This window comes from Artemia franciscana, chromosome 18 (genome assembly GCF_032884065.1).
Source record: "Artemia franciscana chromosome 18, ASM3288406v1, whole genome shotgun sequence".
Classification (NCBI taxonomy): Eukaryota; Metazoa; Arthropoda; class Branchiopoda; order Anostraca; family Artemiidae; genus Artemia; species Artemia franciscana.
In genome coordinates, this window is record NC_088880.1 from 3983417 (window position 1) to 4106740 (window position 123324).

The window sequence follows — 123324 nt, forward strand, 5'->3', positions numbered from 1 at the left end:
ATTTTGTACTTTAGAATTTAAATTTTTTTTTGGAAGGCAACACGTTTTTATATGCGTCTTTTTTGATTGTTTAGATTTTTTTCGTTTTAAGAAAATTTTATCCCCCTTTAAGGCATATTCTTGTGTGCTCGGGTCGTATAAAAACTTTGCGTAATGCCGGATTTTCTCTAATGGATAATGTACCCCTTCGTATTTAATACAATTTATATTTTATTCGATTTTATAGCATATTTTCGGGTTTTTACATTTATCAATTAAAAGGAGGTCTGTTTGGGTTGGGCCTTTGCAAAACCATTAGCAGATATTAATTTTTTTCTGTAATTTTCTTATTGTTAATTGTAACCTTGTCAAGTTCTTCCCTTTTTTGCTTTTGTTCGATTATTTGTTTTTTACTTCTCCTCTTGCGGGTCGATATTTTGGGCTGTTTGCTAACTTTAGCCCAAATTTATACGAGTGAGGTTTAAATTTCGTTAAACCATAATTTAGGTACCAGCTTTCTGCGAATACTTCTTTGCCATTTTCTTCTTGAACTAACATTGCGGCAGAATAGATTATATTTTCTTTAGCATGAATAATTGAAACAAATTCTGTGTCTATAATTGCTTTGGCCATTATTACGGAACAAATTAGATTATTAATTAATAAAGCTGGAATTAGTAACTAAGAAAATTGATATTGAGAAAGTATTTAAGCGCGACCTTAATATAGCGGGGGGGATTGGATGGGATTTTTAGGAAATTTTCAGTGTGAATAATAAGTTGTTTTTACTTTGTCGGGTAAATTATCCGACAATAATTTCAAAAGGTCTTATATTCGGGTAGAATTACGAGTCTTGATCTTACTTGAACAAAGTAGATTCGATTCCAAATGTAAATGCCTGTTAGGTATCGCAAGTTATAGCTTCATTAAAGACGTTTTTAGTTAAAAGTTAATTTGTCTGATGTCACTAAATTTATTCAATAGCAAGAAACGAATCAAGAATATGCCAAAAAGGAGTGTGGGAACGATAATTGAAAAGTATTGCAAAGTAAATTGGACAAATTTGGCTTTGACCACAATTCACGAGGACGCTTGTTGTCACTGGACTATTTGTAATTTATTAATAATTTTTGATTTTGTTTAAGGCTACTAATGAGTTTTAATTGACTATTGTTTGATGGTTATCTCTATAAGCCTTTATGTTTTGCAATATTTTAATTTTTACGTTAGATAAGAGGACAGCGATTCCTGTAGGGTAAGTGTTAGTTATACTTGTGTTAATAAGCTTTTCCGTTAAGGAATTATTATTGCGGTAGACTATGTTAACAAAATAGTAGCACCTTTTTTGATTTTTCTTGTTTTAAAAAATAATTCGGGACCTACTTACAAAATTGAGCGCTTTTTGATAAAGCAGGCCAATTTTTCAATTTTTGATTAAGCAGATTTCCTGAAAAGTATTTTCTTTAGGGATATTTTCAAAGGGGTGGAATTATCTGGAGGATTTTTCTATAGAATGAGGGGATTATCCGCGAGAGAAATTACCCTTGAGAGAATTTTCTGTGGATGAAATTCTTCATGGCAGAATTTTCTGGGAGGGGGACTTTCGAATGGGTTCGTTCCATTTGGGGGATGCTGGGAAATAAATTCCACGTAGGATAGATATCCGCCATAATAAGGAAAATGATCAGAAACTATATAAAAAAAAAAAGTCTATTTTCGAATAAAAGTAGGCTAAGGAGAGTTTTTCCAGGTGAAAATTTTTCAAAGGAAATTTTCCGGAAGGATTTTTTTTTAGCAAAAAGCGAATTGTCTCTGGGGGGGGGGATTTTTACAAATGCGAATCTTTCCATAGGAGAATCCCTGGGAGACTTTTCCATGGAATGGGAGGCGTATTTACATTTTAAACAATTTAATAAAATCGAAAGAGCCTCAATTTTTTTTTCTCTTTATAGATTTATTCTCTATAAAGAATTTTTTTTTAGCAAAAAGCGAATTGTCTCTGGGGGGGATTTTACAAATGAGAATCTTTCCATGGAAGAATCCCTGGGAGACCTTTCCATGGAATGGGAGGCGTATTTACATTTTAAACAATTTAATAAAATCGAAAGAGCCTCAATTCTTTTGAATACTTATTATTCTCTTTTTTATTTTTTTTTTCTATTTTTTGTTTTTTAGTTGTTTTCTTTTTTAGTTTTTTTTTTACACAAATGACGACCGGGACACAGGGAATATAAATGACAACCAAGACACAGGGACACAACTACAACGTGACGCCGGGGTTACAGGGGGATATATAAATGACGACGGGGACACAGGGAATGTTCGATTAGCAACCACCATCAACAAAGCTCAAGGCCAATCGTTAGAAAAATGTGGTATAGATCTGAATACGGATTGTTTTCCCATGTACAATTATTATGTTTTGGTAAACCTGACAATCTATTTGTATGGACAGACAATGTGACAGCAAAGAATGTTGTATATTCGCAAGTTTTACGTAGTTAAAAATACAACTACAATGGCGTGTAACTAATATGGCACGTAACGACTTATGCGCGGGGGGGGGGGCTGGGGGAGTGCGATTCGCAAGTTTTATGTTGTTAAAAACACAACTACAATGGCGCGTAACGACTTACGCGCTCGGGGGGGAAGCGCCCCCACTAACTAGGTGTTGGGATGGCTCGAAGCGCCATCCCAACAGCAGGTATATATATATATATATATATATATATATATATATATATATATATATATATATATATATATATATATATATATATATATATATATATATATATATATATATATATAGGAGATATAGATAGATGTTCTATTGAGAAATGTTTGAATGTTTAAAATTAACTTTCCATAAAGAGCACTTAATTGAGAACAAACTGAACTTTGTAGAGTCAGTATATTAATTTTTAACTTTCTAGAAATTATAAGGGAGAATATCAATTGGTTAAAATAGTAATATTCACACTCTACTACTATTACTATTACTATTACTTACTACTACTGCTACTAGTAGTACTATTGCCCCTCTTCAAGCTAAAACTACTGTTTATGCAGTGATTGCTACCAAGACTGATTTTAAATGATACAGAATATTAAAATGATGCTACTTTAGTAATTCACCGCTATTACTGCTCTTACTGCTCCTACTATTACCGCGACTAATTGTGATTATAATAAATGCCTATGCCTATAAAAATTAGGCATGGGGTTGTCTGCTCTACTCATGTGATTTTTTTTTTTTTTTAGGGTGACTCCGTTATACAAAATTCAACATCTTATACTTCATGAAGGCCTTTGCACAAAATTTATTCTCAAAATTCAAATCAAGGTTTACACCAAAACATTTTAATGCAACATACGTTTTAGTTGCATTTTAATGCAACTAGACGGAAGTTGAGCTAATTCTTCAAGGGAAGTTTTTTTTAGTTTTAAAACTGCGACGGTATTCTTCTTTTCCAAAAAATAAAAATTGCACTAGACACACTGGTATTTTTTTCTGCCGAATAGACGTGATAATAAATCAATATCTTTCCTGATTCTCATTCCACATATGTCTTTTAATGTTTGATGTAGTGGCAAATGATTTTCGTAGTTTGCCATAGTGGTAATTTTAGGTAGACACGAAGCCATAATTAAGAAAGCTCGCTTTAATAATGGACTGCTTTCATATTTCATGGAAAATTGAAATTCTTCGTCAAGAAAATCTTTCAAATTGGTAACAATTTCTGAATATGGCGTATCTGGAGAAGAATCTAGGCGTAGAAGGTCTCTTTCCCAACAATCTCTTACTACAGTGGCTAACTTGTCTGAATCCGTCCCATTTAACAACAAATATCTTATAAAATCAAATTTACGAGCCTCTGTTGCAACAGTTAATAATTCACTTCCAAAAAAGGTACAGCAGTCTATTTTTATTTTTTCACCAAATTGTGGATTTGCTCCATTTTCCAAAAGTATGGTCACCAGTGAGATATTTTTTTTAAAGCGATATCTAACGGTGTTTCTTTTTCACGATTCAGAGTATTTAAATCTGCACCATACTTGATAAGCATGTCAACAAGTTCAGTTTGATAATCATGTTCGTTTAAAACAGTAAAGTGTAGACAGTAATCACAGTTTCCCTTTCTTCAAATATTCTTTGACCTCCTTTAATTTTTGGGAAACATTGAGGCTTTTACAGCCTCAAGAAAAAGTTTATCTTGGTTGGTATGGAACACAGGTAAATTAGCTATGGTTGGTAATTCACACAAGTCACTGGTTTTGCGTTTCTTATCAGCAGATAAAGCTGGTTCATTGTTGTCCAAATTGCAGGATAAACTTGCACCATTATGCAGAATATATTGCATTAAGTGAAAATTCTTTTGGTTTATAGCAATGTCTACAAGTCTTTTATTGGGTTTGCACAGTCTTGGATTTGCCCCACGTTCTAGAAGATATTCGACTAAACTTTTTTTTCCTATTTTCACTGCAATATACAACGGAGTTTCATCGGCCTCATTAAAAGTATGAATTTCGACTCCATTCTTTATCAGTAAGTCGCGACTTCCAAACCGAACAGCATTGTGCAAATACAGACAACTTTTGGGACTTGCTCCTTTTTCCAAAAGGTATTATACCAAATACCATTGATTTTTTTTTTACAGCCTTGAGAAGATCAAAATCTAAAGGATTGTCACTTCCGTAGATTTTTTCTTGTTGTTTCATCATAGGAAGTAATATTTTAAACTGAGCAAAGTACTAGAAACGGCTATTTTATTTCCTGAAATTAAAAAATAAATTAAAAAATCTAAAATAAAATGGTAAAATTACTCCACAATTACAGAATAAATTTTTCCCCCGGGGCAAGTTTTGTCCAAAATTTCATGGTCTACCAAAATTACATAAGAAGGACTTCTTTTAACGCCCATCGTAGCTAGTACGACAGCCCCCGCTTCCAATATTGGAAAATAGTTCAAATATCTCAAAAAATATAATTATCAATGGTTTTAACATCGTTTCTATGCATTGTGTTGGGGTTTCTATGCACTGCATAAGCAATAGTTTTAGCTTTAAGAGGAGCAATAGTACTACACAGGGACACAACTTCAATGGCGCGTAACTAATATGGCGCGTAACGACTTACGCGCGCGAGGGGGCTTAGGGGGGCGAAGCGCCCCCACCAACTAGGTGTTGGGGTGGCGCGAAGCGCCACCCGAACACCTTAAATCTATATTTAAATTATAATAAAATTTAATAATAAATTTATAAAATATTTAATTATAAAATTAAATTTTTAAGCTTTTTTAGCTTATATTTTAATTTATATTTAATTTATATTATATTTATAAACTATAACACCAATAAACTTAAAAAACGCATCAAAAATTGTTTATATGCATTTTGTTATGTTTCTATGAGTCGGAAAGAAACTCCTGGAAGGGATAGGTACAAAGGTGGCACTCTCTCAACACGGCCTTGTCTCTGATCAACATGGAGATAAGCAGGGTTGGTTTTAAAGCTTGACGCATCTTGGCCCAAGTGTTGTTGTTGCTCCGTTTTTGTGAGATTTTCGGTGAAATACGGGGATAGTGGAAGCACTGGACAGAACGCAACTGATGAGCCAAAAGTAATCAGAGAGAGGGGTGATATCTAACTCTCAGCTGCCATACCTGGGAGACATCTGACAGTTTATATGCGGCTAAGGAATTCCTGTGTTGATTTAAATCACTTTTCTGTGCTTAGGTAACAGGGCGGCGGGGTGCACCTGGCACTTTGACGATAAATCACATCAGTCCAGTTTTATTCCGACAAAAATCACTCAGTGATAATTGACTGCGACCCCTGGCATTTTCTGCCCCTAGGCTCGGGCCTAGTGGGCCTAGACATATGTCATTACTTCCACTATTGCTAAATTTTTAAGGGTTTCTCAATTTTTTTTTTCTAAAAAAAAACAGTGTTCCCTTAAATCTGCTCAGAAAATTATCAATCGTAAATATTCTATTCTTCAGGACAATTCCCGGAGAATTCGGATAGTGCAAACAGTGACAAAAGTGTACTTAGCCTAAATGTGAGAGAGGCGTCAGGGGAGTTCTATGATGGAGGGGGCTTAAACGGGCAAATACTGCAGAATATTTTGTTTTTTAGTATTATGTAGTTATTAGAATACTTCGGTATACTATACTACGTATAGGCAAGAAATACTATCTACGTAGAATACTATCTACGTATAGGCAAGTGAAAACTTCGAAAAGAATGAAAGGAATTTGATTGACTTTGAAAAAAGACAATTCAAGTTTTACGAGAAAAGGGAGAAAGAACTAAATAATTTCAAGAATTGCAAATTTTTAAAACCTATGAAATGTTTGACTAAATTTTTAAATTCTGGATGAAAACATCCTTGTTTCCTTTCTATAAAATCCTTTCTCTAAGTAAAAAAAAAGAATTAGTAATAATGTTTTTTTCTTCAGTGGATTTACCTTCCGCGTTTGCTTAATTTTGATACTTTTTCTGGATGTCCTTAATATTTCCTTTAATTTGTGTAAAATTTTATACTTTGACACTGTTTTAACACACAAAACTAGGTAAATATTTGATTTTTTGATAACTGATCATGAGCACAGTTTAATGTTATATATTCTCTACTGTGATCATGAGTAACAACATAGAAGGCGAAAATTTTTGTCAAATATCCACCTAGCGGAAAATACTTTTGTAAAATAGATGGCACTAAAAAGCTGAAAACACAGATGTGGAATTTAATAAATAAGTTTCGCCTTCTTTCTCTAAAACTACTATATTAAGGTTATCTTAAGAGATGAATTTAATAAAAAAGTACGATTATTTCTACCATACGGATTTTTTGACAGAATTTCAAATTCTATATCTTAAACTAATATTGAAGTAACTTGGCCATCTTATTTTTTAGAATATAAGATATTGATTTACATGCAGGTTTACGTGCAGGTTTTCAAGAAGAAACATAAAACAATATGATAGGCAGCATCGCTCTATAATAGCTAGAAATATAATCAAAACTTTAAAAGAAGCTAGTTAGATTCAATGAAAGTTCTAGTGCTCTTTTTAAGATTAAATAAAAAAACAAGTTTTTTTTTAATCTGAAAGTAAGGAGCGACATTAAAACTTAAAACGAACAGAAATTACTTCGTATATGAAAGAGGCTGCTTCCTCATCAACGCCCCGCTCTTTACGCTAAATTTTGACTCTTTCTCTCAATTCTTCTTTTTAAAACAGTAAAAAACTTTAGCGTAAAGAACGGGGCGTTGATGAGGAAGTAGCCTCTTTCATAAACGAAGTAATATCTGTTCGTTTGAAGTTTTAATGTTGCTCCTTACTTTCAGGTAAAAAAACTTGTTTTTTATTTAATTTCTGAACGTTTTTGAATCAATGCATGTTTTAATTTTGACTCTCCGCAGAGGAATAATCAAAACCAAATTTTCATATTTTAAACTCCATTTAAACTCCACTATATGTATACACTAGAGTAATCTAGGCAGAGATTTCTTTACATTATCTGTCCCTACAGGAGTCCATGTAGTCAATTACTGAAACAATAAAACAGGAATCATGCATAAGAAACAGAAATTAGACCCAGCAACTGCCAACACAGAGTTGGCTAGCAGGCCTAATGAGAATGTAAAGTGTCCAAACTTCCAATAAAGTCTGTTTTTAAAAATAAATAGAAGTTCAAATTATAATAAAAGTAACAAAGAAATGTATTTTAAAAGTTCATTAGACCAGATAAAAATAGCTAAACTTCTTGAAGAAAGCAACACCCAATAATCTGACAATTCAACAAAAAGTGTACCCAACATCAATAAATATAGTGCAAACAGGACATTGTCAGTGCTTAAAAAAGGACAAGAATTTGTCCTTTGAATGACATTGCTTTTTTCCTGTTTTTCTCTTTGTTAAGGCATTGGTAATGTTCAGTTCTTATTGCTTTTAAATACAGCATTAAGTAGGCTACTAGAGGGCAATTTTACAATATAATTTAAGTATCCTCAATTGTACAAGTCACCTTAATAATCAACCTTAAAATCAACATCAATAAATATAGTACAAACATGACATTGTCAGTCAAACAAGACATTGTCAGTCAGTCATCATTGTCAAATATAAATTTAAGGTGTTCAGGTGGCGATTTGCGCCACCCCAACACCTAGTTGGTGGGGGCGTTTTGCGCCCCCCTCCCCAAGCCCCCCCCGTGAGCATAAGTCGTTATGCGCCATATTTGTTACCTGCCATTGTAGTTGTGTCCCTGTGTCCCACCTGTGAGCATACATATATATATATATATATATATATATATATATATATATATATATATATATATATATATATATATATATATATGTTTTTAACTAAGTAAAACTAGCGTATATACAACATTCTTCTCTGTCCCATTGTCTGTCCATATAAATAGATTGTCAGGTTTAGCGACTCTTGAACATGCAACACATGGATTAAATTTAGTTAATTTATTTTTTCTCCTGTGTTTAACCTTATTTAATGTATTTAAGTAATGCTTTAAAGAAAACAGGTTTTGATATATTTTATTTACTTTATAATTTTCTATAAGCTTAATTGCGTAATAATATTGATATTTTCTTTGCTAATTTTAAAAACAATAAAATTGAATTGGTATTTAAGGTATCAACTTAATGACAAATTTTTATTAAACCTAAAAAAAATACTTCAACATACTAAAAGTACAATAATAGGGTAAGCGATTTTTGGAAGGGTGAGAGGGGGGTCAGGGCTGTAAACTCAATTTTAGACTAATATCAAACAGTTTTTGACAACAAACTGTAAGCGAGGACTGACTCGGCCCAATAGTTACGAAAACTCTAAAAAACGGTAACAACAGTAATGGTAACAGTATTAAGTGGTAAACAATGACATTATGATAGCAATAGATGCATCAGAAGAATTGGCTTCTTATGCTTATTACATAAAAAAAACTAGTTTTTCTAACTAAAAGTAAGGAGCGACATTAAAACTTAAAACGAACAGAAATTACTCCGTATATGAAATGGGTTGTCTCCTCCGCAATCCTTCGCTCTTTATGCTAAAGCTTTTAATTGTCTTAAAAAGCAGAATTGTGGTAAAGAGTCAAACTTTAGCGTAAAGAATGAAGGATTGCGGAGGGGACAACCCTTTTCATATACGGAGTAATTTCTGTTCGTTTTAAGTTTTAATGTCGCTCCTTACTTTTAGTTAGAAAAACTAGTTTTTTTTATGTAATTTCTGAACGTTTTTGAATTAATGCATGTTTGATTTTGGCTCTCCACACATAAATTATTAAAATGAAATTTATATTTTAATTCCTTTTTTGGCTAAATGGCTTTCTCTTAGTTCTGATCAGACGATTTTGAGAAATATGGGATGGGGAAGGAGGCCTAGTTGCCATGCAATTTTTTGGTTACACAAAAAGACAACTGTAAATTATAATTTTTAACGAATTTTTTTATTAGTAAAAAATATACGTAACTTAAGAATTTACTTACGTAACAAACTTTTATATTCTTAAATTTGTATTATGTATATGAGGGGGTTTGTACCCTCGTTAATACCTCGCTCTTTACACTAAATCGTAAGTTTTGTGCCGATTCTTTAAGAATGACCCCTGAATCCGAAACGCCGTAAAATAAATAGTTGAAATTACTAAAAATACTTTAGCATAAAGAGCGAGGTATTTATCTCCTCCTAAATACCTCGCTCTTTATGCTAAAGTGTTTTTAGAACCCCTCATATAAGTAATAATCTCTGTTCGTTTTAAGTTTCAATGGTACTCCTTACTTTTAATTGAAAGAATGTTTCCATGTTTATTTTTTCATTTTTTTTATAGAAATTTTAGAAAATCCTGCGCCCTTTTCATTGAATTTCTGTTCCCCCATGATATATTTCTCCAAGGAAAGATCCTCCCACATAGCCCTCTCCCCTCAACCCCATCCCCCCAAAACCAAAAAAAAAATCCCCTGAAAACGACTGTACATTTCCCAATAACCATTATTATATGTAATCACTGGTCGAAGTTTGTAACTTGCAGCCCCTCCCCCAGGAACTGTGGGGGAGTAAGTCATTCCCAAAGACATAGTTATTATGGTTTTTGACTCTGTGGAACAAAATGGCTATCTCAAAATTTTGATCTGTTGACTTTGGAGAAAAAATGAGCGTGGGAGGGGGCCTAGGTGCCCTCCAATTTTTTTGGTCACTCAAAAAAGGCGCTAGAACTTTTCATTTCCGTTAGAATGAGCCGATCGATCATTTTTTGAAAAAAAAAACAAACAAATAAACACGCACCCGTGATTTGTCTTCTGGCAAAAAAATACGAAATTCCACATTTTTGTAGATAGGAGCCTGAAAATTTCGCTATAGGGTTCTCTGATACGCTGAATGCGATGGTGTGATTTTCGTTAAGATTCTGTGACTTTTAGGGGGTGTTTTCCCCAATTTTCTAAAATAAGACAAATTTTCTCAGGCTCGTAACTTTTGATGACAAAGACCAAATTTGATGAAACTTATATATTTAAAATCAGCATAAAAATCCGATTCTTTTGATGTATATTTTAGCATCAAAATTCCGTTATTTAGAGTTTCGTTTACTATTGAGCCGGGTCGCTCCTTACTACAGTTCGTTACCACGAACTGTTTGATTCCAAAAATATAAAATTTATTAAGTTTAGTTTTACATAATAAAAGCTATGAGCCTGAGAAAATTTGTGTTTTTTTTTCGAAAAAGGAGAGGAACTCCCCCCCCCCCAAAAAAAAATATTAACCTCAATGAAAATCATACTATCAGATTCAGTATCAAAAAGCCCTGCCGTAGAGGTTTCTAACTCCCATCTGCAAAAATGTGGAGTTTTGTACGTTTTTTCTTTTCGTCAGGATGATCGTTTCAAACCAGTGGTCTTCGAATATCGGGAAAGGTATTGCTTGAATGGAAATTAAAAGTTTCATTGCCCTTCTTAAGTGCCCAGAAATATTGAAGAGCAACTATTCCCCACCCATGCCCCCTTTTCCTAAAATACCCCCAATCAAAATTTTGAGATAGCCATTTTTGTTCAACCTAGTTAAAAAGTCAAATAATTATACACCTGGAGACGATATGACAAACCCACGGCCCCCAAGGAAAGGGCTGTAAGCTAATTTATTTGCCTATTATTTGGCAAATGTCTCCCGGAAAAGTATTTTCCACCCATGCCCCCTTTTCCTAAAATACCCCCAATCAAAATTTTGAGATAGCCGTTTTTGTTCAACCTAGTTAAAAAGTCAAATAATTATACACCTGGAGACGATATGACAAACCCAAGGCCCCCAAGGAAAGGGCTCTCCGGGAAAAGTCTCCCGGGGATTCTCCTATGGAAAGATTCTCATTTGTAAAATCCCCCCCAGAGAAAATTCGCTTTTTGCTAAAAAAAAATTCTTTTTTTTTAAATTTTTTCCTTTGAAAAATTTCAGCTGGAAAAATTCTCCTTAGCCTACTTTTATTCGATTTTTTTTTTATATAGTTTCTGATCGTTTTCCAAATTCTGCCGGATATCTACCCTACGTGGGATTTATTTCCCAGCATCCCCCAAATGGAACGACCCCATTCGAAAGTCCCCCTCCCAGAAAATCCTGCCATGAAGAATTTCACCCACAGAAAATTCTCTCAAGAGTAATTTCTCTCGCGGAAAATCCCCTCCTTCTATAGAAAAAATCCCCCAGATAATTCCACCCCTTTGAAAATTTTCCCTGGATAATTTCCCTGGATCATCTCCATATGCAGAAATTCAGACAGCAAAGAGAGAGTAAGCCAAAAAATTTATTTCCTACAGGAATTCTGGAAAATCCTCCCTGCCTCAACTTTCCCATTGATAGTGAATCTTCGGAAACTACCACCTCCACAAAAAATTCTTCCCGTGTAAAATCTCTCCTCTCCAAAAACTGTCTCTTTATTTCCTAATAACGAATACTGTATGTAAATAATAGGCAAACATATTAGCTTACAGCCCTTTCCTTGGGGGCTGTTGGTTTGTCATATCGTCTCCAGGGGTATAATTATTTGACTTTTTAACTAGGTTGAACAAAAATGGCTATCTCAAAATTTTGATCGGGGGTATTTTAGGAAAAGGGGGCATGGGTGGGGAATAGTTGCTCTTCAATATTTCTGGTCACTTAATAAGGGCAATGAAACTTTTAATTTCCATTCAAGTAATACCTTTCCCGATATTCGAAGACCACTGGTTTGAAACGATCATCCTGACGAAAAGAAAAAACGTACAAATCTCCACATTTTTGCAGATGGGAGTTTAAAACCTTTACGGCAGGGTTTTTTGATACTGAATCTGATAGTATGATTTTCATTGAGGTCAATATTTTTTTTTTGGGGGGGGGAGTTCCTCTCCTTTTTCGAAAAAAAAACACAAATTTTCTCAGGCTCATAGCTTTTATTATGTAAAACTAAACTTAATAAATTTTATATTTTTGGAATCAAACAGTTCGTGGTAACGAATTGTAGTAAGGAGCGACCCGGCTCAATAGTAAACGAAACTCTAAATAACGGAATTTTGATGCTAAAATATACATCAAAAGAATCGGATTTTTATGCTGATTTTAAATATACAAGTTTCATCAAATTTGGTCTTTGTCATCAAAAGTTACGAGCCTGAGAATATTTGTCTTATTTTAGAAAATTGGGGAAAACACCCCCTAAAAGTCACAGAATCTTAACGAAAATCACACCATCGCATTCAGCGTATCAGAGAACCCTATAGCGAAATTTTCAGGCTCCTATCTACAAAAATGTGGAATTTCGTATTTTTTTTGCCAGAAGACAAATCACGGGTGCGTGTTTATTTGTTTTTGTTTTTTTTTTCCCAGGGGTCATCGTATCGACCAAGTGGTCCTAAAATGTTGCAAGAGGGCTCATTCTAACGGAAATGAAAAGTTCTAGTGCCCTTTTTAAGTGACCAAAAAAATTGGAGGGCACCTAGGCCCCCTCCCACGCTCATTTTTTCTCCAAAGTCAACAGATCAAAATTTTGAGATAGCCATTTTGTTCCACAGAGTCAAAAACCATAATAACTATGTCTTTGGGAATGACTTACTCCCCCACAGTTCCTGGGGGAGGGGCTGCAAGTTACAAACTTCGACCAGTGATTACATATAATAATACCTAAAATTGAATGGCATAAAGAGCGACGGATTGCGGAGGAGACAACCCATTTCATATACGGAGTAATTTCTGTTCGTTTTAAGTTTTAATGTCGCTCCTTACTTTTAGTTAGAAAAACTAGTTTTTTTTATGTAATAAGCATAAGAAGCCAATTCTTCTGATGCATCTATTGCTATCATAATGTCACCGTTTACCACTTACTACTGTTACCATTACTGTTGTTACCGTTTTTTAGAGTTTTCGTTACTATTGGGCCGAGTCAGTCCTCGCTTACAGTTTGTTGTCAAAAACTGTTTGATATTAGTCTAAAATTGAGTTTACAGCCCTGACCCTCCCCCCTCTCACCCTTCCAAAAATCGCTTACCCTATTATTGTACGTTTAGTATGTTGAAGTATTTTTTTTAGGTTAAATAGAAATTTTTCATTAAGTTGATACCTTAAATACCAATTCAATTTTATTGTTTTTAAAATTAGCAAAGAAAATATCAATATTATTATGCAATTAAGCTTATAGAAAATTATAAAGTAAATAAAATATATCAAAACCCGTTTTCTTTAAAGCATTACTTAAATACATTAAATAAGGTTAAACACAGGAGAAAAAATAAATTACCTAAATTTAATGCATGTGTTGAAAGATAAACGCTTCCAGAAATAACAAATTATTAAAGAAATGGATATTTTTCAAAATAGCCTTTAATGTTTTCTTAATACGCATGATTTCCAACAAATTATATAAATTTTCAAAAATTCTTTTTAACATGTTTTGAGATTATCTGGGGAAGATAGTTAGACCAAAAATTTTTACAACTGAAAAGTGAACATGAAAAACAAAAAATATCAATGTATAAACCTAAGCATTTCCCAGGCCCTGGTGGGATCATTTAAGCAAAAGGAAGGTTGCCATAGAGCAAAAGGATATCCTTGAAAAAAGTACAAAATTCTGACTAGATCCTAAAAAACTACACATAGAAGAAATAATTTCAAAGATAGAGACAGGGATTAAAAAGTCTTCAAAAGATGTTAAGATGATTTAAGACTGGGGGTCAAGAATATTTGAAAAATATAGATTGAAAATATGAATATAGATATATATAGATACGTAACCAGACTATGTGTGTTTGTTTGTCATATGACGCATATGACGTCTAAAAAATAAAGAAGAAAAAGAAAACTAAAAAAAGAAAAAAAAAGAAAAATGGTAAAAAACTAAAAAAAATTAAAAAAATAAAAAAAAGTAAAAAAAGAAAAAAAGCTAAAAAAATAACTAAAAAAGCTACAAAATTAAAAAATATAAACAACTAAAAAAGAAAAAAATTAAAGCATTTTTGTTTTTGTGTATGTTTTAGGGTTTGCATATGACGTCTTAAAAGAAAACTAAAAAGAAAAAAAAGAAAAAAGGTAAAAAACTAAAAAGAAAAAAAGCTAAAAAAAAATAAAAAAGCTACAAAACCAAAAATAGAAAAAACTAAAAAGAAAAAATTAAAGCATGTTTGTTTTTCTGTATGTTTGAGGGTTTGCATATGACACCTGAAAAATAAAGAAGAAAATGAAAAATAAAAAAAAATAAAAAGGTAAAAAACTAAAAAAAGAAAATAAAAAAGGTAAAAAAAACTAAAAAGAAAAAAGCTAAAAAAGCTACAAAACTTAAAAAAAAGAAATTTTTTTAAAAAAATAAAAAATAGAAAAAACTAAAAAAGAAAAAAAAACAAAAAAGAAAAAATTAAAAAAAAAGAAAAAACTAAAAAAGAAAAAAACTAAAAAATAAAAATAAACTAAAAAACGAAAAAGAATAAAAAAGAAAACAAATCAATAAAAAGACCGGGAGACAAATGACAACCGGGACAGAGGGAATATAAATGACAAACGGGACGCAGGGAATATAAATGATGACCGGGACACAGGGAATATAAATGATTTTTGGTGTAAACTTTGATTTGAATTTTGAGAATAAATTTTGTGCAAAGGCCTTCATGAAGAATAACATGTTGAATTTTGTATAACGGAGTCACCCAAAAAAAAGCAAAATTCACATGAGTAGAGCAGACAACACCATGCCTAATTTTTATAGGCATAGGCATTTATTATAATCACAATTAGTCGCGGTAATAGTAGGAGCAGTAAGAGCACTAATAGCGGTGTATTACTAAAGTAGTATCATTTAAACTCAGTCTTGGTAGCAATCACTGCATAAGCAGTAGTTTTAGCTTTAAGAGGGGCAATAGTACTACTACTAGTAGTAGTAGTAGTAGTAGTAGTAGTAGTAAGTAATATATACTCACTCTACAAAGTTATTCAGTTTGTTCTCATTTTAATGTAACATTTAATAAATTCAATGGTGGTAACCATTTACTGAGTTACGCTAGACAGAAGTTGAACTAATTCTTTAAGAGAAGTTTTTTTTAGTTTTAAAACCTTAAAACTACTGTATTCTTCTTTTCCAAACATTAAAAATCGCACTAGACACAGTGGTATTGATTCTCTGCCGAAAAGACATGATAATAAACTAATATCTTTCCGGATTCTCATTCCACATATGTCTTTTAATGCTCAGAGCTCTTATTTTAAAATCCCTGGTGAAGTCACCCAATTACGTAATGAAGCTGCCGCAAAAACTTCAAAAGCTCTATCATCAAGAAAAGGGCCTGTTGAAAAAATGATTAACCCGGGTAGAAGGGCTCTGAATAAAAATGAAAGAAAAAGTCCTAACTTTGGCTTTGAAAAGTTCATTGGCTTTTGAAGATTCTAGTTCGTCAGTACATGTCAAGTCAAAATGTATTTCTACCAGACTAGATGACAAATCCGACATTTATATTTCTGGAATTGTATCGCTTAGAAAAAGGCCTTTGGAAGGAATGAGTAACCAAGGCACTGAGGGTGAAAACCCGCCCAAAAAACATTGTGACAGGAGCTTTAAAATTTCAAATGCATTATTGCCTGTCAAACCTGAATCCAAGTCCACCCTCTTAATAGATGATTTGGGCACATTCACTTCAAAAATTAAAGCGTCAAGGAAAATGCATTTTGAAGAGAAAAAAAATTCTATAGAAGAAAGAAGTGACCAAGGTCTTAGTAAGGTTGTGAATCCAGAACAAATAAAAACTCATGACTTGATTTCTGAAAATTCAGATTCATCAGTACCTGTCAAGACAAAATGTATTTCTGTCCGATCACATGACAAATCAGGCTCTGAAAGTGAAGCGTTGAGAAAAAGAAATTTTGAAGAAATAAGTGATCCAGGCCCTGAGGCTGTGAATAAGAAAAAACGAAAAACGTGGGACGTCAGCTTTGAAAATTTAAGCACGTCAATGCCTGTCAAAGCTGAACTCGTTTATAGACTATTACAAGATACATGGGATTACACATTAGATAATTATTACGAGACGCATTGCGTGTCTAATGGTAAACTAAGACTAAAAAAATCCAAGGAAGCTGATGAGTTGATTTTGGAACCTTATCTTAATCTGGCAAAACATATATTACTTAGTAGATCAGGGACTGAAGAAGACCTTTGGTGGGCTGAAAATTGGCTTAAATTGTTTGGCAAATCAGAGACTACAAAAGATCTTAAGAGGGCTTTAAAGCTAAAACAAATTGCAATAGCAAAAGTAAAACACCTTTTTCAAAATGATATCAAATTAGATTCAGTGAATGCAAGTAATAAAGCACTTTTAGACAATGCAATAAAAACCAAAAATTTGATTTTAATCAAATATCTTTCCAAAAATGGGGCTAAATTGGATACTGAGGATGGAAACAACGAAACACCTTTAATTAGAGCTATAAAAGCCAAAGAACTAGATTTAGTCCAATGTCTATTGGAAAGTGGGGCAAATCCCAACCGTGGGCTGTGTCTACACCATGCTGTTTTAACGGGAAGTAGTGAAGTGTGTTCCCTACTTTTGTATGCAGGGGCTGATTATAATCATATGAATGAGTTTCAAGAAACAGCGTTGGATTTGGCTGTGACAACAAAAAATTTGACATTAGTCAAATTATTAATGCCCCTAGGAGGGATCGATGAAGTGGAACTTCATCAGCGGTTACACTATATTGCTGGGATGGAAAGCAATTATATTAGTGAATTATTAGCTATTGCTGTAGAAGTTAATAGAAGGAAATTTATAAAGGTACTTGTGTCAAATGGGGCAAAATTTGGCCAGTGTTTACACATTGCTGTTGAGAATGAAAATAAATATACATGTGAGGAGCTTATCAAGAATGGTGCCGATATAAACGCCAGAAATGAAAAAAACGAAACACCTTTAGATTTAGCGCTAAAAACTGGAAAATTTGACATTGTCAAAAGTTTTTGGAAATTGAGAAGAACACAAATTCTTGTTCAGCTCCTGCATTCTGTTTTTCTTCTTATTGGAGGAAATAATGATTACTCTGAAGATTTACTAGTTTGTGCTGTAGAAGCGAATAACAGTTTTGCCTTTACTTTGCTTTTGTCAAATAGAGCAAGTCCAAAGAAGTTAGCAGATAAAGTAAAAGAGATTTTGGACCAAAGACAAAATACCTACGTTGTCAATCATTCTAATTCACCTCATGTATTCTTAAACAATTTTGAAAATTTGCTGAAAAAGCTCATTGAGTCTACCTATAGCAAAGATCATCCTTTCAAATCAAAAGAAATATTAGTCCTAGTACTTTCTATATGCAGTATGTGTCTACCTGATGATCCTCTCCTAAAATGCAAGACATTAAAAGACGAATGTCGAAAGATAATCAGGGAAACGACAAATTTTTCTAGGGTATATGGCTCTATGAAAAATTTGGGCATACCAAAAAGTATGCAACGTTTCCTCTTTTGCGAAAAAGAATTGACGACTTTCAAATTGGGATCTTTTCACCAAAAATTTGTAGATCTCTTGGAAAATGAAGTGATTTTTGAGGTCGACAACTCCACATGTCAACTCTGCCAACAACTCTTGCATAAATATATAATAAAATAGGACCCTTAAGAAAAATGTATTTAGAAGAAGTAAGTGACAAAGGTTCTAGTGAGGCTGAGGATCCAGAACAAATAAAAACTCATGACTTGATTTCTGAAAATTCAGATTCATCAGTACCTGTCAAGACAAAATGTATTTCTGTCCGATCACAGACGAATCCAGGCTCTGAAAGTGAAGCGTCGAGAAAAAGAAAATTTGAAGAAATAAGTGATCTAGGCCCTGAGGCTGTGAATAAGAAAAAACGAAAAACGTGGGACGTCAGCTTTGAAAATTTAAGCACGTCAATGCCTGTCAAAGCTGAATTCGTTTCTAGACTATTACAAGATACATGGGATTACACATTAGATAATTATTACGAGACGCATTGCATTTCTAATCATAAACTGATAGCAAAAAAATACAAGGAAGCTAATGAGTTGATTTTTGAACCTTATCTTAACCAGGCAAATCATATATTACTTAGCAAATCAGGGACTGAAGAAGACCTTTGGGTGGCTGAAAATTTGCTTAAATTATTTGGCAAATCAGAGACTACAAAAGATCTTAAGAGGGCTTTAAATCTAAAACAAATTGCAATAGCAAAAGTAAAACACCTTTTTCAAAATGGTATCAAATTAGATTCAGTGAATGCAACAAATAAAGCACTTTTAGACAATGCAATAAAAACCAAAAATTTGATTTTAATCAAATATCTTTCCAAAAATGGTGCTAAATTGGATACTGAGGATGGAAACAACGAAACACCTTTAATTAGAGCTATAAAAGCCAAAGAACTAGATTTAGTCCAATGTCTATTGGTAAGTGGGGCAAATCCCAACCGTGCAGTGGATAAAATTAAAATTTTGATTTTTAGTATCCTGACGACTTTTGATACTAACGCAAAATTTCTTGAGCTGAAAACTGATGTTTCCAAGCACAGCCTTGGAGAGGAATTAAGTATTGGCGGACAAGTTGTTGCCTTTAGATCAGGAGCTGTAACATTGACAGAACAGAAAACGCCCACTCTTTACGTTAAAGTTTTAAACTTTAGCGTAAAGAGCGGGGTGTTGATGAGGAAGCAGTCCCTTTCATATACGAAGTAATTTCTGTTCGTTTTAAGTTTTAATGTCGCTCCTTATTTTCAGTTAAAAAACTTGTTTTTTTTATTTAATTTCTGAACGTTTTTGAATCAATGCATGTTTTGACTTTGGGTCTCGGCAGAGGAATAATTAAAACAAATTTTGCATATTTATTTATTTGGCTAAATGGCTTTCTCATAGTTTTGATCGAATGATTTTGAGAAAAAAAGGAGTGGGGGAGGAAGCCTAGTTGCCCTCCGATTTTTGGTTACTTAAAAAGGCAACTAAAAGCTATAATTTTTTACGAATATTTTTATTAGCAAAAGATATACGTAACTTATAAATTAGCTTACGTAACGAACTTTTGTATTCTCATGTTTTTATTACATATATGAGGGGTTCACCCCCTCGTCAGTACCTCGCTCTTTACACTAAGCTTTCGTTAAAATTCGTATAAAAAAAAAAAACAATTCAAAAACGAACATATATACAAACCGGGACACCGGGACACAAGTGACGACCGGGACACCGGGACACAAGAATATAAATGACGCCCGGGACCCTCAAAGAGAAATCACAGACTGGGACACCGGGACACAATGACGACCGGGACACAGGGAATATAGATGACGACCCGGACACAGGGACACAACTACAACAGGGATGCTGGGGGGCACAGGTTGATATATAAATGACGACGGCGACACAGGGAATGGTCGATTTGCAATCACCATCAACAAAGCTCAAGGGCAATCATTAGAATCATGAGGTATAGATCTGAATACGAATTGTTTTCCCATGGACCATTATATGTTGCATGTTCAAGAGTCGGTAAACCTGACAATCTATTTATGTGCACAGACAATGGGACAGCAAAGAATGTTGTATATTTGCAAGTTTTACGTAGTTAAAAACATGTATATATATATATAAATATAATATTAATATATATATATATATATATATATATATATATATATATATATATATATATATATATATATATATATATATATATATATATATATATATATATATATATATATATATCTATATATATAAAAATAAGTTGTCTGTGGGATGGATGGATGGATGTGTCAGGTGACGTCACCTGAAAAACTGGATCTGGTGACGTCAAAACTGAAAAAACTAAAAAAAAGGCAAAAACTACAAAAAAAACTAAAAACTAATAAAAAAAAATAAAAAAGCTAAAAAACTAAAAAAACTATAAAGGTAAAAACCAATAAAAAACTAAAAAAAAAACTGAAAAAACTAAAAAAAGGCAAAAACTACAAAAAAAAACTAAAAACTAATAAAAAAAGTAAAAAAGCTAAAAAACTAAAAAAAACTAAAAAAACTAAAAAAAGGTAAAAAACTAAAAAAAATAAAAATAAAAAAAAACTAAAAAAAAGGAAAAAACTGAAAAATAAGCTAAAATAAAGGTAAAAACCAATAAAAAACTAAAAAGAAAAAAAGGAAAAAACTAATAAATGACGACACTCAAAGAGAAAGCGACCAGGACAAAAGGAATGTTCGATTAGCAATCAACAAAGCACCGGGACACAGGGAGTATAAATGACGACCAGGACATAAGTAAAAAAAAAAAACTATCTATATATATAAAAATAAGTTGTCAAACTAAAAAAAGGCAAAAACTACAAAAAAAACTAAAAACTAATAAAAAAGCTAAAAAACTAAAAAAACTAAAAAAAAGGCAAAAACTACAAAAAAAAACTAAAAACTAATAAAAAAATAAAAAAGCTAAAAAACTAAAAAAACTAAAAAAACTAAAAAAAGGTAAAAAACTAAAAAAACTAAAAACTAAAAAAAACTAAAAAAAAAGGAAAAAACTGAAAAATAAGCTAAAATAAAGGTAAAAACCAATAAAAAACTAAAAAAAAAACTGAAAAAACTAAAAAAAGGCAAAAACTACAAAAAAACTAAAAACTAATAAAAAAAGTAAAAAAGCTAAAAAACTAAAAAAACTAAAAAAAACTAAAAAAACTAAAAAAAGGTAAAAAACTAAAAAAAAATAAAAAATAAAAAAACTAAAAAAAAAGGAAAAAACTGAAAAATAAGCTAACATAAAGGTAAAAACCAATAAAAACTAAAAAGAAAAAAGGAAAAAACTAAAAAAAATTTTCATCTAAAAAACTAAAAAAAACTAAAAAAGGTAAAAACTAAAAGAACTAAAAAAGAAAAAAATAAATGACGACACTCAAAGAGAAAGCGACCAGGACAAAAGGAATGTTCGATTAGCAATCAACAAAGCACCGGGACATAGGGAGTATAAATGACGACCAGGACATAAGTAAAAAAAAAAATTAACAAAACTAAAAAGAAGGTAAAAACTACAAAAAAACTAAAAAGAAAAAAAAATAAAAACTAATAAAAAAACTAAAAAATCTAAAAATCTAAATAAACTAAAAAAGAAAAAAAAAGGAAAAAAATAAAGGAGAAAAACAAAACTAAAAAACGAATGTATATACAGACCGGTACACCGGGATACAAATGACGACCGGGACACAGGGAATATAAATGACGACCGGGACACAGGGACACAATTACAACGGGGACACCGGGGGAAACAGGGGGATATAAATGACGACCGGGACAAAAAAACTAAAAAGAAAAAAAACTAAAAACTAATAAAAAAACTAAAAAATCTAAAAATCTAAATAAGCTAAAAAAGAAAAAAAAAGGAAAAAAATAAAGGAGAAAAACAAAACTAAAAAACGAATGTATATACAGACCGGACACCGGGATACAAATGACGACCGGGACACAGGGAATATAAATGACGACCGGGACACAGGGACACAACTACAACGGGGACACCGGAGGAAACAGGGGGATGTAAATGACGACCGGGACACCGGGACAGGGAATGGTCGATTAGCAATCACCATCAACAAAGCTCAAGGGCAATCATTAGAATCATGAGGTATAGATCTGAATACAGATTGTTTTCCCATGGACCATTATATGTTGCATGTTCAAGAGTCGGTAAACCTGACAATCTATTTATATGCAAAGACAATGGGACAGCATAGAATGTTGTATATTCGCAAGTTTTACGTAGTTAAAACCATATATATATATATCTATCTATATTCACAGGTGGGACATAGGGACACAACTACAATGGCGCGTAACTATTATGGCGCGTAACGACTTACGCGCGCGGGGGGGGCTTGGGGGGGGCGCGAAGCGCCCCCACCAACTAGGTGTTGGGGTGGCGCGAAGCGCCACCCCAACAGCTAGTATATATATATATATATATTTGTCTGTCTGTGGATCAGATGACGTCATGTTTCTGTGTCGGCTGACGTCATGAAATTAGTTGTCGTCATTTTTGCTTTGACGGTGACGTCATTCAAGATATTTAAGACATATGTTCACATAGAAATCTATTAATGTTGAAGTTTACAATGACTGATGAACTTACCATGGCAAAAGCCGATGAAGATGCTCAAAGGGTCTATGCCAAAAAACTTGCTGCTGATAGAGAAAGTCAGAAAAGAAAGCGTGCCGAGGAATCAAAAGAACAGCAAGGAAACAGGCTTGAGGCTAAAGAACGCAAAACCGCGCAGTTAGATGAAGATCCACCTGGACAGCGAGAGTCAAAACATATCAAAACTGAAAATGATAGCGATGATGATTGGGTTTGGGATTTTGACTTGGATAAGGTCATCAATGCCTACCAGATTTTGGTTAAAAAAAAAAGGTTCGGCGATATGTATTTCATAGTGAATCTGAAAAATAAAGAAGAAAAAGAAAACTGAAAAAAGAAAAAATGTAAAAAACTAAACAGACCGGGACACAAATGACGACCGGGACAGAGGGAATATAAATAACGACTGGAACACTCAAAGAGAAATTACAGACTGGGATACCGGGACACAAATGACGACCGGGACATAGGGAATATAAATGACGACCAGGACACAGGTATTTAAGAATATCGTTCAAAGACAAATTTTTAATTGTAAGAAGACCGTTGAAAGAGAAATTTCTAATTGTAAAATGACTGAAGAACCTACAATGGCAACGGTACCACCATCAAAGTAGATAACCAGTGGGTTTACGGCCAACCTACCATCTTCAAAGATACCACGATAGGAAGACTCTACACCGTTCACCCCAATCAACATGAATGCTTCTTTCTATGCCTGCTTTTGGTGAATGTACCCGGTCCGACATCCTTTGAGTATTTGAGAACTGTAAACGGTACTATACATGACACTTACCGTAGGGCATGCCAAGCTCTGAATTTATTGGAGAATGACCAACACTGGGATAACTGCATCAATGACGCTTGCGAAACGTCAACCCCAAGTCAAGTTCATGCACTTGCTCTCCATCAGCTCCTACAGAGTTATGGGAAAAATATAAGTCAAAAATGTCCGAAGATATACTCCATCGAAAACAGTTAGAGACGTCAGATATGACTTTTGATTTTACATCAGAAATTTATAACTACACTTTAGTTATTATAGAAGATTTGTGCGTACGTATGGCAAACAAACCTCTTCAGGATTTGGGAATGCCTTCACCTAACCGTATCGCTGCTCTTTCGACATGTGTAGAATTAGATCGTGAACAAAGTTACAGTACGATTGATCCTTTGTCGTATGTAAAAAATAACATTTCCAAGTTAACGTCGGAACAAAAAGACATTTATGATACGATAGACTCAATTTCAGAATGTATACAACTACCTGCTGATTTCTGTAATTTAGTGACGTCCAAAAATGAATTGATTGAAAAAGTATTTCCGAATATTCTAAAAAATTAAAAAAATAATAAATAGCTAAGTGAAAGAGCGATTCTCGCACCCAAAAATATAGACGTCCACGAAATCAACAATATTGTTTTGACCAAGATTCGAGACCAGGCAGTCCTTTGCAAGTCAGTCGACACAGTTTTGGAACCAAATGAAGCGGTTAATTATCCATCTGAATTTTTAAATTCCATAGATCTTTCAGGGTTTCCACCACACGTGCTACAACTAAAAATAGGCGTACCAATAATACTTTTAAGAAATATCAACCCACCAAAGCTTTGCAATGGCACGCGACTTGCCGTAAAAAAAAAAACAATGGAAAACCTAATAGAGGCCACAATCTTGACAGGGCCTTTTGAGGGTGAGGCTGTTCTTATTCCTCGCATTCCCATGATTCCAACGGATCTGCCTTTTCAATTTAAAAGATTGCAATTCCCAATTCGATTAGCATTTGCAATCACCATTAACAAAGCTCAAGGTCAATCATTACAAAAATGTGGTATAGATCTTAGTACTGATTGTTTTTCCCATGGACAATTGTACGTTGCATGTTCGAGGGTCAGTAAACCTGACAATCTATTTATATGCAGCGACAATCGGACAGCGAAGAATGTTGTATATTCGCAAGTTTTACGCAGTTAATTTGTATTGTATCTATCTATCTATCTATCTATATAAAAACGAGTTGTGTGTATGCATGTTTGTTTGTTTGTAAAAAGAGCGTTTGCATATGACGTTATTATTAGTGCATACGGCTTTGTATATGCACAGACAATGGGAAAGCCAAGAATGTTGTATCTTCGCAATTTTTACGTAGTTTAACTCTTGCAGACGAAATGAATGCTAGCCCGAAAAATTCTAATTTATGGGCACACGTAAAAATATTAAAATTAACTACAAATATGCGTGTCCGATTGCAAAACGATGACTCTGATCAAATATTTTCAGATCAATTGCTGGCAATTGGAAACGGAAAGCTCCCAGTAGTGGGAAAGCCAAAAATGTTGTATATTCGCAATTTTTACGTAGTTTGAAACACATATATAAATCTATCTATATTCACAGGTGGGACACAGGGACACAACTACAATGGCGCGTAACTAATATGGCGCGTAACGACTTACGCGTGCGGGGGGGCTTGGGAGGGGCGCGAAGCGCCCCCACCAACTAGTATATATATATATATATATATATATATATATATATATATATATATATATATATATATATATATATATATATATATATATATATGTTCTGTGTTAATAACTACTGGTTTTTCAAAATATTTCGTAAGAAATGTAGACTGAAAAGATACTCAATTAAAATCAATGGTAGTTCAATAAATGATAATCTCGATAAGCCCTCAAACATAATTTACCCTCCATACATTTCAAAAATCACTACGAGTCTTAAAAAATTATACACACAAAATAATTCATATGTTGCATTTAACAACAATTTCAAAATGATAAATTTCCTAAATTTTTTGTAAAAATAAAACTCTTGTTACTCGCCAAAGAGGTATCTATCAACTACGATACGAATGTGGCAAATACTATGTAAGTAGAACTCACCAGAATTTAATGAAGCACCTACAACAGCATAAAGATGATATCACCATGACTTTAAATTCTTATATTGGTGCTGTTTTGTTTGATTCTGCTTTTAGCAGCCATGTATTTGAAAATCCTAGCAACAAAATACTTATGGAAGAATCTTCCTTATTAGCAATGTAATGAAAACGTGAGAATACAAAAGTTCCTTACGTAAGCTAATTTATAAGTTACTAATATCTTTTACTAATAAAAAGATTCGTAAAAAATTAAAAGTTCTAGTTGCCTTTTCAATTAACCGAAAATCGGAGGGCAACTAGGCTTCCTCCCCCGCTCTTTTTTCTCAAAATCATTCGTTCAAAATTAAGAGAAAGCCATTTAGCCCAAAAATATATATATATATATATACGAAGTATATATACGAAGTAATTTCTGTTTGTTTTAAGTTTTAATGTCGCTCCTTACTTTCAGTTAAAAAAACTTGTTTTTTTTTTAATTTAATTTCTGAACGTTTTTGAATCAATGCATGTTTTGATTTTGACGTAACTTATAAATTAGCTTACGTAAAGAACTTTCGTATTCTCATGTTTTTATTACATATATGAGGGGGTTCGCTCCCTCGTCAGTACCTCGCTCTTTACACTAAAGCTTAAATTTTGTCCCAATTCATTAAGAATGACCCCTTAATCACAAAAGCCACAGAGTAAATAGTTGAAATTAGGGGGTGTTTTCCCCTTTTTTCTAAAATAACGCTAATTTTCTCAGGCTCGTAACTTTTGATTAATAATACAGATTAATAATACAATTTCCTTAAATAGGGACTTGGGAGAACATTCACTAAATGTTCTTTACACGAATTTCATTAAAATCGATCTTACAAAATATTTTGAAAAACCAGTAGATATTAACACAGGACCAGTCACAATTAGACCTTTGAGATATCATATAATATATACATATATATATATATATATATATATATATATATATATATATATATATATATATATATATATATATATATATATATATATATATATATATATATATATATATATATATATATATATATATATATATATATATATATATATTTATATATATATAATTGCAATAAAGGTAGAATATTCCAAAATTGTTTAGTTTCTTACATTTTTCTTGTTACATGATCTTATTCTTTGATAAATTCTAGTTTAGGGCCTTCTCGCTTTCTTGGAAAGTAGTTAGATGAATAAAAGTTTCAGGAACTGCCAAGTCACTATTTTGACCCTTTTCAACTAACCTTTTTAACTTTTCAACTAACTGACCCTTCACAACTAAATACAGAAAGATTTTAAAGGTGAAATAATAACACTAAGTTTTCCAGCTTTGGAGGATACCCTTCCGTCATTAGGTGCCTCTTTCACCCTGAAATAGCTTATTGATGTATCCACAAACTATTTTTCATAGATTTTTTCTCTCAATCAACTGTACAATATATATTTTCCTCTACCCATTTGCAGCTGGGTCGACTATGGCTGGGCTTACAGAGACAAGTCACTGACCCCGTCCCTACCGAAATAATTTGGCAAATCAGAAATCGAACCCTCGCCCTTCCGACATAGGATTCCTAATCCAGCGTACCATCCTTTTCGCTTTCCTTCTACATACGTCGTTTTTACTCCCTCATTCATTTGCGTTCCCTCAGCCCCGTTAAATACCTTATAAAAACAAGGCTTTTTTGTCAAATTCCTTTGATACCAAAAACAGGACAGAGATAACATTTTGAAAAATAAGAGAAATAAATCTTCCTTATATATTCCTCTAGGAATCCATGCGAGATGGCAGCGGCAGCGCTGCTGAACTTCTAAATCAGGAAAATATAGGTTGTAGCACAGTATAAGCACATGCTTGATTAAAGTTTAAAAATTCGGTGTAAGTAGAAACATCTTGGGTAAAATTCTAGTTAATTAACTTCTTGTTATCTCAGAAAGGGTTTAGGATTGGAAAATGAAACTTTCAGGGATGGGTCTACTGGCTAAAGTATGTCCCAGGAAGGTATTTTAAAGTACCCACCTCCACTCCTTCTCCCTCTGGAGGGCCCTGAAATTTGCCTACATGACAGGTCTATAGGCTACCTATTGAAATTTTGACAAAACAATATTTGGTAAAATTCTAGTTAATTGACTTCTTGCTATTTCAGAAAGGGTTTAGGTTAGGAAAATGAAACTTTCAGGGATGACTACAAACTAAAGTATGTCCTGGGAAGGTATTTTGGAGCAACTACCTCCACTCCTTCTCCCTCTAGAGGGCCCTGACCTTCGATGACCTTTAAAAATGTGTTTGTTATAAAAGTGAATCCTTGCAAAATAGATCTTCTGCTGAATTGAAGTACAACAAATTTGTTTTCAGCTTCATAACTTTGCTCAATTCCATTTTATAATATTTTAAAGATATGCAAATACATTTCCTAAATTTTGAAAAAGAGCATTGATATGGCTCAAAATTCTACTCAAATAACAGGAATTGCATGTTCAGAACTAAAGATAGAGAAAAAACAACTAGTAATTGAAAATTAAGGTAAAATGTTTTGTCAAAATTTCAATAGGTATAGACGTGTCATGTAGGCAAATTTCAGGGCCCTCTGGAGGGAGAAGGAGTGGAGGTGGGTACTTTAAAATACCTTCCTGGAACATACTTTAGCCTGTAGACCCATCCCTGAAAGTTTCATTTTCCTAACCTAAACCCTTTCCGAGATAGCAAGAAGTCCATTAACTAGAATTTTACCCAACATTTTACCTTAATTTTCAGTTACTAGTTGTTTTTTCTCTGCCTTTAGTTCTGAAAATGCAATTTCTGTTATTTGAGTAGAATTTTGAGCCATATCAATGTTTTTTTAAAACCTTATAAAATGGAATTGAGCAAAGCTATGAAGCTGAAAACAATTTTGTTGTAGATAACTTCAAAGAACACACTGTCTTTCCATGACAAAAGTAAAACAGTTCAAAATAGGGATGAAACCTTTTTATTGATAATGAACAGATATAAAATTTAACTGGATATTTTGACCACATATAAGTGTTCATCATCAGCTGTAAAACTAAAAGACATGACTAAAACCAAATTATGTATCTTCCAAAGATACATAAGCTAAATCTGCCATTACAACCAATTGTTGCAAGCATAAAGTCACCAGCAAGTGCTCTGAGTAAGTGGTTAGTGTCATTATGTAAACCACTCATGTCTATTGAAATTTCTTACATTAAGAACTCATCAGAACTTGTAAAAAAACTAATAGAAGTGGAGATATCTTCAAATTCTATAATTTCAAGTTTTGACATAGTGTCAATGCATACAAGTATTGATATAATAGCTGCAGAAATTCTTCTTGAAAGAAAGATACTAAGAAATTTGGACTTGATTAGTGGTGAAACAGTTTTGGAAGTTGGTATAATTATGAACTTAGTTAGGTTGTGCAACACATTCTCTTATTTTTTTCAATTCAGAGGAGGTTTTTTCAAACAAGTAAATGGTTTACCCATGGGGGCCCCTTAAGTCCTTTATTAGCAAATTGTTTTGTAGAAAATATTGAAACAATAGCTTTAGATTCATATATTTTAAAACATACATTTTTGGGGAGATATATGGATGACATAATTTCAGTATGCAATTATGGGGAGGAGGAGTTAAAAGGATTTTTAGGACATCTTAGTTTTTGGGGAGGTGATTTAAAATTTACAATAGAATTGGAAGAGTATAATAAACTTCCTTTTCTGGATGTTCTTCTTTTAAAAAATGAAAATAGTCTGGATTTTAAGATTTACAGAAAACCTACTAACAATAACAGATTTTTGTTTTTTTCTCTGGTCATGCTCGCCAAGTAAAAATTGGTTTAATCATATCCTTAACTGTCCAAATTTTTAGAATTTGCTCTCCAAAATTCATCAAGGAGGAATTATTGTTGTTAAAAGATATTTTAATAAGTAACCATTATCCGGGTTGGTTAATTGACCAGACATTTTTGAAAAGAAGAAAAACATTTCTAGAATTTTCTGACAATATTCTGGAAGAAACAGAAAAGAAAGATATTTTTTGTTCTCTACCATATGTTCCAGAGTTGAGTGAAAAGCTTAAAAGAATTTTACAAAATAATGGCTTAAAGGTAGCTTTAAGAGGTAGTAATACTTTGGCTAGTTTTTTTTTAAATTCTGGAAAGGATTGAACTTCCATAGACAAACAAAGTGGGGTTTATAAAATCCCATGTACTTGTGGAAGCTCTTATGTGGGACATACTAACCAGAATTTAAAAATGAGATTGCTACAACATCAAAATTCTATTTCATTGTCTTAAAAGCAAAATACCAAACCTGAAGATTTCATGTCATCCCTCTTGGAACATATCTATAATTTTCCAAATCATTTTGTTTTGTTTGAAAATGTTTCTTTGATTTCTAGGGACCAATGTTTAAAGGAACAATAGAGATTAAAAAAAATTATTTGAGAATAATTCCATAAACAGAGATATGGGTGAATTTGGATTGAATTAAATTTATGATAATTTACTGAGTTCAACTAAAGTAAATATCACCTAACCTAAAAGCTATGGCCTCTGTCCACGTAATATTTATTATTTTCATTAATCTTAACAGTAAAATTTATGTATGAAAATGAATATGACATGATTTGTAACAAGAGCCATCCATTCCTGGATGAGCCACAAATGAATGATTTTTTCTTACTAGACAGTTCTTTTTAGAAACATGTTTTTAGACTGTTGGCTACTATGGACTGTTTTACCCTTTGAGGCTCTATTAAGGGCTCAAAAGACAATTTTCCCCAGAAATGATAATAGGATTAAAAAAAAGAGGATAAAAAGGCAGTTAGTGATGTGTTCACTTTTATCCTAGCTAGATTATTGTTGTGAACAACAAATTTATCACATTTTTTCTCACTAGAAAGTTTTTATAAAAACATGTTTTTAAACTGTTGTTACTATGGACTGTTTTACCTTTTAGAGCTCCTTTAAGGGATCAAATGTAATTTTCCCTAATTATGTTTTCAACTACTAATTCACCATAAAATTAGTAGGCTTATTATTAGATTCCTTATTTTGTGCTCTTTCTAAATAGCTTATCATGGTTGCTTTTCCAATAATGGAACTTGCCCCTCCTGACAGTCCTATATAGTTCTAGAGACTAAATAATATATGTCTCTGTTAATTAAAATTCAAGATGCTTTATAGGCTAATGCTAGTAGCAAATAGTTGCAAATACTCTGTGTGACTCTGTTGTTTAGATGGCAATCATTTTTATACTTTACACAAACAAAAAGTGGGTTGTCATTTTGTTTACAGCCATACCTTCCAATTAGAAGAGTGCTGGATAGATACAGTTTAAACCCACTTGGTAACAATGATCATAGATAGGTATGATCTGGAGCCAAATGTAGCAGGCTACTATATATGGATGTTCACTGTTTCTTGTCTTTTTAACCCAGGCAATTTGAGCCTTTTCTTGATGTCATGACATCCAAATGGACCTTAAATTAGATGTGTTGCCTTTGTAAAATTCAGTTATTTTATTGGACCTTTAACTTTTGCCTTTGCTTGTGTTTTGTCAATGTGAAGGATGTATTGCCAAACCTTTGTTTGTGATAATTGTTCAAGTGGTGGGACAAAACTTTTTCTTTTGCCTTGGCTTGTCTTTTGTTATTATTAAAGACATGTTTCCAAACCTTTGTTTCTTTTAATTGTTCAGGTGGTGAGACAGAAATTTAGTCTTCTTCCAACAATTTATCTGGTCCAGGTTTTTGATTTTAAAAGGTATGGTAGGCATTGATGACCTTATTGATGTCAAAATCCAAAACCAAATAATCATGACTATCATTTTCAATTTGTTTAGTTCCTTTTACCTCAGCTTGGCTTTTGTCATTATGAAATACATATTTCCATGCCTTTGTTTTTTAACAAATGTATGGTAGGAATTGATGAACTTAACCATGTCAAAATCCCAAACCTAATCATCATTGCTACAATTTTAATTTATACATGTTTTGATTCTTGCTGTCCATGATGATTCATTCGTAACTTATGAAGCTTCTTGGGGGACTTTATGTTTGTCTTTGATTGGTTGGCTGAGTAAAGAGCTTGCTTTGGGTTTAGTTAATGTATTTGTGTGTCAGAAGCTTGTTGCAGCACCTGCATTGCATACTCTTCACTATGTTTCTTGCCAAGTTCGGCAATACATTTGATGGCCCTCGCTTTTGTACCTACAGTCAGCTCTGTATCACTTTTGTAAAAGGGTCCAGCAAGACTGGTTTCAAAGTTCAGGACTGACCTCACAATTGCCTTTCATAGCTTCAGAAAGATTCGACATGACCAGCTAATAGTGGTTCGTTTGAAAATTCCTGGCCTGAAATTTGCTTTGCATAGTGCAACCTTAAGAGTTTATCTACTTTGACTCCTGATTGTTTATCACTGTTGCTGATTGGAAGTGAAATGTGGGATTATGTTTAGTTATCTTTCATAGTGTATTGGTACTGTAAATTTTTGTGGCTAATATAGATGGTGGCACATTTAGATATATTAAAAGAGAAACCATCTTCCATCTTTCCATCCCTATATGCAATCAAGGTCAGATTGTACAGATGATTTGTCAGATACACCAAATAGTTTTGAGTTATCAGCAGAAAGGGTTAGATGGTTGCTGACTTTGGGTATCATCTCATTAATGTAGAAAAGAAAGAGTGTTGGTCCAAGAACAGTTCTCTGGGGAACAGACTTTTCAAATAAGTACATTTGTAATCTATTGTGACACGTTGTACCATCTGAGATCAGCTTGCCAAAAAGTCCAATACCCAATCTAGTAACTTTTGATTGATCCCTGCTGCTGTTAATATGGAACAAAGACTATGGTTTGGAACATTGTCAAATGTCTAAGGAAGCCACCAGGATTGCAGAAAATTTGCCAGGTCCCTTCAGATCCTGCTATAGGAATTTTTCAGTGGAATTATACCTTAAATTACCTAAAATCACACTTTACAGCAATAAGGACAAGTCCTATGAATGCTGGTCACTGATGATGATAATTCAACTTGTTAGGTGCATCCCATATTGTGAGCCAAGGTTTCTTGTACCTGTCTTTGTCAACTGCAAACTTGAAGGCCTCAACACTAGGTGACATAATACAATTCTGGCTAAGGGAGTTCTGTTGACAGACTACATAGTTAGAATAGAATTTGTTTTGCAGCCTGCTCTTAGCACGTTTTCAATAAAGCTTCAAGGGGTGGCCTCTAGTACTTGGTGAACTGACTATCTAGAGCAGGTTGGGGATCACTCTAGCCATGTTCTAACCTGTATGCTATTAGAATATCTGCTTGCCTATGTCTATATGTGAGAGGTGGCAGTTTGATTTTGTGTAATTGGGTTGGATATGTAAGATGTTGAAATCCCTTTATGCATTTAGTTGCATGTCACTACACTGATTCTAGAATTGATAAATCACTCTTGTTTACTGGATTAGCAAAACGCATCCAAAATTCCAATTTTGGTCAGATTAAACCATTTGAGAGGTTGGTAATTACAGCTAGAAATCTACTGCAGAATGTTGTTTGTATTAAACCAAAAGTTTGGTTGGCATAGGCTACTACAGACTGTGCATGGAAATTAAACCTCGCTTATCATGAACCAAGACTCCCAGATTTTTTTCACCATGACTACCTATGACTGGCTGTTTTGAACCATTGCTGGATTCCATAAAATACTGGCACAGAGGGTTATTTGCTCCAAAATGAATGACTGCATTTCCGGATATTTAAATTCAAGCCACCAGGATTTTGCCCACTTGACAATGCATCAAAATCAGCATGGATGACTTTGGCACTTTGAGGGTCATGAACAGGACCGATTATTATGGAATCATCTGCATACAATAAAATTTTATTCTCTATGGTTGAAGGTGCTTTGTTGATGAAAATCTTAAATAAAGTTGGGCCCAAAACTGTTCCTTAGGGTGCTCCACTTGTTACATCTGCTGATTCCAAGAAGCTTTAGAAATCTGATAGGAGTTTAATATGTACAATATAACCCAAAAATTGAAAATTAGAACAAGATGGACATTCTGATTCTGCTGTTTGTATAGGGTACTACTTAAAAAAAAAACAACATAAATCTGATATTTTAATATATTTAACAAGACTTCCAATGTTACATTTAGTATACTTTAGTAGTCTTTGTGGGAACTGTGAAATTTAAAAGAATGTAATTTATTTTTTCTTTGAAGGATAGTTGAAATTCAGTTAGAAAAATAATGATCAGTTCAAACTGTATTCAATCTTGATACAGTGACCAGAACAGTGTTGCATTCACTAAATTATGCTACTTTTATAATAAACATCAATTCTATGCGATGTCTAGTTACAATTGATTACTTTATTTCTGGTTCCAAGTAATTTTATCTCAAATTTTAAAATGAAAGGACAAATTGCCTAATGTGCAGACCTTTCCCCAGGGGTAGTGAGGGCATGGAATCCCCAGAGGCATAGCTATTAGATTTTGTGTGTATTTCAAGTAAACTGACTTTTAACATCTCTATCAGTATTAAGGGGAGCATCCAAAATGGCAAGAGCAGGGTGGTTGACCTTTTTTTCCTTTTTCAGCATCACTCTTAACATGCCTTTGAAGTTTCAGCTTAATGCCTTTATCCGTCCTTTGATATCGCTGTTGTGTCCTTTTGACAATCCTCCTGCATATAATTTGACATCCCCCTCAAAACTTTCGAAAATTTTGCCTTAATATTCTTAGCCTTTTTGGAGACTCAGGATCAAACATCCCTCTTTTTCACAAAATCAACCTTATATCTTTTTCCTTGGGATCCAAAAAGGGGATTACTTTATTTCAGGTTCCAAGTAATTTTAGTGATAATTGGATGATTTAGTAGGGAATCCCATCAAGAAGTTAAAACAAATTAGAAATATGGAGTTGAAATTTAATTTCCAAAAAATGAGGATGCAGTAGAAAATTGTTTTTCTTTCATAATCCAAAATTACTTATTGTAGACAAAGATATGCTTTAAAAAGTCCTATTGACAAACTCTTTTGTTATTTGAGGAAATCCTAACAGGAATCTGTCTTACCTTATGGATTTTTCCTCCGAAGAAACACTAATTTACCACTACTAACATTTGATGGCCCATATTTAGAAATGACATGAGCAAGTATTCAAGAATGTTTTAAAATAGCTCCCAGAATTTCATAGTCTTTCATTATTGAGAGTGGAAGTCTTAACCTATACTCCATCAAGAATAGTGTGTTCACTTTACCTCTACGTAAGTAATGGAATTGTTCAAGAATTTACACCTTTTTGTCTGCATGATTTTTAAGAAATAGGTAATGCATTGAAGACTCTTTACTGCTCCTTACTGTAGACAATACTTGAGTGTTGCCTCTGATCTTAAAAGGAATCTTTCTTAATTGAAAGGTTTTGTAGTATGAGCAAATTCTATTTAACTATCCATTTCATTTGAAAAATCTAGGACAAGTTTTACTGTACTCTGTGTTGAGAACAAGTAGTCTTGCTTACAGGTCTGCATATAGACAGGTCCACTATTCTTTCCCAACATTTTTGTTGGCCTTAGAGTCTTGTGTTTTTTTTTCATATAATCCCCCCCTTCATAGAAAATATGGCTAGCTTACATTTCTCTCTCTGTCCCTGTTCTTCTTCAACAACTTCTAATGTTAAATTTTTCTTGCAGAAGAATAATAGAAGCTCCAAAGATGTCAATCAGTAGTGACTACGAGTATCGAAGAGACAATCATCCATCTCAGTAAGTGCTGGGTTTATCATGTTTCTGTCTGTTTTAATATTTCATTTGTGAAAATAGGCTGGGGTAGTGTTGTGGCATTTGATATCAAATTTGTTTTTCTAATTTAAATAATTGTAAGCGTGTATTTTGCATTTAATTTCTTTTTTATCTTCACAGATTTATAGGCTTGAATTTTGGGGGCTTTTTATATCTATATATATATATATATATATATATATATATATATATATATATATATATATATATATATAAAATCAAATGTATCTGTGTCCTCTTTTCATTGCTATGTTGTTCTTCTGATGGCAAATAAGTTTTAAGAAGCTGTTGAGTACACTCTTGCAGAGATTTTATGTTAAAATCCCCCCCCCTAGTCCCTCTTAATTTTATTCTGGGTGATTGAAATCAGAGACCCCTCAATATAAATAATTAGGTCCCTTCTGGTCAAATTATTTACATTGTCTGTACACTCAATTAACGATTTAGTTAATTATGAAATCTTCATCTCCCGCACTTCCAAATGAAAAATTTTTTTTTCTAATAAATTCTCTGAATTTGGTATTAAAAATTGTATGAAATTTTTATAATTTCTTTCTAAATATAAAAGTTCTATTTGCTATTTTACTTTTTGGAAAATTTTCCAGGGAAATTTTCTGGAAGTGAATTTTATGCTTGGGAAATTGTGGGGCGGGGGGATTTTCCTATTAAAATAAATTTGGGCTGCTTATGTTTTTCTGACTCTTCGTATGTGATCAAAAATTAATTAGGTAATTTATATAAATGTAGGCTAAAAGATAGCTTCGTTCAGTCTGGGATTAACTCTGTTGTGGAAAGCATGACGTTTAAAAGAATCTATGTTTGTATGTACTGATTCAGCAAAATATTGTATTTTTCAATTTATGGACTTGATTCCCAAATAAAGGGAACATTTTTCAAATAGCAGAGGAATTTTTAAAGTATATTTTAATTTAAAACACGATCGTTCTTAATTGGCAGAGGGGAATTCTCCATGGGAGGGGGAGATTCATTGAATATCGCTTCTTTTGAGATTGCAGCAATTCGCAACGTAAAAACTAGTTAATAGAATAAAGCTATATTATGCATACATAAGCTATACATAAGCATATGCATATGCTTATGTAAGCATAAGCATACATAAGCTATATTATGTATGAACGTGATAACTTCATGAATGTAAACTGCAAACAGGCAAATTGAGCAACTTCCCCTTAGATCCATCCCTTTATACAAAATTGTCATTTGGAACGTTGATCATTAAAGCGGACCTAGTCAAGAACAGATAATTGTTATTTAACCTCAAAATTGACTGAAATTAAGTCTTGTTTGATTTTGTGACCTATTAACAGCTTTCAGATTAATATGCATTAAGGACTAGGCCAATGTTGATTTTCTCGTTAAGACTGAACACAGTAAACGAACGCATAGTAAAGGGGATCTGGTTCACTGTTGGATGCGAAGGGAGGTCAATATTTTTGAGTACTTTAGCAAGATCTGTTGCATCCCAGCCATTGTTCTGATCAAAACGTGAACCAATGAGAGTGACGAGCAGGGCTGTGGAGTCGGTTATAAGTTATAACCGACTTGCACTCTGACTCCAGACATTTTCATTATACCGACTCTAACTCCTACTCCAATCTACTAGAAACTCTGACTCCTATTTTCCAGGGAAATTTTCTGGAAGTGAATTTTATGCTTGGGAAATTGTGGGGCGGGGGGATTTTCCTATTAAAATAAATTTGGGCTGCTTATGTTTTTCTGACTCTTCGTATGTGATCAAAAATTAATTAGGTAATTTATATAAATGTAGGCTAAAAGATAGCTTCGTTCAGTCTGGGATTAACTCTGTTGTGGAAAGCATGACGTTTAAAAGAATCTATGTTTGTATGTACTGATTCAGCAAAATATTGTATTTTTCAATTTATGGACTTGATTCCCAAATAAAGGGAACATTTTTCAAATAGCAGAGGAATTTTTAAAGTATATTTTAATTTAAAACACGATCGTTCTTAATTGGCAGAGGGGAATTCTCCATGGGAGGGGGAGATTCATTGAATATCGCTTCTTTTGAGATTGCAGCAATTCGCAACGTAAAAACTAGTTAATAGAATAAAGCTATATTATGCATACATAAGCTATACATAAGCATATGCATATGCTTATGTAAGCATAAGCATACATAAGCTATATTATGTATGAACGTGATAACTTCATGAATGTAAACTGCAAACAGGCAAATTGAGCAACTTCCCCTTAGATCCATCCCTTTATACAAAATTGTCATTTGGAACGTTGATCATTAAAGCGGACCTAGTCAAGAACAGATAATTGTTATTTAACCTCAAAATTGACTGAAATTAAGTCTTGTTTGATTTTGTGACCTATTAACAGCTTTCAGATTAATATGCATTAAGGACTAGGCCAATGTTGATTTTCTCGTTAAGACTGAACACAGTAAACGAACGCATAGTAAAGGGGATCTGGTTCACTGTTGGATGCGAAGGGAGGTCAATATTTTTGAGTACTTTAGCAAGATCTGTTGCATCCCAGCCATTGTTCTGATCAAAACGTGAACCAATGAGAGTGACGAGCAGGGCTGTGGAGTCGGTTATAAGTTATAACCGACTTGCACTCTGACTCCAGACATTTTCATTATACCGACTCTAACTCCTACTCCAATCTACTAGAACTTCTGACTCCTACTTCAAAGCCCTCTTTTAAAGCTTCACTCAGCTAGATTTTATAAGTTATTATCGACTTCAATTCTCGCTCCAGATGTTTTCAATATACATCCAGATGTTTTCATTCAGAGTTCAAGGAGTTAACAACAAAACCAGATTTCATTTCTTTCGGATAACATCCATGCTTACATTTAGACAAATTGTGTAACTAGCTAGTTTAAACCAAGATTGAAATAACGTTTCTCTCCCGCGTGGCTTTGAGCCAATATTGTGATTTTTTCGAATGGTGAAAAAAAAGTCTTATTGCTAATTAACGATACTGGATCAAATCAAGGAGTGATAAAGGTTTTACATTTTGCACTTTGATAAGTTTATAAGGGTGTAAATGGCGGTCCAAACACGAGAGGCCGAGAAAATGCAAAGTGCCCAGTTCTTGCAAGAAATTAATTTTAACCTGGATTTATTACCGGTGCTTTCGCAGAAAGTTAATACGATTCCTGAACTTTCGGATAGCATTGATGCCATACGAGTACAGTTAAGTAACATTATTACGCAGTTATCTAACAATGCTAAGACAAATGATGAAATTAAAAAATAGCTGGAAAATGTGAAATCTAACCTAGCAGTCTCTTATGAACGAGCCAACAAGCTCGAAGCTGAGCAGAAAAGAACGAATTTAATCTTCTATAATTACACCCCTCAACAACTCGGAGATTATACTCTGAAGCAAGAAATAACGGGGTTATTAAATCGTACTATGCCGTCTCTCGGAATAAATCGAAGTGATATACGTGACATTTTTAGATTGAAATCAGGGCCGATAGTAGTAAAGCTAAACTCGGTTGAAATCAGAGACTATATTTTAAGAAACAGCTCCGTATTAAGAAGGTTTGGTTTATCGGTGGCTCCGGATTACACAGCTATACAAAGGGAGGCCCGTAAACATTTAAAGGAAATGTTGACTACTGTGCAAAATGATGGCCGTGATGCAAAATTACGAGGTGACAAACTATTCGTCGAAGGCCGAATATTCAGGTATGATGGAAATTCAATAGTCGAGATTAAGCGTAATTTGAAACCAGTACAAAATTCTGGTCCACCCTTTAGTGCTAGGCTCCCAGATGATCCTAATAATATTCCGATGAGGCTAGTTAGTGATGCCAGTGATAGTGATACTGAGACATTAGTGCCATCGACCAGCACTCCTCAGGCAGTATCGACAGCTAAAAGACCTGCTAGTGCTATTGTCAGCCCAAATGACTTGTTTCGACCAGGTACTCGTAATGTAGCACCCAAAGGAAACCATTCGCCAAGAAAGAAGTTTAATGAAAGACATCGTGGTGGTTTTTCACGTGATTTTTATGACAATAAACACCGAAGTGAGTTAGCGGATATAAATAACCGCACTCGTGAGTATTATCATGTTGCCTTTCCCCCGACTAAGACTAGTAACGAGCAATCTCAACCAATGGCTAGTGATGTTAACGTGCTAACAGAAGGCGTAGAAACATAGGATATAGAGGGCCATATACTGAGTCTAGTGTCATGGAACATACAAGGATTACGTGATAAGTTGACCTATTTATATGACGATTTATTTTCGTTTGATGTGATTTCGCTTATTGAAACATGGAACGATTGTTCTCCTATATCACCTCTCCCCGGGTATTTCGTTGAACAGACCGTGCGTAATGTAGCAAGAAATAATAGACATTATGGTGGCATTTTGGTTTTGGTTAAAGCATCTGCTATTGACGGCTATGAGAGAATTACTAGTAGATCTGAAAACTTGCTTTGGCTGTCTATTTATTTGAAATGTGGGAAGAAATTAATTTTGGGTGTAGTGTATATACCTCCACAGAATAGTTCGTACAATCGAGAAAATACTTGGGAAATTTTAGGAGAAGAATTTTCGTTAATACAAGAAAGTTATCAAACAGTTCGTGGTAACGAACTGTAGTAAGGAGCGACCCGGCTCAATAGTAACCAAAACTCTAAAAAATTGAATTTTGATATCAATAGCTACATCAAAAAAATCGCATTTTAATGCTGATTTTAAATTTATAAGTTTCATCAAGTTTAGTCTCACCCATCAAAAGTTACGAGACTGAGAAAATTTGTCTTATTTTAGAAAATAGGGGGAAACACCCCCTAAAAGTCATAGAATCTTAACGAAAATCACACCATCAGATTCAGCGAATCAGAGAACCCTACTGTAGAAGTTTCAAGCTCCTATCTACAAAAATGTGGAATTTTGTATTTTTTGCCAGAAGACAAATCACGGGTGCGTGTTTATTTGTTTGTTTGTTTGTTTTTTTTTTTGTTTTTTTTTTCCCAGGGGTCATCGTATCGACCAAGTGGTCCTAGAATGTCGCAAGAGGGCTCATTCTAACGGAAATGAAAAGTTATAGTGCCCTTTTTAAGTGACCAAAAAAATTGGAGGGCATCTAGGCCCCCTCCCACGCTCATTTTTTTCCCAAAGTCAACGGATCAAAATTTTGAGATAGCCATTTTGTTCAGCATAGTCGAAAACCATAATAACTATGTATTTGGGGATGATTTACTCCCCCACAATCCCTGGGGGAGGGGCTGCAAGTTACAAACTTTGACCAGTGTTTACATATAGTAATGGCTATTGGGAAGTGTACAGACGTTTTCAGGGGGATTTTATTTTGTTTGGGGGGTGGGTTTGAGGGGAGGGGCTATGTTGGAGGATCTTTCCTTGGAGGAATCTGTCATGGGGGAAGAAAAATTCAAGGGAAAGGGCGCATGATTTTCTAGCATTACTATAAGAAAACAATGAAAAATAAACATGAAAACGTTTTTTCAAATGAAAGGAAGGAGTAGCATTGAAACTTAAAACGAACAGAAATTATGACGCATATGAGGGGTTCTAAAAATACTTTAGCATAAAGAGCGAGGTATTTAGGAGGAGATAAATACCTCGCTCTTTATGCTAAAGTATGTATAGTAATTTCAACTATTTATTCTACGGCCTTTCTGATTCAGGGGTCATTCTTAAAGAATTGGGACAAAACTTAAGATCTAGTGTAAAGAGCGAGGTATTAACGAGGATACAAACCCCCTTGTATACATAATAAAAATATAAGATTATGAAAGTTTGTTACGTAAGTTGCTAATTTATAAGTTACGTATATTTTTTACTAATAAAAACGTTCGTTAAAAATTAAAAGTTCTAGTTGCCTTTTTAAGCAACCGAAAAATTGGTGAGCAACTAGGCCTCTTTCTCCACCCCTTATTTCTCAAAATCGTCTGATCAAAACTAAGAGAAAGCCATTTAGCCAAAAAAAGAATTAATATACAAATTTCATTTTAATAATTTATGTGCGGAGAGCCAAAACCAAACATGCATTAATTCAAAAACGTTCAGAAATTAAATAAAAAAACTAATTTTTTAGTTGAAAGTAAGGAGCGACGTTAAAACTTAAAACGAACAGAAATTACTCCGTATATAAAATGGATTGTCTCCTCCGCAATCCCTTGCTCTTTACGCTAAAGTTTGACTCTTTGCAACAATTCTACTTTTTAAAACAATTAAAAGCTTTAGCGTAAAGAGCGAGGGATTGCGGAGGGGACAATCCATTTTATATACGGAGTAATTTCTGTTCGTTTTAAGTTTTAACGTCGCTCCTTACTTTCAGCTAAAATAATTAGTTTTTTTTTATTTAATTAAGATCTGGATTGTGTGTTAATGGGGGATTTCAATGCTTATACCGGCCTAGAGGCTGAGATCCCAGATGTGTTGATCCCAGATTTAGGTGATTTTGTCCCAATTTGTTGTAGAATACCACGAAGCAACAAGGATGAAAAAAGAAAAATAAATGCATGGGGAAGAAAGCTCCTGGCGTTTTGTGGGGAACATGGTCTGATGATTGCGAATGGTAGGTTTGGGAATGATAAGGGCAGGGGCGAGTTCACTTGCCTTTCGGGTCCAACTCCAAGTGTTGTAGATTATGTGCTAATTAGTACGCAATTTATACCTGAATCAATAAATATGGGAGTATTAGGTTTAGTTGGATCTGATCATAGAGCTATTATGCTTGAGGTAAAGATTGGGCAGTTTTTGAACCACGGTTCACGAGTAAGAAATTTCTATAATGCAGATTATAGAAAAATAGGTTTAGAAAAGTGAATTAGATATGATTTAACAGATAAAGATACTGAGGCATTTTGAAGGGAGCTCTTGGACTCGCATGTAAAAAATAAGTTGAAAGCGTTAGAAGACAATGAAAAAGATGCACATAGTGTAATTATGCTGTTAAATGAAATAATGGGCAGTTGTGCAGAATCATGTGGCCTGACTAAAAAATTAAAAAAGAATGAGGGATATTTTGACTTGGATTGCAAGTTCATGAAAGAAGAAGCAAAATATTTATTAAATCGTTTGAATGAATTTGATAGCGCGGATGATCAAAGTCTAAAATTGGCTAAATATAAAGATAAAAGAAGAGAATATAAAAGTTTAATAAAAAGAAAAAAAAGAGTACGAGAATAAGAAGAAACTGGCTATTGCTGATGATTTTAGAAATAAAGATTTTAAAAAGTTTTGGGGCTATATAAAGAATGATAGTGGAAGGAGAAATGTTAATACCCAGGCTGTTCCGGAAGCTGATTCATGGCCTGATTACCTAAATAATTTAGAAGGTGTTTGTGCAGATCTTAAGGAGGTAGCGCATACCCCAGAGATGGTTATTTATCCCATGAGAGAACATGATTATGATTTAGTTGGTGATGTGAATGGCCAAGAGATTAAGTCAATATTTAAGAATTTAAAAGTTGGTACTGCTGCGGGTGTTGATGGTATACCAATATTGTTATTTAAGACTTTTCTTTCCATTTTGATGCCGATAATTGTTCTTCTTTGTAATAAGGTGTTAAGGTCAGGGCAATGGCCAAGCGCTTGGAAGACATTGTTTATACCACTTTTTAAGAGAGGAAACCCGAAGGCTCATGAAAATTATCGTTTAATAGCACTTGTCCCTGCTTTAAGTAAGGTTTTGGAGAAAATATTAGATACCAGGCTTTCCAATTGGTTAAATAAAAATAATTTAATACATGAGGAACAAGGAGGTTTCAGGACAGGGTATGGGACGACAGATAGTGTGTTTATTTTAAAGGCATTAATAGATAAATATGGAAAGGGTAAAACTTGTCTTTATGTGGGATTTCTGGATCTCCATAAGGCTTTTGATAGTGTCGTCAGAGAGTTATTGAAGGATACCATGCTAAATATAGGCCTTCCCCATTCATTTGTTAGATTGATAGTGAGCATGTATACTTGTGTGAGTGGAATCATTCAAGTTGGTAATAGGTTTTCGAAGCTTTTTGATATTAAGCGGGGAGTAAAACAGGGCAGCACCCTTTCACCTAAGTTGTTTAATATTTTTATTAATGATGTTGTTCATTTTCTAGAGAATAGATGGGCTCCGAAAGTTAGCCTAGGGACTCAAAAACTATCTCTCTTATTATTTGCAGATGATATTGCTTTGGTGGCTAATGAACCGTAAGATCTACAGACTCTTTTGAATCTCATAGAAGAATATTTGCATATAAAAAAGTTAAGGCTGAATACTGAAAAGAGCGAAGTTGTTATTTTTAAAAAAAGGAAGGTTGGGGACGATGAAAAATATACATTTAAACTTAATAATAAGGAACTGTTTATAAGTAAAAGAATAAAATATTTAGGCTTTATCTTATCGGAAAATGGAAGCCTAAGGAGTCATGTTGATGAAATAATTAAGAGAGGTAGGGTGGCCATGTCAGCTATATTTAGAAACCCGACGATAATGGGGATCAAAAACCTAAAAATGCATAAAAAAATATTTAACACAAAAATTTTACCCGTGATAGAATATGGAGCAGAGATATGGGGTGGAGAAACGGTGCAGCAACTGGAGTCCCTTCAGCTCCAGTATTATAAAAGAGTGTTTGGTCTACATCAGACAACTCATTCACAGATTCTGAAAGGTGATATGGGCCTGTTTTCTTTAAAGCTACGTAGGTATATTTTAATGCTTAGATTCTGGTTGAAGTTAACTAAGAGTAATGAAGATAGACTAGTAAGAGCGGCATATGAAGAGGTGTTGAAATGTGGTTTAAAAACCTCGTGGCCATCCCAAATTAAATCACTACTAGAAAAAGTAGGAATGCCTTATTTATGGAATAATGGTCTCTGCTCTCGTGATGTACCAACAAATTTAGAAAGCCAGGTACGATTTATATTAGAGAGTTAGGAAATTCAGCATTGGCAAGGACTGGTTTTTGATTCTACAACCCTGCAACATTATAATCAGGCAAAACCTAGTTTTGGGGAGGAAGTTTATTTTAAATTTAACTTACCGGCTATGATTCTACGTCGTTGGATTCAGCTTAGGGCAAATTGTCTTCCAATCCAGAACAGGCAAAAAACGTTCGACAAAAATAAAATGATAGTTGGTCCTGATAGGCGGTATGTTTGTCCCCTTTGTAATGATGATGATGAAGACTTGGATCATTTTCTCCGGAAATGCCCGGTGCTCTTGGATTTACGGGAAATTTATTTGCATGGGGTTAATTTGATGCTTCCGGGTATTCTACAAGATAGTAACCCAACCACAATATTTCGAGTGGGAGTATATATAGATAAATCTTTAATAAGAAGAAAAAGTTTTATATGATTAATTTCTTTTGTAGTTAGATTAGGTACTTTTTGCGTTGAATTCTGTTTTTGGTGCGTGTTCGTACTGTTGTTAATTTCCTTGCTTGTTTGTAATTTATTTATATTTTTGTGTATATGGCCCACGGGTTTTTGAAATACGCTTATCTATCTATACCGACTCCCAATTCCAACTCCATTCAGCAAAAATTTACTAAAACTTCGACTCCATAACCCTGGTGAAGAAGGGAGCTAAAGCTTCCTGCTGATGCTCAGCTACTTCTGATAGTTTGTTATTTATATTTGGTTAAAACATTTTTGTCATGAATGACTATAATAAACTGTTTCCTATTACATAGGGTCATTTTGAATAATGATAAAGAAGTAAATTATGTGGTGTTTTCAAGATAATTAATTCTGAAAGAAATTGTCAATTTGTTTTTAATAAGATGATAATACAATTCATATCAATGCACTGACCCAAAGGGCAATTGGAGGCACTGAATGACCACTGTGCTTTGTTGATAGAGATGTGTAATACTTGTGTGAATCCACTTTAAACAGGATGAAACGTACCGATTTTGAAGCAAAAAGTAGGTGCGGGGTGTTTGAAGATTGGTGGGGACTTTTCGGCTCTCCAAGTCCTATCGATTGAAATTGTTATCTGATTCTAATCCAAACAATGTGCTATACCTACATTTCTGATATTAGAAGTGGGAAGTACAGAGGGTGTTATAGGGGCCATAAGCCTATCCTATGCAACCAATAGTTTGCATTGAAAAACTTTATGGTGATTCCGATTAAGAAAGATGTGATATGCTGAAATTTCTGCACAACAACTGGCATAGAGAGGGTATTGAAATTCACTGGGCTTATTGTATGCCTGCAATCATATTGAATATAAATTCTAACAGAACATAATGAGGAAATATGTGAAGACTGTGATTAGAATTCAAATAAAGTGCCACACAACTATATTTCTGATAAAAAGATGGTTATGGGCGTGGTGAGGTCTTGGAGCAGCAGCATGGTCCATATTAGTTTGCCAGTTATCAATCTTTGCACCATTCTGCTTCGAACAAGATCTTACATCAGTGGTATTTCGAAAAATAATTGATGAGGATAGAAACTATTTTGAAAAATAATTGATGATGATAGAACAGGTGGGGGAGGGGTCGTTGGAGAGGCCAAAAACCTACTTTTGTCTTCAGCCATATAGGTTGAAAATCCTTGCACAATTTTGGTTCAAACAAGGTAGAAAACGTAGGAAAGGTAGAAAAAGGTCAGAAACCTTGACCCTTTATTTTCTGTTAAAACAATGTCCCGTTGGATTGAAGTTGATGAAAGAAGTTGCAAACTTTTTATTCCAACCTTTTATAGTGTACCTGAGCACCAACGAAATATGACCTTAGAAAGGCGAAAAACGTCAGAAACCTTGGCCCTTTATTTTCGGTTCAAACAATGTCCCATTGGATTGAAGTTGATGAAAGAAGTTGCAAACTTTTTATTCCAACCTTTTATAGTGTACCTGAGCACCAACGAAATATGACCTTAGAAAGGCGATAAACGTCCAAAACCTTGGCCCTTTGTTTTCGGTTCAAACAATGTCCCGTTGGATTGAAGTTGATGAAAGGTTGCAAACTTTTTATTCCAACCTTTTATAGTGTACCTGAGCACCAACGAAATATGACCTTGGAAAAACGAAAAATATGGTTCAAAATTTTGGTTCAAACAAGGTACAGCCTGTGTACCTTTCTGTTAAAATGTTGGCAATGGAATGAGGAAGTAAAAGGACTACAGACCCGCATCGTGCCTTCAATTACACACACTAAGCATTTTTGCGGGATTTTACTTCACACCACCTGTAATCAGGCCTTCCTCTCTGTTAAGAAGCTGAAATTGAATGAAGGAGAGGTACAGCGGAGTAACAGGCCTACTTTGCCCCCTCCCAATATTTGTGTGCACAGAATTAAGAATCGTTTAATTTTTTGCAGCCATCAGATTTTTTTCTGATGTATGCCACAGAAAGGGCAAGTTGTCAGCTCCTCGAAGTTATTGAGATCATGTCAGCTAGTTTCATTCAACTTTATGTATTAAACATCCTGTAAAAGTAGATGACAGCACTTTCGGGCCTTCTTGAAAATACTTCTTTTTCGAAAGTTAAGATTTGTGTATCATTCTAAAGAAATAATTTGGTACTGGAATAAGAAAGTTTTTGCTCACTTAAACCTTTCCAGATTTTTTAGATAGGAAAACTCCTGCCCATATTGTGAAAATTATTTCTTTTTTTTTATAAATTTTATTGCATGATCAATATTCAAAAAAACTCCACTAATGGTAATGTTTTTGTGCTATTGAATTTTTTTTCGAAACAAGCAAACACGATTATGCGAATTACGATAGAAAAATATATTGGGATGACTGGAACTTCATATCTATTTGGAGGTGGGGGGGGGGTCGAAATTTTGTAGGTTCTTATTAACAATATATTTGAACAAAAGATGTGGAACTTCTATCTATCTTGGGCTGGCATGGAAATACAATTTATTGGTTATTGCTTTTGCAGAATACATTGTTAATTATAATGTTTGTCATATAGTGTATTCTGCTGTTTTATTCTTTTTGATAATTTATATGATTATATATATATATAATATGATTATAGCTTCTTGTGGAAAAGTTGGGTCAGGTGAGTTAATATGCCTCTTTTGTTTTGTTCTTTGCTGTATTTGTGCTGTTCTATGAGTTTCCCTGGTTCAGTTGTGTGCTGTTTTACTCAAAGAGAATGGAAAAATTGAATTTCTGGAAAATTTACAAAATTTATAAAAATCGGGTATTTGAAAATTTGATACTAGGAGATAAGGACCAAAGACTGTTAGTATCACTGAAAGCGTAGCGTCTGACAACTTCATTGACAAAAGCAACACTTCATTTTATGTAATTAATTTGCAATAATATAGAAATGAAGCTGAGATTCAGTCATGATTAATCTCCATTTTTTGTTCTCAAGATTTATATTTAGCCAGAACCCAGTCGGTAAAAAGCAAGTTTATGGTAGTGTGGGAAACTGTTTGAAGGTTAAGCTTTAGGGGCTGCTACTGAAGGGGAGCGGGGCAATTTTGAATCTTTTGAAATATATCCTTTTTTGTACTTACATTTTAAAAAACCAAAAAAATCTTTGCCCTACTCCTTCTATATTTTCATTGATTGATACCACTGTAAGTACACTAATTGACTTGAGCTGTTCGAGATACTAACGACCAAAGTCTGCATTATTTATTCTTCTCTATGTTTTAAAGTTCCTAAAAAAACAAGCATGCACCAGTTGGAGATAGGCAAAAACGGAAAGAAATCGCCCTACGCTTGAATTATGGGATGATTTTTTTTTTAATTTGACACTAGCATTAGTTTCCACTGTTGGAAATTTTCTATATTCTATATTTTAGCCTTCGATTAAGACTGCTATCCATCGTATAATTAAATAAATAAACAAGTTTTTTCGACTGAAAGCAAGGAGCAACATTAAAACTTAAAACGAACATTGTTTCGGGAGTCGTTCTTAAATAATTGGGACGAAATTCAAACCCCCCTCATACACGTAATAATTTCTGTTCGTTTTAAGTTTTGATGCTGCTCCTTACTTCCAGTTGAAATTTTTTTATTATTATTTGATTATACTATGGATAGCAGTCTTAACCGAAGGCTAAAATGTTTTAGCCTTCGAAGGGGAGTGTTTTAATCGAAGGGGAGGTAAAACACTCATAGACTTTGATTATTTTGATTATTTAAGCTTCCTAGATGAAAATGTTAGAACAATGAATCCACTTTTAGAGGTTTGACGAGTTCAGGGTGCTAGAGTAGGTTTGGAAAATTATATTCATGAAGAATGAGTACCCAAGACTAGGAGTAAGTGAAGATGATGTTAGGAAGGAGAAAAGAGCGTGTGTAGCTGTGTTGGTACTGGAGAGAGTTGTTAGTAGTGGGCAGTTGCGTCGTTGGGTGGGGGGCTTTTGCCCCTCCCCAATAATTTGGAAAGGAAAACAATATTATATAACCTATGCCTTTTAACTCTCCGAATGTGGACCCTTCATGCACCCCCCCCCCCCAGTAAAATACTGGGGCTACGACCCTGGTAGTAAACTAGTAGTTGTATCCTGTGAAATGTTATGCATGACGACTGACCTAGACAATTGAAAATCTAACAACGTAATTTAAAATTAAATAATTTGATACCATTGTATCGGTTTTGATTAAATTGACATATGTGAAGGCTGTATTCAAGGCTGGGTCACCGAGTTGGAACCCCCCTCCCCCTAAAGTTTTTTCACAACTCTTAAAAACGTAACAAAAATGCATGTTAACATTTTTTGATGCGCTTTTAAATTTTGTTTACTCCCCCTCTCTCCCCTAAAAATCTTTGGTACGCGCTTGTGTACTAGGCACATACGCAGGAATTGTTTTTTTGGGGGGTTGGGGGGGTGTGGTGGGGGATAATAATAAAAAACAGTGCCTATTTCATAATTTTAATAAAAAAAAAGTCTAGGAATTTCGAAACAAGATTGTTGCCCCCTCCTTTAGCGTACATGCCTGGGCCGTACTCCATTGCTTTATGCTGGTTTTCATGGGAGATATAAATTTAAAAAAATTAGCTTACTTTGTAGTTTACTTCTTTCTTAATCCTATTTTCTAACAACCCCTTTCTTTGTAACGAGTAGAAGCTACCATTATCTATATATGTTTGCATAAATATTAGCCCTTAAAAATATCCAACCCTACCGTCACGCAATGGGAGCATGGGAAATTTTCTCTTCTCTCCCAAGGATGTATGTTGACAAAATTGTTGGATTATGAGCAAGAAGAAAATGCCGGAATAATTTTATATACAATCGAACTTTATAGGTGAACACTGGTCCAACCTTGAGAATAGAGGGGATTGAGTGTTTCTGGGGAGATGAGGGTTATAAAGGGGGATGGGATAAAATGTCGAAAATCAAAGTCTTTTTCCACTGATATCAAGGGTGGGAGTACCTCCTTTGCGCACGTATGGTTGGTCTAGATTATTATCTTGTGGGTATTTAAAATTCTGTTCACTTTTTAGGTCTAGAGAAGGACAGAAATTATTTGTGAAGAAAATTCCGATGGATATGGAAGAGGTAAATTTTAAATAGTTTTTATTTAATTTTATTTCTGTGTACATTACTTTTTGTTTTAATTTGTATTTACCTTACTTTAATTCACCTTTTATTTTCTGAATTTTTATATAACATTTAGCTGGTCTGATAAGATCGACGATCATATCTTAACAAAACTTATAATCAATGTTTAAACTGCTTCCTATGGTCCCACTAACTGAAGTTTTCCATGCATATTGACTTGTGTTGACAATACATGAATCAGTTATAATAATTTACCGATTAATTCATAAATTTTAATTAGCAACTGTTGTGTTGGATTTGATTGCCCGTTGATTGCCCGTTGATTGCCCGTTGTTTTCATGTTGATTGCCCGTTGTTGTGTTGGATTGGTATGGCTTTTCGTTTGGAAGGATTCAGGTTGAGCCACTCATAGGTATATACATACCTGAAAACAGATTTTCTAAGATTTTATTTTGGTTGTTTCAAAATCTGAAGCTTTTAGAGCAGCATTTACGTCAGTGTGGCCTTGTTGAACGGTGAAAACAAATAAGTAAAACGAATCAGTTGAATGTGACACTTCCGTCCGTCAAAATTCAAACTTAAACATTTTTTGATTCTCAAAAATAATTGTACTGTCAAAGGTGCAGCTGATTATTAGGCCATTTAGACCAATATCTAATAAATCAGATCTTGTTTGCTAATTTATCATCCATGTTTCCGTTTTTTTTTAATTTGGCGCTCGCTACTGCCAAAAACTGTATGTTCAAGCAATTATATTTCATTTATACTGTTCTTTGTTCTTTAAATTAAAAATAGTGAGTAGGTGTTGAGAAATATAACTGATATACAAGGAAAGAAAAGAAAAAGAAAGACCTATCTACTAACAGTGATTGTTGTTTTTAGAACAAGTTCAAGTACATGTATGATAAATCCCCTACCGCTCAAGTTGTTTATTCATTGACGTATCATAGAACCAAGTGCTTTCGTTAGTTTCTTTCTGCTTAGCGTGTGACGAGACAAAGAGAAGTGACAGAATACACGGAAAATATATAATTTGGGCTACATATTTGCACATTAGGGGTGGGGGTAAAGTATTAGGACAGTGGGAAGTTAGAAAATAATTCTTACTACATAATATGCAGAATAATTGTACCTAAGACATTAGGCATGCAGACCTGATATACTTTACCCCCCCCCCCCCCCTCCCTAAAGTGCAAATATATAGCCCAAATTTGATTCTAAAGAATCACATTTTATCTCACTTTGATATATTTCATTAGGAGTGAGCGTCAGAGAAACATATTAGAAGAATATTAGGCAGGGGGTATATCATACAAGTGCGCAAGTTCAATATGATAAGCGTTAAACAAAAGGTGAGGTTTCTAAATGGAAAGGCAGTGTTGTGTAGCAAATTATTTAAATTGCTTAAGCAACTATAAGACATTTTGAAGTCAGTACAAAGTGATTTAACAATCCGTTATTTATCACGATTTTGCAGTATAATGCAGTAGCATAGTTTGTGATCCAGAGCTCTGTATCTTTCAGGGGGTGGCACACATCTGCTGCAGCTGGATTGAGGGTATTTCATTGGGTTATAGATGGTGCTGATTACCAATGTTGCGACACACCGGCTTGAAACTATATAGAACAGGTTGATTCTTGTCTATAAACCCAAATGTCTATAACGTTGCACAGTTTGTTTTCTGAAGTTCAAGAATTTTAACAAAATTTTAGTTTTGTTTAAAAAAAAACTCAAAGAAAAGAGTCTTGATAACAGTAGATACATTAAAAGAACCGAATTTTGTTTCTTATTGAAAATGTATAAAATTCGTCATGTTTAATGTCACCCATCAGAAGTTACGAGCCTGAGAAAATTTGCTCAATTTTTTTTAAAAGGGGAAAACGCCCCCAAAATATCATACAATCTTGGTGAAAACCACACTTTCATATTCAGCATATCTAAGAACTCTACTCCTATATACAGAAATGTAGAATTTTGCATTTTTTTTCTGCCAGAAGAAAGTAAGTGAATCCTCGTTTATTAGTTTTTTCCCCAGGGGCGATCGTTTCGAAGCAGTAATCCTTGAAGATCGAGAGAGGGCTCGTTTAATCGGAATTTTAAACTTCTGGTACTCTTTTCCAAGTGACAAAAAATATTGGAGGGTAGTTAGCCCCTATCCCACCTCCCCTTTTCCCCAAATTTAACCGGATCAAAATTCTGAAAAAGCCATTTTGTTCAGCATAGTCGATATATCTAATTACTATTTCTTTTAGGATGACTTGACCCCGCAGAGTCAAGTCAAACTTGACCCCGCAAACTTTAAAAAAGAATATTATTCTAATTAAGTGGTCCTTGAATTTAAATAAATGGAACAGAGTCAAAATTTAGCGTAAAGAGCGAGAAATTGAGGAAGGGACATCCGCCTCGTATACGTAATAATTTTTGTTCGTTTTTAGTTTTAATGCTGCTCCTTGCTCTCAGTTGAAAAAACTTTTTTTTATATTATTATTTAATCTGATAAAAGGAAAGAGCAAAGTCAAAACTTAATGCGAAAGGAATTCTGAAAAGCTAGCGCGTTACTGGAAACACAACCGACGCGACGAAACAGGACTAGAAGCGGATAATCCTCAAAGTGGCCTTGGGAAAATCCTCAAAGCGGCCTTGGGAAAATAAGAATTTTGATTGATGTAAAAGAAATACTAAAATCTGCAGGCTCTTCACTCCCGGATCATGGACCATGTGAAGATAAATCGCATTTTACCCCTTTTGATCATAGTTGCAACATAAAAATGTTTCGCTGCATCAAGTTCGTCACTGCTGCTGTCGTTAAATGTGTAGCCTAATTGTTTTATGTATTAGACATATATGCAAAGCTTATTCTAGAGGGATTAAATTTGGAAAGGAGGTGGATAAAAACAAAGCTGCATAAATCGAAAATAAAGCAAGGCATGGGAAATCATGGTATTTCGTGGGTTTAAGGCGGGAAGATGGCCCTTTGTATACATGCCTGAACAGATATTAACGCAGAAAGCGTTTTGGGGGGAGGTAAAATATTAGGGGAATACAAAGTTCTCAAAGGCATAGTTACTGGGCTTTTCAATTATGCTAAACAAAATGGCCATCTCCCAATTTTGATCGGACGTCTTTGAGGAAGAAAGGGGATGGGAGGGGGGCTAGTTGCCCTCTATTTTTTTTTATCACATGAAAACGAAACTAGAACTTTTAATTGGCATTTGAATGAGCCCTTGTCTGTTACTTTAGAACTATTATTTTGTTGCGATCACCCCTGGGGAAAGTAAAAAAGAATATATAAGAGATAAACATGTAATTTTCTTCTGGTAAAAAATACAAATTAATGTTTTTGCTGCTGGGAATTTGAAACTTCTGCAATAGGGTTCTCGGATACGCTGAATCTGATGCTGTGATTTTCATTAATATTCCTTGACTTTTAGGGTTTTTCCTCCCTCTTTTTTGAAAATCTTGCAAATTTCCCCAGGTTGGTGGCTTTTGTTATGTAACACTAAACTTGATAAACCTTGCTTATTTGGAATCAGCATAATAAGTCGATTCTTTTGATATAGGCATTGATATGAAAGTTCCGTTTCTAGAGGTTTGATTACTATTGATCCACGTCGCTCCTTACTTATAGTACGTTACCACGGACTTTTTGCTAAAAGCAAGAACGTAGAATTTATTTGGTGATAGGAGTGGGTAGAGTATGGAGGAGGGGGGGGCTAGTTTCCCTCTCATCTCTTTTGACTCTTAAAGAGTAAACTAGAAATTTCAATTTCCAATCAATCAAGATATGCCTGGTAAACTCTTAAACACACAAAAAGTTCACGCTAGTGAAGATTTGACAAAAATGCAGATGAAATATTTTGTAGGAGGCGTACATCTCCTCTACCCAGCTTTCGTGGCTGGAGGAGGCATCTTGGACACAAACAAACATTGTAATTAGCTACCACTTCTTGAAAGGTGTATTTGTTTCGTATTTGTTTTTTCTATGGTTTTTGTTTTCAAAAAGGAGATAAGTTCTATTGTGTTTTTGTGCCTATTATATTCTTATGGTGATATATTATAATTGTCATTTATTGTAATTTTCAACCTTTATTTTATTAATGAATAATTATTTTTAGGATGAAATCTGTGATATATTTGGAAGATATGGGACATTGACCAGGGCTTCAATATTGCCTACAAAACCCGAGTTTGACTACAAGGCTGCAATAGTTATTTTTGACTCTCCTCAGTAAGGAATAAGTTTTAATTATTATAAGTTCTTTATTTGTCCCAGGGCTATATCCAGGGGCCTCTGGGTTTTTAACCATTTCTCCCCCCCCCCCCAAAAAAAAAGATCATAAAAATGCAGGTAAAAATCACTAAAGCCCCCACGAACATAAACCCTTTTGGTAACCCCTCATCCCTTGATTCAAACTCTGGATAAAGCGATGATATTTCTGTGCGCTTTCAGAATATAGGTCCTTTTCCATTAAAACTGTTTTACTTTTATTTATACCATAAAAAAAGCATTTACTTGATAAAAATACCGAACCTTAAAACTTTATCGTTCCTTTTTATTGGCTTAAATAAAACAGGGAACTCTCCGTAAGGGAGAAAAAACACGTGAGAAATTAAGATTACACACACGATCATCGTCAATTGCATTACTAGATGTAGGCATTCCCCAAACGAGATAAAAAAACGAGACAAATCAAAAAGAAACAGAGGAACTTCTTAGAAAAAATCTTGTGACTCAAAACATGAAGCTATTTTTACTGGCTTAAAACTTCATACAGGAGAACCAACCAGGTTTTGAAATGGCGGAATTGTTAATTTTTCTGGAAAGGGATTTCCTTGTCAATCTGATTTATCGCTCAGCACTATTTAAACTAGTGCATTTGTTAACCCATTTCTTGAAAAATGGACCTTTTTCTTCATTGATATTGGCTTGGCCAAATTCAGCCAATGGCATTAAAGTGTACTTTTTTGTATGGAAGCATATGGCATATATTACTTTTTATGGCACTTGGTATTTATCAGGTGACATATAGCGATCGCAAATTCTGTTCGTCTGTCTGTCGGTCTTTCTGTCCCGGTTTTGCTAGTTTAGGCACTTTCAGATGAAATTTGGACGATGAAATTTGGCAGGCGTATCAGGGACCAGACCAGATTAAATTAGATATAGTCTTTTGACCATCTGGCGAGAGGGGGTAGTAGTGGGACGGTTACTTCGGAAAAATTAGAAAAAATTAGGTATTTTTCAATTGCGAACGGGTAATTGGATCTTAATGAAATTTGATATTTAGAAGAATATCGTGTCTCAGAGCTCTATCCTAAATCCCGACTGGATTCGGTGACATTGGGGGGAGTTGGAGGGTGGAACCTAAAATCTTGGAAAACGCTTAGAGTGGAGGGATCGGGATGAAACTTGGTGGGAAAAAAAAGAACAAGTCCTGGATACGTGATTGACTCAACTAGAACGGATCCGCTCTCTTTGGGGGAGTTGGAGGGAAGGGTAAATTCTGAAAAATTAGAAAAATGAGATATTTTTAACTTACGAAAAAGGGATCGGATCTCAGCGAAATTTCATATTTAGAAGGACCTCGTAACTCAGATCTCTTATTTTAAATCCCGACCGGATCCAGTGACATTGGGGGGAGTTGATAGGGGGGGAACCCGAAATCTTGGAAAACGCTTAGAGTGGAGAAATGTTAATTCGGAAAAATTAGAAATATTAAGGTATTTTAACTTAAGAACAGGTGACCGGATCTTAATGAAATTTGATATTTAGAAGTAACTCATGTCTCAGAGCTCTTATTTTGAATACCGACGAGATCTGGTGACATTTGGGGGAGTGTGAAGGGGAAACCGGAAATCTTGGAAAACGCTTAGAGTGGAGAGATCGGGATGAAACTTGGTGGGTAGACTTAAGCAAATGTCTTAGATATGTGATTGATGTAACCGGACTAGATCCGCTCTCTTTGGGGGAGTTAGGGGGGTCCAGTGCATTGGGGAGTTTGGTGCTTCTGGACGTGCTAGGACGATTAAAATTGGCAGGCGTGTCAGGGAACTGCACAAATTTACTTGATAAATTTTTTTCCCCGATTCGACCATCAGGGGGGCTTAAGGAAGAGGAAAAATTAGATATTTTTAGCTTACGAGTGGGTGAACGGATCTTAATAAATTTTGATATTTAGAAAGACCTCGAGTCTCATAGTTCTTATTTTAAATGCCGGCCGACATTAAGCCTCTAATTTTCCTTTTAAATCAATCCATTGATTCTTAGAATTTTGCTAGAGCTCATGCCAAATGAGCTCTTGGCTCTTTCGACTTCGTCACAAGTGCCGTATGAGCCCTTAGCTCTTGTTTTCTTTATGCAGGCATTTAGCATAAAGTAAATGGCTTGTCACCACAATTTCAAAACTAAATTTCAAACTAAAATAAACGCTTAATGCACGAAAAATAAAAATAAATGAAAAAAGAACGTGAAGGACACGGATTAAATTGGTTTTAATTGGTTACACTAGGAAATAAGTCTAAAAAACTAAATTGATGATCCACTGCTTGAGTAAACAGTGCTTAGATGCAGTTGCGTCGATTGAGGGGGGTTGGGGCTTCCCCCCCTCTAGAAGATCGAAAATATATTTTCGGGGTTATTTTCATAAAAATATACATTTTGTATTCCTCTAAGGATAAAACGACAAATTTGCAGACCCTCTTTGTGTTGTTTACCCCTTGGTTTTTTTTAGTAAATGTAAATGCTTAGATGGATCAACACTAACCATTTCGACAACCAAAAAGACTTGCATTTCTGATGTTGTTCAGTTCCTATTGTGTTATACTTAACCAGAACTAAAGTGCATCCTTTGATTATCATTCACAATAGTGTGGCTGTGAATTTTACCAAAGAAAACTGGGATGATTTAATTTTTGTTGGGAGACAATCGTCTCGAGTTGTGGACGCTCAGGCACCAAACAGGACAGGCGTCTTCTAGGGGATTGATCAAACAGGACACGCGTCTGGACAGGCAAAAAATTAGTCATATAGGCCAGTTTCTTTGACTTCCCACTGAAACTGAACCTTTTCGTTGTAACAAGTGGTTGCAGGACAGTGTAGTCTTTGAGTGTAGTCTTTTTGAGTGTAGTCTTGAATCTGCAGTTAGTTGAGAAGGTAACGTCCAGCTTCTTTTCGCTGTTTACAGGCTGGAAGAAAGGTACTGGCTCTGGGTCTTTAGAGGGTTGAGCTTCATTACATTGCACTTCACTTCATTGAGAGTGAGGCTTGCTAGTTCACAATCGTTGCTAAACATATTCATAATGTTAGGGTCACTTTCGGCTCAGCAAAGTCTCCTTCGAGTACATAGTAAGCAGGAAGTTTTAGTAGGAAGGATAGATCGACGACAGATTTGTATACAACCTTGAAGGATCGAATGATATAGTTTATGACAACCAGGAAAACAATACCAGCAATTTTAAGACCTTGCGTTCAAAGCGAAGACACACTGTTCAACGCCAGACAGGAAGTCAGCAACTAAAAGCGATAGGTTAGTTTTCGCACCCATTTCAGTTTCATTAAGTTTCCCATTAAGTTTCCCATTAAGATTCCCATTAAGTTTCAAGAGCAACAAGGTGTTTCATCAAGTTGAATGCTTTTCTATTGTAAGTGACGGCAAGATCTACGAAGGATTTCCCCTTCTCTAGCCAGGATAGAATATCATCATACATCCTGGCGGGATACACTTAGGCGTTGGAGCCACGAAGGCATCCGTATTGATAAGAGTAATTGGGGCTCTATATCGTTCAACAGTAGCCTTGAAATGAATGTCTCTGTAACTTTTGCTATTCACGAGGTTACCAAAATTGGTCTCAAATCATCGCACAATATTTATTCCAAGGATTTGAAAATTTATGGAGAGTCAGGCACAGATTAATGATACTTGCTAGAGAAGTCGCTATGAAGGGAGGAAATCTGCGAAGAAATCTCACATGGATTTCACCAGGGTATGACCAGCTCTTACGTTTTATTTTCAGTAGTTGATGAGAAACTTGATAAGGCTCTACTGGCGGTCGCTCGCTACGCTGTCTAGATTTTTCGAGAACAGTTGCAAGTTCTTTACTCGTAAACCTCGGGCAAGTGATGCATATACCAGTGAAAAAGCTATTCACCCCTGACACTGTCAAATAGTAGTTCTCCCCTTTAAGAATCCATAAGTGAGGGTCTCGGGTTTTGCCGGTCAGCTTTTTTAATGAATCGTGCCATTTCAGTGTGCCAGATTGGCGTGGTTTGCAGCAAATTATTTCTTGGCCTTGCAGCAGAAGGCAACGACTTTGTTGTGCAAACCTTTACCAATGTTCTAGGTTTCAGTTGTTATTCATGAGCGATCAGAGTAGGGCTTGTAAACAGTCTTTGTTGTGAAGTGCTCCTCGTACTTTTTGTACAAGATCGAGTTTAGAAGTTTGGTTTTTCTGTCCATGGATTGTTCATTTGATTACTGCTGAGAAATCATGCTGACTTATCCGTTGTTCGAATGACCGAATGTTCGTATCAGTGACAGGTCTTACTACCACAGGAACGTTCTTAGAGGCTGCTGCGGGAGTTTTGCCTGCCAGAACTCAGTATAATGGTCTGATTTTTCTAATGATCTCAGGCAGATGGGATTGTGGTACAAGCTCTCAGCATGAGTCAAAAACAAGTCTAGTGTACAGCCAGCAACGTGAGTAGCGGTTTTGACAACTTCTTTCAGACCAAGGCTAGAAGTCAAATACTGCTTATTCGTCTGATTGAAATCTCCACGTAAAACAATGGTGGGGCAGCTGAACTTAGTCGGGCAAAATTAGCCCCTTTTGCAAATTCAATAACAGTTCTTTACGGTTTCTTGCGGTTTCTGTATAATATACAGCTGTCAAAATAAGGCAGGAGAAGCGCCGGTGTAGTCCTTTAGGCTTTGTATAAACCCACAGGGACTCAGTGATGGGGTCTTCAAGTTGGGGCATGAACTTTTGGGTAATGTTGTTTCTACAGAATATTGTTACGCCACCATCAGGATTGAGGCCTCACTATTGCTGTGTGATTATCCTAATCGTAAAACCTGAAATAGCACAGGTTTGTTCAGTCACATTCCAGCTTTCTGTAATGGTGGCAACTGAGATATTATTCTGACGCAAGACTGTTTCCAGCTTATCCATCTTGTTCGAGACTGACCGGACGCTGCTGATTAATAATTTTGGCATAACTCTGGATCGAGGAAGGTTCTGGTTGCAGTAAAGGAGGTGGAAGGTGCGAAAAAAAATAGTTAGTGCAAGGGACTTGTTTTATTCAACAAAGAGCAAAAAATCACTTCAATCATGATTTCGCCTCTTCGGAGAAAGAATGCTTAAAAAGTTTTTGCAACTACCTGAAAATAAAGAAGTCCTCCCTTCGGTAATTCTTGGACCGGGTGTCGTTAATTTTTCGTCAAGAAATTTAACAGAACAAGAACATTTAGTGGTGGAGAAACGTCGAAAAATACTTTGAGACCTAGTCAGGTCCCCATAGAAGAAATCCCTTCATCCATGGAAACATCTTTACACAGAAATGGAAGACAAATAAAAGATGTCAGCTTATTTAAAAAAGAAAGAAAAAAAAAAACAAAAAAAACAAAAAAAAAACATTGTTTTCACTGTGTGATAAAATAATTTATCCCTATTTGAACTTTTATTCGTACATCTCCCTAGTATGTTCTAAAATCGTCGGCTTATTTTTATTCGTACATCTCCCTAGTATGTTCTAAAATCGTCGGCTTATTTGCAAAAGTTTCAGGCTACTGCAATATCATAGAAAGATGTTTAATGACTCATTATAAAGCTACGCGATGCTTTGTAAATTTCTCTTGATAACTTCATCTTAAAGTATCAGATGACACCAAAAATAGCATATTTTTTTTTTGCAATTTCCGGAGTAGAAATCTTGGGAAACATGACAAGAGTACATAATTTTTACAATCGAAAACTAATAACCTGAGGTATATAATATATGCTTTTTAGGTCTACTCCTCTCAGCCTCCTCAAAAATCTAGTTAAAGAGCAAACCACAGCCCATAGTAACCGAAAAAAACTGCCCGATCAGAAAAATCGTAATTAGAAGCTGATTCAGAAATGGTAAATACTGATTAATCTTAATGGTAAAATCGTTATTGCCAAAAGAAATTTGTAGGAATTTCAAAAGAGAGCCCAAAACATCTCGAAAATGCTTTTACCTTAAGGGCTTTTTATTGTCTCTTGTCCGAAGCAATTATAAACTTATTTAGGGTAAGGGTTTGAATTGATTTGATAGCAAAAAGAGAATTGAGTTATAAATCTTTTCACCTTGCAAATAAAGGGAATAAAATATCAAAAAAAATGAAATGGCATCATTTTTGTACAGTTCTGAAAAAGGCTTTTGAACCCCGCTCAGACTATATGTCTTTCCAATTAGCCATGGCTCTCAACTTTTGTCATCACAGTCCACCAACTTGATTGTAATTAATAAATAATTTGTTTTGTATTAAAATCAAGTTGGTAGACCCTGAGGTTAGGTCGAAGGCCGAGACCAAGTCAGTTGATTTTTCGAATTAAAATCAAGCTGATAGTTTGTGATGAACAAGTTTACAGCCATGGATAATTGGAAAAAAAGAAAAGGCCGATATTGTGAGTGAGAGGTAAGGTAAGGTAAAGGATACGGCACTAGAGTTCATAGAGTCCGAACCGGTGCTACTGATCTCCGTCTCTAGGCCTTTCAGCAAGGAAGTGCAATGGGAGGATAAGGGCCAGCTTTCCTTTGCTTTCACACACCCTTCCTGTTTACCTTCCCCAGATTCCTCCAGATACGAAAAGAGCTGGGCCGCCTCTGGCTGAGCTTACAGAGTCACGCCACTAACCCCCGTCCCAAAACAAATAACTGGTGACACCAGGAATCGAACCTCTTAAGTGAGAGGCAAAGTTTGCGAATAATTATAACTTGTAGTTATCAAATTTGGACTCTTTTTTCTCCTCTGTTTTTCTTGTTCTTGCACCTTCTTGGCCAAATGACTTCTGTTCTCGGAAAATGTTTAAGTCCGAGAATCAAAAATAGCGAAAATTGGTGAAATAGTGACAACAAGGAAAAATAAAAATGAATTGAAAAAACAGAAAAAATAAATTGGCGAAAAATAGGAAATTGTGAAAATATTCACTCATTAGAAGCTCAGATTTTTTAAAAGAACAAAATGTAATAATAATAATAAGAATGTTGGTAAGTTATATTAACTACACATGTAAAATTTGTTTAATGTCCTTTAGATTCTAAAATCTCTATATATTTTCATATGGGTCAGTATTTCATAAACCATTTATTTTTTGTGTATTCAACTTCAAAGATAGTGAAAATAATATGCCCCTTGGACTTGACAAAATTCGAAATTTTTTTAGGGAAAGTTAAGAAGAGGTTCGAAGTAATAGGTTCTTAAGGATTTTTCTTTTCCTAGTCGCATTTTATTGCGTCGTTTTATGTTTTCAATAAAGTGCTAGTTTTAAGAATTCTACAAATTTAGGGAAAGGTCACGATTTATTTGAATCCATATTACAGATATTTGTTGCACAAATTTCAAAGCAATAATTTTCGTTTTAAGTTTGATCTTCAATCTTTGCTTCGATCAGAAAAAGATTCGTTTACTTAATTAATACGGAAGACTAGATCCAACTTGCTATCCATAATATCCAATTGAATGGATCTTAGTTTTCCATATAAATGGGAACTTGTCCACTAGGCAATATTTGGTGGGTAGATTGCAGGGACACCAATAAGACGGGTGACTTTTTGGGTAATTTTCCCTCTAGATTTTGAAAAATCCTTTTTTTTGGTATTTTTGACGAAAAAAAAAATGATTAAACAGAAAATTATCTCACTCCCCTAGACCTAGCCTTTATGTGTGTCTATAAAATCTTTGTCCCTCTTCTTGTATTTTTGTTGATTGACGCCCTAATGAGTAGCTTTTTTTTTATAATTTACTTTATTTTATATATTTATTTTATATATAGTAAATATAATTTACTTTATTTTATAATTTTTATAGGGAAGCGGAATTAGCTCTGAATAGTATAAGTGGGGCACCACCACACAATCTCCACGTGTCGTTTGCCAAGTCTCATAGAGAACCAAGAACAGATTCCTCAAATATTTCAAACTTGCGATATGGAAACAGGCCAGGAAGAACAACCCAAGAAATACCAGAGGTGACAAGCCCAAAAAACAATTCAAACCAACCGCCAAACCGACAAAGTTTCCAAAATATGCCATTGCCAGTAAGTTTTATCCACTCTATTTTGAATGCTATATCCACGCATTTACATTAAACTGTGTGTGTGTGTAATATTGTGCAACCTGATGTAGCACATTTACATCACGTAAATCCTTCTTGCCCGTAGTACATTTTTTTTTTCAAATAGTGTAACACCTTAGCGTTTTATGGTAGAAAGTCACTAGATGAGTCTCAACCTGAGAGCCATCTTCCGATTTTCTACCAAAAATAGGATTGATATCTCCTTTTGTGTCGGGAGACGGATTGAGAATAAGCATGTGCATTGTTCTTCTGGTGGAAGAAACAGGAAAAAAAGAAAAAGGACTTGAATGAAACAGAACAGAAACAGAACAGGCCAATCGAAAACAGAAGACCTGTTTCTATTTCTAGTCTGTTTTTTTGGTAAAAATAGAAAATAACTGTTTTCGTTAAAAAAAAACTGTTCAAACAGCTGCTTTTTAAAACTTTTAAGTTTAAAGAAAAAAAGCGTAGGGGATTTAAAGCTCATCACTTCAAACGTGCGCGTTTCTAGGGTTTTGGACACTGTTCGGGCTTTTGCGTGAAATAGTTGGTGATCAAAAATGTTGGTTTATTTTTAAATAATCCATTTTTAAATAAATCCCTTTTAGCTTTTATTTTAAAATAAATCCATTTTAGCTTTTATCCAATTTTAGCTTTTAGGTCTCTTGTTAACTTCTCGTCAGGGTTGCCACTTGCCACGGATAGTACTTTTCTCTAAAAGTTACACTTTTGGGAAAGCGTAGTATTATTGCACCACTTTTTACGCAAAAAGAAATGTTTTTTATGGCACTTGGTATCTACCAAGTGACATATAGAGATCGCAAATTCTGTTGGTCGGTCTGTTTGTCTGTCCCGGTTTTGCTACTTTAGACACTTCCAGGTAAGCTAGGACGATAAAATTTGGCGGTGGTGTCAGGAATCAGACCAGATTAAATTGGTAATTGTTGTTTCCTTGATTCGACCATCTACCGTCTGGGGTGGGGGGGGGGTGGGGGAACGGTGAAATCGGAAAAATTGGAAAAAAGGAGGTATTTCTAACTTACGAACAGGTGATTAGGTCTTTATGAAATTTGATGTTTGGAAGGATATCGTGTCTCAGAGCTTTTAGTTTAAATCCCTACCGGATCAGGTGACATTGGGGGGGGGAACTTAAAATCTTTGAAAACACTTAGAGTGGAGGGATCGGGGTGAAACTTGGTGGAAAAAATAAGCACAAGTCCTAGATACGTGATTGAAATAACTAGAACGGATCCGCTTTCTTTAGGAGAGTTGGGGGGGGGGGCGTTTAATTCTGGAAAATCAGAAAAAATAAGGTATTTATAACTCATGAAAGACTGATTTGGTCTTATTGAAATTTGATATTTCGAAGAATATCGTATCTCAGAGCTCTTATTTTAAATCCCGACCGGACCTGGTGACATTGGGGGGAGTTGTGGAGGGGACCAACAATCTTTAAAAACGCTTAGAGCGGAGGGATCGGGATGAAACTCATTGGCAAAAACAATCACAAGTCCTAGATACGTGATTGACATAACCGAACGGATCCCCTCTCTTTGAGGGAGTTAGGAGGGGGGGTGTTAATTCTGAAAAATTAGAAAAAAATGAGGTATTTTTAACTTACGAAGGAGTTATCGGATCTTAATTAAAATTGATGTTTGGATGGATATCTTGTCACAGAGCTCTTATTTTAAATCCCAACCGGATCTGGTGACATTGGGGGGAGTTGGGGGCTAAAATCTTGGAAAACGCTTAGAGTGGAGGGATCGGGATGAAAGTTGGTGGGAAAATAAGCACAAGTCCTAGATACGTGATTGATATAACTGGAACTGATCCGCTCTCTTTGAGGGAGTTGGGGGGAGGGTTAATTCTAAAATGTTACAAAATGAGGTATTTTTAACTTACGAAGAAGTGGTTGGATCTTAATGAAATTTCATATTTAGAAGGACCTCGTAACTCAGACCTTTTTTTTAAATTTACGACAGGATCCAGTATCATTAGGGGGGGGGGGGAGGAAATCTTGGAAAACGCTTAGGGCGGAGAAGTCAGGATGAAACTTGGGGAAGAGTAATCACAAGTCCAAGATAAGTGACTGACATAAACGGACCAAATCCGCTCTCTTTGGTGGAGTTGGGGGGGGGATGTAATTTGGAAAAATTAGAAAAATGAGGTATTTGTAACTTACGAACGGGTGATCAGATCTTAATGAAGTTTGATATTTAGAAGGATCTTGTGTCTTAGAACTCTCATTTTAAATCCCGGCCAGATCCAGTAACATTGGGGGGAGTTGGAGGGGGAAAACCGGAAATCTTGTAAAACGCTTAGAGTGGAAAGATCGGGATGAAACTTGATGGGACAAATAATCACAAGCTATAGATACGTGACTGACATAATTGGAACGGATCCGATCTCTTTGGGTGATCTGGGGGTTGTTAATTTGGAAAAATTGGAAAAATTGAAGTAATTCTAACTTAAGAACGGGTGATCAGATCTTAATGAAATTTGATATTTAGAAGGAACTCGTGTCTCAGAGCTCTTATTTCAAATCCCGACAAGATTTGCTGAAATTGGGGGAGTTAGAGGGGGAAACCAGAAAAATTGGAAAACTCTTATAAATGTCGTAGATTCGTGATTGACGTAACCGGACTGGATCCGCTCTCTTTGGAGAGCGGATGTTCAGTTCTTTGGCGAGTTTGGTGCTTCTGGACGTGCTAGGATGATGAAAATTGATAGGCTTGTCAGGGAGCTGCACAAAATGAATTGACAAAGTCGTTTTTTCCGATTCGACCATTTGGGGGGGGGGGGACTGAAAGGAGAGAAAAAATTAGAAAAATTGAGGTATTTTTAACTTACGAGTGGGTGATCGGATCTTAATGAATTTTGATATTTAGATGGACCTCGTGACTCAGAGCTCTTATTTTAAATCTCGACCCGCATTAAACCTCTGATTTTCCTTTTAAAGCAATCTATTGATCCTTAGAATTTTGTTAGAGCTCACACCATATGAGCTCTTGACTCTTCCGACCTCGTCGCAAGTGCCATATGAGCTCTTAGCTCTTGTTCTAATAAAGGGGCGAAAAATTTTCTGTACGCACAAACATGACCATCCTTTTTTTATTTATGGTTGTTTTCTTCTATTTTGCAGTTTTTCTTCTTTTTTTTTCAAAAATCTGCAATTAGGAAATGTATGTTATACGTCCCGGAAATACACAGTAGTTATTAGAGACATTTCGATAATAAAATAATTGTTGTCATCAATTTATGCAGTCAGCTTCATTATTAGTGCTTAAGAAGAGCCCATGGTTGTTTTCGGAGGGGCCGTCGTCCCCCTCCAGAGTATGCTTTTTTGCCCATCCTGATGTTAGGAAGTCATCTTAAATGAATGTATAATAGAAGAAAAATTCACGGGAAAAAGACATTTCCTACTGCCAGTTCAAAATTTATTTGTTGCCCCGTGGCTTAAAGCAGCCATTTAAGATTAATCATTTCCGATAAAATTTATGTTTTGGGCAAATCAAAAGAAAAAAGCAGGGCTTGAGGGTAGTTTCCATATTTTGACGGCACTTCTTGCCAGAAAATACTGTTTTAGGCCATCTACTGAATTCATTCACTGATTCAATTCATACATCTGGCACATAAGTAAAATGAAATTTCTCAAATTCTGAATTTCAAAGCAACTTAGACCCTTTGTTACATAATACTTTCTTTAAGTATTCTCTTTTCTTGAATAGGTTTTCAAAGGGGTGCAAAAATAAGGGCAATTGCACTTTTTATTTACTCGTTTCGACAATTTCGGCTGCTTTGCGGGCGAAAATAATTTCTCTGACCCATACACTCGCTCTACTGTAAATTAAAAAAAAAATGAGTTTTTTAAACTGAAAGTAAGGAGCAACATTAAATTTTAACGAACAGAAATTATTCGGCGTATGACGGGGTTGCTTCCTCCTCAATACTTTGCTCTCTACGCTAAAGTTCTTACCCCTTTTAAAAAATATTCCTATTGTAGTTAAACAGCCCTTGTGTTTCAGAAGTTGTTCTTAAAAATCAGGATGAACAGTCGAACTTGACGCAAAGAGCAAGGTATATCAACGCTTACCCGTTTTCTCACCGCATCACCGCAATTCTGCAGCTCTGACTTAGCTTCTTTTTTAATTTAGTCAGCAATTGAGTCGCTTTTGTATTGTGTCACTGAAATTCTACTTCTCCGACTTACTTTCCTTTCACATCTAGTCAGGACATAGCATCATGGTCAGGACATTTTACATCATGTTTTTGCATGGGTGAGGACTTGGTTCGTTTTGCACTTAGTCAGTCTGTGGCTTTGATTCAGTTCGTTCCTCTACTGGTTGGGATTCTTTGCGCAATTCAATAATTTTTTTATTTCTTTTATTTTTATTTCATGTTCAGTTTCTTTTATTTCGTTTCCTTGACTTCAATCTATTTTTTTTTAATTTACTGATGATAACTCAGTTGATATATCTGTCAAAATATCGGCAGTTCCTTTGTTTTTACTGACTGTGTATTTTTCTCAATTTTTTGCTGCCCAGTGTTTTCTCTTGTTGCCGTGTTTAGCCAGTATTGCCTCAGAACTTATTTGCGGACTATCTGTGCAAAAAAAAAGTAGCAATTCCTTGCAGAAACGAGCTATGTCCTTATTTGATATAAATATAACGAACTCAGTCCTGACTCAGAACGAGAGTTTAACAAGTCTAGTTTCAGTTCAAGAACGAATTGGCTCTGGAATCTGTGCTGTCAAAAATTTACAGTTGAGGGATTTCTCCTTAATCCCAACAAATCACAAGCAAAAAGTGTAGTATGTTAATCTTTGAGGGCGAGGGGTTGCATACTTTGCTAATTGGTTTTTGTTTTATTTGTGTCTGCATGCTAGGGTAAGAAACTACTTATTTATTTCTAACCCATTATACAATACAATATTACACAGAGACGGAGTACATAGTGAAAAGGACAAAAAAAAGGAATAGGAGAAAAAAAGAGACATCACCACTATCAGAACAACTAATAAACACTACCTATAATTAATCATTCTTTTACCTATAAACTACCGAACAACTTTTACATACATACAACTTTAAATATCACTTTGTAAGAAGGGGATACCATCAGTGAAAATTGGCGTTGCGATTTTGTTTCGAAATACGTTTTTATTTAGCTATTACTGGGTTGGGTATTTTATAATCATAGATGAATGCTGAGTCTCGGGTTCACTGGGGTAATTAAAGTAAATATTTTGCAAATTTGAAACGTAAAGGAGTTTACGTTTATCTGTTTGAGAAAAAAAATCTTCCAAAAAGGTGTTGCGTATAGAAAATGTGGTAGTGCTTTTGAATTATACAGTTTAGTGAGGATTATTCGGTTGAAACATTTTTTATTTCGGACAACGTAAGCACAAGACGCACCATAATTTTTTCAAGGTGGGAAATCAGCAGAAAACGAGTTCGTTTCAGGGATGGGCCAATTGGTAGACCAAGACAAACACGTTTTTTTAACTGGCTCTCCTAGGAACGTCCCAGTTGGACTGACGGTGTGGGACCCGGATTTCCCCTGTTAAATAAAAAAAATATCAGATTTTTCAGAGTTAAATTCCAGCCCAACTGAGAATATTTACTCTTGAGTATGCTAAAGTTTTCTTTGAAACGCTTTAATGACCTGCTAAGATTAAGGACATCATCCACATAACAGACAAGTGTTGCGTGTGTTGCTGCCTCATTGCATGAGGATATGCATTTTGATTGAGCATCTTGGACAACGTTGTTAAAAAGAGTAGGCGAAGTGATAGCACCTTAATGCGTAACGCATAACACCTTAGCGCATTGCATGAGGATATGCATTTTTGATTGAGCTTCTTGGACAACGTTGTTAAAGAGTAGTTATAACACCTTAACGCATTGCATGAGGTTGTGCATTTCGATTGAGCATCTAGGACGACGCTGTTAAAAAGAGTTGGCGAAGTGATAGCACCTTAACGCGTACCTTTATAAACAGACAAAGCTATCGGATTACTCGGTGAGCTTGTGGGACAAGAAAGACTCGTAGAGCATATGTTAGATTAGATGAATTGGAAACCGGCAAGTTTAATTAATTTGTAATTTTAATGCATACTTAAAGCCGCGAATATAAATTTCTCAAGGTACAAATAATACAGGGGTGAACAACTATTCTTGCCGTATGAAAGAGCATGGCTGCGTGTACCAATATGCTGCTTGAACGAGACCCTCTTGAGCCAGTTCAGCCTCTATTAGGGCATTAGCTACAACACTAAGGGAATCAACGCATCCTATATTATTATGAAAACCATACTAGTATGGTGGAACGCTACATTTATCCTTTAATTCATCAACAAAAAGCAGTTCAAACAGTTTACAGAATTTAGTAGATTATAATAAGCCTAAAGATTAAACACTGAATGTTGGATTTGCCTTTCTTGAGGATAGGAGTGAAATCACCAATGCAAAAAGACGCCGGTAATTTAAAAGTATCAAAAATCATTTGCATGAGCAATCATAGGTGTGACATGAGCAAAAGGGTTCCATGGATAATATGAAATGCATTAATATTATCTATACCAAACGAAGCTCTCCGTTTGAGTTTGGACACTGTATTTATCATGACCTGCATTCTAGCAGCATAGTGAGACTCTTGGTAAACAGATAGAAATTCACCAAGTTCGGATTCATATTTCTAACTCTAAAGTTGGATCTGGTGCGGCAAATTCATTCGAAAAATATGTTTTCCACTCAAATAGGGGGATGTACGGTGTTGATGTGGTGTTGAGGGAGTACGGTATTTTCAAATATAATTGGGCGAAGCAGAAACTTTAAGTGAATATGAATCAACAAGGCCTGCATGGTGACGAGCTAGCTCACTTGTAAAAATATGCTTTGTATAGAGCCGAATATCGTTCAAAACACCCTACCTAGGACGATCATTATCTTTCCAAATACAAAACCAAAGCTTTGCATGGGAGCATGCTTTGGAGAGTTCTATGTTTTTTACCAATCGCGGACGTGAGTGCTGATGCGTATTTTTTGGTTGGAACCACTACTTTTTCGGCACATCTTAGAGCGTGGCAAATCATAGCACAATAAAAATCAAGGATAATTCGTATCTCAGTTTCATCAATAGGAAAGGATGTCTGAAGAAGCTGAAAAGGTATGGGCATTTTTGCAAAATAGAATCAAAAACTTCTTGATATAGGAGGCAACGAATCTTATCCCAGTCCATCTTTGAAAACCGCTTAGGCTTAGGTGTTTCTTGGTTCATTGGTGTATATGTTAAATCTAGTTTAAAAGACGCTGCTATGGGAAGGTGGTCTGATTATTGGTAATTAGATATTACACAACAGAAATTGGGAAATCAATCGAAGTAACCACATGATGTAGATTTGATGTATGAGACGAAGTGTGAATATATAGGAAATTTTCAGTTCTTGATTGCGCAACAAGCTCATCAGCAAAAAAACCTCGGATAATAGAAACAAGAAGTAATACTCCTGATTCAGAAAAACTAATATCACAATTAAAGTTTCTAACAACAACACAAGGGGTATTAAGTTTTTGAACTTGTCTAATACATGCATGCAGTTTCCCACGGGCTTGTGCAAATAATCGTTCCGATTGATCATTCTTATAATTTCTGGGCAAGTACATATTTATCACTACGCAAGACCCTACCCTCACTGCTAGAAAAGTATCACTAGAACTAAACAAACCGGATTGAATACTCCCTGAGGCTAAAGTTACCAGGCCTCCAGATGATGACCTCGGGAATGAACCTGCTTTGCGGGAACTGAAAAAGTACGAAAGTCTCTACTCATATCCAATAAAATAAGACTAGGACTGTAAGGAAAGGCTCATGAATACACATTAAATCATTATTCAGCAGCATACCTTCCAATACTGATATTTTATTCAAGAAATTGCCGTTTATGTTCCATGAAACAAATCTCACATCTTGGTTTTGTTTTGTAGAGATCCCTGGTGGGTGCATTACAAATTCTTTTTTTCACTACCTAGATTGGACAGACACTTTACGCTGTAACTGGTGTGACCGGAAACCTTACAAGTTATACAGAATATTGACTTAGAGCGCGGATTTTCACGGGATGAGATGTGCTCAGCAGAACCGCATCTTGAACACAGGGTCACATTTTTACACTCCGCTGCTTTGTGACCAGATTGTTGACAATTAAAACCCTTTTTTGGTATGAAAATGAACTGTTGAGCAGGCAGTCTTTCGTAGCCTATTTTGATAGATTCACTTAGGAATGTCGGCAAATGAAGTTGCTGTTCAAAATAAGCTTTACATGCCCTAGATCTACCACATTGAACTACTTTAGAGCAGTTAAGAATACGTATCATGAGCTCGGGCTCATCTATTTCTAATGGAACACTTTTAACGATTGCAATGAAAGCTGGAGACTTCACTGACGCTGTTATATTTTGCTGGGACTGTTTCACACTTTCAGCGTTAGAATTGGCAGCATTTTTGCTTCGTACGACAGCTTTCCATTCTTTATCAGAACGTTCTAATTGTTCAATATCTTTCGAAGCAATCGGACATAGACTGTCTACAAACTCCTTCCTCTGTTCTGGCAAAGACAAATTGGGACAATTCTTCAAGACTACAGCATAAGTAAGTGGCTTTGCGTTACGCAGAAGGTGATTGGCAGGTGCGTGGGCTCTAATAAAGCCAGCTAATTTCTGTTTGTTTGCCTTTGCCTGGGTAAGCCCGTCAATTTTTCGATTGAGTTCATTCACTTGCGACGCCACAGAAGCAGCAATAGTATCACCAATAACAGGTATGTTACTCGGTGAAAAGATTAGAAAAATACCATGACTCGTTTTTAGCCGCTGTAGCAAACCATTTACTTAAATTTAAAACATTATCATCTTCCTTTTGAGTTTTTATGGCGCTTGGTATTAATCAAGTGACATATAGCGATCGCAAATTCTGTCGGTCGGTTTGTCTGGTTGTCCCAGTTTTGCTAGTTTAGACACTTCCAGATAAGCTAGGATGATGAAATTTGGCAGGCGCTTCAAGGACCAGACCAGATTTAATTAGAAATAGTCGTTTCCCCGATTCGACCATCTGGGGGGGGGGAGTGGGGGGACGGTTAATTCCAAAAAATTAGAATAAATGAGGTATTTTTAACTTACGAACGGGTGATCGGATCTTAATGAAACTTGAGATTTAGAATGATCGTGTCTCAGAGCCCTTGTTTTAAATCCCGACTGGATCTGGTTTAATTGGGGGGAGTTGGACGAGGAAACCTAAAATCTTGGAAAACGCTGAGAGTGGAGGGATCGGGATGAAACTTGATGGAAAAAACTAAGCACAAGTCCTAGATACGTGATTGACATAACCAGAACGGATCCGCTCTCTTTGGGGGAGTTGGGGGGAGGGTTAATTCTGAACAATCAGAAAAAATGAGGTATTTTTAGCTTACGAAGGAGTGATCGGATCTTAATGAAATTTCATATTTACAAGGACCTCGTAACGCAGATTTCTTATTTTAAATCCTGACCGGAACCAGTGTCATTGGATGGAGTTGGGGGGGGGAACTAAGCACAAGTCCTAGATACGTGATTGACATAACCAGAACGGATCCGCTCTCTTTGGGGGAGTTGGGGGGGAGGGTTCATTCTGAACAATCAGAAAAAATGAGGTATTTTTAGCTTACGAAGGAGTGATCGGATCCTAATGAAATTTCGTATTTACAAGGACCTCGTAACGCAGATTTCTTATTTTAAATCCTGACCGGAACCAGTGTCATTGGAGGGAGTTGGGGGGCGGGGCGGAAATCTTGGAAAAGGCTTAGATTGGAGGGATCGGGATGAAACTGGGGAGGGGGAATAAGCACACACCCTAAATACGTGATTGACATAACCGGAATGGATCCGGTCTCATTTGGGGAGTTGGGGGAGAGTTAATTCTGAAAAATTAGGAAAGATGAAGTATTTTTAACTTGCGACTGAGTGATCGGATCTTAGAGAAATTTCATATTTTGGAGGACCTCGTAACTCAGATCTCTTATTTTAATTCTTGACCGGATCCAGTGTCATTGGGGGGGGGACCAGAAATCTTAGAAAACGCTTAAGGCGGAGAGGTCAGGATGAAACTTGGTAGGAAGAATAAGCACAAGTTCAAGGAACGTGACCGACACAAACGGACTGGATCCGCTCTTTTTGGGAGAGTTGGGGGGGGGGGGGTAATTGAGAAAAATTAGAAAATATGAGGCATTTGTAACTTACGAACGGGTGATCAGGTCTTAGTTAAATTTGATATTTATAAGGGTCTTGCGCTTCAGACATCTTATTTTAAATCACGACCAGATCTGTTGACATTGGGGGGAGGTGGAGAGGGAAACTGGAAATCTTGGAAAACGTGAAAATTGAGGTTTCTTTATATTACGAATGGGTGATCGGATTTTAATGAAACTTGATATATAGAAAGACCTTATGTCTAAATTGCTCCATTTTCATTTCATATCGTTTTAGATACGTGATTAAAATAATTAGAATGGATCCTTTTACTTTGGGGGAGTTGGGGGGGGGGGGGTAATTCGGAAAAATTAGAAAAATTGAGGTATTTTTAACTAAAGAACGGGCGGCCAGATCTTAATGAAATTTAATATTTAGAAGGAACTTACGTCTCAGAGCTCTTATTTCAAATCCCGACCAGATCTAATGACATTGGGGGGAGTTGGAGGGAAGAACCAGAAATCTTGGAAAACGCTTAGAGTGGAGAGATAAGGATGAAACTTGGTGGGTAGAATAAGCAAATGTCGTAGATACGTGATTGACATAACCGGGCTGGATCCGCTCTCTTTGGGGAAGTTAGGGGGGTCCAGTGCTTTGGCGAGTGTGGTGCTTCTGGATATGCTAGGACAATGAAAACTGGTAGGCGTGTCAGGGACCTGCACAAATTGACTTCATAATTTTTTTTTTCATCGATTCGACTGTCTGGGAGAGGGGGGGGGGCTTGAAAGGAGAGGAAGAATTTGAAAAAAATGAGGTATTTTTAGCCTACTAGTGGGTGATCGGATCTTAATGAATTTTGATATTTAGAAGGACCTTGTGTCTCAGAGCTCTTGTTTTAAATCCCGACCGGCATTAAACCTCTGATTTTCTTTTAAATAGATCTATTGATTCTTAGAATTTTACTAGAGCTCATGCCATATAAGCTCTTGGCTCTTCCAACCTCGTCACAAGTGCCATATGAGCTCTTAGCTCTTGTTATGCAAGTGGTGACGCAAGCTTTCTGAACAATAATGCAATGCGACGACATAGTTTCGCAATTATCAGTAAAGCGGATATGTCACAACCATTTGGTGTTTGACTTTTTTCTTTCTTTATTTGCTTCGTTTAGCTTAAAGCTTCTTCTTCTTGTGTTGGATTATTTTGAAACGGATTATATTATTATCAAAATGGAAAATGGACTCAATCTGGGTCTTGCAACGGGTTACTGCAGCTGAGATTGAACTCTGGGTCAGTAGCGTCGATCGAGAGGGATTTCTTGCCCCATCCGCTCTAAATTTTAGGTTTTTCTTTGAAAAATGACTTTTGGTATATTGTGGTAAAAAAAAAAAAACGACTACCCCCCCCCCCCCGCCCATGATATTGGATGATATATTTTGCCCCCTCATAAATTTTGTCAGTTATTGTCGCTGTTCCGGGTCCTGTATTACCAAGCCGAGATTGATCCTACTGTGCCACCATAGGACTAGCTTAATGCTGTTGTAGTGAATTAGTATATTATTTTCTATCGTAATTCTTTTTATTTATTTTTATAATTCTTTTTATAGACTAAAGGAAATCCTGCATGCCACTTTTATCCTTGTCCAAATGATGCTCTTTTTAAATGTTCTGCTTGTGGAGCTGACTATTGTAGGGAGTTTTGTCGGAATCTAGATTGGAAGAGGCACCAAGAAGAAGATTGTATGCCAAAACCGTAAGTCCTTTTCAATATTGGTTCGTTTCAGTCCGGAAGTTAATTTATAGCTTGTAACACTGATTCCCAATGCCAATCAATGCAGCAGGATTCTTGTGTGAAGACGTATGTCAATCACGTATCTAGGACTTGCGATTATTTTTCCCACAAAGTTTCATCCCGATCCCTCCACTATAAGCGTTTTCCAAGATTTTAGGCTCCCCCCCCAACTTCCCGCAATGTCACCGGATCCGGTTGGGATTTAAAATAAGAGCTCTGAGACACGATATCCTTCCAAACATCAAATTTTATTAAGATCCGATCACCCGTTCGTAAGTCAAAAATACCTCATTTTTTCTAATTTTTCCGATTTAACCGTCCCCCTACTCCCCCTCCCCCCAGATGGTCTAATGAGGGAAATGACAATTTTTAATTTAATTTGGTCTGGTTCCTGATACGCCTGCCAAATTCCATCGTCCTAGCTTACCTGGAAGTGCCTAAAGTAGCAAAACCGGGACAGACACACCGACAGAATTTGCGATCGCTATATGTCACTTGGTAGATACCTAGTGCCATAAAAAGTCCTTATTATTCTCTCTTCTGTATTTATATTAGAACAGAAGAGAAAGGTAGGTCCGAAATCAGGAAGCCCAAAAACAAATACTCTAGAGCCTTCTAGACCTAGTATGCTTAGGGAGGGAATCAAGCCAATGAAGTTGAGAGGTTTTTGCAAAGAGTAATAATAATATAAAATTTCAGTGTTATGTCAATGTTATGTTTGAAATTTATTTTGGAAGCCTAAGTGGGACACGGATTTTTAAAATGTATGATGCTCTGTCCTTTGGAAATGCGAATCAGAACAACTAGGTTTATAATATCAGAAAGTTGAACCTTGGACAATTTTAATATAGTAGAACTTGGTTTTAAGAACCTCAGAAATACGGATTTCTGAAGTGTTACAAGTAGTTCTTCTCGTGCAGTACTTCTGTAGAGTTTTTTTCTTATGTTTATTTTCAAACCATATATATATAGACTTTGTAGAATAAATTAATAGTTTATAGTAAAACAATCTTCTTCTATCTCCTCCCGTGTGAACTCTTATCTCTGAAAGATTCGGCTACACGCTAAACCAGAAAGGAGTGGTAAATGGCTTAGAGGGAGATGGGACTTGCGTTCAAGTTGGAACTTACGAAAATAACTAATTGAAATGGCATGTTTTGGTTGTGTCCTAATTTTTTAATGATTTTCTTTGTTTAGCTTGGAAAAAGATAAGTAGTTCCCCCCCCCCAAAAAAAAAGTCAATAAAAAAAGTCAAATGTAATTAGTAGTACGTTCTAATAACATACACACTGGAACAAATGGCGTCTCTAGGAATTCTGTAGCCTTCATATGTCAAATCCGTGGCAGAAAATTCACAAGCAGCGTTAGCAATCCCCATTTTTCTTGCCCGAAACAAAAATTTAGTACTGCACTCTAAATGAGTTTCTCGCTTTTGCATTAATAACAAATTCTGCTATCCCGAAGAAATAAAATAATAACTAATAACTAAATAATGCTAACCTGACGAAATTGGAACGGAAGTTATCATAACTTATTTGTTACGGTTGTAATTGTCTCGTTTAATGTTTTACAGTACAAACGCTGTTTTTGCATTAATAATTAAAAAAAAGATTGTCTGTTTTAATTGCATCTTTCAGCTGCTGTTTTTTTATACTTTTAATACTCGTCTCTTTTGTTTAAATCAGCATAGTGTTTTCACTTCCAATATTTCCATTTGTAACATCGGGATCTCTAAAAGAGATAGTGATCCTCCAAACCCGTGGATCGCATATTCGGTACTGCATTGAACTTCCGGTCACTGGAATCTGGCTATACTTTTTTCTTTGTAACAGTATTGTGATACTAATAAATCCACTCCTCGGTTTGCTAACTGTTTCGAAGTTATTGATATTACAGCAAGTATAAATCGTCGACATAAAGAAAGTATTGTCTACCCTATCACCAATTGCTTTGCTGGCTATCTAATATCTGGGCTCCAGTGTGTCTTTCTCCTATCCAATAATTCCCCCTGAAATATTATCCTCAAATGTAAAATTTAGAGGCTAAAGCAAAATTAACACATAAAGAAAAGAAAAAAACGCACATCAGCCATTATAAGAAGGGGTATTGGGTGATTATTTAGGTGAAGGGTGGTGTTAGACACCTAAAAGGCCATATTTTTATGCTAAAAATGTCTAAAACGCATTGAGCCTTTCGATGAAAATTGGAAGGATTATGGGGCAAGGTAGGAAAAGACATCTAATCCCTTTTGATTTTCCGGAATATTTTTCATTTATACCTTTAATATTGGTGATGGAAAGGGGGGGGGGTGGCATTACAGCTCTTTCTGTTGTTCATGTTAATAAGTGAAAAAGATGTTGGCTGTACCCCCAGACGTCTCGATATTACTGACACGCTTTTTGACAGCCAGTATGCATTTAGCGCCTTCTGACGTTGTTCAATAGCCGTCTCGAAATGTTGTGAAGTAATCTCAAGTAAAATTAACGGCAGTGAAAATCAAGAGTTGTTGCAGTTTTTACAGTAGACTGTAACAACTGTACAACTGTAAGACTGTAACAACTGTAAGTTGTTACAGTCTTTGCTGAGGTCGCAATTAATCACGATAAGTAATCTTGGTCACAGTTGCAACTGATTCAGCAGCCATAAGTAGTCCCAGTTGCAGTCATGTTGTAGTCCAGTTCAGTTGTAGTTGTAGTCCCAGTTGTAGTAGTCATGTCCTACAGGCTTCAAGTTTATACCCTTTCCTGTTTCTAAGATATTCCAGATACGCTATTTTGATAGTCTGAATGAACAAATTGAATTTTTATTTAGCTTAACATACTCCACAACATTCTCCAAAATTTTACATTATTACTCTTTGTCTTCTCGAATGCAACAATGAGCTAGCATTCTCCCCTTCCCTAATGATAAATCCTGCATTTAAAAATGTGCAAATTGAGCATATTACGTTCCTTTTCTTGGAATCCCTATGGGACATGCTATCCCCGGAATTATAATTGTTAGACATTTTTACTCTTTCGAACAAAACGCTTTTCAAAGTTTATATGATTGTTGAGGGAAGGTCTGAAAATCCTGGTGGCTGTTTGCCCCTGACTCAACCAGCTGAAAAAGCTCATCTTTGCCGTTTTTTCCCTTTTCAGTTTTTATTGATGAGAACTTGAAATCATGCCTAAAATTAAAAACAACAACATACAACCCTGACTTACTCAAACTTTCCAAGGAGATGTAAGCAAATTGTTCGTATTAATAAATATCTATTAAGTATTAAATTTTGTCTTACTAAGTGTACTACTTAGTTAGTGAAATGAACTTTTACAGAACTAGCAGATTTGGCTCCCATTGTGTTTTAAAATTCCTTTAATGTTCATATTTGGCTCTTTGGCTTATAAGTTTGCCGATCACTACGCTAAACCGTTCCTAGGATATTGCTGGCACACCCTTAGGTGGTCTGAAAACCTTATGTTATTTAAAGTAAGAATAAAAAAATATTTTTTGAATTAATTGTAAATTATATTGGTTAAAAATGTATCCCTTTTTTCTTTTTTTTTATGATGAGAGATGGCTGTTTAGAGATTGCATAATGTTTCGTCTGTTTTTTTTTTGTTATTTTTTTTTTACGTATTTCTTTGATTTTGAATGAATAGTTATCATTTATTTGTTGTAGTTTTGCTGCTGAACAGGGACATTTTAGGTCCCTAAATTGAGCAGCATATGATTGTAAGTGCAATTTTAGTAATTTTTCTTTGATGAAATAAACGCATACCTACCTACCTACCTAAAAAATTGTGTCATTTGATTTAATTCAGCGTCCCCCTGAAAATGCTCTGAAACTCTTCCCTCAACGCCCTATCCTTAGTAATAGTAGTACTGTTAGAAGTAGTGGTAGCGATTTTATCCACATAGTACCTTTTGAAAAAGGACGGAAACATTACTGATACACCCTTTTGGAAACATGTATGCATATAGCTTGTTTTGATTTGGTTCAGACTCCCCTAAAACATTCCCTAAAAGCCACACCTTCTTGCCATTATCCTAAATAGTAGCAGTAATCAGAGTATTAGTAGTGATAGTACTTGTATGTACATATTACTTTTTGGTTAGTTCAACTTTCCTTCAACACACCCTGAAAGTTCAGTAGCTGTTCTCTAAGCCGCTTCAACGATGTTGCTGATAAACCCTTTTGGCAACATAAATCCAAATAGTGTGTTTTGATTTAGTTCAAAATCCTCCTAAACTCTCTCCAAAACCTTCACCTGAACACCCTTGGCCTCAGAAGTAATAATAATTGTAGTTGTAGCACCTTAAGTAGTACTGGAATTATGCACATATCACCTTTTTTTTAAAGCAAACCTCCTAATATACCCTGAAAGTTTCTGCTTAAAACTCTTAGCAGCTTTTGAGACATTGCTGATACGTCCTTGTTTTTCGCTTTAATATCCATAACTTTAGTGGTTGCAGTAGTAGTAGTAGTAGTAATATTAGCGGTGGAAGTAGTGGTAGGAACTGACGAAAAACTCAATGGTAATTTTGTCAAATATTAAGCACTCTCAATCGCTTAAAACAAGATATTGTGTCGATGGTGTTGTCCACATAATTGCCCAATAAACGAATTACTTTTTTTCTATAAAATTTGCACTCTTCTGAAATTTTCATAAAAATTTTCATAAAAATTTGACCAAATGACACAGCCGTAGGAAATATAAGGCTCACTATTGCATGATGTAAAGTTATAAGGGCCGGTAGCGGTAAAACTTTTTCAGTCAGCGCATCACTCCTGAGCCTCTTGCAACTTTTGCTGTGACTAGTTCATTGTGCTGTTTCCTAGACAAATTAGGATCAAGGGAGAATCCAAGATAACGTACCGATTGATCTTACTACAAAGCTTTACTGTTAAAAACCACTTTTTTATCAACATCTGATGGACTTCCAACTGTACTATATACGACAAAATTCGTTTTCTCCGCATTTACTGATAAAAGACTGAAACTTGTAAATGTATAAAATGAATTCAAAACCCTATTAGCTTTTACAAGTAAATCCTTCATCATCCGACTAGAGACAGTTTTATCAGTATCATCCGCAAAGGATGTAAGGAAACAACTTGGAAGACAAAATCACTTAGTATCGACCCAAGCAAGATACAAGAGTGGTCCTTAAACAGATCCACTGGGTAAATATATGACCATTCCACCTCATAAGGAGACATGTTAAGAAAACAATTCTTACTTCAAAATGTGCAAAATAATCCAAGCTGACATATTTTGCAGTGGGAGAACCACTTCATTCATCACTATCATCATCATATCATATCATCATTATCATTCATCATATCATCACTTCATTCACTGTTGTACAATTTTTTTTAAATAAAATTATGAAACTAGATTAGATTTGACTGCATTTATTCGTTATCAAATGGTCTATATATGGAAGTTACAAACCATCACTGCCATCTGCCAAAAAGATATTAATAGGTAAATACTGATAAATGAGGTTAGGTTAGATTAGCTATATGGCTCTTGGGTGTTTGTTCATAAAGGATTACAATACTTGGAGAATAGACAAAAATATCAAAAAATTTGATTGAAAAACTGGACATACAGTGAAAGAAGTGAAGATAAAAGTTCTGCCGCTGGAGACTATGCTAACTAGGATTATTTTGCATATTATGAAGTAATAATTGTTTTCTTAACATGTCCCCTTATATAGTGGAATGCTCATGCATTTACACCCGGATCCACTTATTACTACACTAATTTTACCAAATATATAAATCAAATTAGTTATTTTTGTTTTTACACTTAAAAAAGCTGAGTTGCCTACGTTAGATGTTGCTGAGGTTTTTTTCCGACCTTAGCGCCAGTTCCCACTCTCGTTTCTTACCCAGCTCTAAATGGGTACCTGGAGAAATCTTGGGAAGGCAAACAGGAGGGTGTGCGAAAGCACAGGATGGTTGGCCCCCAACCCACCATTGCACTCCCTGTCTGAAGGGCCAAGAAATGGAGATCAGCACCGCCGGTAGGGACCGTAAAGTCTAATGCCGTATTTCTCAACTTTTTTTTTACCATGCCCAGTTTGCGGACTTTGGATACATAACATCGGCAACCTCAACGACAAAATTGAAATAGTGCCAAAGAGAGCCTAGAAAATCTTCCTAGGAACAAAGTGTGCACTTACAAACCTGCCCTTGCAGCTCCACGTATCCCAACCATTAAAGAACGCAGGTACCATGTGTAATTTTGGACACTCCGTGCTTTTGAGTGATAAATACCAATCCTACCCCTTGCCGCTGCAGTCAACCGAAACACGCGCTACAATAAGTCTTAGGCCTGTGCATTGCAAAATTTGTCGTTTCATTGGTTCATTCGTTTCTTTTTACTAGTGTGATAAATCGCACTTATTGTTTATTATGTTATGAAAGGTGGCGTAAATTAATTGCGGCACTAGCCGTAACTACGATAGCTATTTTTGGTAAATGATTCTTGATTCTTGATTGTGAGCCGTATATGAATTAAATTGTATATTCAATCAATCAATAGATTTATTACACCAAAAACACTTGATGGAAACACGGAGTAAATAGAAAAAAGAATAAACATAAATTAAAATAAAATGTAAAAAATGAAACAAAGCATTCGGAGTAAATAAAAAAAAATAAAATAAAAATAGATGCAGCAGGAATAAAACTTTCTAATCACAACACTTAAAAAAAACACACACACACACACTTAACAAAAAAAGAAGAAAAAATATCTTCGGATAAGAATTTATAGAAAGACACTAAACAAGCTATTCGTCAGATCCAAAGATTTCTCAAATCGCAATTTAAGTTCTGCGGTGGCTTCGATAAGTTATACTAAGAAGTTAAACTAAGAAACTAAGCACCGGGTTCCGGCCCATAGAGGTGTTCCAAGTAAGAACTCGGCATGCCGAAAACACAAAGATCGCAGCGTCCTCTTATTTGAGATAAGTAAATACATTCCTAAAAGGTGACAGAGCAAGTAGATGTGGCACATCAAGTGCATTGTAGATTTTTGATTGTATGCTTCTTTTATATCTAGTATTTACGTAACCGTACCGAACATGTGGGTGGGCTGTTGCAGCTGTCTGGTCTAGCCTGTCTAGTTAGCTGGGGGCTGTGGACACTGATGTCCACGCTTTCCACTGATGGAAGGCATGACTTCCACTGTTGGTAGGTTTTTACAGCAAATTTCTATATTTTTTTTTTGATTTTCCATTACTATATTCTGGCTAATGCGTTAGATGGAAAAATCCATAGATCTTTGTAAAATCTATACAAAACCCTTTCTCCAAACTATATATATATATATATATATATATATATATATATATATATATATATATATATAGGAGAATATATATATGTATTCTCCTGATGAGCCCTTGTGTTGCGTTGTTGCCTCTGAATTATTTGTCTTTACTGTTTTTATAGTTTTGTAAATGACGACTTGCACTTATTGACGACACGACTGCCTGTCCATGGATTATTCTTTATGGTTGATTGTGTATGGCTATGCTGTTTGACCTATGTGATTGTATGGAAGAGTAGGGTTAAGGCCTCATTCAAGTGCTGGTCTATATTAATCACTAATGTAGGAAAACAGTCTTCTTTATCTCCTTCTGTCTACCTTTTTTTTATGTGTTTGTGCTGTTGCATTGGTGATTTCTCTTTTCATTATATTCTAATTGTTGTGCTTTTGCTGGATTTTCCGTGTTTTGAGGGAATCCACTCATAGATGGACAATACCTAAAGATCCATCGTCTCTCCTCTTTATCCTTTTCTATTTCTAAGAAGTCAATATCTTTATTTTTTCTAGGCCCCTGGTGCCCAGAACTGCTTTAATTACTGATCGTGGAGAGAGATCTGTGCGAAAGGAAATGTCAGCACAGCAGCAGAGCGTCAACGGAGAAAGTAATAATTTATTAAGAAACGAAGAATCTCTCAGGTTACCCAGGGCTCCTTTTAGTCAAAAAAATCTTCAGCAACTCAATGAGCATCGGTTAACTAATGGGGACGCCACGCCTTCCAGTCCTTGTAGAGATGTTAACATCAGAGCAAGAAGTAAGAGCCGTACTAGGGCTGATTATCCTACTTCTGACAGTAGGGTTGATATTAAAGGAAAGGGTGAAAGTGGGACTCATCCACGGGAAACTGTTAATGGCCTTAGAGGAAGAGGTGGCTTTCATCGACAGGACGCAAGGAATGGTATTATGTCCAATAATGCTGAAAATGCGACCAACAACTTTCCGCAAGGGAATTTAGATGAGAAACCTGTTTCTTCCCAAACTGAAAAAAAAGAGGTTGAAAGCAAAATGCGCCTTGAGGAACAGGTATTTAATACTTTGGTTGTTTTATTCTCTATTTAACTCTCTGAATCTAGGTTTGCTAAGAATTAGCAATATGGAATGGAAAAAACAATTCATGCCAGCGTCATGTCAGGTGTCACAATTCATGTTAGCGCTATGTCAGAAGTCACAATTCATGGTAGCGCTATGTAGCGTTTAGCGTTATGTCAGATGTCACAATTCATGATGGCGGTGTAGCATTATTTCGGATGTCACAATTCATGGTAACGTTATGTCAGATGTCACAATTCATGGTAGCGTTATGTCAGATGTCACAATTCATAGTAGAACACACATTAAGAATTTTATGCTCATAATTTTTTTTTAACCAGTAGTCCTCTGTTATATGGATTATGAGGAGATATTTGATTCAGTGAATAGACGAGCTTCAATGAAGGTCCTACCCTTGTATGATATATTATATAAGTACATTAAAGTCATTATATACGAGAACTTATTTGCTGCGGTTAAGATAGGAAGTGGGGTTAGGCGCTGATTTGGTGTTGTATCTGGAGTTAGGCAAGGTTGTGTCCTGTCCCTTTTTATATGGCTTACTTTGATGTACTTTGTCCAAAGAAGCACAACAAAGGCCATAGGAGAGCATGAGCTTAAGCGGTATGACGAAACTCCCATATTTAAGTTTTTTGGATTATGAAGTGTCCTAAATAGAAGTCTAGGCTAAAAATATTTGCTAAAGAATTTGCAAAATTAATCAATTTTGAAGGTATTGGGTTTGGGGTATAAGAATAGGTTAAGAAGACTTAAGTTACTTGGATTGGAAATAATCCTATCCAATAAAGAGGTGATATTGAGTAAAGAGAAGAGCGATCAGGTGTATAGCTATGCTTGTCTGGGTAGTATTTTTAGTAATAAGGTGTATAGCTATACTTGCTTGGGTAGTATTGTTAGTAATCAGGTGTGTAGCCATACTTGTCTGGGTAGTATTATTAGTAATCAGGTGTATAGCTATACTTGTCTGAGTAGTATTATTAGTAATCAGGTGTATAGCTATACTTGTCTGGATAATATTATTAGTAATCAGGTGTATAGCTATACTTGTCTGGGTAGTATTATTAGTAAAGTCAGTGCAACGAAGATATAAAAAGTAGAATAGCCAACGTCTAGGGTTTTTTTTTTCACGGTTTAAAAAGTTAAAGATAAATCTACGAACCAAGACTAGAATATTGAAAGCTGTGGCAATGATGGTGGTCAGGCATGGTTGTAAAAGTGGACCCTTCAGAAGACAAGAGAAAATTTGTTAAATGTTTAGCATGGAATTTTCTACGGAGGTTAGCTACCTTTTTGACTGACCATATTTGATATACCGAGTTTTACAAAAGAAATAAAAGAAATTGAACTTCGTATATGTGGGTAAGGAGTGAAGCTTTGAATAGATTGGGATGGAGGATGAGTGTGTCCATATGTGTTGGCGTCAGGTGGCTTGGTACAGCATTGAGATGTTTGCAATAGTAGTTCTACTGTTGCTCATTACTTTCGTAATACTAAACCGCCTGATATTAACACAGTAGTACATGCTCTTCCAGCAAATTTTTTGCTTTCTTTTTGAATTTCTCACTTCTTTTAGATGCCTTTCTATGTCATCTTCCTACCCTGCTCAAAAACGTTTTGCGTTTCTTTTGGCCACACCTGGATCACGGAGAAGCTTAATGTCTGGCAACATGTTATCATTCATTTGTTCCCTAACGTTTTTAACTATCTTCGTTTTTTAGACCTAGGTAGGAGGATTTAGCCACTAGGTATGGAAAAAGTTCCTAAGCTGTCAGTAGCAGAATTCGACAGAATTCTTTTTCTTTACCTCGTTTTTTTTAGCATCACTATTCTTTTTTCTCTGCTTCTATTTGTTTATTTTAGTTCTGTGTCACCCTTATATATTAACTTCCTGTTATATAAATCTCTTGGGTTGAGACCCATTTTACGTTAAAGCCTGAGAGCCCCTTCCTCTAGGGTTGATGTCGCGAATTCCTTTATATTAATAGCCCTTGTAGCGTGTAAAAATACTTTACGCTTCTGGCTTTATTTATTTTTATTTTTTTAATTCTGTAAATCTGAGGTCTTATCACTTGTATTACACTATGGAATATTATACTTGAAAAAAGGATGAAATGACTAGTTTAAAAATGGTATCGGGAGAAAAAGGTGCCCTTAAGGTAGTAAAAGTTTTAATATGGAATAAATTTATAATAGGATTGGTTTTAAGAAAATTTGCTAAATAGGTTTTGACGTACCGCTGCCGTTGAGTCATTTTTATTGTTGGTGCTATCGAAGTTTTTTATTGATTTTCTGTGTTTCTGCGTTATTGTTTTTTTTAATTCTATGAAACTGTGGTCTTTTACCTCGTATTACACTAAGTGATATTATACTTGAAAAAGGGATTAAATGATAAGTTCAGAAAATGGTACCGGGAAAAAAGGTGCCCTTAAGGTAGTAAAAGTTTTAATATGAAATAAATCTAAAATAAGATTGGTTTTAAGAAAATTTGCTAAACAGGTTTTGACATACCGCTGCCGTTGAGTCATTTTTGTTGTTGGTGCTATCGAAGTTTTTTTTATTGATTTTCTCTGTTACTGTGTGTTGTTTTTTTTTAATTCTGTAAATCTAAGGTCTTTTTACTTGTATTACACTATTGGATATTATGCTTGAAAAAAAGGATTGAATGACTAGTCTAAAAAAGGGTACCGGGAAAAAAAGTTGCCCTTAAGGTAGTAAAAGTTTTAGTATGAAGTAGGTTTAAAATAAAATTGGCTTTAAGAAAATTTGCTAAACAGGTTTTGACGTACCGCGGCCGTTGAGTCATATTTATGGCACTTGGTATTAACCAAGTGACATATAGCAATCGCAAATTCTGTCGGTCTGTCGGTCCTGGTTTTGCTACTTTAGGCACTTCCAGGTAAGCTAGGACGATGAAATTTGGCAATCGTATCAGGGACCAGACCAGATTAAATTATAAATAGTTTTAATTCATCCCCCCCGATTTCACCATCTGGGGGGGGGGGGAGTGGGGGCCGGTTGATTCGGAAAAATAGAAAAAATGAAGTAACTTTAACTTAAGAACGGTTAATCAGATCTTAAAGAAATTGGATGTTTGGAAGTATATCGTGTCTCAGAGCTGTTATTTTAAATCCTGACCGGATCTAGTGACATTGGGGGGGGAGTTGGGAGGGGGGAACCTAAAATCTTTGAAAACACTTGGAGTTGAGGGATCGGGATGAAACTTGGTGGGAACAATAAACACAAGTCCTAAATACATGATTGACATAACTGGAACGGATCCGCTCTCTTTGGGGTAGTTGGGGGGGGGGGGGGTTAATTCTGAAAAATTAGAAAAAATGAGGTGTTTTTAACTTACGAACGGGTGATCGGATCTCAATGAAATTTGATATTTAGAAGGATATCGTGTCTCAAAGCTTTTATTTTAAATTCCGACCGGATCTGGTGACATTAGGGGGAGTTTGGGGGGAAACTAAAATCATGGAAAACGCTTTGATTGGAGGGTTCGGGATGAAACTTGGTGGGAAAAATAAGCAAAAGTCTTATATACGTGATTGACATAATTGGAACGGATCCGCACTATTGGGAGAGGGGGGAGTGTTAATTCTGAAAAATTAGAAAATGTGACGTATTTTTAACTTAAGAAGGAGTGATCGGATCTTCATGAAACTTCATATTTAGAAGGATCTCGTAACTCAGATCTCTTATTTTAAATCTCAACCGGATCCAGCGTCATTGGGGGGGGGGGGGTGGAAATCTGAGGAAATACTTAAAGCGGAGAGATCAGGATGAAACTGGATGGGAAGAATAAAAGCCTGTCTCAGATACGTGACTGACATAACCGGACCGGATCTGCTCTCTTTGGTGGAGTTGGGGGGGGGGGATAATTCGGAAAAATGAGGTATTTGCAACTTACGAACGGGTGACCAGATTTTAATGAAATTTGATATTTAGAAGGATTTTGTGCTTTAAAGCTCTAATTTTAAATTCCAACCAGATCCTGTGACATTGGGGGGAGTTTGAGGGGGAAACCGGAATTCTTGGAAAACGTGAAAATTGGGGTATTTTTATCTTACGAATTGTGATCGGATCTTAATGAAACTTGATATATATAGAAGGATCTTATGTCTCAGATGCTCTATTTTCGACTCGAATTGGATCCGGAGACATAGGGGGTTGGAGGAGGGAAACAGAAATCTTGGAAAACGCTTAGAGTGGAGAGATCGGGATGAAACTTGATGGGAAGAATAAGCACAAGCTCTAGGTACGTGATTGATATAATTGGAACGGATCCGTTCTCTTTGGAGGAGCTGGGATGAGTTGTGTTAATTTGGAAAAATTGATGTATTTTTAACTTAAGAACGGGTAACCAGATCTTAATGAAATTTGATATTTAGATGAAATTCCTGTCTCAGAGCTCTTATTTCAAATCCCGACAAGATCTGTTGACATTGGGGGAGTTGGAGGGGGAAATCAGAAATCTTGGAAGACGCTTAGAGTGGAGAAATCGGGATGAAGCTTGGTGGGTAGAATAAGCAAATGTCCTTTATACGTGATTGATGTAACCGTACTGGATTCGCTCTCTTTGGGGGAGTTGGGGGGAGGGGTTCAGCGATTTTGAGAGTTTGGTGTTTCTGGACGTGCTAGGACGATGCAAATTGGTAGGTGTGTCAGGGAGCTGCACAAATTGAAATGATAAAGTTCTTTTCCCAGATTCGACCATATGGGGTGCGAAAGGGAGAGGAAAAATTAGAAAAAAAATGAGATATTTATAACTTACGAGTGGGTGATCGGATCTTAATGAATTTTGATATTTAGAAGGAAATTGTGACTCAGAGCTCTTATTTTAAATCCTGACCGGCATTAAGCCTCTGATTTTCCTTTTAAATCAATCTGTTGATTCTTAGAATTTTGTTAGAGCTCATACCATATGAGCTCTTGGCTCTTAGCTCTTCTTGCCTCGTCACAAGTGCCATATGAGCTCTTAGCTCTTGTTTTTTGTTGGTGCTATCGAAGTTTTGTTTGATGTTCTGTGTTTCTACGCTATGATTTTTTTGATTCTGTAAATCTGAGGTCTTGTCCCTCGTATTACTCTATGTGATATTATATTTGAAAAAAGGATTTAATGACTAGTTTAAAAAATGGTATCGGGAAAAAAAGGTGCACTTAAATTATTAAAAGTTTTAACAAGAAATAAATTTAAAATAAGATTGGTTTTAAGAAAATTTACTAAACAGGATTTGACATACCGCTGCCGTTGAGTCATTTTTTGTTGTTGGTGCTTTCGAAGTTTTTGATTGATTTTCTATGTTAATGTGTGTTGTTGTTTTGTTTTTTTTTTTATTCTTTAAATCTGAGGTCTCTTCACCCGTATTACGCTATGGGATATTAGGCGATTAAATGACTAGTTTAAAAATGGTACCGGGAAAAAAAGGTGGCCTTAAGGTAGTAAGAGTTTTAATATGAAATAAATTGTAAATAAGACTGGTTTTAAGAAAATTTGCTAAACAGGTTTTGAAATACCGCTGCCGTTTAGTCATTTTTTATTGGTGCTATCGAAGTTTTTGATTGATTTTCTGTGTTTCTGCGTTATTGTGTTTTTAATTATGTAAATTTGAGGTCTTATACTTTATGTAAAATTATACTTGAAAAAGGATTAAATGACTAGTTTAAAAAATGATACCGGAAAAAAAGGTACCTTTAAGGTAGTAAAAGTTTTAATATGTAATAAATTTAAAATAAGATTGGTTTTAAAAAAATTTGCTAAACAGGTTTTGACATACCGCTGCCGTTTAGTCATTTTTTATTGATGCTATCGAAGTTCTGTATTGATTTTCTGTGTTACTGTTTTTTTTTTTTTTTTTTTTTTTTTAATTCTGTAAATCTGAGGTCTTTTTACTCGTATTACACTATGGGATATTATGCTTGAAAAAGGATTAAATAACTAGTTTAAAAAATGGTACCGGGAAAAAAGGTGCCCTTAAGGTAGTAAAAGTTCTATTATGAAATAAATAAAAAATATGATTGGTTTTAAGGAAATGTGCTTAACAGGATTTGACATACCGCTGCCGTTGAGTCATTTTTTTGTTGGTGCTATCGAAGTTTTTTTTTGATTTTCTGTGTTTCTGCGCTATTGTTGTTTTAACTCAGTAAATCTGAGGTTTTTTCCCTCGTTTTACATTATGGGATATTATACTTGAAAAAAAAAGGATTAAATGACTAGGTTAAAAAATGTTACCGGGAGAAAAGGTGCCCTTAAATTATTAAAAGTTTTAACAAGAAATAAATTTAAAATAAGATTAGTTATAAGAAAATTTGCTAAACAGGATTTGACATACCGCTGCCGTTAAGTCATTTTTTGTTGGTGCTTTCGAAGTTTTTTATTGATTTTCTGTGTTATTGTGTGTTTTTTGATTAAATGACTAGTTTAAAAATGGTATCAGGAAAAAAAGGTGCCCTTAAAGTATTAAAAGTTTTAACATGAAATAAATATAAAATGAGATTGGTTTTAAGAAAATTTGCTAAACAGGTTTTGACATATCGCTGCTGTTGAGTCTTTTTTTTTATTGGTGCTGTCGAAGTTTTTATTGATTTTTTTTAGGCTTTAAAACGAGCTGATAACTCAAAAGGAAGTAATGACAGTCCAAGAAACACTGTTAGAGTCTCCACTCCTCTGATAAGAAAGACTGAGGTAATGTCATTTATCTTTTTAGCCCTGTAGGAATAGGTTACATAATACCCAATAGAGAAAAGCATCCAAATAATATTGCATCATAACAGAAATCCTGTTTCTGTTGAATAATATTCAACAGAAATCCTGAAACAATGGGTACCACACGTCTTGTTGATATCAGAGCTGTTCAAGGATTTAAATTAGTATGATTGGATAGCATAAAGTGGGGCCCTCATAAATTTGGTCTAAGTGATTAAAAGGATAAAGACCCTTCAGAGCCATTGCTGGCGCATAAGGGCGTTGATTCGATGTTTCAGCTGCTGGATCTTTGGGTCTTGTCATTACAGGGACAAGTAGTAACCCTTTCACTCAACCTTGCCGCAGCGGGAATCGATCCCTGGGCCTGGTACTGCCAAATCAGCATCAGTCAATTGTGGTACCAGAGAGTTCTAACTGATAGATCTCAATAATAAGGAAATCGTAACGCGTTTAATAATAATAATAAAAAAAACCACCATCTATCTAGTTCACAAACGTTATTTCGTTTCCCCCGAGTTTGTTTTTTAGCGTGTCTGTAAGTCCGAGGCTATTTTTGCGATTGAAAATTCAAAGCAAATTACACGCTTTTCACGCATGGTTTTTTCTTTCCATTAAATTAAGTTTTTGGGATATCTAGGCTGTTAATTACTTAACCTAATGTCCTTTTTCTATTCTAATAAACTTCCCCTTCAAAATGAAAATATGGGTAGTTATGAATCGGAATTGGTGTGGGTATGCGTAATTGGTAAATATGGGTATGGTAGCTATGAATTCATTGTCGAAGAAATCATAATTGCTTGAAATTAAGGCTTCGGAGTTTTTTTTTCTATAATACAATTGAATTTCCTAAAAAAATAAAATCTTTTTTATAATTTACTCGTTTACTCTTACATTGTTTATGGTTGCTTTCTTTCGGCTAGTAATTTTGTTGTAAATTCTAAGCGGGTAGAGATTCTACAGAATAAAACGTTGTGTTTACTCATGGACTTTGAAAAATGTGAACGTACAACCGTTCTTTATTGCTATATAAATATTTTTAATGTTAGGTAGTTTAGATATTATCTGACCGGTATTTTTGTGTATCTGTGTTTAAAGAAACTAGAACCTAATTATTTTTTTATGTTTTTTACGCGAATTCTGCATACCATTCTTATGGTACATGGAATTCCGCGGACCCAGTACACGGGGGAGGACATACTACTAGGTTTGGAATAGTCTGTTTTGGTTTGGAATAGTCTTCTGAAAGCACTAAGATGAACGAGAGTATTTTCTCTTTTAAAATTATTCAAAGAATTTATAGATGGGTATGGGGGGGGGGTGTCTTTTGTAAGCATCGATTTCAGGTTCCTATGAGGTTTAATCTTTATTTATTTATAAAAATTGCAGTTTTTTTCTTTTTTTTTTGTTTATTTATATAATAAGTGATGAAAATATTGAGTCCTGCCACACAGAATCTGTGATTTCCCCTGGGAGGTCTCTTTGATGATTTTTTTAAATATCGATCTTTAATTAAAATGAATTTCCTCTCCCTAAAATAAAAACTACGACAAAATATTCAAGTTTCAAATGGCTATTTTATCCTTACTCTCTTTGTACAAAATAAACAAGTAATTCAGAATAAATTAAAGTAAAAAAAAAAGATAAGGGGAGAGAATCTGTGCAAAGATACCCGAAAGATACCCCTGGGAAACCAGGGAAAGATACCCGAGTCTTATAATATCATCTTTACAAGATGCCTAACCTTAACAAGTAGGCACAAAGTATACAACGAAAAATAATAAATACCTAATAAGTAAATAATAAAATAAACTAATAAGTATATTTACTTTATGTACTAATAAAACGTTTCTATAGTATATACCGCCTCTTTGCCTTCTGCCCAAATAGGTCAAAAAATGTTTTTCCTTTTGATTTTAGACTGAGATGGCACATTTATGCCTAAACATAGCAAATTATGAAGCTCACTTTTGTCTTTTCGGATGCCAAAGGCGAAAAAATTTGTTTAGTTATCAGGGCGAGGGTAAGAAAGGGTAAAACCATATAATTATTTTATAAAATTCAATAAAATAACTAAATAAATGAAAGAAAAGACATATCGATTAAGAAACAGCAACACATGGATTTAGATTCTTTATAAAAGTGTTGATCTCTAAAATACCAGAATATTTTTGACTTTGGACTAGTACACTGGATACTCTAAGAAATTCTGAACATGATGGAAGTTTTAATCATGAGTATACTGATGAAACTAATGAAACTTCTATACCTGTTTGTTTTGAGTAGTTACGTCTGTCTTCATTATTCAAAATGACTGATATGACCTTTAGTAGAATGTGAATGAAATGCCACTCTAGATATTCCACCTGTGCAAGTTTTAATTAGAAAGAGGAATCTATGTCAAAACCGTAACATATAAAAATTCAAAGGTTCGGTGCATTTTGTTTTCAAATGAAAATATACAGATATACAATAATTCCTCGTTTAGTAAAATATAATTGATATAATCTTGAATTTCTCGAATTTGTGTGACAAAAAGTAGGTCTTTGCCCTGTCTATTCTGGATGTTAGTGAGTTCATTATTTTTTTTTTAATTTTATCAATATCCCTTAACATTTTTTTTGTGCTGTGGTAAGATCAAAAATTTAAATGTTACTTCTATCCGGTTTTTATTATCAGTATTTATCATCCCCTCCCAATTGTTATTGAATATGCGCCGAAGGGAATATTTTAGAGAGACTTATGAAAAAACTAAAAAGAGTAAATTGAACTTAAATTAATTTTAGCCTAAAGTATAAGCCTACAGTCGCAGATCAATTAATAGCCATTTTGTTTCATTGGGTCTAGAAAGGGATCAGAAAATGAACTAAGCTGTTGGCAAAGAAAGGAATTACAATATTAATTTATTTATTAAATTTATAATCAGTATTATTCAATTTATAATTGATAATTTATTAAGTTATTTTTCTTTATAGTAGCTAAGAGATTTTGTCCCCAAACTAAATGTCGCACCATTCGAATCTAGCATAGCGCCAGGCTGTGTGGGACAAAAATCTCTTTCGGATTGATAACGAAATTGATTGTCCATATCTGTGTTTTCAACTTTTAAGATTTGTTTTTATCTGTCTTTAGTATTATAAGTTTTATATCAATGTAAAATTTGGGCTATTGAGAAGAAACATTAAAAAATCTGGAAACGGTTTTTAAGAATCCCAAAATACTCACTTATATCATTCCTAAAAGTGCTTTGCTTTACTTTATCTCACCCCCCCCCCCTAATATGAAAATCTATAGCCTAGATTATACTTTTGTTTTTGTTTTTCCTTTTTTCTATTTCATCAACGTTGATATAATTTACAGGTACTATGAGAATCTACCCTAATATGAAAATCTATAGCCTAATATATACTTTTGTTTTTCCCCTTTTTCTATTTCGTCAACGTTGATATAATTTACAGGTATTAAGTTGAAACAAGAGTGACGCATGGCAAAATGCATCGGAACAATATTTAGGTTACAGATTTGCACATAATGGGAGTTAGGGTAAAGTGTTCATAGCAATAATATGAGTATGTATTTTCGGATTGTTTATTTGTTTTCATAGTTTTAAAGTGTTTACTCCTAAATAGCCCCAGTTGTGCCTTGATACCTTTTTTTTTGTTCAAAGCATGAAGGCTCTGTTTCTTTTTCAGGTCGTGCCGTCGACTTGTCCTGTCAAGCAAGAAGACCAGATAAAAACTATTCCTCCATGCGACTTTACATTATCTCCCAGAACTGAGGTAAGCAATGTCTTTTCATTTTTCAGTGTAAGGAAACATTTTTTAGTGTTAGGAAAGTGTTTACGAAGCACTGAATCTCATTAATTGTCTTTAATATTGTATACAAATCAGATAGATCCGATTTGTTTACCAATTAGGCCGTCCTAGCCGAGTGGTTGGCGCGCTAGACTTGAAATCACTTGTCCGTGAGGAAAGGGGTTCGAGTGCCGGTGTTGCTGGCTATTTGGTTTCGGAACGAGGCCAGTGTTGTGGCTCTGTAAGCTCAGCCAGAGTCGATCCAGCTCTAAATGTATATCTGTAGAAATCTGGGGAAGGTGAACAGGAAGGGTGTGCGAAACGATAGGATGGCCGGCTCCCAGCCCCCTGTTGCACTTCCTGGCTGAAGGGCCCGAAACTGAGATCAGTACCTCTGGTATGGACTTATAGTCCAATAACCTGTTCTTCAACTTTTTCCCAACTTAGATAGATTAAACATATATATAGATTAAACATATATATTTCCAGGCGGAACGTTTAATAAAGTATTTTTTTTCTATATAGTATTGGGAAATTTCTTAGAAGATATATAGGTATGAATGAGAATAATTCATAGCATTAGAAAATATTTTCTCCGAATTTTACGATTCGGTTCAATTTGCACTTTTTGGGTATTTAGTTGGAGCGTAAATGTCCGACCATCGGCAAATAAGAATTATTCCTTCAATCACTTTGATTACGAATTACTCGACAGCTTTCATTCAGGGGTTGCTATGAGTGGGGAAGAAGTTTGGAAAGAAAATGTTCGAAAAAATTCATGATAAATTATCTAAAAAAAAAAAAAATCTAGAATTCATAATTATATTTATTAAATTATTTTAAAATATAGCTAAAATTGAATTATTAAAGTAAAGGAATGTTATGTATTATGCTATTATGTTTTGAAGTGTCCATTTCGAATTTCAAGTATGTATAAAAGTGAATCTTGATATCAATTTTTAAAGAGCTTTACTTCCAGACTCTGTAGGATAATAATAATCTACGTCAATGACAGGAGTACTGATTGGAAGAGGGAGGCAAATCGGATTAAAATTCTAAATATTTGCTATTTTATACAATTAATAATTGCTTGTAAAAAAAGGTTTTAATATCAATTTTAAAAGAACCAGCACAAAAAATTCCATATGCTATTTTGCTGTAATCCTTGTTCAGAAATGAAATGAAAGAATGAAAGATCGAGAATTTGTAATATCATTGCTAATTAAACACTAAAAATAATAGCTGACTATTTTTTGGTAAGGCTTTAAAAATACTACTAATAATTTATCATAGAGGAATCCCATTTGATATACGAAATGTAACAATTTTTGTCTAATGGGAAATTGCATAGGAGAACTTAACCGTATGCATCATGATATGTGAGAGTTCATAAATCAGGTTAAGCGAACACCATCATTGCCAATGTTTTGAGATAAACCGTACCAGTTTTCCGAATAAAATTTTACTCGAAGAATATCTGAGCAGCAGGTTGAAAAATTGCCGTAAGAAGAAGACAATTTTCAATAAACTAATACTTGGAACAGATATCCGAGTCAAAAGGGAGCAAGTTAGACCAAATACACTGGAAAATTCAATTGTACCAAATTTACCGCATTATACCAGGCCCTATAAATCACACCCATAACAGCACAATTGCGCCGCGTTGGCAACGCTGGTTGGCACTACTAAAAGGTCATCGCATCTCCTTAAAATTATTTCAATTTAGATTATTGTTTAGGTTCGTTGGTCGTGTATAAAAAGAAAACCAAAAGATGCTTTTTGGAAATCTTAATTGATATTATTTATTCTATTTTAGATCTCTTTTATATTCTTTATATAGGGAGAAAGATAATTCCTTTACAAAACACAAAAAAAATGCAAAAAAAAAGAAAAATTTGCCAAAAAGCCTTATTTCTTATAACTACAAAACAAGTTTCCTATCAATGGATTCCCCTAAAAAGCAAAAAACAAAACAAAAACAATAACGCGGTAGGATCTTTCCATGGAAAAACTTCTCATGGGGGAAGAGACTTTCAATGAAGGGGGCGCAGGATTTTTTTGCATTATTTAAAAAAACAAGGAAAAATAAACATGAGAAGTTTTTTCTGCTGAAAGTGAGGAGCAGCATTAAAACTTAAAACGAGGAGAAATTATTACAAAACATGTTTCCTATCAATGGATTCCCCTAAAAAGCAAAAAACAAAACAAAAACAGGCAAAAAAAAAGAGTCACCACTTGAGATCCTGAACTACACTAACCTAATATAACAACACTTTTATGGACTATTTTCCTGCTTTATCTATGTATTAAATAAATCATAAATACCAAAACAATAGTCCCTAAGCAACCCACGAAAAGTCGGCCTATCAGTCTCTTGAACTATATCATAAGGAAGGGACTCCCATATAGAAGGAAGAACATGGCGAATCGAAAATGCAAATCTTGTAGGCCTTTTAATCGGTTTTCTAATTGCTGGCGAATTCCTTGTCTCATATTCAGGCTCATCTCTCTCAAACACACCAATCAAACATTAAGACGCATTTTTGCGGGTGCTGGTGTATTTTTATGCAATATATTATATCTATTTTGTATTATATCCGTATTTTATATTCTATTTTATTCTATTCTACATCTTTAATATTGTTTTTTATAGTATTACTAGTTTGAATTGTTTTTATTTCAGAATAATCCGCTTGGAATCATCTGTCTCATTCAGATGAATCCCTTTCCCCCCTTTCTTGCCAATGCCCATCGTTTCACTAGAAGCCTAATTTATCAAGAATTCGGTTTCAAACGAAACCGATTCACAAAGCTTTCCGGGAACGGAGCTGAAATACTAATAAGGTTAATCTGGGACCACAACTGATAGTTTTAGAAGAGGAATCTTTTACGATTAATCTCTATGGCGCGGGTTTCCCTAATACTGGCTTATGAGATCCACCAAAAATATTGAAATTGTTAAAATATCAATGTATACTAAAATACCAACTCTCCCAAACCAAATGGAAGTCAACGGTGACTCATCTCCCTTCCAAAGAATCGGGCTCACGCGCACCTGTGATCCAAAAGATTATGGGGGAGATAACCTAAATCTTACAAGCAGCTTTTTAAGATATGACACTACTTATCAAATAACTCTTGAACAAGTATGTAATTAGGATTTTTGTCTGGGGGGGGAGGTTACAAAAAGAGCTTTTAAAAACTTATTAAGAGAATTATTTATATACATATTTTTTACGTTTTTATGAGCCGGAAAAAATTTCGGGGACGGGGGTTTTCCATTCCAGTAACCTCCCCTTCCGCATGGATGTGGCCTTGTCCTTGAGCATATTTATTAAGGTCATTTTATTGGTGTCAAATTTAACAACTTTGCTTTTTTTCTATCCAAACAATCAAATAGATAAAAAATTGATTTTTTAGAACTAAAGGGCGAATATACTAAATCTAACAATATATATATATATATATATATATATATATATATATATATATATATATATATATATATATATATATATATATATATATATATAGATATAGATATATATATATATATATATATATATATATATATATATATATATATATATATATATATATATATATATATATATATATATGTATGTATAAAACATCCAGCAGCAGAGAATAAACAACCAATCGATCTGCGACAAGACGAGTCTGCCCTCAGCGACAGATGTCTTAAGAGATCGCCGATGGAGATACCTTTGCCACGTACTATGTGTGGATATTTCCCGATTGTGCGTCGAATGCAGTACTCCACTGGCAATCATCTGTTTCATGCCCCAGAGGCAGACCTAAATTACCACGTATACCATGCGCGGAACACATCATTCAGGTCTCTGAAGCCTAAACACCTCAATCTTGCCTCAGTAGGAGTATATACTGGCAGCAGCAAACCTGCCGGAAGATTGGGGGCTCCTTGATGGCCTGGGTACATCAAGTGTGGTTCTAAGGTGTAGTCTAACATGCCGCTAGCCTTTTTCCTCTTTCTGTAAAGAGATGTAGGTTAAATCTTCTTTTGTATGGGTCGACAGATCAACCTTAAGGGAATTAAATAAATAAAAAACAAGTTTTTTCAACTGAAAGTAAGGATCAACATTAAAACTTAAAACGAACAGAAATTACTAGGTATATGAGGGGTTTGCCCCCTCGTCAATACCTCGCTGTTTACGCTACATATTGAATTTTGTTCCTGTTCTTTAAGAAGATCCCCTGAATCAAAAAGACCGTTAGCTATTAAAGAATTAATAGCTCTTTTGAAAGTACTAAAAAAAACGTTAGCGTAAAGAGCGAGTTATAGACGAGGGTATTCACCCTCCTCATATACGTAATAATTTTGTTCATTTTAAGTTCTGATGTTGCTCCTTACTTACAGTTGAATAAACTTGTTTTTTGCATTTAATATCTGATCGTTTTCTAAATAATGCTGGGAAATCTGGCGCCCCCTTAATGGAAAACTCCTCCCTCCTTAAAAATTCCTCCATGGAAAGATCATTCCACATAACCATCTCCTCTCCCCTTCCTGAGTAAATCCCCCTAAAAATGTGTCTTTACATCCCAATAACCAATACTATGTGTAAATAATGGGCAAAGTTCATAACTTGCAGCCCTTCCCCCGTGAACTGCGGGAGATTAAGTCGTCCTTTAAGACGTAGTTAATAGATTTTTTCACTATGCTGAACAAAAGTGCAATATCAAAATTTTGATCTGGTGACTTTGGTGGAAATCAATGTTGGAGGGGGATCTAGCTGCCCTACAATTTTTAAAAGGGCTCTACAACTTTTAATTTCCGTTCGAATCGCGCAGTCCTCTCGCAACATTCTAGGATCACTGGGTCGACATGATCGCCCCTGGGAAAAAAACCAACTAAACACGCATCCTTAATCTATCTTCTAGCAAAAAATACAAAATTCCACATTTTGTCATATAGGAGCTTAAAACCTCTAACGTAGGGTTCTCTGATACGTTGAATCTGATGGTGTGGTTTTTATTAAGATTTTATGAATTTTATGGGGTGTTTTTTCTCCTTTTTGAAAATAAGGCAAATCTTCTCAGGCTCGTAACTTTTGATGAGTAGGACCAAACTTATGAAACTTATATATTTAAAATCGGCATAAAAATCCGATTATTTTGATGTTTCGGAATGGTTTCAAAATTCCGTTTTTAGAGTTTTGGTTACTATTGAGCTGAGTCGCTCCTTACTTGCAGTTCGTTACCACGAACCGTTTGAAATGGCCCCAGAAATGTAATTCCATTTTTATTATTATAATTATTACAAAAAGACTACGTTGTCAACAAGTAAAGCAAACTAGTTCTTATGCTATAAATATTGATTGAAAATTCATGGCTAAAAAATGACCGAGTTCTTCTAACAAATATCGTCAGGGATGATATAGGCCCAACTACTAGTCCTGCCTAGTAGGTCACGCTGAATTTTAACCTTCCTTCTCGGAATGTAGCTGAATTTTAACTGCAAGTGAGGTGAGGGCATAAACCTCATATGGTTGCGATCACCTAGGAAAAAGGCTAATAACCAATTTAGTTTTTGCAGAACAGTCCATTGTGGCTAGTGTCGTGATTAAAAAGCATGTATTTGGAACAAAAGGTTTGCGTCCGTAACGTAGGTAGTGTTAAAGAGACTCGTGGTGTACTTTAAATGCACTTTATTCCAAATTGAATGCAAGACTTCCCTATTCCATTGTGTTAAATTTTCATCATTAGAGATAGCTGTTGTCTCTTTGAACGAAATGGTCAAGATGTTGAAAAATATGGTCTGCTACTACTACTACTACTAATAACTCACTGCAGCACCAAGCCACCTGAGTCCAGCACAGCTACGCTGGCTCCTCCTCCAATCTAATCTATTCAATGCCTCCCTCTTTACATCGTCCCAGGAAGTTCCCATTTCCTTTAAATCTTTATTTATGACATCCTCTCAACCCAGACAGAGACGACCTGCTTTCCGTGTAGCCCCAAACGGTTGGCTAAAAAGGACAATCTTCGGCAATCTCTCATCTTTCATCCGCAGAACGTGGCCTAGCCTTCTCAACTTTTCTTTCATTATAGTCCTAGAAAGCGGGATTGAACCACATTTTTCGTACAAACTATTCTTTGAAATACGGTCAGTCAGCCGGGTACCTAGAACAATCCGTAGGCAATTTCTCTGGAAAATATCTTGTAAATTATCATCTGCTTTTCGGAGCGCCCATGGTCGGCCAATGCAAAAACAAAAGTCATCGGTGGATTTGTTAATTTAAAAGCTTTATTTATGGAATGAAGATGCTCAATAAGCGTTCGGCAAATTGTTGCTGGGTTTGGCCAATGTTGAACTCGCCAGGGAATCAAGAAATGCCACACATTGTGTTCCCCATATCATAGATTTTCAAGTTATTCAATAATTCAAATAAAAAAGTGTTGCCTTCAAACAAATTCATGGTTTCGGAGTGAGAAATGAGGCTCCCTTCCCTTTCGTGCAAGTCGCTTAATAGTCAATGTTTGTTAATTATATTCTTGAGCAGTTTTAATTATTGAGTTATGTCTTTAGTGTTTTTAATTAATCAGTGCTCTGGATGATTCTTTTAAAAGAAATGCTACTGATTTGATGACCAAATATAGGAATGGTAAAAAGGTCAGCTTTTAAAATTAAATATTTGGGACAGGCTTGTGGAGTCCCATACCAAATATTATTCGGAAGTAGAGCACCAATAGTTATTTACAAATTAAGTTTTATGTTGAATGTGGAAAATCACAGTTTAAAAAGGGATAGGGATTTGTTTTGTTATTCATCTATTATTTGTATATTATTCAATTTATTCATATTTCGTGTAATTTGTGGTTTCACTATAATTGGTATTTGTGACGAGATTTCTTTTTTTTTCTTTTTTTTTTCTTTAGCTTTTGAGGTCTTCATATTTTTTTCTCCGTTCCAATGATTTGAAGGTTATGAGGGTGCTATGATTTAATTGAGTATATTTGAGTGTTTTTTTTTTATGTTGTGGCTTTTGTGTGACTGAGGACACTGTTCTGTTGTGTTTTTTTTGGAAAAAAACAGAGAAAAAAATTAACAGAGCTGAAACAGAACAGGCAAAAAAAAACAGGACACCTGAGTTTTTAGTAAAAATAAAAAACAGCTGCTTTTTGAACGCTTAAAGCTTAACAAAAAAAAACGAACAGGTGATAAGTTTTGTTTTATTATTGCATTATAGCATCATTTGTTCGAATCTTAAACTTACCATTCAAAAATATGCGCTGTTTCAACGTCTTGGATATTGTCCAGGTGCACTGCCTTCGCATAAAATAACCGGCGATCAAAACTTTCGATTTGTTCATTCGATTCGAAGAAACAGAGAAGAAAATTAACAGAGCTGAAACAGAACAGGTCAAAAAAAAAACAGGACACTTGAGTTTTTAGTAAACATAAAAAACAGCTGCTTTTTGAACGCTTAAAGCTTAACAAAAAAACAAACAGATGATAAGTTTTGTTTTATTATTGCATTATAGCATCATTTGTTCGAATCTTAAGCTTACCATTCAAAAATATGCGCTGTTTCAACGTCTTGGATATTGTCCAGGTGCACTGCCTTCGCATAAAATAACTGGCGATCAAAACTTTCGATTCGTTCATTCGATTCGAAGAAACAGAGAAAAAAATTAACAGAGCTGAAACAGAACAGACCAAAAAAAAAAAAAAAAACAGGACACCTGAGTTTTTAGTAAAAATAAAAAACAGCTGCTTTTTGAACGCTTAAAGCTTAACGAAAAAAAACAAACAAATGATAAGTTTTGTTATATTATCAAACAGTTCGTGGTAACGAACTGTAGTAAGGAGCGACCCGGCTCAATAGTAACCAAAACTCTAACAAATGGAATTTTGATACCAATAGCTACATCAGAAAAATCGCATTTTAATGCTGATTTCGAATATATAACTTTCATCAAGATTAGTCTGACCTATCAAAAGTTACGAGCCTGAGAAAATTTACCTAATTTTAGAAAATAGGGGAAAACACCCCCTAAAAGTCATACAATCTTAACGAAAATCGCACCGTCAGATTCAGCGTATCAGAGAACCTTATTATAGAAGTTTCAAGCTCCTATCTACAAAAATGTGGAATTTCGCTTTTTTTGCCAGAAGACAAATCACGGATGCGTGTTTATTTTATTTTTTTTTCCAGGGGTGATCGTATCGACCCAGTCGTCCTAGAATTTCGCGGGAGGGATCATTCTAACGGAAATTAAAAGTTCTAGTGCCCTTTTTAATTGACCAAAAAAATTGGAGGGCACCTAGGCCCCCTCCCACGCTCATTTTTCCCCAAAAGTCACCGGATCAAAATTCTGAGATAGCCATTTTATTCACCATAGTCAAAAAACTCAATAACTATGTCTTTGGGGACGACTTACTACCCCGCAGTCTCCCTGGGAGGGGTTGCAAGTTACAAACTTTGACCTGTGTTTACATATATTAATGGTTACTGGGAAGTGTACGGACGTTTTCAGGGGGATTTTTTTTGGTTTGGGAGGGAGAGTTGAGGTGGGGGGGGGGTTACGCGGTAGGATCTTTCCATGGAAAAACTTCTCATGGGGGAAGAGACTTTCAATGAAGGGGGCGCAGGATTTTTTTGCATTATTTAAAAAAACAAGGAAAAATAAATATGAGAATTTTTTTCTGCTGAAAGTGAGGAGCAGCATTAAAACTTAAAACGAGGAGAAATTATTGCGCATATGAGAGGTTTACCTCCTCGTAATACCTTGCTCTTTACGCAAAAGTATTTTTAGTAATTTTAACTATTTATTCTACGGCCTTTGTGATTCAAGGGTCATTCTAAAGGAATTGAGACAGAATGTAAGCTTTAGTGTAAAGAGCGAGGTATCGACGAGGGGTGAACTCCCTCATATACGCAATAAAAACATACGAATATAGAAGTTCGTTGCGTAAGTTAATTCGTAAATTACGTATATTTTGTACTAATGAAAATGTTCGTAAAACAATTAAAAGTTCTAGTTTCCTTTTTAAGTAATCAAAAAATTAGAGGGCAGCTAGGCTTCCTCCCTCTCTCCTTTTTTCTCAAAATCTCCCGATCAAAACTTTGAGAAAGCCATTTAGCCAAAAAGAAAATTAATATGCAAATTTTGCTTTAATTATTTATGTGCGGAGAGCCAAGATCAAAACATGCATGAATTAAAAAACGTCCAGAAATTAAATATAAAAAAACAAGTTTTTTCAAATGAAAGTAAGGAGCGACATTAAAACTTAAAATGAACAGAAATTACTCCGTATATGAAAGGGGCTTTTCTTCCTCAACGCCCCGCTCTTTACACTAAAGTTTTTTCTTTTAAAAAAATTTAGAGCTAAGAGAAAGAGTCAAACTTTAGCCTACAGAGGGAGGCGTTGAGGAAGAAAAGCCCCTTTTAAATACGGAGTAATTTCTGTTCGTTTTAAGTTTTAATGTCGCTCCTTAATTTCATTTGAAAAAACTAGTTTTTTTTTATTTAATTGCATTATAGCATCATTTGTTCGAATCTTAAACTTATCATTCAAAAATATGCGCTGTTTCAACGTCTTGGATATTGTCCAGGTGCACTGCCTTCGCATAAAATAACCGGCAAAACTTTCGATTCGTTCGGCACCTTACTACTCCCGCCGTTTACCCGTGCTATTTAACCAAACACTTGGAAAACTATTGTTTCTATGACCTTCTTAGTTCTATGACTATCTACCTTAGTTCTGCCCTAGGAATGACGCATGGATGGATGAGAGGTAGACTTATATATTAACAAATGAACTGACATCATTTTTATACAATCCTAATAATAAGGGCTTATGCCAGATTTGCCTCTCACTCAATCGGACTATCTTTCTTGGCTTTTTTCTACAATTAGTCATGGCTTAATGCCCATAGCTTCTAGATTTTGATTCAAAGCCTCAGGCAGGTTGAGCAGCAAGTTCCAGGTATGCTACAATACTTTAAAATTACATCTGCCAGCTCTTAAAAGATTTATTCGTTCTGAGTACAGTAAATGACTAGGTCTCGAATATAAAATGCTTAACTATGATGCTTGGCTTTGTGGCTTCTTTATGTCTAATAAACTGATCTAATCTAAAATGGTTATCATGTTCGCATAGGTTTGTCTCTTCTAGTGTTCTTGCTTTTATTTATAAGAATTATAAACAATAATCTATGTGGCTCTTGCGCTAAAGAACTACCCATAAGAATTGCCTAGTTGCTTGATAAAAGTTTTCCGCCTCAATAAATTGATACTTAAAGGAACAAAATTTGTTTGAATTCGCAACTAAATTTTTAAGAGTGAATATTACTAATATATATACTTCTGTATGAATCAATGTATATGGTTAATAAATCAATTCTATACGATTATTCCTTTTCTTAACAGGTGGAAGTCTTGTTTGTTAGAAACCCAAATTTCATAACCAATTTTCATAACTAATATTTCATAAAATTTCATAAAAATTTGCATAACTAATATAAATACTTCTGTATGAATATATGTATATGGTTATTAAATCAATTCTATATGGTTAATCCTTTTCCTAACAGGTGGAAGTCTTGTTTGTTAGAAACCCAGATTTCATAACCAATTTTCATAGCTAATCTATATATATATATAAATAAGTTGTCTGTGTGTGTGTGGGTCTGTCGGGTGATGTCATGTTTGTGTGTTGACTGACGTCATGAAGTTTGTTGTCGTCATTTTTGTTATGACGATGACGTCATTAAAGGTATTTAAGACATGCGTTCACGGAGAAATCTATTAATGTTTAACTGTAAAATGACTGATGAACTTACAATGGCAACAGCCGAGGAAGATGCTCAAAGAGTCTATGCCAAAAAACTTGCTGCTGATAGAGAAAGTAAGAAAAGAAAGCGTGCCGAGGAATCAAAAGAACAGCAAGAAAACAGGCTTGAGGCTGATAGAGAAAGAAAGAACAGAAAGCGTGCCGAGGAACTACCAGTGCAACGCGAAACTAGACTTGCTGCTAAAAGAGAAAGTGAAAAAAGAAGGCGTGCCGAGGAACTACCAGAGCAACATGAAACCAGACTTGCTGCTAAAAGAGAAAGTGAAAAAAGAAGGCATGCCGAGGAACTACCAGAGCAACATGAAAACATGACTTGCTGCTAAAAGAGAAAGTGAAAAAAGAAGGCGTGCCGAGGAATCACAAGAACAGCAAGAAATCAGGCTTGCTGCTGATAGAGAAAGTAAGAAAAGAAAGCGTGCCGAGGAATCAGAGCAACCTGAAAGTTATCGCCTGGCATTCAGGTACAGCCCAGTCGATGATTATAGCTTGAGTAGATGTGTTCAAATCGGGACTATGTCTAAAATTTGTCCCTATTGCAAGGCCTTGAAATTCAATGGTGAAACAATGGGAATGTGTTGCGCCTCAGGAAAAGTTAAACTTCCTCTATTGGCTGCACCACCAGAGCCATTGAAGACTTTCCTTGCTGGAACTACGTCAGAATCTAAGCGTTTTTTTTTATCACAAATCAGAAAATATAACTCATGTTTCCAAATGACGTCGTTTGGAGCCCAAATCGAAAATCCAGATCAATTTATGTCTACTTTCAAAGTAAAAGGGCAAATTTATCATAGAGCAGGGTCCCTTCTACCATTCTCAGGCGAGAATCATAAATCTTTACAATTGTACTTCATCAGTGATAGAAATTCTGAATTGAATGCACGTTGCGAAATTTCTCCCAACGTTAAAAGGACAATCGTTTCCCAATTGCAACATCTTTTCCACGAAAATAATAATTTAGTACGTCTGTTCAAAACAGCCATCAATTTGATGCCTACTTATACGCATAAAATTGTTATTTCCGCTGACAAAACGCCTCCTGGCCAACATGTGCGTAGATCAATGCTCCAACTACCGACGAAGTGGCAATCGTTATGGTCGGTGATCAGTTTTTACCTCGAGATATTATTCTTCATAAGCGAAACGCTCAGTTGTTAAGAATTGCTGAAACTCATCGATGCTACGATGCCCTACAATATCCTATCATTTTTTGGGATGGAGCCGACGGCTATCACTATAATATTAAATTGATGAATCCAGCCACTAACAAAGAAATGAATAAGAAATGCAGTGCAATGCATTATTATTCCTATAGACTAATGATTCGGCAGGATGAAGAAAATTATATTTTAAAATGCCGTCAATTATTTCACCAATACGTCGTTGATATGTATGCTACAATTGAATCAGAACGTTTGCTATATATCCGCCTGAATCAGACCAAGCTCCGCTCTGAACAATACTTTCATTTGCGAGATGCAGTTGTAAATGACGGTAATACCACAAACGTTGGAAGATTAACAATTTTACCTTCGTCATATGCTGGCAGTCCCCGTCATATGCATGAATATGCTCAAGATGCTATTGCGTATGTTCGTCTCTATGGTCGTCCAGATTTATTTATTACATTTACATGTAATCAATCTTGGGACGAGATACAGCAGCTTTTACTTCAAGGACAATCGGCGGTTCATAGACATGACATTCTGGCAATGATGGTTACCCACAATATAGAAGAAGATCTACTGAAGATGGCGGTAAAACAGCAATAATAAAGAAGCGTAACGGTACCACCATCGAAGTAGATAACCAGTGGGTTGTTCCATATTCCCCATTATTGTCAAAAACATTTAATGCACACATAAACGTTGAATACTGTAACTCCGTAAAGGCAATCAAATTCATATGTAAATACGTCAACAAAGGCAGTGACATGGCAGTTTTTGGCTTGCAGCCCGAAATCAAAGATATCGACGAAATCGTACAATATCAGGCCGGAAGATACATAAGCAGTAATGAAGCTGTTTGGCGAATTCTTTCATTTCCGATATATGAACATAGTCCAGCTGTTGTTCACTTAGCGGTACATTTACAGAATGGTCAACATGTTTATTTCTCGGAAACCAACGTGCAACAAAGAGCCCTGAATCCACCGGATACAAAGTTAACCGCTTTCTTTTCGCTTTACAAAAATGATTCTTTTGCAAAAAAATTGCTGTATACTGAAGTGCCTTCGTATTACACGTGGAATACTAAAAATAAAGTATTTGAACGTCGAAAACAGGGTAAGTCAGTCGACTGACAACCTACCATCTTCAAAGATACCACGATAGGAAAACTCTACACCGTTCACCCCAATCAACATGAATGCTTCTTTCTACGCCTGCTTTTGGTGAATGTACCCGGTCCGACATCCTTTGAGTATTTGAGAACTGTAAACGGTACTATACATGACACTTACCGTAGTGCATGCCAAGCTCTGAATTTATTGGAGAATGACCAACACTGGGATAACTGCATCAATGACGCGTGCGAAACGTCAACTCCAAGTCAAATTCGTGCATTGTTTGGCATCATTTTAACAACTTGCTCTCCATCAGCTCCTACAGAGTTATGGGAAAAATATAAGTCAAAAATGTTCGAAGATATACTCCATCGAAAACAGTTAGAGACGGCAGATATGAGTTTTGATTTTACATCAGAAATTTATAACTACACTTTAGTTATTATAGAAGATTTGTGCGTGCGTATAGCAAACAAACCTCTTCAGGATTTGGGAATGCCTTCACCTAACCGTATCGCTGCTGTTTCGACATGTGTAGAATTGGATCGTGAACAAAGTTACAGTACGAGTGATCTATTGTCGTATGTACAAAATAACATTTCCAAGTTAACGTCGAAACAAAAAGACATTTATGATACGATAATGCATTGTGTTGATAACAAAGTTGGAGAAATTTTCTTTTTGGATGCGCCGGAGGTACTGGTAAAACGTTTGTGATAAAACTGAGTCTGGCATCAATTCGATCAAAAAATGATATAGCGTTGGCAATTGCGTCGTCCGGAATAGCCGCAACATTGCTGCCTGGTGGAAGAACTGCTCATTCCGCTTTGAAATTGCCTCTGAATTTGCATTCTACAGAAACTCCCACGTGCATTTCCAAATCATCTGGGATGGGTAAAGTATTGCAGCAATGCAAACTTATTATTTGGGATGAGTGCACAGTGGCACACAAAAAATCGCTCGAGGCTCTGGATCAATGCTTGAAAGATTTGCGAGGGAAGTCGAAACCCTTTGGCAGCACATTAATATTGCTTGCGAGAGATTTCAGGCAAACATTACCTATAATACCTAGATCAACCCCTGCAGACTAAATGAATGCTTGCCTGAAAAATTCTAATTTATGGGCACACGTAAAAACATTAAAATTAACTACAAATATGCGTGTCCGATTGCAAAACGATGACTCTGGTCAAACATTTTCAGATCCATTGCTGGCAATTGGAAACGGAAAGCTCCCAGTAGACTCAATTTCAGGATGTATACAACTACCTGCTGATTTCTGTAATTTCGTGACGTCCAAAAATGAATTGATTGAAAAAGTATTTCCGAATATTCTAAACAATTATAAAAATAATAAATGGCTAAGTGAAAGAGCGATTCTTGCACCCAAAAATATAGACGTCCACGAAATCAACAATATTGTTTTGACCAAGATTCGAGACCAGGCAGTCCTTTACAAGTCAGTCGACACAGTTTTGGAACCAAATGAAGCGGTTAATTATCCATCTGAATTTTTAAATTCCGTGGATCTTTCAGGGTTTCCACCACACGTGCTACAACTAAAAATAGGCGTACCAATAATACTTTTAAGAAATATCAACCCAGCAAAGCTTTGCAATGGCACGCGACTTGCCGTAAAAAAAACAATGGAAAACCTAATAGAGGCCACAATTTTGACAGGACCTTTTGAGGGTGAGGCTGTTCTTATTCCTCTCATTCCCATGATTCCAACGGATCTGCCTTTTCAATTTAAAAGATTGCAATTCCCAATTCGATTAGCATTTGCAATCACCATTAACAAAGCTCAAGGTCAATGGTATAGAACTTAATACTGATTGTTTTTCCCATGGACAATTGTACGTTGCATGTTCGAGGGTCAGTAAACCTGACAATCTATTTATATGCAGCGACAATTGGACAGCGAAGAATGTTGTATATTCACAAGTTTTACGCAGTTAATTTGTATTGTATCTATCTATCTATCTATCTTTATAAAAACGAGTTGTGTGTATGCATGTTTGTTTGTTTGTAAAAAGAGCGTTGGCATATGACGTCATTACTAGTACATAAGGCTTTGTATATGCACAGACAATGGGAAAGCCAAGAATGTTGTATATTCGCAAGTTTTACGTAGTTTAAAACACATATATAAATCTATCTATATTCATAGGTGGTACACAGGGACACAACTACAATGGCGCGTAACTAATATGGCGCGTAACGACTTACGCGCGCGGGGGGCTTGGGGGGAGCGCGAAGCGCCCCCACCAACTAGGTGTTGGGGTGGCGCTAAGCGCCACCCCAACAGCTAGTATTCCATAAAAATTTGCATAACTAATATATATGCTTCTGTATGAATCAAAGTATATGGTTAATAAATCCATTCTATATGGTTAATCCTTGTCTTAACAGGTGGAAGTCATGTTTGTTAGAAACCCACATGTAATAACCAATTTTCATAACTAATATTTCATAAAATTTTATAAAAATTTGCATAACTAATAAAATTACTTCTGTATGAATATATGTATATGGTTATTAAATCAATTCTATATGGTTAATCCTTTTCCTAACAGGTGGAAGTCTTGTTTGTTAGAAACCCAGATTTCATAACCAATTTTCATAGCTAATATTCCATAAAAATTTGCATAACTAATATATATGCTTCTGTATGAATCAATGTATATGGTTAATAAATCCATTCTATATGGTTAATCCTTGTCTTAACAGGTGGAAGTTTTGTTTGTTAGAAACCCACATGTAATAACCAATTTTCATAACTAATATTTCATAAAATTTTAAAAAAAATTTCAGAACTAGTATATATACTTCTGTGTGAATCAATGTATATGGTTAATAAATCAATTCTATATGGTTAATCCTTTTCTTAACAGGTGGAAGTCTTGTTTGTTAGAAACCCAAATTTCATAACCAATTTTCATAACTAATATTTCATAAAATTTTATAAAAATTTTCAGAACTAGTATATATACTTCTGTATGAATCAATGTATATGGTTAATAAATCCATTCTATATGGTTAATCTTTGTCTTAACAGGTGGAAGTCTTGTTTGTTAGAAACCCAAATTTCATAACCAATTTTCATAACTAATATTTCATAAAATTTTATAAAAATTTTCAGAACTAGTATATATACTTCTGTATGAATCAATGTATATGGTTAATAAATCAATTCTATATGGTTAATCCTTTTCTTAACAGGTGGAAGTCTTGTTTGTTAGAAACCCACATTTCATAACCATTCGGCCAGTATCCAAAAATGATGATTACAAACGAGTTAGTAGTCATCTTCAAAAGGTTGGCAACCGGAAAAAACTTGAAGGAGAATGCAAAGTGGGTGCTAACTATGCCCTATGTTATGAAAACTTTTGGTAAGCCTTTAATTCACGTTTCTTTTCTACTTATTTTTTCTCTTATCTTCGAATTTCTCCTACTTTGCAAACTTTTGTAAACTTTGTAAACTTTTTTTTATATGCTGGCGAATGATCTGTGTTGCGAATCTCCTGATTCGCTGCCTTTGACCGGGATTGCAATGATTGATTGAAGGAAAGTCATCCGACGCTTCCCGTGTTTTTCCCTAGATTTATCCAGGTACCCTTTTAGAGTGGGGTCGACTCTGGCTGGCAGAGCTTACAGAGTCATACCACTGACCTCGGTTCCAAATCAAATAAGCAGTGACACCAGGACTCGAACCCCTGACCTCAGGGTTTCAAGTCCGGAGTACTAACCACTCGGCTAGGGCGGCTGTTTTTATTGGAAATAGAAATATTAGGGGATTAAGCTTCGTTTGGCAAAAAGAAAGCAGTTTTTGTCATCTCTTGCGAATAAAAAACTAAATCCGGATTGGCTTACTGTGACAAAACAAAGAACTAAATCTAAAGGAGACAACTGGCTGATCTTTTTCTTTTTTTGAATAAATTTGTCATTTTGGTCAAATATTGGCACCTTTGTCACATTGCCCCTCCCAAGATTTTACTCATTGGTGCCTTTGTTACATTGGGTCTCCCCCAAGATTTTGCGCTGTATCTGCCCCTGGACTGATTTGAAACAATTTTCAATTAAGGCGAACGAAAATACTGGACGAAACAAGATATTTTTTTTTATATTTCAAGAGGACAGCCGCTTCTCTTCTTCAGTCCTATAAGAGCACGAAACATGTCGGAGTTTTTTTTTTTTTTTTTTTTTTTTTTTTTTTTTTTTTTTTTTTTTTTTTTTTTTTTTTTTTTTTTTTTACATGAATACGAACGAAAAAAACCGAATAAAAATAAAATTACAAAAACAAACAAAGTGGAAGGCAAGAGAAATAAAAACCGAAATTGGAAGTTTAAAAAACTTAACAACGTGGAATAAAACGAGGAACAGATAAAATCAGGATCAACAGAATACAGAGAGGCATACTTATTAAACAAAAAAAAAACATCAGTGGTAACAGCTACCCCGAGAAGTAAAAAAAACTTGTCCAAAGGTTGGCAAAAATATACTTAAAAGTAATGTAGAATTTAATAAATTATAATAAATAAGTAACAAGCCGCAAACCTTGCAACTAAACAATTTCAATTTTACTTTTAAAACCATATGCCCAAGAGGCCATAATAAATGATTCAATTATTTTTACACCCCCCCCCCCCTGAAAAAACAACAACAAAATGATTAAAATTCATACTTACTAGAAAGGAGATCTTTAATTTCTCTCTTAAACAAAAGAAAATATCACTGTTATTTTTAGCTCTCTGTTCTAGCCTAAATGTTGTAGCCTAAAAATAAACCAATGTATTTATAACTATCGTAGTCCAGAAGCTGGCAGTATCCTTATTCACTCCGTACCGAATCGTAGTCCAGACGTTCCGTATTGTAGCCTAGAAGCTGGCAGTATCCTTATTTGCTCGTAGAAGTTCTGTACTGAATCGTAGTCTAGGCGTTCCATATTGTAGTCCAGAAGCTGACAGTATCTTTTTCGCTCGAAGACGTTCTGTTTCGAATCCCGAGGTTGTAGGCCAGCCAATCATCGAACGGCATTATCTTGAAGAACTTGTACAGGCCGGACAATGGAAGCAAATGTACCAAGCCAAACGCTAATACAATAAAGTATATATGGATGGACAAGGGGAAAATAAAGGAGGTGTAGGACATAAGTAGGGAAAAAATGTTTAAGTTATCTCATTATACCTAGTTTACGAGACAAAATTTCACACACAGACTGTGCATGGCACTTGAAAGATTGAATTTCATCAATATAACCCAGGTACTTAATCAATAAAGCACGTTTTAAAATTCTACAGTGCGTTACAATTTCATGAATATAGGGATAAAAAACAGGAGATCCGGGGAAAATGACTATTTAAGCCTATTTACCTTAACCAAGAATCTAACCTGTTCACATTATCGTTCATCGATGTCAGGAGTAATTCTTCTTTCTTTGCATTGCTGATAGCTATATTGCTATCCGCAAATAATGACACAGTTTCGTAGAACGGTTTCAATAGCTATCAAAATTTTAGTTATGACAGACTTAGCTATTTAAAATTTTAGAATCCAAATCCTGAAGCTCTGCATTATTTCCATGCTTGCCTTGTCTCTTATTTTACTATTCTTGTCTCTTGATTTGTCTTATATTTACTATTTAATCTTTTTAATTATATATGCATTCCAATAGTATATTGGGATATACTATTCCAATGGGGTGGGGCTGGGTCAACCCCGCCCCCTGGATACGCTCTTGCCTAAGACGCAAAAAAAGAAGAAAAGTACACATGTTAGATATTCACTTTTCTTACTTTTATAACAATTTTAACAAGACGAGAAAAAGATACAAGCAAAAAAGAAAAATAATAGAAGATAGTTCCACCTTGTGAAAACGAAAAAATGTTACAAAGTATTTCGGCCGAGATCTCTGCTCTAAAAAACAATAGATCAGCATCCAGGTACTTACGAGAACAAATTCTAAAACCCTATCAATCAATGAAATAACTATTCCTTGTTTCAATAAAACGGTGTGGCGTGAGTGCAAGTTAAGATATTTGTAATTATGTGATAATTTTCTGTATATTGAGAAAATCAGTCTGTTTTCTCTTTTTACTAACCAAACACCTGAAAAAGGCTCCTATTTCCCCTCTTCCAACTTGAGTGTTGTAGGAGGTGAGAATTTTACACTGACCAACTGAACCCCGAGGTGATTTCAAAGTTGGGGAGGCAGAAATTTTAGGGGTTCAAAATTTCAAATAAATAATCTAACGGTTGTAATTTATTTTTATTAAAATAAAGTAAGGGGTGCTGTTGGCAGCAAGTATAAGCAAATTGAAATCCGAAATGTTTATTTCTCCCATATCTTTTTATCTAATTTTCCATTGATAATTAATAATTTTAAAGAGGCTAATGTAGGAAAAATCAAATTGAAAATGGATTTTTTTTTTTATAACTGAAAATTTTGTTTAAATTTGGCCTGTAAATTTTTGGAAGACTGGTGGTGAGGTGCTAATCAACATTTTGTCCTGTATGCAAGGGAGGCCAGAACCGGCACTGCAGTAACCCAACATCCAGAAAAATGTAGTTTTCCATTGGTCAGAGACCTGTTATTTATTTTTAAGAATCTCTTCTTTGTTTTGTCATGGAAGGGCACGGTGATCTTAGAACTTTTAGGATAAAATTTATTTTTGGAAATATCTATCCCAGGCCCATATGTGCCAGATTTTATTAGTCATATAATGACCAACTGGCTTGGTAAGATTAGTTTGTGGCGAGCCTTGAGGATTTCCACAAACAATATTTCTCTTGGCAAATTTGAATTTAGTTTGGTTGCTTCTCCTTTTTTTCCAAATTTCTTCACGAATTTTTGAGCGAAAAGAGGGAGGTGAAAAAATTTGGCTTTTTGCTAACTGATGCGCAAGAAAAGCTTTGTTTTCATTTGTCTGTTTTCATTTTGGTTCTTTTCATTTGTTTTAATGTCATAATATTTAATATCTAGAATGAAAACCTAAAATTGATCTCCTTCTGAATGATACTGAGAGGCTAAAATATGTAGGGTATTGTTGGCCAGGCTTGCTCTAAAAGATGGGAAAACATATGATGTTTTTGAGCTTTTGTGTTTTAATACAAAAATCCAATCAAATAAGGAATTTCATTACTAAGGTAAGGTTTCAAAAAAAGGTAAGGTAAGGTAAGGTTTCAAACAAAACTGCAAACACAATCAGATAATAACTAAATGTATTGGGAAGCATGAGAATGGCCGTATTAAAAAAAAAAATTTGCAAGAATATGTATAAAGATAATAGATTATGTTTTTTTTTTTCTTTTTTTCGTAACGGTTCTTGCTAATGAACAGTAAGTAAAGAGCGACTCTTGTCAACTGATCATGGTATTCCAAGAAACTCAGAAATGTGTACATCAAAAGAAATTTGGTTCTAATGCTGATCAAAATAATCTGCTAATTAATTCCAGGTATGAAAGATTAATTATTTTAAAAGTTTTTTGCAAAACTTGTTTGCAAAGGAAAAATTCACATAGTTTTATAAAAGAGAGGAGGCGCCCCCGATTATAGGGCGATCTTAATGAAAATTACTCAGTCGGATTCAAAAGAGGTTTAATAAATTAAATTTATAAATAAATAAATAGATGTAATAAATAATAAATAGATTTTAAATAAATTTTAATGTTTAAATTTAAGGTTTAATAAATAAATTAAATTTCTTAAATAAATTAATTTAATAAATTAAATAAATTAAATTTCTCTAAAGGAGGTTTAATAAATGAACTTTCGAATAAAGGTCACCATCACATGCCTGTTTGTATTTTGGCTGGGGTTTTACCTAAAAGGGCATTTTAACGTTTTAAACTAGTTTAAAGCGTAAACGGTGAACGTTATGCGATTGTGTAGTTACGGGGGGGGGTGTTTTTGGACACGAATTTAAAATCTTACGCGGTGGTACACTCAGAAAAAATTCTGGGGGGATAAGAATATATAAAAATTCAGCCTCTTCAGCAACTATATAGATCTTGCCTCAGCAAAGTGTTATTTTCAGCCATTAAGTGCTGCAAAACGAAAATTCAGCCTCTTCAGCAACTAAATAGATCTTGCCTCAGCAAAGTGTTATTCTCAGCTATTATATGCTGCAAAACGAAAATTTTATTCCATTTTAGGACAAAAGTTTTGTTTCTGTGCTTCTTTTAAGCAAGCAAATAGATCTTGCCCCAGCAAAGTAATTTTTCAGCCATTTTGTGCCGCAAAAAGATTATTTTTACCAAATTAGAACCGAAAGCATGTCCTGTTCTGTGTGTGCGCACCTCTTCTGTGGCACTTCCGACAATATTTAGCTTATTTTCCTTATATGTGTGATTTTTTCAGTTATTTGATATGATAAAAAAAGGTAAAATAATTTTATTGGTCTTAAAATGATGTATTGGGAAACAACTGTACGAAAAAAATTTCGTTTGTTTTTTAGTTTTCCTCTATCAATATTTTGTTGTTTTTGTTTTTGTTTTTTTGTTTATTAATATCGCTTAGTTTCTTTTCGTTTGTTAATATTGCCTAGTATCTCGAGAACCTGTAATGAAGAGGTCAGCGGATCTTTCTATACGAATGGGTCTGAAGCCTTGAAAAGTGCACTTCGGAGCAAAATTTTCAAATTCTTGTGAGAAATCCTTTAGATCAATTTGTAGGGTATGGGGAGGGATAATTTAACTTTTATCCCACATTTCAAGGACAATATTGTTAGCGTTATAAGTAGTTGCTAAGGAGATGACAACCACCAAATTATTGCGGAAAATTTTACTGTATAATGGAAAATTTAATTTTTGTATTTATCTTCAATAAGGATGGTGGGTAGGGAAAGTTTTCCAACATGAAAATTGGTCTGAAAAACACCAACCCCTTGAATTTTTTGTCAGGTTTCTTTATTATTCAAAAAACTTAAGTGCAAGTTCAATTGAGGCTTCGCTTTAAAACAAAGAAAAAAACTCTTATTCCTTTTCTTCGTATAGCCTACACATTTTGACCTTAATAATATGTTTTTTGCCTGCAGTCTAAAGACAAGCGAATTTTCTCATTGTAGACATTGCACATCACTAGTTGGTTTCATAAAAAGGTGGCAAATTTATCTGCTATAAAGTGACAATTCTAGTTCAAATAGGGTCAAAATGTAACCAAACCAAAACTGGCAGATACCCATCAGATTGAATTTTATGTTCGTTGTAGGTACCGCTGTCAGGTGATCCGAATCGTTGAATCCGAGCCTGACTTTATTGTTGCCCTTCTTGTCGATATTGGAAAGAGTCTAAAGAAGGATCGATATGATCTATACATTTTGGATGATGAAATTCTGGGTGTCCCTGCTTTGTCGATGCCCGTGAAGCTAGACAAGACCTCTGAGCCGAGTAGTGGTGGCTGGGACAAGGAAGTTGTGGAAATATTAAGACAATTGACTGAACCCTCACCAGACCTTCAACTCTTCGTCACAGAAACTGGAAAGGTACGTTATTATTATTTTTATTTTAATAATTGTTTTTTGACTTTATGTATTATTATGAGCAAATACAAGTTCTAATAGAGCTAAGACTTTTTATTAGACAGTGAAACAGATTCAAAAAGCTCTCTATATTTCGGTCGCTTGTACAGTTTCCATCATCTGTATATATGATCAAAATATCCAGAACTTTTTTTTTCTATTTCACTGCCTTATAAAAGGACTTATCCCCATTTGAGCTTTTATTATCTTGTCATAGAAAGTGAGGAATAGTAACTGTAAATTTTAATTGTAATTTGAATTAATTGGTTGTAATCTTAATTGTTGTAACATTGTTATTTTAATAATAATCTTCACAGTTTGGAAATTGACGCTGAGGAAATGTTAAAATTATTATCATGAATTTAAAGATTCAAGTTTTAGAACAATATAATTTTTTGTCATCTATACAAGGAAATTATTGATGAATATATGTTGATTCTGAGATTCGTCGTTATGCTCGCGTTTGCATGTCTCATAACCGCAGATTTCTTTGTGACGAATGACGAATAATTATAACAGAAAGATCATTTAGACAAACAAGTTATTTAAAACAAGGACGTTGTGACGTGAAAAGTTTTCCAATCCTCCCCCCCCCCTGTCATGTTTTCTACTCTATTGCACAGAAACTGAAAAGGTAACGTATATCACAATTAGAAAAAAAAATATGTTCTGGAAAGATCTAGATAAACCTTTAACGTTTGGAGAGATTCAAATTTTTATGGCACTTGGTATTTACCAAGTGATACAAAGCGATCGCAAATTCTGCTGGTCTGTCTGTCTGTCTGTCGGTCCTGGTTTTGCTACTTTAGGCACTTCAAGATAAACTATTACGATGAAATTTGGTAGGTATATCAGGGACCAGACCAGATTAAATTAGAAATAGTCATTTCCCCGATTCGACCATCTGATTCGACCATCTGGGGGGCTGAAGGGAGGGGAAAAAATTTGAGAAAATGAGGTATTTTTAACTTACGAGTGGGTGGTCGGATCTTAATGCATTTTGATATTTAGAAGGACCTCGTGTCTCAGTGCTCTTATTTTGAATCCCGATCGGCATTAAACATCTGATTTTCTTTCTAAAACAATCTATTGATTCTTAGAATTAGCTCATGCCATATGAGCTTTTGGCTCTTAACTGTTCCGACCTCGTCACAAGTCCCATATGAGCTCTTAGCTCTTATTATTTTAAGATTAAACTGTATTCCATAAATATAATTTTTGATAATTTAAACAAAGAAAAGATAGATATATTAAAAGTTTGACAGTGCTCAAAACTGTGTCACAGACATCGGAAAGACTTTTTTTACCATTATTTATTTTTAATAGTTATAATTATAAAATCTCAGTTCAATGTTTCTCGTTATAATATCTCCCTAGACTTTGGTCAAAATAGGCCTGTGCTACTTGTTTAAGTCAATATTACTAATCGTTAAGTCTGATAAATTAAATCCAAAAATTGTTACCATTATGGTTTTTAAATTAATATGGTTTTACCCTGTTTATGCTTTGCCTGTCTGACATAGAATTTAATATTTGTATATTCATGTTGATTGTCCTCCAGTGTAACTTCACAATAATGCTGATTAAGGAGAGTTTGTACCCCTTTTTAAATGTTGAGGCAATATATAGTAGGCTATATAAATGTGCATGTAACTACTACTACTACTACTGACAACTCACTGCAGTACCAAGCTGCCTGATGCCAACACAGCATCGCACGCTTCTCCATCCCAATATACTCAAAGTCTTGTTCTTTACATCGCCCCAAAAAGTTCTGATTTCTTGTAAATTTTTCCCTGCAGCATGCTCCCACCCCTTTCTGGGAAGAAAGGGGTGGGAGCTGCTTTCTGCTGCTTCTGCTTTTCGTTTGGCTGTAGATGGTTGGCTGGCAATCTTTGGTAGTCTATCATGCTTTATATGCAGAAGATGTCCTAGCCATCTCAATGTTTCTCTTATTGTAGCCCTAGAAAGTGGGATCGAACCGCATTTTGCATATAGCTTACTGTTTGAGATATGGTCGGTCAGTCTGGTGCTCAAAACAATCCGTATACAATTTCTGTAGAAAACATCTAACAACCCTCCTCCGTCTCTCAGAACGCCAACACTTCAAAACCATACTTAACCACTGTCATTACTGTAGCCTCTAACATTCTAATCTTGGTTCTTACCAAGTTTATTTTACTATTCTTCCAACCTTTTTTCAACTGTGAAAAAAATACTTGGGCCTTGGCTATTCTACTTTTAACATCTTCACTGCACCTGCCTTCTTTATTAGTATTGGTTTACTAAGTTTGCAAGCGCAGATAGATGATTTGTGTTTGGTGGAAGGAGACGGCAACGGAACTTGGACTCCCTCACTGGTATTTATCACTCCCTTCATCTCTGCAATTGATGCGACTTTCAACTGTCTGGGGGTCATGGGATCCTGTGCATCTCCCCTGGATCCGCCCCTATTATTAGAATTATTTGGTACTTTGATTTAGCATTGTTATTTACGCGTACCATGTGCGGGCCTTAAGATAATCATAATTTATATAAATAGTAAGTGTCCATAGTATTATACGGTACTATATCATATACCGTACGGTGCGTATCATGTGCGTGCCTCATACTTTATATAAATATTAATTGGCCATAGTACCGTAAGGTACTATATCATATACCGTAAGGTACTATATCATATACCGTACGGTATATACCGTCCGGTACGTATCATGTGCGGGCCTTATGGTAATCATACTTTTATATAAATAGTGATTGTCCATAGTACCCTACGGTACTATATCATATACCTTACGGCATATACTGTACGGTACGTATCATGTGCGGGCATTAAGGTAATCGTAAACTTTATATAAATAGTAATTGCCCATAGTGCCTAGCAAATAATGTAACGTTATGCAATATGAAGATGAAACCAGTGTTTTTCTGGAGTATTTATACTTTTAGTCAGCTGCTATATGATTGTCACAAAAAGATGTAAATGTTTTTTGTTTTTTTGTGTAGCCTGAAGAGTATTTCTCATTATAGATATTACTTACGGTCAGTAGGTCTCTAAAAGGTTTCAAATTTTATGTTTGGCTAAGGAAGTACACTATTTTGTCTCACGTTTGGGGAATGGTTTGAAAGTTTTTCTAGAAATGGACAAAAAAAATCTCCAGTCCTCACAAAGATTTTTGTTCTGGTTTGTGCCTGTCCACCGACAGGCTCTTTAGCTAGTAGAGAGCTATTGAATTCAGAGACCGAACCGTATCAAATTTGACTAGGTCAAATTTGAAGTCACTTACAAATATTGGCCTCAAATTTCAATTATGGAAACACAAACCAAGGCTGCACAAATAAACTTAATTGAGCCAGTGATTATGATATGTGTTATTGAAATCATAGTAATGCGCATATTTTGGCATACGTAATTGCAGATCCCTTTGCCGGAGTGCTCTATAACTCTTCCGCTTCAGAAATGTGCTTTACTTTTTCAGAATGGTGATCGTTCAGGGATAATCTAGGGACAGACTTGGAAAAAGTTCTGTAGCTGCTAGTTGCAGAATTTGACAGAATTGCACAAGCTTTTGACAATTTAGTAGCACAACTTGTGTTTTGACATTTTTTCTTTGCGCAAAAAGTATTTTTAGTAATATTTTCAGACAAAATCTAGCAACAAATTTGAAAACTACCAAGTAGTATTTCTACTTTGCTACCCCACTTATTGCACGGCAGTCTACGGAGCATAATAAAGAACCCTGACTCAACAAACTAACTGAAGTTCGCAACTTCGACATTCAGCCATTTCAATATTTCATATATTAATTTTAACAAATATCAACTAAAATGCCAACAAGGGTACCCCATAGCGGAACACATATGTAGCTTATTTATATAATACTAACTACAAAAGGAACTATAATGGGGAACTATTTTAAGACAGTGAAACATTTTCTAAATGAATATCTCGACTTTGTGAGAGCCTTCATCACCAAAGTACAGATCAGTATAGAATGAGACTTACAATAAAAAAATTTACTATTAAAACTAAATTAAAAATTAAGATGCTGTTGTCCTAAAATCATCATTTGATAGTTTAACCAGGGCTAAAAAAAAATATGAAACAAAGTGATTTAGCTAAAAAGAAATCAAAAGTGTGTTTTCAATGCGATCCTTGCTTTTATAGACCTAAAAAGACCTAAAAGTTCTTTTTTTATCTTGGTTCACTGGTATCAACTAATGGCTTTGCAATGTAACTTTTTAAATCGTTTTAATCAAATTTGCGTATAATGCGCTGAGTGAATATTTTCCCAATTTTCTATTTCACGAAAAAGTGTTATTTAGCTTCTATTACCTATTTCTATTACTTGACTTAATGCTCCTGCCGAAATGCTTCCGATGCTGCTTGGCATCTCCATTTAGACCGGTCTCTTGCAAGGATGTATACGTCCTCCTGAATATTTGCCATGGCTAAGAAGGCACCTGTCGTGTCCTTCCATCTGGTTGGGGGACGACCTCTTGGGCGTTTCCCCCCGTGCAGCACGGGATCAAAGTCAAAAATCGTTCGTGCGAGAGTGTCGGGGTGCATGCGAAGGAGATGTCCGTACCAGCGTAGTGTTTGTTGGGCGAGTTGGACTGAGAAGGGCGTTTGAGCAGTTAACGCTAGGAGGTTCTCGTTGCTAACAAAATCGTGCCATTTCTATTACCTTTAATTTAATTTCTGTTTCCTTTAATTTAACTTCTAGTTTAATTTCTATTACCTTTGTAACAACTTGTTTAATACCCAAATCGCTACTAATGAGGGAAGTGCTTTCAAAGAGTATTGCGTGGCTGGGATTTTCAAAAATATGGCTGCTTAGAGTAGAATCAAAAAACTAGGGATATCGTTAGAACTTAAAGCCTTGTTTGTATCATCCACATGCTGTTCACCCATGTTTTCAAATTTTGGTAAGTTCTACCTGCATAATGATTGCCGCAGTTACATGGTATTTGATACACCCTTCATAGCTTAATAGCACATATATTTAGTTAATGACTCAGTTTCTGTTGCAATTTTTATGGAAGTATTTTTGATATGCTTAAGATAATAAATGAAAATTGGGGGGCAATGTGGCGTATCAAAACTTGCCACAGGCCCATGAATCCAAAGATGTACCCATATAAAGATAATTTCTTAAACCACATTGGCATGCCATAACATAAAGAAAGAAAACGGTTGAAAGTGGGGTTTTTAAAGGCCAAATGAAAATACTGAAGAAAACAGAAAGCAAATATTTCGAGAGAACAACCCCCTCTCTTCTTTAGCGCGAATAAAATAATATGATCAAGGAAAAACAAAAACCAAAAAACAAGCGCGGAAAATACAACAAAACCAATGAAAAAAACGCCCATAAAATAAATAAAATTCTATAAAAGACCAAATATTAAAAGAATTAAAATCAAATACCTAACAAACAATAAAGTGAGTTATTCGCCAATATCCGTCGTTGGCAGTTCAAATTTGTTTGGATTTTTTTCAAATCGCGGTTGTTTTATCGAAATATTCGCTTTCTGTGTTTTCTTCAGTATTTTCATTTGGCCTTTAAAAACCCCACTTTTGATCTTTTTTTTCTTTATGTTATGTACCCATATAAAATTTGGTTCGGTTTAAAAAACGATATCCACTAATTGAATCTGGGAGGCTTGAGAGGAGCAGCATTGAAGAGCTACTGCCCTCAAGTTTCTTAGTTTACTCTGAAAGATTGGTGACCAGAAGCATAATTAGTTTGTTGTGGTGACACAACATTGTGAAGAGTGCACCAGCGTTACCCATCCAACCCTCATCTCCAGAAGAGCAATCGCAAAGCTAGAAGGAGATCAAAGCCAGTGCAGAAGGTTCTCATGTGATCGAACTAGCAATTGTTGCTACTGATTAGTAGCAACGCAGTAGGCAAAATGTTCTAACGTTTACAAGAATCGACGCCTGAGAACCTAACCTGAATTCGATTACACAACCGAATCGATTCTGTGGCATTCAACGAGTCTTTAGAGGTAGAATTACTGGGTTTGATCCACTAGTTAAAGCCACTAGTCAAGCCACTAGTTAAAGAGGAAGAAAATTAGAAAATAAAACACCACCACATCTGCATAGTCATTAACATTTTATTTATTTTAATAGAGACAAATTTAAGTTTAGTCAATAAAACCGGCTTTTGGAAAATAGCTGTTGAAGTTAAGTTAAAATTTTAGTAACTACACTTGTAAACTAAAGTATTTAGTGTTCATTTCTATGATAATTCTTACTAATTGTTTAAATTGTCTCTTTCCTTGAAATTTCAAAACCCCTACATAGAAAAAAACAACAAAAAAATCCCAATAGTTTTCCTCTTCCTGTTATTAAGACTGTTTCAGTTGTTTAATCCCCCCCCCACCTTTTGTGGTTTTCTTATGTAGTTTATTTTTTTGATTTATTAGTTTTAATTGTTTTCGACCTTTTTGACATGTCGACTTGTATATTCCAATTTTGGCTCTGATTGACATGTTGACTTATGTGTTTTGACTGTGTTGCGAGAGCAACACTTTGGTTTTGTCGTGTTTTTTTTTTTTATCCTAGCTCCCCTATTTCAGCTTATTCCTAGAAAGTGGTAAGGGTCTAACCTCTGCGTTTTTTACGGAAAGTGTGGACCTTAAACCGGACTGATGAATATGACTTTGTATTTTGGAAAGCTTCGTAGAGCTCTTGCCTGGGGCCAAAAAGGATGGTTTTTGCTTGTCCTTGAGCCAGAGCCCATAGTGTGTGAAGTGACTTGGAGTTTTATAGCCTATGTCAGAGAGAACTATTTGAAGTTATGCAGTCAAGCTTTCGTTTCATCAAACCATGTTTCTGCTTTTGAGTAGAAAGCTCCGTTGTAGCAGGCAAGCAGGCAGGCAGCAGTTTCAAATTGAAGATGGACAAAAATCTATAAATGTTAAATACACGTGGCAGTTACCCGGCCCACAGCCAATATATCTCCTTTGAGTGGTAAATAGAAAAATTAGGGCAACAAAAAGTGGCATTTTCCCACGGCTTCAAAAGTGCTACCATCTATTGTTTCTACCCATTTCTGTTCGTGATATCATCTGAGTTTATTATTCGGTTTTTCGCACTTGGGATTGCAGTAGAAAAATGGTATCAGATGTGCCTCTTAAAACTTTAAAAGTTGTCTCATAGCTAAAGAAATTAGAGTTTATCCTATGCTGCTTTCAAAGTGATGACGTTAGAAACTTGGCCTACGGCAAAAAAGTCAAATTTTGAACTAAGACAGATAGATTTTTTTTCGACGGCAGTCGATAGCTTTTGATGAGCTGACCAGAGTATATGTCATCCATTTTTTGGTAGAAAAATTCCCTCATGAGATATATCAATTTGAAAGTTTTAAGGTGTTTACAACTTCAGTAGTAAGGTACACACTGAAACCAAAAAATAGGCCGATACCAATTGCGAGATATATAGGGGAGTTTTAAGTAACAGTTTAAGTTTTAAGTAACAGGCTGTTAGCTCCATAATCATCTTCGGCAATGAGAGGCTCGCAACTTTTGCTAGTTTTGGCTTTAAAGTGCCAATCTTGCGCATCTGGTCTTGTGATTGTCATTTTCTCGTAAATATTTCTTGTATTTACACTAGATCACTTTGTTCATACTATATGTAAATTTATTAGGAAATTATAATAAAATGTTATTTAGGCC

At 35.0% G+C, this 123324-nt stretch overlaps 1 protein-coding gene across 2 annotated transcripts; it reads left to right on the forward strand.

Annotated features, from left to right (window-relative positions):
• Nucleotides 1–27376: 27376 nt before the first annotated feature.
• Nucleotides 27377–115702, forward strand: LOC136038514 (uncharacterized). 2 transcript variants are annotated; one of them, XM_065721614.1, is made up of 11 exons: nt 27377–27427; nt 35242–35313; nt 49763–49817; nt 53937–54049; nt 61869–62097; nt 73936–74081; nt 81959–82472; nt 89098–89187; nt 92898–92984; nt 109343–109512; nt 115329–115702. In XM_065721614.1, the coding sequence occupies exons 2-11, from the start codon at nt 35264–35266 to the stop codon at nt 115675–115677; spliced, it is 1803 nt and encodes a 600-aa protein (XP_065577686.1). In that variant the 5' UTR covers nt 27377–27427; nt 35242–35263; the 3' UTR covers nt 115678–115702. The 2 variants fall into 2 exon arrangements, with proteins under 2 accessions (XP_065577686.1, XP_065577687.1); XM_065721615.1 differs by lacking the exons at nt 109343–109512; nt 115329–115702 and adding an exon at nt 103416–103484.
• Nucleotides 115703–123324: the final 7622 nt, after the last annotated feature.

What these genes read in the sequence shown, in the direction of transcription:
- LOC136038514 (XM_065721614.1), top strand. Translation starts at nt 35,264, where the DNA reads ATGTCAATCAGTAGTGACTACGAGTATCGAAGAGACAATCATCCATCT. An exon ending in GTTATTTTTGACTCTCCTCA is followed by an intron (nt 54,050 to 61,868) that starts GTAAGGAATAAG and finishes TAATTTTTATAG; the next exon opens with GGAAGCGGAATTAGCTCTGA. An exon ending in GAAGATTGTATGCCAAAACC is followed by an intron (nt 74,082 to 81,958) that starts GTAAGTCCTTTT and finishes TATTTTTTCTAG; the next exon opens with GCCCCTGGTGCCCAGAACTG.